Source organism: Triturus cristatus, chromosome 6, assembly GCF_964204655.1.
Source record: "Triturus cristatus chromosome 6, aTriCri1.1, whole genome shotgun sequence".
Lineage (NCBI taxonomy): Eukaryota > Metazoa > Chordata > Amphibia > Caudata > Salamandridae > Triturus > Triturus cristatus.
In genome coordinates, this window is record NC_140589.1 from 656354435 (window position 1) to 656498613 (window position 144179).

Here is a 144179-nt window from a genome sequence, read left to right on the forward strand (position 1 = left end):
ATAGTGAGAAAACTGCCTTAGTGTGTAGTTTCACTTCCCCTTGGTACATTGAGGCCAGAGAAGTATCGAATTTGGGTGTAACCTGTGTGTGAAAATCAATTCTGCAAGTTCCAAAAGGATATCTATACAATTTATGCCTCATTCAGAATTGTCAAATTTTCCAGGCCTTTTGTCACCCTGCTGAGCCAGGTTAATTACATTTCTCTCCAGCAGCAGGAACAAAGGCCACCCCACTCAAAAGGAGTAATTAACAATGCTTTCCTCAGCTCCTGCTCAGGAAAGGGTGCTGACAGAAAATCTGCATTTGTTAATTACTTGTCACACTGCTCCAAGGGCTGGGGACCGCCCAGGCCCACTGAAAAAAGGAGGAAGCCCATACAACTGGAGCCAAGCCACGAAGGGAGTTTCTCTTTGAACTTTTGATGTGAAAGGCCCTGGCAATGATGTAAGTAAGGGGTGGAGCTAAGACCCCAGGAGCAGATGTGACTAGTGATCCCTTGGAGACACCATTTTGAAATGTCACAGCCTACTGTGCATGAGGTTTGGGGCAGGGGTGGAGAGGTGAAGCGGCGCTATTCGATTAGCCAGGGGTTCCTGGCTTCTGGAACCTTCTTTTAAAATCATGTACACAAGGGGGAAGACTCCTCTTGACTGGTGATTTATCTGTGCTTCACTGCTGGACCCTGGGACCACCACAGAGAATGGGAGGGATGAGCCCTCTTGCTGCACAGAAAGGACAATGGACTCTGCCCATTTTTTCCAGGACCAGTGGGTCTCAGTAAGGGCCAGTGAGGCTGCCACCCTTATGCCCCCTGAAGACCAGTTGGGGGAAAGCCATGGACGTCAGTACCCACAGAACAAGACCAGGAGTAAGGCTTGCTCAGGTACCCAGGAGAACCAGATCCCTGTAGACTGCATGGCTTTGGCAGGTGAGGAAGTCTGCTGCATTTGCCCCTGAAGGATAGAGCTCACCACCACAAATAAAATGAACCCAAAATCGGCCCAAATGGGCTAGAGTTATGACATTGTAAAGATTGGTGACTTGTTAGTGCCATTTCCTAATTTCCCCCAGGGTGGGTCAAGGCCCGGGGTCAGCGCAGAATTAATTTTATTAATTTTCTCAGGGAGGTGTCATGCTTCTCCCCCCCCTCCGGAATCTCTTCTGGCCCAGGAACCCCAAGCCTTGGTCAGTTTCCTCTCAAATGGGGACTGGGACCTCATCCCCGGCCCTTGAAACAAAAGGAGAAAGGGAGAGAGTAGTCACACCCCGCCAATGGAAGTGGCCTTGCACCCACACCGACTCCCTGTACCCTCCGCAGGAGTGGGCAGGGAGAGAAGTACAGCCGGCTTCTGCGGCCACATATAGAGGTGCGGGTCACAAGGGAACTACAGGGGCAGCAGGGGTCAGCTCCTTGAGCTGCCCCCGATGAAGGAGGCATGCTAGGGTGATTGGGCGTGACCGGGCACCACCAAAATAAACAAAGAAAATGCAAACAGGAATTACATGGGGGTCCTGGCACAGCGGGAAACCTGCTGTTATGATGAACACACCATAATGCCCTGTGGAGCTTCTTTATTTATATATTTCTCTTGCCTTGTGGAGGCCACAGGAGTAGAGGTCACCACCAATAATTTCAGAAAGTGTTGTGGGGGACTGTAGCAATTACAACAGCCCCCAGCAGTAATGTTTTAAAAGTGAACTTGTGTTTGCGGGGTCATAGAATACAGGAGCTCTCCAAGATTTTCTCAATGTTTCCAAGTACGCCCAAATCAGGAGCTTTTGCTCTACAGCTGGGAGTGCTGGGCTCTCTAGGAGCTTATTCTATGCTTGTAGTTATTGCGGCTGAAAGTGTATATAAAGGGACATGTACAAAACATCGTCTAGACAAACTCGAGGAGCTAAGTCTATGGTTGCATGTCAATGTAGTCAAAATATGATGCTCTCTAGGGGCTGCTTTTATAATTGCATATTCATGGTTGTAAAGTTTATAAAAAGCACACAGATACATGGTTTTGCTCATTTTAAATGCTTTATTGAGATAACAATGATGACAATGCTTTTTGATCACAGTGAATATGTTTAATTAACAATAATATGTGTATTTATACATCTTTATTATTATTGATGATTGCATGTAAATACAAAATTATGTGTTTAAAATCTGGTTTGCTTTGCTGATCTTGAACCTTTGACCAAGCCAATTGACTCACAGTAAATATTTGTGTAACCATTTAGTGGGTCAAAGGTGATTATGTAATGTCATCAATGGTACTTCCATCTACCAATATATATAGTTGTGAATTACTGCATAGTATTTAGTAGTGTGTGTGCAATAAATGCACCTCTCCTTTTTCTAAAGAAAAAGTACTGACTGGACAATCATTTATTGAGTGATATTATTACATGCCAGTGAATGATGATTACTGGCCCATGTCACCTTCCCTGAGTAGGCCTTGGACTGCTTTGCTTTGCAACTCTGAAAGAGTTAAGGGCTACATTGGGGTGCTTGGTTCCCAGTAAGGAGAATTGTGGTCCTCTTACTTGTGCAGGCCACACACCTAGAACGAAATTTCCTACACCTACCCTCACCCAGGCCATGGTTTCTACTCTGCAAACAGTTATCATACCTCACTAAGGTCAAGCTCTGGCTGTACAGCTGCTGGAGGGCTAATGCAAATTAACCTCCTTGAGCTTTAGGCAGGAGAAATTTAACTTTCTAAAAGTTACTTTTCATAAATATATACTAAACAATCTACCTTCGCCTTTGATTTGGGTTTAAATAAATATTAAAATGTAGTGGTTGAACTAATTTTTTTAGCTTTTTCACATCCTTAGATAGAAGAATTCATATTTTAATTACACTCTAGTTTTCCTCAAAAGACAGGCTGAGCTATCCACAAAATAGCTTTTGGAACCTTGTCACTCTAGGGACATGGAAACATAACATTTTGACATTTTCCACATTTAAGTGCCATGCTCCCTACCTTATGGACTATATAGAGGTGACTTATTAACATTTAAAACAGGGGCAGCTCCTCCGTTGGAGCCGAGGAGGGTCGCCCCACTTAAAATCCCCCTAAAGCCCCAGAGATGCAAAATAAAATGGTAGTTCATTACCATTTTATTTTTCATCCCCTGGCCCGAGTTGAGCGACAAGACAGGGGCAGGGCTGCTGCTGACTGACAGCAGTAGGGAGGAGAGTGGGCTGTCTAATGCACTGTTTAAAGTGTGCATGTCTTTTTGGCCGGCCGTCTTTTGACGGCCAGCCACACATGCTCATGTTAAACCTTTCAACATAGCTTTCTTCAGACAGCTGGGTTGAGAGTAAGTGCAGGCCTCCAGTGCACTGTGGAGTGCTAAGTGAGGCTGCTCCCTCCAATCAGGGCACTGTTCACATGCTGCATGTGAGCAATGCCAGTATTGGGTAAGAGAATTCCCTCATCCGGTTCCAGTAAAGACAAGGTTTGGAGTGAGGACGTTACGATAGGTACATTTTTTTTATTTATCTATTTTTATAATGTTTTCTGCGCGTGCCTCCACCTCTCCTCCCATAGATGCCAGCCGCCACTGATTCAAAATTGACTTTTTTCCCCATAAAAAGGGTTGATTTGGGAGCCTGAGTCCAGTGTTAAACTGCAGCAGTCAGGCTACACTGGTAGGCCTGAAGCCATGTTTCCTCTGTTACACTAGAGGACTGCACAATAAGTGTCAAATTCTACATGTGACATGTAGCCTTACATGTTATGGGTGTATTTTTACACTATATTCACAAAAAAAAAAATAGGTTTCAGGGGCGTTATAGTTAGCTGGACATTTCCCTAATACAAAACCCTAGAAATTCCCCTGTTATAGTTAGTTCAGCTAACTATAACTCACGCCCCCGCAATGCACTGCTGATGACGTCACATAGTACATCACTCATGACATGATCAGTGACATCACTGATGACATCACTGATGACATCTCAAATGACATCACTGATGACATCACTGATGACATCACTGATGACATCATCCATTGAGTATGTGTTTCTGAACAGTTTTATTATGTTTCATATATATAGGGAAAGGCCTGTTGAAAAATAAGTGGGTGTACAAGTGTGTGAATGGATGATTTTCTAGGTGCGTAAATGACTCTATAAGTGAGTCATTAAATGTATCTTACTGCAGACTAGTGACTAAACTGTGTGAATGTCTGTATGTGTATGTGTGTTGGTGTATAAGTGGCTGCATGGTTTTTTGAATAGCTATATGAGTGTCTATATGGGTTATTGATTGGTTGTCTGAGTATCTGTATGGGTGCCTGAGTGTTTGTGTGGGTAGGGTGTGTGTGACTCTGTGACTAGATGTGTGAGTGGGTGATTCAGTGGGTGCATGTTTTTAAGAGTGTATCTGTGATGGACTGTATGGTTGGGTGAGTGTATGTATAGGTGTGTTAGTGATTGAATGTATATCTCAGTGGTACATGTTTGAGTAACTACATATGTGAAAGGCAGTATTTATGTGTGTAAGAGTATATAAGTGGGTATATGTGAGAGTGTGTGATTGTGAGAGTGGCTGTATGGATGAGTGTGTGCTTTTATCAGTGATTGTATAAGAGCGTAAGAATGTGGTACTATTTTTATGAGTAAGTGAACTTGTGTGTGTATAACTGCATAGGTGAGTAAATGTGAGTGTGATTAATTATTTCCATGACTGACTAGGTGTGTGAGTATGTCTATGGATGATTGGTGGTGGCTGAGTGTCTATATAGGTATATAAATGCATATGATAGTCCTGTACTGAGTGACTGTAAGTATGAGTGACTCTACAGGTGAGTGAGTGGATGTGTGTGTAGACCTAAGAGTCAATGAGTGTGTATGTAGTTATTGGTATTGGAGTATCTATGGTTTTGAGAATGGAAGTCTGAAATTTTGAGTCGGTGTATCAAAGGTTATATTAGGGTGTGAGAAGATGCACTAATTTATCACATGGATGACGTCATCAGTGATGTCATCAGTGATGTCATTTGAGATGTCATCAATGATGTCATCAGTGATGTCACTGACCATGTCATGAGTGATGTAATATGTGACGTCATCAGCAGTGCATTGCGGGGGCGCGAGTTATAGTTAGCTGAACTAACTATGATAGGGGAATTTCTAGGGTTTTGTACGAGGGATATGTCCAGCTAACTGTAACGCCCTTGAAACCTATGTTTTTTTTAGTGAATATCTAAGGTTTTTTAAATGCCAATTCCTAACTATAACGTGCATGAAACCTATGGTTTTTTCAGTGAATTTCAAAGGTTTTTTAAATGCTAATTCCTATCTATAACTTATCTCTGAGGATATCATGTTTAATGATTTTGATTGGATTTCTATATTTTTCAAATTCAGTGTGTCATTTCCTTAATTACATTTTTGTTAAAATACTTTTTTATCACCATTTTTAACTGTATTTTTTCAATTAATTCTTTTAAAAATAAAAAAATATTATTTAAACTTAATGGGTTTTTCAAAGATATTTTTTTATATTTTTCAAAATATTTTTTTAACTATATGTGCAAAACTTTATTTTATATATTTTTTTCAATGTTTTTGGATCTGCGCACCCTAAGCGCACCATTCTCGATCCCTACGTGATAGCATCCGCGCATGGTATGTGGCGGGTACGTGGTTAGTGCACGATTTCAATGCGACCGGTACGCGACTCCTAGCCTCTACGCGACACGTTCGATCCATGTAACGCGACGTTTGCGCGCTTCCGCGATGCGTCATCTGCGTCCATGACGCGGTGGGTGCGCGGATCCCGCGAAGTATTTAACATTTAAAAAAACATATTTATGTATTGCATGTGAATATTAATTGAAGACAAACTCTAAACTAGTCTTAAAACTAATATATTTTGACATCTAATCCTATATTTCTTTTTAATTCAATTTTGCGGATGCGCGCTGGGTGCGTGCTGCCTAAGCGCACGGTGCGCGGATCCCATGTGACCTGCAAAAAAAGAGATTTGATTAGTTCATTACACTTCATCTTCTAACTATTGAAAGACCCCACCCAAATCAATCATTCTTCTTTGAGCTTCTTTGGAGAACCACCTCTTTGGAGAGAAGAAGATTTTTTAGACTAAGTTTACACTTAGCTCTAACTTTTTTCAACCAAAAATGGCTTCAGGGCAGCATACATCACCTCAAACCTCTGAGGATGAATTTTTGCCGGAGTTACCACGCAAAGAACGTTTCTCTTCAGTGGTATGGAAATTGTTTACTTTTCCCGAGGGGCAGAATAAAACCAATGCCACCTTGGTCACATGCAAGATTTGCAAAAGAGTCCTATTGAGAGGGGATCCTAACAAGAAAAACTCTTGCGGCACGGCAAGTATGATGAAGCACATGAGGACCCTTCATCCAAACAATCTTGCACAAGAAGAGTGCCGACGGATGAGAAACACTCCTGCTCCTGCGCCATCCACCTCATCGCAGCCGAGCACATCAAGAGTGCATCCATCAGACCAAACCTTGGACATCCGTCCTCAATTTCAATTTTTAAAAGTGCTCTGCACTAAGTGCAATAAGACTTTGTGCTATGGCGAGCAGTCGATCGATCTGATCTGCCGCCGCCAAGAAAGTCATATTTGCTAGTTTTTTTATTTTTCCCTGAAGTTCATTCTTTGGTTTCTCCTGTTTTTTTTTTTGGTTTTTTTTCAGAAAACCAAAAAAATCACAAAATTGTTCAGAAAACAAAAATATAAAAGAAGAAAGAAGAAAAAAAGTTCTTGTAACTTTAGACTCTGTATAGGTACTTACTTATAAGTACCAAAAACTCTCAATGAACACAACGGCTCTTTTTAGAGCCACTCAAGAACAAAACACTTAAGCTTAATCTTAATCTCCCAACAATTTCATTTTTTTTCCCTTGGATCCGTGAACCCACCGCAAGAGGATCCGTGCATCTAACGCGATAGGATGCGCGCACCGACCGCGCATTTCGCCGTTTTTTATTTTTTAAAAGGGGGGCCCCAGGGGGTCCTTCTGGGACCCCCTAAGCACCTCTAGAGGGTCAGAGTATTTCCACTCTGCCCCCTTTATATGTTTTACACACTTATTCCCCTTGCTTCTTCAGCCTCGCTTCTACCGAGGCAGAAAATGGCCGCCAACAGTTCCTGGTTTTGAATGTAGAGAGACACTCGACAGCCAATTAGCATTCAGCGCACGATCGGGAGGGTGCGCGCTCGGTTCGAGGAGGGTGCGCTTACGGTGAGGGTACGGTCCGCGGATCCTCCGTGGCCATAGATATCACTAACTTTTTTACCCTAATTTTCTCAGGAACTACTGAACAGATTCACACTATATATGCAAAAGGCACGAGTCCGAACTGAGGACTACCTCTTTGCCAAATTTGGTGTCATTCCGTTCAGTAGTTCGGGCTGTAGCTGCGACAACAGATCCTATGGGAAATTGCATGGGGAAAACGCGTTTTGGGACCCCCCTTTTTTCTCGGCCACCGCTTGACGTGTCACCGCAAAACTTTCAGGGTACGAGCGGAGCGGAGCTGGCCAAAAGTTTGGAAAATTTCGCGAGGATTCGTCAACCGGCGCCAACGTTATTCCAAATAGAATGTTGCGGATTTCCTATGGAAAATAGGACCTAACTATAACTATCTACTGGCGACCGCCAGTAGATAATACTATGCCCTTATGTAAAGTTAAATATTTCAATTGATAGTTAGCCAAATTTACCACTTTTTAGGGATCAGAGCAAATGCACTGTGGCTGGATTAGCAGTGTCAGCATGATCAATCTAAAAAAAATGAGGATAATAACACCAAAAACAGCACGTTCTGAGGGTCCTCATTCTAAGTGAATCAGAAATCTGGTATTTTTGATTATTTAGAAATGTGGAATTAGCTTGGGAATGAGTGCTTCTGCACCATATGCCTTCAGTAGATCCCTATTTGTGTGCTTTATTACACCAGCACATTTTGCCAGCATTTTGCTGACAAAATGTCTGGTGGAGAGACCAGAAATTGACTTTTCCAAAGACCTTGTAATCGCAATTCAGCAGTTAATTCAAGTTAAGGGACATAAGACAGACCCTTACTGTCCCTGTGGCTCACAGGGGCCCGCAACCTTTTAGGGGCCTCTCGTCACATTCTGCAGGGGAGTCCATCAATTTGCTTTACGTCACTGCTCAAAATTACCTGCTGATTTATTATTACCTCTGGCCTTGGAATATGGCCCTAAATCAGAACGTTTTGGTAACTCTTGTACGTGTGTGAGGTGTTAACAACCCAGCTAGCCAACAGAGCATTAACCACACCTCTGTGATTTCAAACCCAATGCTATCTGGATCTCATGTACAAGCCAAACCATTAGATTTAGTGCAGCCTAATTTAGTTCAAAATAGATGCAAAGGTCCATAGTGCATGTAATCATTATGCAGCCCACACTATCCCCCCAACTATTTTGCAATATTCTTTGCTGTAGTTAATCTTCTCTGTAGTAAATGGTCCTTGCAGTGGCGTTTTCTGCCTAGTTATGGATATGCTGCATGTGCCACATAATCAATCATCTGCTGTAGAAACTGCAGATTCTAACAAAAACAAGTTTTTTTCTAGCTCAAACGGATCAAAAGTTACTAAAAACCAGCCAACATGTGTTGCCAAAGAGTGGTCTTTTGCAAAGTTTGACTGGTCCCCTTTCTGCTACTTTTTGGGGGCGTTTAAACTACTACTAGTGAGGAGAAAACCTTTACCCAGACAGTGTTTACCTGTGAAAAATTACAAAATAGGGAGGTAATGCTGTCACAAAATGTGCCCCATTTGACTTTTCTTGCCACATTATTTAGTCGACCCTGCTGCATAATTTAGTTATCCCCTGCCGCATAATTCCAGTGGCTCTGAGTCTGAACAAGTATTACAGGCAGACGATAAAACGGTTCAGAAGAGCTTAAGTGCGAAGCTGCAGAAATAGAAAGGCACGATCTGGGCCGGCCTTGCCATAAGTGAGCTGGTCCACACGCCCAGGTAGCTAACCTCAGAGGCCAGCCTGCTTTAAAGCAATCACTTCCCTGCTCTTAGACCGTGCACTGCAAATCCGCTATGTACGTTTCTTTTTCCAGGCCATTATTACCATGACTGCAGCAGGAAAATGTTTTCCCTTTGACCGGATTAAAGAGTGCAGAGAGTGAATGCTTCTTGGCCAGTTCGTATTTCACGATCAGCATTCTGAAAGGTAACCCCCTAGCGCACGAGCACCTACTGACACATTGTATGACCCTGTGGGAGTGCTGCCTGGTGGTTACAATGAAAGGTGCAGAGCTCTACTGCACGAAATCAAATCCCAGTTGCTTTCTCCAGATGCATGCCGTCATATCGCGGAAATCCCTATACTTTATGTCGTCTCAGTTACACAATGTAATATGGGATCGCACAGGAATACGGTTCGTCCTACAGGAAGGCGCCGTCACCGCCAATGCTTTTACACGACGGGCAGACGCTCTTGTAAAAGCCACTTTAATTGGGATGTTTCTCTCGAGCACAAGCAGCGTTTAAGTGAACTAAACTGATAGGGAACAACCAAGAGAGACTTGAAGAGGCCGTTTTTTTTTTATTAAATGCACCGGTCTCATATAACAGGATGTGTTTAAGTGCAATCAATTGTAACGCATGAATTGATACCGCCCAAACTAAGTGCACTTACATTCTTGGCTGCTCAATAGCCTACCATGTGATTTAACTTGTCAACAGGACAAACTGTACTCCTATCACGTTACTTCCGCCCTGGCTGCCCCTTGAGCGCTGTCTGGAAGTGTCGTCGCACGCACGCACGCACGCTCGCGACCTGAACGCTTTGAGATTCCTGTCAGAAGAGAGGAACAAGATGCTTGTGACAGCGTTAACACCCGGACGCCGGCGGGGCATCGCTTACACAAAGGGTTAACAGCACGAGCTTGTACACTAGACTTGAAGCCTCCCCCAGGGCATTTATGATGACCTTGTGCCGGCCACACTCTATGAAGTGTTACACGATCAGGGACAGGGAAGTCGGTTAATAGAACTTATATAGTAGCTAGATGTATCCTTGTCACACTTCATCTAAACTGATACATTGGGATGGTCCGGCAGCTCAGACCTGGCAATTACTGTCCAATTCCAATCTACTCCACACTGCCACTATAATGAAAAATAATTAGGAACCTGAAAATGAGTTTTCGCATGAAATGGTTTCAGCGCCTGGACACAATCGCCTTTGGCAGATGGCTGTGGGTTTGCTTTAATATAATAAAGACAGTTAATCATCTCTAAAGAGTGCGCTGAATGAATAAACCTTTAGCAGCACTTTCCCCATTCGAACGCGAGTGCTGATCGCACATTTTAATGCGCAGTAGCTTAGGCCCCATTCAAGACTGTCGTGAAATGAAATGCACAGAGCCCCTCTCCCACACGGAATTAAGGGAAAGGCAAAAGCAATTCCAGGAATCCCATGTGCTCGACGCAGACAACAAGCCCATTGCTCCTGGCCATAAAAGACAAACGCAGAAACAATATTTAGAGGCAACCTATAAATAAAAATGTTGATTTCCAAACCAATGATACTTTGCAGTGAAAATGAAGAAAAAATCTTGTGCTCCCAAAAGATAATATTAACGCAATAAGCAGATTTTGACACAGGGCTATATAAGGAAATATTTACTCAAGAAGCCCACAAATTCGCGGGCCTATTTATGAGCCGGTTTGCGTCGTCTTTGCACCACACAACATGGTACTTGCATGATGCAAATGCAATTTATGAAGCCATGCAAGGTCACTTTATGTGGCCCTAAGTGGGTCCATAAATCTGGAGTAAAGCAACGCAGTGCAAATCTCTGGATTGCCTTACTCTGCGCAAGGGTTGTGCTCCAGGAGCACTGTGTGGGTGTTACCATGCCATTCCTATGGTTTTTGACGCATTCCCAGATTTACCAGAACTGGTAAACCTGGGAATGCGTAAAAAAGATATGCCTTCCCAGGAAAGGCATATGGAGGAGAAATATCTTTATTTCTCCTTGCTACTTCCTCTTTCTGTGTGTGCTGCAACGTGCAGAACAAACAGAGTAATATGCCTCTCAGGATTGTTTTTGTGCAGGAAGATGTCTCTTCCTACACAAAAACAGTCCTGCATACAACGCACTCACCCTTGCACTTTGGTGCAAGGGTGCCTGCATTGATGCTAGGCTGCCAAAAGGGGGCCAGTGAAGAGGAAAGGGTAGGAATGTGCCATATTGCCTTAAATACAGCACATTCCTGCCCTTTCAATGTCACGCAGTGCAGCAAGGTGAATTGCTTTGCTGCGCTGCATGATATTCTCGTAAATAGGACCCTGGATGCGTGAGCAGGTGCAGCGAATAAGCGGAGCGAGGAAGAGCTGAGTCAATGAGGGTAAACTTTTGGGCCCAGTGGAGGAAGTGCAATCTCATACACCTGAAAACAATTAACACCACCTGCAAGACCTGCACTACAAACCAAACAAAAGCAGCACACAACCAAGGCCTTGGTTTGGCCACACAAAGTCTTTGTCTGCCTGCTATGCCCCTTGCATCAACAATGCTACCACTGGGGAGGAAGAAAAACTATTCTGAGGCGGAGACCACCATGATCCTAGAGTAGATTGCGAGGCACCAGAAAACGCTCCATGGTCTCCTCCCTACAAAACCTGTGCAACGCAGGATGGAGGTTATGGCAGCACTTAGCCACTGCAGTCACAGCGTTGAGGGAGGATGTCTGCCGTGTAATAGGCATTAAGAAGAAGTGGCAGGATGAATCAATCAATCAATCAATCATCACATTTGTAGAGCGCGCTACTCACCCGTAAGGGTCTCAAGGCGCTGGGGGGAGGGGGAGCAGCTGCTGCTTGAACAGCCAGGTCTTGAGTTGTTTCCTGAAGGAGAGATGGTCCTGGGTCAGCCGTAGGTGGGTGGGGAGGGAGTTCCATGTCTTGGCTGCCAGGTAGGAGAAGGATCTTCCTCCGGCGGTGGCTCTGCGGATACGTGGGACGGTGGCGAGGGCGAGATTGGCCGATCGGAGCTGGCGGGTGGGTGTGTAGAATTTGAGGCGGCTGTCGAGGTATTTTGGGCCCTGGTCGTGGAGAGCCTTGTGTGCGTGGGTGAGGAGTCTGAACGTGATCCTCTTGCTGACGGGTAGCCAGTGCAGGTCTCTCAGGTGGGCAGAGATGTGGCTGTAATGCGGGATGTCTAGGATGAGTCGTGCAGAGGCGTTCTGTATGCGCTGGAGTCTTTTCAGGAGTCTGGCTGTGGTTCCAGCATAAAGGGTGTTCCCGTAGTCCAGTCGGCTGGTGACGAGGGCTTGGGTGACCGTCTTCCTGGTTTCGGTGGGGATCCACCTGAAGATCTTACGGAGCATGCGTAGGGTGTTGAAGCAGGATGACAAGACGGCGTTGACTTGCTTGGTCATCGTGAGGGAGGAGTCCAGGATGAAGCCCAGGTTGCGTGCGTGGTCAGTAGGCTTAGGGGCGGTGCCCAGTGCAGGGGGCCACCAGGAGTCGTCCCAGGCGGAGGGGGATGGTCCTAGGATGAGGACTTCCGTCTTGTCTGAGTTCAGTTTCAGACGGCTGAGCTTCATCCATTCGGCGACGTCTTTCATTCCTTCCTGGAGGCTGGCTCTGGCGGTGGCGGGGTCGTTGGTGAGGGAGAGGATAAGCTGAGTGTCGTCAGCGTAGGAGATGATGTTGAGGTTGTGTTGGCGTGCGATGGCTGCGAGGAGGCTCATGTAGACGTTGAAGAGGGTGGGGCTGAGCGAGGATCCTTGAGGAATGCCGCAGATGACTTCGGTGGCCGAGGATCGGAAGGGGGGAGGCGGACTCTCTGGGTTCTTCCGGCGAGGAACGAGATGATCCAGTCCAGGGCCTTCCCTTGGACTCCGGTTTTGCTGTGGCGCTGTGTCAGTGTGCGGTGGCATACGGTGTCGAAGGCTGCAGAGAGGTCCAGGAGGATGAGGGCAGCTGTTTCCCCGTTGTCGAGCAGGGACCTGATGTCGTCGGTGGCTGCGATGAGGGCGGTCTCGGTACTGTGGTTTGCTCTGAAACCGGATTGCGAGGGGTCGAGGGAGCCGTTCGTCTCGAGGAAGGCGGTGAGTTGTTTGTTGACGGTCTTCTCGATGACTTTGGCAGGAAAAGGGAGGAGCGAGATGGGGCGGAAGTTCTTGAGGTCTGTGGGGTCCGCAGTGGGCTTCTTAAGGAGGGCGCTGAGCTCGGCATGTTTCCAGCTCTCCGGGAAGGTGGTGGATGCGAAGGAGCTGTTAATGATGTCCCGGAGTTGGGGTGCGATGATGAAGTCGGGTTTGTTGAAGATGTGGTGTGGACATGGGTCTGTTGGGGATCCGGAGTGGATGGTGTTCATCACACGGGTGGTGTCTTCGGTGCTGACCGAGGTCCAGGTGCAGGGGGTGGTGGTGGGGGGTGCTGGTTCGGTGGTTGGGTGCATGGTCTGTGCGCCGAAGCTGTTGTGTATGTCGGCAATCTTGCGGTGGAAGAACGAGGCGAGTGAGTCACAGAGGTCTTGCGAGGGTGTGATGTCGTTGTTGCAGGCGCTGGGATTGGAGAGCTCTTTGACGATGCTGAAGAGTTCCTTGCTGTTGTGGGCGTTGTTGTCTAGTCGTTCTCTGAATGCTGTCATTTTGGTGGCTCGGATCAGCCGGTGGTGTTCGCGGACGGCGTTCTTGAGGGCTGTCATGTTTTCTGTTGATTGGTCATGGCGCCAGGTTTTTTCGAGGGTACGGCAAGTTTTCTTGGAGTTTTTGAGGTCGTTGGTGAACCATGAGACTTTCTTGCTACCGGGTCTGCTGGGAGGATTCTTCAGCGGAGCAAGGTCATTGATGCAGATGGTGAGCCACTGTGTTAGGTTGCGGGCTGCTTCGTTGGGGTCCGTCGTGTTGGTAGGAGGGTTCTGGCTGAGGGAGGTGGTGAGCTGCTCGGCGGTGATCTTGCTCCAGCTTCTACGGGGAGCCTGTTGCGGGTGGTGGTGGGTTGTCGTTTTCCTGAAGCTGAAGTGGATGCAGCTGTGGTCTGTCCAGTGTAGTCCGGTGGAGTGGCTGAAGGAGACGTGCTTGCTGGAGGAGAAGACAGGGTCGAGTGTGTGGCCGGCGTAGTGGGTGGGGGTGTTCACCAGTTGTTTGAGTCAGAGGTGGGCTAGGTTGTCCAGCAGGGTGGTGGTGTTGTTGTCATTGTTGTTCTCCAGGTGGAAGTTGAGGTCCCCAAGGAGGATGTAGTCTGAGGAGGTGAGGGCGTGCAGGCTGACGAAGTCTGTGATGGATTCGCTGAATTGTGTGCGTGGTCCCGGGGGTCTGTAGATAAGGGTGCCTCTGAGGGTGGTCTTGGGGTCGGTGTGTATCTGGAAGTGGAGTTGCTCGGCGGAGGTGAGGGTGTCCTCGGAGTTGGTTGCGATGCGGATGATGTTTCTGTGGACGATGGCGATGCCTCCTCTGGTTTGGTTGATGCGGTCCCTCCGGGTGATCTTGTAGCCCTCCGGGATGGCTATGGCGATGTCGGGGGCTGAGGATGCATTCATCCAGGTTTCCGTGAGGAAGGCGACGTCCGGCGATGTTGTGTCGAGGAGGTTCCAGAGTTCGACGGCATGCCTGTGGACGGAGCGGGTGTTGAGCAGGATGCACTTGAGATGGTTGTTGCCGGTGCCTGGCCTGGTGGGTGCGGTGCTGGTCCGGAAGCAGGTGAATATGCAGGCTCGGCAGGTGAAGGGTCCGTGGGTGAGTTTCGGGCTGGCTCGGTGGGAGGTGGGGTTCCAGCCGGTGTTGAGTGCGTGGAGGGTGGTGGTGTCGTAGACCAGACGGGTGGCCTGGTGTCGCAGGGGACCAGGGGTCCTGGCGCTGGGAGCGGTCCAGGCGCGGACGGGCACAGACGGGCTTACCTTTGGCGTGCCTTCGGCGCGCCAGCGGCGTGCCCGCTGCGCGGCTGCCATATGAGGGCAGGAGGGTAGGAGGGGCAGCAGGGAGGCGGGAGGCAGGAGGCAGGAGGTGAGTGCAGCCAATGGGATCAGGGGCGGGGCCACACAGGAGGCAGCATCAGAGTAACGAGCCCGGAGAGTGTAAAAATGAAATAAACAATCAGCAGGCACACGGGGAACAGAAAATAAGGGGGAGAGGGCAGGCACACGGGGGTACAGAAGGCAAGGGGCACAGGCAGTCAAGGGGGCTAGGCGGTGAGACCGAGGAGAATCTGCGCCGATCAGACGAAGGAGGCAGCAGCAGGAGCAGTCAGGGCAGGCGGAGCAGCAGCGGTGGGGGAGCGACCTACCCAAGGGTCAAGGTCAAAAAGAGGCGGATGAAGAAGTGCTCAAATATAGAGATTGCCAGAACTCTCCCTGGTGTACAATCTGAACCCCACCGCCATTTCACCCATCTCACCCCACTGGAGAGGGATGTCCTCTCCACCAGACACTCCAACATGCTCACTCCAACATGGTCCATGGGCTGCTGTGAGTGTTGTCCTCAATGTGGTGCCAGGTAATATGCGATGATACTAACAATTATACTAAATTAATAATGTTTGGGGACGTGGCCAAGCTGTCGACCCAAATGGTTGCACAGCGTTGAAGTTCCAGAACCTGCTGCCTGTAAATGCGCAGGTAGTATTCACCACTATCCCTCATCCACCCTAATCCTCCACTCCAGACCTGACGGGAGCCTGCCGGGGCCATCTGAGTGCCCGGGTACAGTGCCATGGCCCTCTCCATGTCTATGCGGCTACCGGGATGCGAGGAGGCCCAGCCCGCCTCGGAGTCCCCGCGGTGACAGGGGCCCTGCGTGCCAGCCATAAAGCATTTCCTGACTTGGCACCACAGGGATTAGAGCGGCCTGGCCCATTCCAGAGGCCTAGACACTACACAGACTGTGGGAGAGCCTGGAGCCGAGGCCCCTCTGGTTCTCCCCCTCCTGTACAGCAGCCATGCGATAGCTCCCTGCGGCAGCTAAATTAGCATAATTGGACCGGCGGGGGCCCGATCCCTACAACCTGATGTAAGAGGCCCCAAAGGAGAAGAAGAACCCTCGTCCATGGCCCTCATACATCTAGGCTGCAGATCACTTGCTGCATGAAGGATCATCACACAAGAGACCCCTTCTTCTCCTCACCAACTGGCAAAGTCTCCTGGTTCAGCAATTCTTCTTCCCATCTGCGATTCACCACATGGCTGCTGCGGCCTTCCTTCAAGCAAATACGCTCCCTGCTGCAGACACCTGCAATAAACCGGAATAGCCCTGCTCATCTTTTCAACTCTGGGCTTGGGACTACCTTCTCTCATCACTCCATCATTGGGCAACTTCCACGGCCCGTGCACTAGATTGGACTGGGCCACACATGGGTACTCACTCATATTACTCAGCCCAGTAGGAGTCTCACGATCTGGCCTGCTTCTTCGCCACTGCCTTCCACAGGCATAAGACCATGGGCCGTGGAGACCCCAAACAAAGGCAGCTCACGTTTTAAAAACTCAGTGCGGTGGACCGCTCGGGACAGTCACTGGACACGGATGGGGACCATGGGATGGAGGACCCCCTTTAAGGCGCAGCAGCTATTATGGCCAAGCTCAAAGCGGGATTCAGCGTAATTGACACGAGATTCGACACACTGACTTCCCAGCTGGACCGTATGGGGGAACGGCTAGACAAATATGACAGGCCTTGACGAGATGGAGAGGCGAGTATCCACCAACGAAGATCAATCCATCACAATGTCACACCGCCTGGAATGAGCATAACATCTTCTGAAAGCAGTGGCAGTAAAAAACGAAGACCTAGAAGCTAGGTCTCGAAGAAATAACATTTGCATTCTTGGCCTTGCGGAGTCGACCAACATGGGCCGCCCTGAGCAATTCGTGGAATCCTTCCTCACTGATCAATTCAGGACCGAGCATTTCTCCTCCACCTTCATAATTGAAAGGGCACATTGATCCTTGGGTCCCCTCCCTCCTCCTGGAGCTCTCCCTCATCCTTTTGTGGCTTGCATCCTGAACTATAGGGACCACAACACTGTCCTCCGGCTTGCCGAGAAAACTCCCCACTGCAATTTCAAGGCACCACTCTTTCTATCTACCCCGATTTTACACTTGCAGTTCAGGAAGCTAGGCGCAAGTTCAATGAAGTAAAAGCACAGCTCAGAAAAATGGGCCTTAAATATGGCATGGTATACCCTGCTAAACGACGCATGCTTGTTGAGGACAAACCCAAATACTTTGATAGCCCAACGGAAGCCCTAGCCTTCTGTAAGCAACTGACGGATAACAGCCACTGCGACCATCATTCACCCTCCAGCCGCCAATCTCCCGACAGACCACTCACTACCAGTGTGGAAATTTTCCCTGAATATATGACATTGCAGCACATCCTTTTACATCGCATGCGTTTACAACACGGTCAGTACAATGACTGCCTTGTTACCATGCATACCAATACAACTCAAGTCATTACAACGACTTGCTGTAGGGGGCGCTGGAGTTTGGAATAGTATAATTAACTATTCCAACTCCAGTCTGTGCAACTGTAGGGAAGGTGTTGGATTCCAAATCCAACACCTAAAGCCCTCTACAGCAAGTTGTTGTACTGACTTGCGTTGTACTGGTATGCATGGTAACAACGCAGTTGTTCTCCTGACCATGTTGTAATGGTACCGTGTTGCACCGACAGCGTTGTAAACGCTGTTTCCCCTTTCCCCCCATAATAGCCGATACCCCTCCAGTTTTTCGAGATGTCCTGCTCTGTTTCTGATCTGCATAAAAAACAGTGACTCTTGAACTGTTACCAATGTTGATCCACTAGCTAATAGTCATGATCGATTTCCACTACCTATGAACGATCCGGCTGACTGATGGTACAAATTGGGTACCGGGCCCAAAGTGTTGCCCGCCCTCACGGATGAATCTGATTGTTATACTCTTATGGTTTCGTTTTTCTAATTAAGGTAAATGGGAATCCGCCAGGCCTTTCGCACCTGGTATGAGTGAAGGGTGGGTGGTTTGGGACTTTTGTAATTTTTCTTTTGTTTCATTGCTTCCCTCTTACCTTGACCCCCACAAACACCTCCCCTTCCACTCCAAATAACCGCTAGGACAACCCCTGACACTGTGTTATGGGCTTGACCACATTTCCACATACCCCACCCCGAAGCAGAGCGTGATGAGTGCACAATTCCCTATTATGCTAAATACCAAATAATCAGTCTCACTATTTCATTCTATGTTCATATTTCCTGTTGTGTACCTCAGCACATAGTGTATTTTAATCTCAGCAATAGCATTAATATTAGATGCTTGCCACACATTGCACTGACTCAGCATGTTAATTGGATGCTCACCAACAGTTCTAATTACACGTGTAAACTGCCGAATTGTTCGCTACAATAGTATGAACATTTGATGACTCATCCCACATTGTATTGCCGTATCACCAGTATGATAATTAGATGCTCACTGGCAACTCTGGCTACACATGTGAACTGCCAAACGTGCAACACGTGTAAGGAAGTTAGCAGCAGAGTGGCAAGGGTATTTAAACCGCTCCTGCATGGATTCTTTGCTTAGCCTCGTTTGGTTGCAGCACTTACCTGACTCCAGTTTCTCAGTGGTATTCTCGGGTGTCCCTTCTCCTGGATCAGACATCTTCCTTCGGCCTCTGGACCATCCTTCCGTCTTATGATCCAGTGATTTCTGCCGTAAATCCTGTGAAAGAAACACAAGAAACAAGCATTTGCAATGAAATAGGTCTCGCATTTACGTGAGTTTGAGCTATTGACATTGCAAATGACAATGCCTTTTATTTTTGTTTCGGTTTTTAAAACATAAATAAAAGGCATTGGGCCCGATTCACAGAACTAACTTAAGACAAAATCCTAAACTTACTACCATTTTGGTATTCACAGAAGGCACTTACTCATTTTGGTATTCACAGAAGGCACTTACTCATTTCGGTATTCACAGAAGTTAGGAGTCCTAACTTTAGGACTCCTAAATGCCTTCTGTGAATACCGAAAGTCTTAAAATTAGGATTGTTCTCAGTTTAGGGGTAGAAAAGTTAGGACTCCAAACTTTAGGACTCCTAAATGCCTTCTGTGAATACCGAAAGTCTTAAAATAAGGATTTTTCTCATTTTAGTAGTAGTAAAGTTAGGACTCCTAACTTTAGGACTCCTAAATGCCTTCTGTGAATACCTAAAGCCGTAAAGTTAGGATTTTTCTCAGTTTAGCAGTAGTAAAGTTAGGAGTCCTAACTTTACTACTCCTAAACTGAGAAAAATCCTAATTTTAAGACTTTCGGTATTCACAGAAGGCATTTAGGAGTCCTAAAGTTAGGACTACTAACTTCTGTGAATACTGAAATGAGTAAGTGCCTTCTGTGAATACCAAAATGAGTATGTGCCTTCTGTGAATACCAAACTGTTAGTAAGTTTAGGATTTTGTCTTAAGTTAGTTCTGTGAATCGGGCCCTCAGTTATTTACAATGCCAATAGCTTAAACTCGCGTAAATGCGTGACCTATTGCATTGCAAATGCTTGTTAAAGAGAGCGCCCACACCAAAATCAGTGCACGCACCCCCCGAAAAGACGGCGCTGCCCCCAGTACCTGCGGGGGGTTGGAGCTCGGTACTTTTAATTTGACAATGCAGCAGTTCAAAGCTCGCTCGCTATACTTCCATGGCACAAGTCCTTTAGCGGGTGATACTTTACTTTTAATGTAACGTCTGGCACTTTTTAGCACAGTTATTATGCTTTAAATGGGACAAAGCAGTGCTGGATTAAGTCACATTTGAAATAACAATTTCTAGATGACAGATGCTAAGGAGAACTCATAATGTGGCTGGTAACAATTGCCAACTCCAATAACTTTGTCAACAACCTTCCCTAGCGGAAATGAAATATCAACAATGTCCAGACCCTACACAAGCACACAAGTACCTGTTTTCCAGCTTATCGCACTAAGCCATCTGATGCACATGATTAATGTGCAGCCAAAATTCAAGATCTGCTTTGTCTCTTGTCCTGGAGGCATGCTGCTGGTGCACGAACCAATGGGGGAGGGGGACGACCACGAGGGAAGAAGGGTGGTTGTATGTGAAAGCAAAAATGGGGGGGTGAGGGGACACTAAACAAAACTGCCCCAAAAACATAATGCAGCGAGAGGCGTTTAGGCATTACCAATTAACGTGGCAAACAGGAGCCAGACGGCACGCGATAAACAAAAAAAAATTATAAACTCGGCACTCGCCACTCATTAAAACAATAGCACTCCTAATGTGTGGCTGGAGCGGTCACCCATTTAAAAAAACATTAAAGTAGTGTGGGAGCGAGATGAAACTGAGTACGGATGAGGGAGCGAGATACGGAAAGAGTACCCAAAGAACAGGACCCGCACTATTCTTTCCTCTGCCAGCTTTTGTTCTCCTCACCTCAAAACATCTGGGAGGAGGTCCTTAGCTACACGCTCACCCATGGCAGGATGTTTACAATGTCCGTCGGGGTCGGTGCCCAGCACTACACAAGCATGCGATGCAAAGTTTCCATTAGAGGAATGACTTGCATGTGTGCATCAATGCTATGTGCAAAATTACAGGACTTGAAAGAATGCTGTGGTGAAGACAAAAAATAAATAATTTATATTACTAAACAAATACATTAAACATACGTGGCCCAGAGCGGAGCTTACAGTGGTTGCCGTACAGTCACAAGCATTGAGTTAGGCGTCCGCGCGCTATCTGTTCATGCCCCACGGGTGGTGCAAGCTTCCTGCCTGTGGCGCTGGTGTCCTCGCTGTGCCGTAGTTCTTAATTGTTTTGAGCCGTGGCTCAATGCGGAGCTCACAGTGGATGCTGTACAGTCACAAGCATTGAGTTAGGAGGCCACGCGCTACATAAGAAAAAACACGCGACCCCCATTGATAGAGATAAAGCTTCACATTAAAAAAAAAAACACTGTGTTGGGCGAGCCCACAATGAACTAAAAGAGGCCATTCTATAGCTATTGAACTGGTGCTGATATAAAGGGCTGCATTTTGGCGGCACGCGCAATAATAAAGTTGCACGGCCACCGTATGTGCTTTATAAAACAAGCTGTCGCCATTACCAAAGCAGAATGAAAAAAACATAGTGCCTACTGGCTAATAAAGGAGACGTGTAACGCCGCAAGTAAATGATCGAGTCCGGATGGGCCGTCACAGAAGGAGACAGGGCGGTAACAAAGAAGCCTCATTTATAATCAAGAGCCAGCGTTTAGCATGAATGATGCTGCCAGCCAATGAAATTCATGGGTGGGGCTTTAACTCCACTTCAGAAATCTTATCGATTACTATACGCCTCGCAGAGCGAGTAGCGCATGCGTGCTACAACGCTAGGCGAGACCTAAAAAGGAATGTTACAAAGGCAAGACAGCGTCGACAACGGTAAAATCAAATCAACCACAAATACGCTGGAGAGCTCAACTTTACTTTTCTACGCTTGCAAAGAGAATTGAACTAATTGTATTTAATGATAAATAAACAGACTATAGACATTCCGATGGTTGGGCAAGGAATTTGAACAAATATTCCACTTTAAGAGGCTGCAGAGAAACTGGCTATTATTTGCAGTGAACGCTAACAGTAAATACTACTTTAATCTGGACTGGATGCACATGTGATTTGAACTAATATTCCGCATTAAGGAAACTGCAGAGAAACCAGCTATTATTTGCGATGAACGCTAATCGTAAATATTATTATAATCTGGACTGGACTAATACAAAAATCTAATTTGCATTCCAGTGCAAGACTGTCATTGACCTTCTGTATTGAGCCCTATTCCTCGCATTATTTTCTCTTCTTTTGTATTTGTATTATTTACTTCTTTTTAGCGACTTCCATTCCAAGTTGGTGGCAGAATAATCTTAGATATTGTATATTCACCGAATATATAATTGATGTAGAGACTTGTAATAACAAAGGCATCTAACTGTATATATTTAATTCATCTATTCACAGAATGTTCATAATTTATAAGGAGCCACCTCACTGATTATTAACCTATTGTGCATAATCCAGTATAGAATTGACATCTCTCTGTTAAGAGACCTTATTTCACACATTTACGTGGGATGCTTTTCAAAAGAGTTTAAGGTTACGCTTGTTAATTCTTGTATATGGTAACGCTTATGTTTCTCTTCTAGTGATCGAGTAAATTATTGTAGAACTGTTGTCCCTTGAGAGAGTTCCTACATATCCAGGACCCACATCATGAATGGTCACAAACCTTCCCGAAACACTAAGAGAATTATGAGCATTCTGTGAATAGATGAATTAAATATATACATTTAGATGTCTTTCTTATTATTAGCCTCTACACCAATCGTATATTCGTTAAATATACAATACCTAAGATTGCCACTTGATGGGAGCGCAGATTGTCCTTTCCCGCCTCAGCGCTACTGGAGGCTGTATTCCGGTGTGAACTCCACACCGCAATCCTTGAATACTTTGAATTTAGCGCTGGCTCAGTCACTCAACATGCCTTCCTATGAGATGCCTTCAAGGCATGCATCCATGGCATTTGTATAGCTAAGCAATTTGGAATACTTCGTACCCTGCGAGGCGAACTGGCCAGAATTGAAAGGGAGCTGGCATATGTTGATGCGCCTAGTAATCCTACCCCCACGCCCATTGCATTGCACAAGCGTGCGTCCCTTGTGACTGAATTTAACGATTTGACTGAAAGGGAGGCCCTTCTTCTGGGTCGGCACAGAGCAGCACGCCATTATGGGGAGGGAGATCGTCCAGGGAGAACACTGGCTCGCCTCTTGCATCCTCACAGGGGAGTGGGCCATATCACATCCCTTTGCCGTGATGATGGCTCCAACGTAACGGATACCACTGACATAATGCGTGAATCAGTTGCATACTATAAATACCTACACAACTCCCAGCTCTACTCCGACACCACAGCGCTTATGGCTTATCTTGAGGAAGTGGCGATGGTTTGGCTTACCTCCAGACAGGCGCAATTTCTTAGTGAACCCTTCTCAGTGGAAGAGATCTCCCAGGCTAAAGTTCACTTGATGGCACAAAGGCTGGGCAGCCGTTCTGGCTCCTGTTCAAAACCCATAAACAAACTCTTATCCTACATCTGCTGGAAGTATATGCAGAATCCTTAGAGAAGGGAGACATGGAGGCACCAGACATCTGTTTTGTCACAGAAACCTGGCTACACGAGCAGGCCTCCACCGATCTGCAAATCGCCTTTCCACCTCAATATAACGTAATTAGAGTGGATAGGAAAGAGACAAGAGGAGGAGGTCTACTTATAGCCACTATCACGGGCGTGACTATTACTTCCCTAGAGACTATGATCTCAGGCCAAATAGAATCATGTGTATTCAGGATAGAAGGTCTATTTGGCGGCACCTGGAGGGGAGCTTTAATATATCGAACTCCTGGTCCCAAAAATGACTTCTCAGACAAATTACTTGAGATTATCGCGCCGCAAGTATTGGCCTCTGACAGTTTCTTCTTAATAGGAGATTTCAACTATCATGCTGAGATGCTATTGAACCCTGACACGCACCAGCTGATTACAAATATGAATACTTTAGGACTCGCCCAGTTGGTAACAGGTCCCACCCACAGTGCTGGTTAAACACTTGACCTCCTTTTTACCAATTCCCCCGATATCACAGTAGAATCTCCCACTCCTCTGCTATGGTCAGATCACTATCTATTAAAATTTGTTATTCCAGCCCACATGATCAAAACGACACAGAAATGAACTAATATGGCGAAGGTCATGGTGCAAAGTCACTCCATCTCTCTTTTCAAAACACTCCAGCCTTTTCCACCCATGCCAGGAAGATAACATCAACAGAGTGGCAAGTGCCTACGATAAAGCTATCACGGTTGCACTCGATAAAATTGCACCCTTACTAAGGTTAAAATTAAGTCCAGGGCCGCTTCCTGGTTCACGGAGCAACTAAAGATAGCGAAGCTCTCGTGCAGGACAACGGAGCGGAAATGGAGAAAAAGTAAAAACTTGGCCAACCGCGAAACATATAAAAATATCCATCACTGTTATATGATGGACATCAAACAAGCAAAAAAACTGTTCCTCCTGAATCGGATAGATGAGGCAGCGAATTCTTGTAAGGAACTTTACCAAATCCTAGAAGAATTTACAACACCCTCCAGTCAGTCATCAATCCCTAATTCTCAAGAATAGACTGACTCGCTCTCCAAATTCTTCGAAGATTAAATTACGGCAATCCATCATTCCTTTTCGCCCCAAATAAATAACGTTCATTCTGAAGATGCGCCCAGTATGTCCCGAGACTTCCCTTACATCTTGGATGAATTTGCCAAATGTAACACCTAGGCAGTAGCAACCGTCATGCAGAAGATAAAATCAGGCTCTCCCACTGATCCAGTGCCACCAAAATTCCTTCCAATCATTGCACCGGTACTATTGGAAAGTCTAACAGACATATTTAACAAATCACTTTCGGAGGCCGAGTTCCCAAAACTATGGAAAGCTGCCAGGGTCAGGCCCATCTTTAAAATTTCTACAGCCGATCCAAGATGGGAGTGCCACAGGGCTCTATTTTGAGCCTGACTCTTTTTAATCTGTATATGACGCCGCTGGCCTAGGTGATCAGATCTTACAGTTTTGATGTAATGTCTTATGCTGACGACACGCAGATCTTGGTTACTCTTGGACCAGACCCATCAGAAACAAAACAGCGCTCCAAAGAATGCATGTCTCATATCGACAGGTGGATGAGTACCAACCACCTGCAATTAAACGGAGGCAAGTCGGAGATCATGCTCTTCAGCAAGGCTCAGGAGTGCTGGTCCCATGACTGGTGGCCCCCAAACCTCCAACTTCCAAACCGACTGTACGGAACCTAGGCTTCTATATGGATAACCAATTCTCAATGAAAAGCCAGACCAACCATATAATCGGCTCCTGTTTTGGAGTGATGTGTAGCTTCTGAAAGGCCTTCAATTGGATTCCTATTGAGGCCAGGAAACCATTAGTACAGCGACTGATAATAAATCGCATGGACTACGGAAATGCTCTATTGTTCTCAATCAATGAAGGCCTTCTCACAAGACTTCAGATTCTGCTGTACACCGCGGCAAGGCTGGTCCTGAATCTTCCACCCAGATCACCTCCTGCCGCCTGTTTGAGATGTCTACACCGGCTCCCGGTCAGAAAGCAAATCTTATTCAAGATTCTTTGTCTGACACACAAAAACATGTATGGAATAGGCCCGGGGTACTGGTCCAAAAAGCTATGTTGGTACCAGCCTCATAGGGTGCTAAGATCTAGCAACGAATCATTTCTTACATTTCTTAGAATTCGTACCGCTAGAAAAGGAGGAAGGTCTTTTTCCTTTCTTGCCCCTGCGCACTGGAACAAAATTCCCTTAAACTTACATTCTATCCCTGATCACAACTGCTTTCGCAAGAAGCTGAAGTCATGGCTATTTGACAACTAAACGAGTATTCTATTAGAGCCGTCTGCAAGCGCCATGAGACCTCCGAGTGATATGTGTGCTGTACAAATGTCCCTGATTTGATTTGATTTGACTTCCCACACAATGCGCGAAGCAGCGATTCCATTACTTTTGAAACCTGGCAAAGAACCCACAAAATGCACATCCTATCGACCCCTCTCACTCTTAAACTAAGACAATAAGATCCAGGCTAAGGCGTTGGCAAGCAGGTTATTGCTCTTAATAGACCAGATTCTTGCGCCCATTCAGTCAGGGTTTATAAGCCATAGATCAACAGCACAACCTCAGAATGGTGTTCTCTGTCCTTAAAAGGGCGTCTCCAACTACGCCTGGAATGGTGGCCCTCCTAGTTTCTGAAAAGACGTTAGACTCACAGGAATGGCTTTTTCTTTATGTTACACTCCGTAAGCTTGACATTCCTAATGGCTATAATGCTTTAATTGCACCCCTATATTTCTCGTCCACAGCCCACCTACGGGTGGACGGCTCATTTTCAGATTCTTTCCCTATTTCTTGCGGCACCAGGCAGGGGTGCTCGCTCTCACCATTACTGTTCATCATAGCGATGGTCCCACTGATCAGACACCTCCAGGAAAAACATTTACATCGGGCGTACGATTCAGAGACAGCCACCTCCTAATGTCCAAGTATGCAGACAATAACGCATTATTTATTAGACACCCCGCTGAGAATCTAGCTCCCATAAGAGGAGAAATCTCCAGATTTGGAGATGTCTCAGGCTTACATATCAACTGGGAAAAAGCTGAACTCTTTCCATCGTCAGACAGTATGAAACCTCCCACAGGAGAACACTCCCTCCGCTGGACTGTCGACACCACAAAGTACCTGGGGATTACACTTCATAGAGACAAGGATCAAATCATTTGCTTAAACTATGGCCCCACCATGGACAAGCTCGCCACCCAAGTGGAACGTTGGATCCGTCTCCCTCTTTCCATGCCCAGGCATATTGCCCTCATTAAAATAAACGTCCTCCCCTCATTTCCTGTATCTTTTCGTAAATATTCCTATCCCCTTGACAAATGCCTTTTTTCTCCAGCTTCGCAGCCTTTTGATTTGACTGGCATGGGCGGACCGAAGGCCACGAATAGGCTGGGACACAGTTACACTCCCTTATGATCGGGGCAGATTCGCCATTCCACCTTTATTATTTGGTGGCACAGGCCTGATTGGCCTACCATTGGTTCCATCTAGATGCTCACCTCCCGTATAATAAACCAGAGCAAGACCTTGCAGACCCTACACCTCTTAACATGCTGTTACCACAAGGCATCCATCAGAACCCCACAGATGTCCAGATGCTGCCCATGACATGCTGGGCTTGGCACACACTCGGCAGAAAGCCAGGATTCGAGAATCTTTACTCCCGATACTCCCTATGTTTAGAAACCCCTGGCTCCCTTTAACTACTGAAAGGCTGGTGAAGAGCACCCTCCAAACACTTGACCTCCACACTTTTGGAGACTTATTCCCGAACGGACACGTTAAGACAAAATTTTACACAATCCACGAGACTGCGTTATCCCACTTGGATGCATTTATCCTCACTAGACTGCAAGGCACTCTACGCATGGCTATGACACCTTATCCCCTTGCACCCACGGAATCCCCCCCTTACTATTCTCATAATTGACCCAGACGGTTCACACCTGACCACCAAACAGGCCAGATCAGGTTTAGCCCTAAAGTGCACAAATGACGGCGGTGCACGCCAGCGGTAGGAGGAGGATCTAGGACACCCATTATCAGACAAGGAATGGGGATATTGCTACACGCAGACTAAACAGGTTTCCTCAACCACCACCATAAGCTCCAGGACCTTCGATTCCTTCATAGATCCTATATAACCCCCCAGGAGATGGCTAAGTATGACCCATTTCGGTCATCACAATGCCTTAAATGCCACGCGCTGGATGCCGATTTTGCGCACATGACTTGGGTATGCCCCTGGATCGGCGCTTACAGACCTGTCGCATTCCGGATGCTATCCCTCATAATCTTCTCAACCATCGATGCATCCCCCAAGCTTGCCTTACTGTGGTCGCCAATGTGCGAGTCTGCTAGCGCAGATTCACAGCCATCGCCTTGCTATTAGCTAAGCAAGAAACTGCCATACACTGGGACAGTCGGGCCGAACCCACTAAGGAGGCTTGAATCTGTAGTATGACATACTGTGTTACACAGATTGAGATATATGCTACACTCCAGCCTTCCACCTCATGCCGAAGGACATCTGGCAACCGCTCTGGGACCCCCCCTCTCCTTAATACCCAACTCCCAGCCAAAATCCACCCCCCATGCCACCCCTGCAGAGCCGAAGAGCCCCATGACATCGCCCCCTCCTTTACCCATATCTAGAATGTTAAACCAGCACTTAAATACAACGATGCCCTCAAAATAGGCATCCCTCAGATGTAGGTGCCCGCGGATCTCCTACTGCTATTTTACTTTCACTATCTTGTATGACTCTGTGCCCCCCCATGAGCTCACCCTCTTCCCCTTTCTACTTCCCACTGCACCCCTTTTATGATTCTGCTATGCGTTTGCTTTTTTCATGTACTTCTTAATATTATAGCCTTGCATACAGAAGAATATACAACTGATGCGTACAGTAGTGATGTAGATGTCACCCGTAAAGATGCTATGATATCTACTGTATATTCCATCAAAGAAACTTATGATAACTGTACCAAAATAGGTATTTTCAGCTCCATATCTCTCAGTTTCCTAATTAAAAACTTTAATAAAAATAAATAAATAAATTACTAATGTCTGCAAAACACTAAAATTGTGACTATGGATGCTGTCCCAAGTGTGTGCAAAATGCATGATGAGCCAGGCGTTCATGTGTCTTATTTCCTTCATTGCACTACAAGTCCCAGAATCCTTTGTGATGAAAATGGCACCTCCAATGACCTCATTCTGAAACAGAGGCCCATCACTGCTGGTGCATTAATCTAGCACTGGGAAATGGGAATAGACAATGTGCCTCTTCCACTTACCATTAGTTTTAGCATGTGTTAGACCAGGCACCATTGGCGTGAGTCCCCCTTCCCTTTTTTGCTTTAGTCTCCTCTGTGTTTGCTGGTGCTAGATGCTCTTGGCGCTGTGCCACTGCCATTCAGTGCCACTGCGCGAATGCTGCCTATTGTAAATTGACTGTATGAATTGGTATAATCATAATTGACTCAAGGAACATGATAGCAGAGTCGAATTTAGCATGCCTAAGCTCCAAATATTAAAGTGCATCTTTTAGTGACGATTATTTTTACATTCTGTGTTTAAACTGCCACTTTTGGGAAGTAGGTATTTTCTTGCCTAAGCTTTCCCGTTTGCTCTGCTGTAATGTGTATTGGCTGTTTGGTTTTGGAGGGTCAGGGCAGGCTGAGACCAACCTGGATTAAATAGAAAGATCTGCAGTTGGAGTATGGGGAGGGGTAACACTTTGATCTGAGCAGGGCTGTGCCGGGCAAGGTGAATGATGACTCCCACTGTGCGTCTGATGACAGACCCCCTCTCCCTGAAAGGCAGGATGTAGCCTCGTAAATAAAGTGCTCTGGGACGACACCAAACTGGTTCTGGCAGGATTCAGTGATTTGTGACATTTTGAAAACAAAGACTTTTGGGGTATAAAGATCTGTGCAAAAACCCCTACAGTGTGTGTTACTTCTGCATGTCAAGACGAACCTCTGCCCGTGTAACGAGAGGGAAAGGACTTTGAAACTTTCATCCATCTTGCTGAAGCAACTACCCAAGGGCCTGATTTGAGCTTGCCTCCTGCTGAAGTCTCAGGGACATTAGACTTCACCCATCAGCCTTCCGGATTCCTATTTGAGAGGGAGTCTACTCGCAGGTGAGGCCTCTGTTGAGAATTCCAGAGCCTCTGGTTCTACTGCAGGGAACGCGGGTTGAAAGTCATCGCATTGCTATTGTGGGCCGCCGTAGCTGAGGAGCTGTTGCCGCTGAGAGCCCGCATTTGCCTGTGTTACCAAAGTCATCGTGATCGCTATTGTGGGCCGCTGCAGCTGAGGAGCTGTTGCCGCTGAGAGCCCGCATTTGCCTGTGTTACCAAAGTCATTGTGATCCCTATTGTGGGCCGCCGCAGCTAAGGAACTGTTGTCGCTGAGAGCCCACATTTGCCTGTGTTACCAAAGTCATTTTGATCGCTATTGTGGGCCACCGCATCTGAGGAGCTGTTACCGCTGAGAGCCCGCATTTGCCTGTGTTACCAAAGTCATTGTGATCGCTACTGTGGGCCGCTGCAGCTGAGGAGCTGTGCCGCTGAGTGCCCGCATTTGCCGTCCTACGAGAATCATCGTCATCGCAATTGTGGGCCGCTGCGCCGATGATTGCCCGCATTTGCCATCCTACGAGAATCATCGCTATCGCTATTGTGGGCCGCTGCAGCTGAGGAGCTGCACCGCCGAGTGCCCGCATTTGCCGTCCTACGAAAATCATCGCTACCGCTATTGTGGGCCGCTGCAGCTGAGGGGCTGTGCCGCTGAGTGCCCGCACCAGTCACCACTTCGAGGATCTTGCTGTCACCTGGGGGTGCCGCTGGGTACCCGCCTTTAAGCCCCGTCCCAGGATTATCGCGTCCGCCTGTCATCACCGCGGCTTCCTTGTGAAGCTGCGTGCCGTGCCCCTTTAAATCTCAGGTACATTGTTCATCACCGGGTCGCGTGGACCACGGCCTCGAACTAAGTTCGTTCCACACGCTTTGAAGTGAATCTGTAATTATGTACGTTGTGGTTTCTTGATCGCTTTTGAGCCTTGTGTTAAGCCTATATAAAGATACCCATTTTTCTATAGCTACTTGTGTGGTGTCCCTTTGTAGTGTCTTCACTGCGTTGTTGTGTATGGTCATAAATGCTTCACACACTGCCTCTGAGATAGGCATGTCTGCTCGTGCTACATTACCACAGGGTTGAGCAGGGGTTATCAAAGGGTGTAGCCCCTTACTCTGACTTAGGAAGAAGGATCCCTATTTGGACATCGGCGCTAGCCGCTGCCAACTAGAGATCCCCATTTCTAACAGCATGTACATGCAAAAGGGTAAATATGTGAGAAGTTGCACATGTTTCTTGGTCACTGACTTTTCTCTTTTCCCTCTTAATGCCACATACAGCCAGAGTACAGTCACCTACTGTAGCAGAGGTCCTTGCACCTGCAGGGAGGCACCTTCAAGGGTCACATCAACCCATACCATCAGCACAAACTGGTATGTAAGAATGGCCATGAGATGGTCCAAACTCTTACATTGTTATCAGGTAACCTATGGATATATTACAAGAAATCCATCAATAGTCTCAAACCTGTGAACTGAACTAGGAAATTCTGCGCATCACCCGTGTGAACATGAATGTTAACTAAATGCACACATTTAATTGTAGGCTCAGTGACGGTGTCCAGGAAATCACTGGCCATAGCGTTCCGCTGTGATATCTTGTCAGGCACTATACACTGGGCAGATGCGGGACCCTTGATAGTATACCTAATGATGACTTACTCAAATGCTCATGCTCCCAAAAAGTAGATAACATGTCAGCGGGATGTTGTTTGTGTCTGATATCACTGTTGTCACTCATCTTCATATGCCCACATATAGCACATTACAGTTTACCACTTCGTACCATGTTTTGCCAATGAAAGAATGACTTACAATGTACGGCAAGTGAGTGTAGTATGTACCTAATTGCTTATATTGTCTCTTATTGAGAGGAGTAGCCACAAATGGATTGAAAGTCCATGACATGAAAACTCGCTAACAAAATCCCAGGACTCAAAATGTATGAGTATTGATGTGGATGAGGGCATGCTGATGCCAGCTCCTTTGCGCTTGGTGGAGCCATTTCAGATTCTTTATGAGTTTATCTGCCAGTAATGCACAAGACGAGGAGGAGGAAGTACAGGAGGAGGTGGAGGAAATGGAGGAGGATGAAGACGATCTGACACTTAATACAGAGGATGAGAAGAGTCATCCCCTGGCCACTGTTTTTGCTCCACTGGGCAAACCATCTAAGCCAACCCCTGCCCCGCACAGCAAAGTGGTTCCCACTGCAACCCTGAGGATTGCCCGTTCTCGTGCCCAGCACTCATCACTCAGCACTCAGCTAACCAGCCACAGCTTTCACCTACCCTAACACAGCCACCACTCCCTCACAACCCTCACAGACAGGTCAGACAATGTGGTTCCCCTCCACAATCCTCCCATGACAGTGCATCCCAGGCATTCTCTCCACCATCTTAGGGACCTACCACCCCCGGTGAGGAGCAGGTGTACCCTGGGCACCAATCTCCTCTGCACAGCATGCCACCCCTCCCCCTGCTAGAGAACTTGACGATCGTATCCACGGCCGTCCCATGTGGGGGGGGATAGTAGATAGTCATAGTGGCTAGTGGGAGGAGGAGTTCGTCCAAAAGCAGGCTGATGATAGACAGGACATTTGTGCCATAGGGGAAACTCTTTCAGACACGTCAGGTGCACAGCAGGGCATGTGCTGAATTCCTCAGGTGTTGGACATACTGACCCAGGTGTTGGACAGGATGGAAAGATCTTGGCAAGACATGTCCAAGAATATTAATTACATCATATGCATCCATAGAGAAGAGAGTGCAAGACACCATGCATTGGCCATGAAGATGATGGAGGGAATGCTAAAACTGTTCCAAAGTTTCCCTTTAAGGTCAACCCATAGAGGGAACTCAACACATCTACCTGCAGCTCATCACGCCGACCAATGGGTACCATAACTTGCACAAGCCCCTGCCAATCTTCACAGCCACCACCTCCCTTGCACATATCCCCCACTGCTAAGCCACCATCAACCCCTGTCCAATCACCTCCTTTACCTGTACAGCCCCCATCACCCCCAGTCCAGGCACCTCCTCCACCTGTACAGCCATCAGCACACCCTGTCCAGCAACCTCCACCACCTAAACAGACACCATCAGTCCCTTCCAGGCACCCCCCCACCTGTCCAGGAAGATGCACCACACCCACCCTCACATCAGCACCCACACAGTAAATGCACTTACTCACAGAGATCCTCACCACCACAATTGTGAAGTCGCAAGAGACATCCCCCATGATCCATGTAATATATTTTTCAAAACAATTTGCAAATAAAATATACCTTCCACATTTCAGTTGAGTTGAGTCCTAGTTGATGATGGTCAGTTGGTTCATATGGTGGCAGGCCACATATGTTTTGCTAACTGTGTGTAAGACATGTATGGTAATAGAAAAATCTGTGTACAAAGGTATCATGTTGAAAGCATAGCTGAACACCTACCAATTTAACGTCAGTAGTTATAATCCAGCACATCTAATGACACAAAATACAGAGATGACAATTCTTAAAATTTTATCTGAGAATATAGCAAAAAGAAAAATATTCACTGTCCATTGGGAAGGGAGAAATGAAATCAAATAGGATCTTAAGTCAAATTGGGCAAGGGGACTTGGAGGGGTTGGGCAACATAAAAAACACATCAGGAAGCATCAGGGGAACCAGTCTACGTAGAAGGGGTGGGAAAAAAAGTCTTAAGTCCAATCAAAGTCCAAACCACTTAATGGTAATCCTCATCATTCAGCACAACAATGTTCAAGTCCTCTGCACCTGTGGACTCTTCGCTGGCGGTGCAGGACCAGACCCCCATGGGCAACATGAGGGGTACGAGGGGTTGCAGGTGAAACAGAGAGGGTAGACGCACAAAGAGACACAACAATGGAGATGCTGGCACAACACAGACGTTAGGGCTGCCTCCAAGGAAGTGACGGAGGCACAGAGGTGAGCCATATACTGTACCTCCTATAAGCTCTGAGAGGATTGTGCCTCTAGGAGCATACAGAGTTCATCTCGCATCTCGCATCTCCTCACATGTTGTGACCCCTAGTATGGCACCCTCAGTTCCTGCATAGTAACAGTGCAGTAACATGCAGTCTGCACTTTCATGGTAGCAGCCTGCATGTTAGGTTCTAGTGTGAGGCTAACAGGCCACTGCCATCAGACCGCCCCTATACCACTTGCCCGACCAGGATTACACTCGTAATATGGCGGTCGGGTGCACCACCGCTTGAGTGGTCCTCCAGCAGAAGACCGCTGCTGGAGGACTGCCAAAATCATAATAAGGCCATTTGTCCCTCTCTATCTCGGCGTGGATGGTACTGTGGTAATCCCATGCTTAGAAACCTTGATAGAAAAGGAGAAATTTGAGGTGAGCAAGAGTGTTGCCGGTGCTCTATACAGGAGCTACTCTTCACCTAAACTTGGGAACTACCCAGAGTTCTCTCCTTCTTTTTTGCATAATTGATGCTACACTTTATGCCTGAAAAGGTTATGTTTTACTTACCTTTAGGTACATGTTGATTTTAAAGTTAAAATATATATGATTAAATGTAATAATATACAATTAAAAAAAACTTTGAAAACATAAATAAAATCAGAAAAATGGAGGACGTCTTTATTCTATACAAAATGTAATTAGTGATATTATTGGTTACAAATTTAATACTACTTACTTTTTTATTATATTTTTAATCATCAAAAATACTAATAATAGAAGACAAACTATTTATAGTATATACAAATAAAATTAAAGAAAAGATTTCAGACTAAAATTATACAATTAAATAATCACTCCCAAACATAAATAATGTTTAAAAAACTAAAAAAGTGATGTTTACTATGTCCACTCCAATATAACCATATTAGGGAAAGGTATTGGATACTAAAGGGGAAACATTTGCTATTCCCACTGGAATCTAACCCAATTTGGGGAAGGTGTTGGAGACTATAGGGGTGAGATATACTATTCCTATTCCTATCTAACCATATTGGGTGAAAGTGTTTGACACTAAAGGGGTCACACTTACTTTTCCTACTCCAATCTAAACTAATTTGAGGAAGATATTGAAAACTAAAGGGGTGACATTTACAATTCCCACTCGAATCTAAACTAATTTGTGGAAGGTGTTGACACTAAAGGGTGAAATTTACTATTCGTACATTAATCTAACCATTTTGGAGGAAGGTGTTTGACACTAAAGGGGTGCCCTTTATTAATCACTTTCCAATCTAAGGCTACTTGAAGAAGGTGTTGGATGGTAAAGAGATGAAACTGACAATATCCACATATAAAATATGTTGAACAAGGAAATACAAATTAAATGTTTTAAATACACTACTCAATACTCACACACATTTTATTTTACTTTGAAATTAAATACAATTTAATTTAAAAACACAGTAGTCAAAACCGCAAACCTACATATACATAACTAAATATCAAAATGTAAAAAGCAATGTTATAACGATTGATAAATAATTTATTTTAAAAAATATTTACAAACATTTCTAAACCATAAATTAAAATTTTAAATCATTATCCAAAGTTAACATTAACATAAAATGTATTTAAATACATTTTATGAATTAAAAAATTGCAGACGTGTTTTTGCTACACAATTTACATTTTAAATAAGCCTGGGCAAAGCACTACGCTACGCTCGCGTAGTTTGCGAAGTTCGCGCAACTTCGCACTACGCGAACTGCATGTAGAACAGTGCGAACACACGTAGCGTAGTGTTGCATAGTGCTGCGGTCATTTTTTGCTTGCTCGCGGTCCTCAACGTGAAGTTGGCAACCGCGAGCAAGCAAAATGACATCGCGGCGAGACTTTTTCCTTGTTCCCGATCAGCAACTTCAAGTTGCCGATCGCGAGCATGGAGAATAAACCTCCCGACCGCTCGCGATGAGAAACTACCAGTTCGCGTTGAGAAAGCTGAAGCTCGAGTAAAAATCTACTCGAGCAGCAGAAAACTACAGCTCGCACTGTGCAAGATGCCATTTTCAGTGATTGCACAGTGCCGGTTGCTTGTCCGCACTGTGCAATCATTGAAAACGACATCTGGCACAGTGCGAACAAGGTACTACGTAGTTCGCGAAGTGCTACGCGTAGCTCGCGTAGTGCGAACTTCACTTTGCTTAGCTTCGCGAAGTGCTACTTCGCGAACTACGCCCACCATAACTACAATTTTAAATATTCATTTAAAAAAAAATTTATTAAAAAAACATGACGTACACATTTTTCTAAAAAATTAACTTCATCAGAAATAATTGTTATACATTTTAAAATATTAGAAACATTATGTAAAAATAATGTCATTTATACCATGTATATATACTTTTACTTTTGATATTCCTGTCGATAATATTTTTGATATCCCGAAATTCTTGACATGCTATTTTCTATCACAGTATTTTCTTCAGATTTTTTTTCAAACACCCACAATAACTTCTTAGAGGGCAACAACCCTCCTCATAGTGAATAGGTTACTATTTTCAAGGTCAGGATCCCATTGAAAGTTTCACCTCTTAAGTGTCATGACCCCTACCCACTCTCAATGGAGGGAATAGAAATAGCTAACTATAGAAGATATATAACAGTCAATCATGTAATATTGTCCAATATTAAACTGAGGTTTTCTGTTAACATAACCCACAAAGCTGAGATGATTCGACCGATCTGTGTGTGCGCGATTTTCAGATATAATTTCTAAATATTTACCATATGGATTGTTCCGTTTTTTGGAGGAACATTGTAGGTATTTTACCTATTTCAAACGAAGAATATTGCAGTTTGATAATTGAATGTTGTGGATCGGCAAATTATGAACTGCACATGCATAGTTGGGAACATTTGACTAGAAATAGCAGCTGGAATGTTCACATTTTATCCAAATACGCATGCTCTGGCCATCCTTTTACAATTTCCCACTCCTACAAAGGGTCACAGATATCATTCCTCCTATTTCCTACACTTTGAGAGCGCCACAATTCACAAAGCTTGTGAAGTTAAAAAAAATGTAAAGTTTAAGCTACTTGTCTGAACCTTTCAAAGACTCCTAGCTTCAAAAACAATGTGTGCTTGGGTGACTAAAGGGGTGTCTCAGTACAAGGAAAAAGGAAAACTGTTTTGTTTGTTTCAGCTTAACAGAACTCTTTATTAGAGAGCCAAATTCCTTCTAAATGATGGTCCTTGATTATTATGTTTCAACTTACTGTAGAAGGTAACTCCTCCATCATCCTGAAGGGCGTATAGCCAAAGGAATCAGTAAAGCTGTAATATATGGGTATATGATTACTAAATATATACAATTGTGAAATGCTTCTGTTACTCAGTTTTTTAATGCTGTTTCTTCCTGCTTTCTTTTGCAGTGGAAAGAGCACTCTGAATATCAAGGTCCATGATTTCACTGTTTTTGTTTGTAATAGTGGTTGACTTGTGGTGACGACAAGCTATAGAAAACTAAACTAAATTAGTAATAAACATAATTTAGTGGTGCAGCACATATAAATCAATGTGTTGTAATTTAATATGTATTGGAGAGGGAGATGGAGTTCATTGTGTGTTAAAGCATATTTGGGTTTTGCACGGAATTATTAATTTAGGTACAGTAGTTAACTTATTATCATTGTATTTAGTAAAATAGAGCTGAGTGTTCATCAGAGCATGGTATTTGCTGGCTTCTCCATTTCATCTTTAGAGTTGTGGAATATATCAAAGGTGAATGATATCAGATGTTTATCCAGTGTGATTCCAGTGGAAGTAATTGAGTGAAGCAATCATTTGTATGGAAAGGATTGTCTGCAGGGTGGGCTGTCCATTGCACACTGTTGGAGGAATGTAGAATAATTGGAGGGTGAAAATAAAAGTAATGTGCTTGTTTCACATAGGAGACCTATCTGTGGGAGGTTTCCCAATGACCATGGGAGTGTACTGATTCTTGCAATATTTTGAAATAGCAAATTCTGGGTCCTCCATTTTAGGTTTAAATCTGATCTAATTGTTTTAGAAGAAACCATGGTTGTAAGTCAAACATAAGAGATTGTTAACTTCGTAAATACCATCCCCTTCTAACTTGCAAATAACACTTTTCTAATTTCTAATTTAACTTTTGTGCTATTATAATAAAACAATAAAAGGACCAAGAAAGGGCTCTGGAAAGAGAAAATAAACCAGAAGGAGAGCAGAATAGCTATGAGCTGATTCAAATGCATGTTAACTTCTGTAGGCCTATCTGCTTCCAGTGACCGCTTCAAAGACTTATCTAAAGTGGGGCCATTGTGTGACAGCTGCCAAAATGTGGCATATGGCTCATTTACTGAGTTAAGAATGTTTTAATGTGAATTGTACTCTAATTATGATAGATGGGGCATCCATCCCTTTTTGATGGTTTTCCTGCTCTGCTAAACTCTAAACAAGCTTTGGCAAATCCCAAAGGTCCCCAGTTGACTGACAGCGTTTTGATTTTGGCAATTCTTGATTGTTGCCATGTCTGCATCGATCTAAAAATGCATTAAGTAAAAGAAAAAAATGTTTTAATAAAAAAGGTACACATTCCCATTGTAGTCTCTGGCGCTAAAGTAGTAGTAGATGTAGTGCTACTAAAGAGAACTGCTTTGTCTGTGGACCTTCTCTTTGTGAAGGTGAAGCATATTGTAACTTACGTTGAAGTCAGTTCAATGGCTGAAGGGAAATGTGGGTGAAAGAAAAATGAGAATGACACAACAAAGGATTTATTAATGAAGTCTTTCAGAAAAACTCTATAAGTAACCTTGTTATAAATAGAATTTTAGTAAAATCAAAAGTTCAAGTTAACAACTGACCTAAATAAGCCAATCAATCTAGTGTCACTTGGTGTTACAAATAGCTAGAGAAAGATCGAAAAATATAGAGGCTTGCAAAACAGACAGAGAGGCTCACAAAGACAGACGACAGGGGTTGGATAGTTAAATAGATAGATAGATAGATAGATAGATAGATAGATAGATAGATAGATAGATAGATAGATAGATAGATAGATAGATAGATAGATAGATAGATAGATAGATAGATAGATAGATAGATAGATAGATAGATAGATAGATAGATAGATAGATAGATAGATAAGCATAACATACAAGAGCACTGAAAACAAACTAGAAAGACATACAAGCAGAATATACAGACTAAGTTGGTTTACAAGTATAGCTGTAGTCCTCAATTAAAATACATACAGGTGTGCAGTTATAAATGCATTTTACTGAGTGCATTCTAAAAAAGAATTACTTTATAAAGAATAGATTCAAATGGACACAAGCTTGTATACTTTGAAATAGCAGCAATTAGACAAACAAGCATTGGCAATGCCAATACGTCAAGCTTATGACTACACTGTTAAGCCAGACCTAAAAATCAGTGTACGTTAACGGCTGCCCCACCCCATCTGTGCTGCTGCCAACACATCATCATAAATTATCTTGTTTTCAAAGGCACTTTCATAACATTACAATGTCAAATGTGAAACCCGAAAGTTCAACCTCTGGCAGCTGGAAGAATAAACAAAATGATCAGAGTTGTGTAGAAGGCAATCACTTTTCCTGTGGATGTGAACAACGTATGCCCATTTGAAACATATACCCCTGGCTCCCAACATGTGGGCAGAGCCAAATCCTCCCTCCAGTGATGCTCACATAATTGTCTGGTGAAAGGCTGCACTGTCAAGCCAGACCATAAAAAGGCAGCTCCAAAAGGAATTTACATCATCCTTAGCAGGAGGCAGGAACTGATAAAACTGGAATGTGTCCTGTGCTGTGAAGAGCTCGCAGAAAGCGTGCTGCTATCACATCAGGCTCTAAACACAAAGACAACACTAAAGTAGTAGTTAAGTACAAACAAAAACGCTGGCACTGAAGGGCACTACTTGTTGTGTGGATGTGCTCCTTGTGAAAGAGCAAAATTCAGTCCCTCAGAGTGAAGTTAGCCAGTGGTTGACGTATGCTGACCAACTGCCCCTTACTGTATGCTGTAGTAGGCTTAAGCAAAATGTAACTGACAAGAGACCAATGGATGTAGAGAGCTGTCTGGAATCTCCTTTAAGTAAATATATTAGACATATAAATGTTATCGGATTAAAAGTTCTTGGCTAACGCCAGACCTAAAAAATGCTCTTTGATTTGAAATAATCATTGATAAGATTTGAGGATGAGAAATGAGAGGAGCAGGAGGCAAGATAGTGGCCGTAAGCTCAGACATGTGAGCTGGTCGCTCCTGATTTACCCCGCATCCACACTTCTTATGGCCTGTTTGTATCTTATGGCTGTTGAAAAGCAGTAAAAAGCGGTTTGAAAAGACTAACCAGGGTTCTATATTTGAGACTTACGGTTGCACTCGTGAGATCTGGCTGTTCGGCTGGCCGGCGCTTCTGGACAGCTTGGGATTACAGCTTTGATCGTGGTGCTGCCGGTGCCTGTGTTTGGCTGCTTGCTGTGGCTGACTGAATTTGCTCAGCATTTCTCCTGAGGGGAGCTGGTGAGCCGGTGAGGAGAAAGTGAAGCGCGAGGTATGTGACGTGTCCGTCAGTTCGGGGAGGAGGAGTGAGCGTGAACTTGTCAGCGGACCCAAACACTGCAAGCGCTGGCTTCATGGCGGCCTCTGCGGTATGCTGGTTGCAGTGGCAACAGTAGTGTCGGCAGGACTGTGGGGACTTCTGGGGAGTTATTGGAGTATTCTTCGTTATCGTCGCTGGGGCACACTCATAGCTGATACGCTCTACGGTGGCTGACTAAGGGAAAGATCTGCAGTGTTTGGGATGCCTACCAAGTCTGCAGGAGGGAGAGCTCTCCCCTGGCTGACTCAACCGGAGCTGGAGCTGCGGTGAATAGGTGGAACTCGGCAAGCGTGAATCTTTGTAGCAAGACAAGTAAGGTGGATACTGTGTTACCTGTCATATCTATTGAGAAAAATCCTAAGGACACTTCCAGTAAGCGCATTATTCCTCTCTTGTTTTCGAGGGTGAAGGAAAGGAAGAAGGCTGTACAGTCTCCTCAAACAGAGCCTGCAGGTTTACAGGATATGAAGGCTCCTGATATTACTGCCGATCAAAATGCGGGGAAAGCAGATGATAGTGATGGTCAAGCGGATATGACACTATCTGTATCACCCAGTGCAGATACAATGTCTGAAGGTGCCACAGGGGGGCTCAGCCACTCTACTAGTGTGTCAAGTATATTTCTTCCAGAGAGAGGGCTAATTGTAAATACAGCAACGGAAAACTTGGTAAAAATAGGTAACTCAAAACCGGACATAAAAAGAGATTTACAAAGGGTAAAATCAGCCCAGAAAGAAACAGACTCTGGTGACCAATATTATTCTCTCTCTGATCACTCTGATTCCTCCAGTAATGAGCTAGAGCTAGGCTCAAAATTTAAACTGGAACCGGAACTGGAACTGGAAACTGGAACTCAGCAGTGTACATATGGAGGATACAGGAGGGGATACGTCGGGAGATAGCCCTCGTACAGCGAGAAAGAAACAAGATCTTAGAGAGGGTCCCAAATTGGTAGACAGTGGCAATGGTGGCAATGCTCTGCAGTGGGACTATTTTTTTTACAACTGATACTGGCATGGACATATAGGCAGCTAAAGGAGATGCCTCAGGCCCGCCTGAAGAGATATCACTTGCTTTGATTTATCATCCTTTAATGACCCATAGGGAGGAGACATGGTCAGTGAACCAGAGGGTGCCGAGCTCTTGTTGTAAGCTACAGAACACGGTCTGTTGCATTGCCAAGATCTGCACAGAATTCACTACTTGATTTAGTGAAGCCGAGGTACTCTTCCCTAGAAGATGAGCTCATAGCACAGAAGGCTATCTATCACGGAGTCTCCACGATCTTTAAAAGAATACACTCAATGGAAACGAACTGATCTAGAAAATCGTTCCCGTAGGAATCATCTTAGAGTCTTGCAGGTCCCGGAAGGCATGAAGGTGCATGATCCTCGCAAGTTTATCATTGACTTATTCACCGAAGCCTTCCCTGAACTCACGCAGTGGGACTGGCATAGAGAAGTGCATAGGGCGCATCGCTTCCCTTTTTCCATACATCCCGACCCAGGTCACGGAACAGCTAGACCCAGAGCAATTTTAATATCCCTTAATAATTTTCTGGCACGGGAAGCGGTGTATGAGTTGGCTTGCCCTGATAGAAAGAGGGCTGGGAAAGGGTTGGAGTTTATTGTGCGCCCCGACTACTGTCAATATACTGTAGAAAAGCAATGGCAGCTCCGTCAGCTCATTTCTTCATTCCAGGCCAAAGGGGCTCAAGCTTTTTTACTTAACCTTTTGAAGCTAAAAGTGCTATATAAAGATCATACTAGATTTTTCATATCTGAGGTTCAAGCTAAAGAATACTTACAATCTCTGTAATACCTTATATTTAGTCTCGGATCTATTTGGTGATGGTATATTCTGACTCTTTGTTCATCTCATTTTCCCCCTTTTTTTTTTAGCATAGCACTCTGGGTTTATGTATTTATGTATAAGAAAAATAGTTACAACTTTAGTAATTACCAAGAAGTATGTGCTATGAAGAGTTGATGTTTTTTTTCTTACTTTATATTTCTGACAGGCTTTTAGCACATAAGGATGTATATTAGTGCGGGCGGGGTCACCTGGGTTGCGGGAGCTTATCATCACTGGGAACATGGTTCCTATTGCCTTATTGAAGGGTGTGCTCAGGGGCAGAGGGAGGGGGGTTTGGGGTGTTGGGTGGGCTCAGGGTCAGGGGTCGGATGGGGAGGTAACGGGGGTAAAAAAAGAAAATTAATCCACAGTATTGTTAGTTTATGAAATTTAGAGACATTAAATGCTACTCAAGAGAATAAAGCAAGGAATGGTACCCATGTATACCTTATGGCTAAATTAGGGCTTCGAATATGTTCACTCAATGTCTGTGGGCTTAACAACTATAATAAAAGGCAAAGAGTTGCTGCAGAGCTTAGGGTGATTCACCCAGATCTTGTATGCATACAGGAGACACATATACCTTGGGGAAAGCGCAAGGTTCTATCAGAGCTAGGGTATGTAGTTTTAGCCACCTCAATGCAGACAACAATGAATTGTGGGGTTGCGGTGCTGGCCAAATCGACCATACAAACTTCTGGATGCATAGCTGTAGATAGCCATGGGCGGTGGGCAATCTTGGAATGTATTTCGGGGGGCTTTAGATTTACGTTATGGTTCCAACTTGGACGAAGCCTCTGTTCTTGAACATCTAAATCTTGAACTTGCCTCATGGCCCACCCCTCTTGTGTTATGTGGGGATTTTAATATCAACTTGGTACAGGGTGAACTACAAGCAGGCATCCAGAGCTATAGTGGTAGAAACCCTAGCGTGTTTAAAGCTTTATACCATTTAATGTTAGATCACGATTTAGTAGATGCCTGGGGTATGCTTAAAACACCCCACTCCGGCGATACCTTTTATTCCCATCCGCATGGTAAATTAGTACGTCTTGATGTTTTCTTTGTGTTGCCTCTATTACTGACAGAAGCCCAAATGCAGGTTTCTCCCCGAATTACCTCTGATCATGCTCCAGTTGTCTTGGACATTCCAGCTTTGGGTATCAATTTAGCACCAAGGGGATTTACTTTTGACAGGAATCTTCTTCTTGACAATGTTTTCATTGAGTATATGAGAAATTGGATTAGGGATTTTTTTCAAAACACTCGTCACTCTACAAATTACAGGAACATTTGGGATACCTTCAAAGCTTGCTTTAGAGGGGAAGAATTGAGCTTTGGATTACATAAACAGAAACAAGCTAAATGCATAGTTCAGGAGCTGTATGATAAATTGAAAGTTGCCGAAAAAAACCTAACACTTGGGATTCTGTCTGGAAGTAATATCACTGAGCTGCAAACTGAAGTGGCTAGGTGTAAAGCTAACATCAATTTAACATAGAGTAAGGAAATTGCCATAAAATACCAGCTTTTTAAGAAGGATTGTTATGAATATGGGGAGGCAACAGGGCGCTGTTTAGCTCAAAGGTTACGTTCTAAAGAAGCTTCACAAAGAATAGAAGGTATGAAGAACACTTCAGGTAGTTTGGTACACGATCCTCAGGAGATCTTAGAGATTTTTCACAGTTTTTATCAAGAGCTCTATTCAGAACAGGATGGAGAAATTGATGCTGTGGATTTTGGGTTTTTGGATGTGCAATTTCAGCGGCAAGCTCACGAAGAAGTAGGAATATTAGATAGTCCTATTTTGATGGATGAATTGGAACAGGCTATTAATGGTATGACGCGGGGTAAAGCCGCGGGCCACGACAAGCTCCCATCTGAATTTATCCGATTTATTTTCAAGATCTCCCCCAAAAGAATTTTGGGCTGTTTGTCAGGCCACTCAAATTGGTGCGGCACCACAGTCATGGGATGACGCCACTATTATTTTTTTGTAAAAGAAGATCTCCAGGGGTCTTATTGCCCAATCTCACTTACTAATTGTGATGGGAAGATTTATGCGAAAATTCTTGCGAACAGGTTGGCTTAGGTCATATCCCCTTTAGTTTCACTCAGACACCACAGGTTTATCCCTGGCAGGGGGACGGTAAATCACATAGCTAGAGTCATTACCATACTAGATATTGCTCAAGTGGAGGCCAGAGATGTTGGCATAGTGTTGCTCAATGCCGAGAAGGCGTTCGACTGCATCTCATGGAATTTTCTCTGGGGAATTTTACTCATGATGGGCTTTCCTCAGGGTTATATCCAGGCTCTGCAGGTTTGATATCGTTCTCCTGTGGCTTGGATCTGTTCTATGGGCTTGACATCTAAGGTAGTTCAGATTACTAGGGGTACACGTCAGGGCTGTCTATGCTCTCCGCTCTTGTTTGCGCTTTATATCAATCCTTTACTGGATATGCTTGAGCGGAACGCTAGGACAAGACCATTTATGGTGGGGCAAGATCAGTTTTGTGTCTTCATATAAGCGGATGACATAGCCATGGTAACATCTGATCCAGTGATGGAGCTACCCGAAATTGAACATCTAGCATATAAATTCGGCCGTTTGGCCGGTTATAAGCTCAATACGTCAAAAACCCAGATTCTTTGTACTAATCAAATCATTAAAAATGATCCTAGAGTTGTTAAGGAGGTTATATATCTGGGTATCAAGATACAGGTTTGTTTGAAAAAACTGGTTGATGCTAACTGGGGGCTCATCACTGAAAATATTAAACAGGCTCTTGAGAGGGGGCAATGTCTTCACTTGTCTCTGGTTGGTAGAGCCAATGTTCTTAAAATGAATATTTTGTCGAAAGTGCTATATTTCTTTAGATCAGTACCGTTGGAAATATCGCACCTGCAACTACAACAACTACAATCTCTTTGCTCTAGATTCCTGTGGGCTCTGGGGAAACCACGTAGAGCGGCACGATTTATGACTTTACCCCAAGATAGAGGGGGATGGTCAGTTCCTGATTTTGAAGTATATTATTATGCTTGTATCTTAGCTAATATCCGACTTTTGTTAACTGGAGAAGAAGTGGATAATCCTGCTGAGGCCCAATCAATATAACAGATGGTGCTTGGGAGTGAGGCTAAAAATGTCTGTTTTAAAGAATTGATGGCAGTTATTACAAGAGAACACACTTTAAGATTTTGGGGGCAGTCTATAAAGTCTGGAAGATGGTCCGAAAGTATTTGAAGATTGAGGGGCTCTCATTTTATACACCTTTGTCGGCTGTAGGGATACTCCCATCGATATTTCATAATTATGTGGCTGGGAAATGGAGACTCTCTGGTATCACACAATTGGGACATTTCACGGAGCCCGGGGGGCTGTATTTGTCCTTTTCTGAACTGGCAAATAAGGATCAACTTCCCAAAGGTCAATTTTTTAAATGCCTTCAGATACGTGATTTCCTAAATAAACATGTCACTGGGCTAAACCCACATAAGATAGTTGAAGCTATCAGATCTCAGGAAAGAATTGGGGTTCTCTATAAAGTATTACAAGCTTCCAAAACTGACGACCTTGAGGGACACAATCTTAAGTGGGGGAACTCCTTAGGAGTGCAAGCTGTGTTTTTAGAGGACTCGATCTGGCAGGGAAAATCTTTATAGCCGTGAATTTAAAAACACAGCATTATAAAACGATATTCAATTTATACCACACTCCTGCAAAGATGAAGAAATAAGGGTGTCTGTATGATGGGAAATGTTTCCGCTGTGGTGTAGATGATGCTGATATTGTACATGTTTTTACTCATGCTCTAAATTGGCTCTGTTTATACAACACATTGAGAGGTTTTTATCAGAGCTTACGGGAGTGGCTATAGAGATCTCGGCCCCTGTCATGTTATTGGGTACCAGGGAGGATTTGTGTCAAGGGACATTGATACATAAATATAAGTATCTTATCTTTGTTGCTATGGGGGTAGCACGATTATGTATTGCATCTACATGGCTTCACCCGGAGGCACCTTCTTTTGAAATGTGGCGTGTTAGGTTTTATAATATATACAACCTGGAGTTCAGTCTGTACTTGGTTAAAGGTTCAAGAAAGCGAGAGCTGGGTATGCAAATATGGGGTTCTATGTTTGATCATTTGACCTGTTGATATTATATGTTTTGGAATGGGATGAATTTGATTCTTGATTTACAATTTGTTTATATATCATGGTTTAACACTGTTTTTAATACTGTGGATTTTTAAGAAATAAATAAAAATAAAAAAATATATAAGCTTTGAGGATGGACCAGTGAACTGAATGATAAACAAAATGCAGTATTGTATAGGTCATGAATTCTGATCCTGAGAATGCAGGCTCTGTCTCATAAGGAAGTTAAATTAAGTACCATAAAATAGGTAAAAGTAACATCGACTGTCAAAAGAGCAGGAAATTCAGTCTGAGAACCTCACACCATGTTTCGAGCTCCTGCAACTCATTCTCCAGCCTGGCATTGATTGTATAAAAATAAGTTAAAAAACGCATGGTATTAATGATACTTCTACCTGTGAAATACAAATCAGTGCATTTGAATGGATTTCTCTTTTTAGAGTTTACTGGTCCATCTATGCAGCTGTTTTTTACACTGCATGCAGGCTAGCAAACCCGTCAACAACATTCCTCTTAAGTTGTCTCAAATTGAATTGGATATGTGCTCTCAGGATTCCTCAACTTGGAGTTTTATAAAACAGTTAAAATGTTAAATGATTATTCGTATTTATTTCCACTACCTATAAATAACAGCCTAACGTTGAGGTAATAGAGTGTGGTCAGTGAATAGCATAACCCGTATAATTTTTACGAAGTCTTAGTCTTTGGTACCGATTACGATTCTGGTCAGAAATCGGTCCGACCGACATGGACCGGGAATGTACTCCACTGGTTGTACAAGCGCTGTACGACCAGCAGAGTACAATGCAATGCGTGTGAATCACAACCGACTCGCACGGAGCACAGTATGTACGACCGACATGTACGGAAACCAGTGATTTGGCCGTAAAAGAACCTGACGCGACGGACTCGTACGCGAACCATGCCACATAGGTTAGCATTAGCCTGACGCAACAGACTCGTATGATGCCACATAGGTTAGCATTAGCCCGACGCAACAGACACATACGCGAATGATGCCACATAGGTTACCATTAGCCCGACGCGACAGACTCGTACGCGAATGATGCCACATAGGTTACCATTAGTCCCACATGTCAGACTCATACGCCAACGATGCCACATAGGTTACCATTAGCCCCACGCTACAGACTCATACGCGAACCATGCCACATAGCCTACCATGAATGGAACAGACTCGGACAACCCCACCAAAACATGACCGAGCATCAATTGCAGTCAATGCATCTTCCATCTAATGTTCAAAGTGAATACAATAAATAACAGATCACAAAAAAGCAAACAAGCATTGGCATAGCCCCCAAAAATATTTTCATTCTCCTAATTTGTCTTCAGGATAAGACACGTCCACAACTCCACCTATATAAAGGGTTAGATTTTTTACCATGATCCTTTGCACATTCCACTTACTAGCCAGCAGACCACAACACTAGACAGCACTGACACATACACACAACAATAATCTTCCACACAACCACCACACTACTAGCACCTGTAAAATAATAAATTCACTAAAACACACCTTTACTCCCACTCACTCACCCTCACCTTCACACACACATCCATCTCCACCACCACCCATCACCATGCCACCAAAGAAGAATCCAAAGTTCACAGACTGTGAGTTGGAAGTAATGGTAGATGACATTCTCAGAGTAGAGCCACAGTTATTTGGCAACAGGTCCAACAGACCCCCCGTCCCAGAATACCAAGATGTGGGAGAGAATTGTCAACAAAGTGAACACTCAAGCACATTGTCTGCACACAATGGAGGATATCAGGAACAGGTGGTATGATATACGCAGGAGGGTCAAGAAGCTTATTGGAAAAGAACATGCACTGAGCCAGCGTATTGGCGGTGGCCCTCCTGCCAAACCGGTTCATTTCACTTTCTGGGAGGCGAAGGTGCGGGCCATCCTACCAGCAGAGGGCATACATGGAATATCAGCAGTACCAGAGCCTAAAGTAGACTATACTATCCAGAAAATACTCATCCACAGACATCACTGTCAAGGACATAGTCATAAAAATCACTGTTAGCCAATATAGAACTATATGAACCAAATGAGCATGGGATGTGTATGGCACTTAGTCAAACACAACTACCTGCAATTAAGGGTGGGCGGAATTTGCGAAATTGACTTTCGCAAATTATCGCGAAATTGCGCAAAATCTCCGCGAGCAAGCAAAATTTCGCGAAGATGCGGAGATTGCTTTTCCCGCCCATTCACAATGTGTTTTTGCGTGCTCGCGGGAAAAAACATATCTCCAACTTGCCCATGCGGCCGCTAATGGGCGTGGCCATCTTGCTTGCGATGCTTATTTCCTGCTCGCGATCGCAATGACGTGTTCGCGATCGCAAACTCTTGCGGGATAGCGCGACCGGCTACCAACAATCCAACATCTTATGGCGCGCGCGACCGGATAGGAAAATTCGTCGGCGAACACAGGGACCCGGTAAATCGCGACCGCGCACACTAGAATGCATTTTTAAATTGCGAACAAGAAAAATACTCCCGTTTCGCGGCATGTGGCATGTTGCGAGCGGAACGAAATTTACCGCCCAGGCCTACCTGCAATATCACATTAATCTTTCCATATTCATGACCTTCACAAACTTTACAACAAACAAAGAAATTCTTTGTGCCAAAATAGCATCCAGTACTTGTCAGCATGGTTAGATTTACTCACAGTGAAGCTGAGTCACAGGAAGGAAGTGTGGGATGACTGGGAGAGTGGGTGTTGCCATAAGCATGATGGGAGTCGTAGTCGCAGCTAACAGTTCTCCTCCCACATGGACCAACAAGCACACCTTGAACTATACACATTGCACAGGGAGTGGAAAAGTACTGGCAAGATGGCAGACACTGGCCCATGGTGTGGGGAACACAAGGCCCTGTTGGGGGTTGGGCTCAAACTAACTCCAGGCACCACTGTCAGACATCTTGAATGTAACATCTGACTCGCTGTCATGGAGCCATGGTTTATGGTGGCCTATTTGTACTGTGTGGGAGGATGAGTGGTAGCTCTGACTACATCTCCAAACAGGCCCTTGTCCCACACACCCCCTCTCACAAACATCACACCTGTGAACATGCTGTCCCAGAGAGAAGGATTGAATATGTACTGTCAATATGGCTGACACTGGACTCTGGATTGAGGAGGCCAAGTTCATGATCGTATTCCTGACCAGAAATTGTACCTTTGAATAACAACATACCTGCAATGTAAATTCAATATCCACACGTTGAAAGAGGCACAAACTTAGAACTACCTCTCAGCAAGGCCATGTTTTGCAAACACCAGTCTCATGCATCTGTCATTTTGTTTACACACATCCACTTACTGTGAAGCTGAGTCACAGGAAGGAAGTGTGGGATGACTGGGAGAGTGGGTGTTGCCAAAAGCATGATGGGAGTCGTAGTCGCAGCTAACAGTTCTCCTCCCACATGGACCAACAAGCACACCTTGAACTATACACATTGCACAGGGAGTGCAAAAGTACTGGCAAGATGGCAGACACTGGCCCATGGTGTGGGGAACACAAGGCCCTGTTGGGGGTTGGGCTCAAACTAACTCCAGGCACCACTGTCAGACATCTTGAATGTAACTTCTGACTCACTGTCATGGAGCCATGGTTTATGGTGGCCTATTTGTACAGTGTCGGAGGATGAGTGGTAGCTCTGACTACATCTCCCAACTGGCCCTTGTCCCACACACCCCCTCTCACAAACATCACACCTGTGAACATATTGTCCCAGAGAGAAGGATTGAATATGTACTGTCAATATGGCTGACACTGGACTCTGGATTGGGGAGGCCAAGTCCATGATCGTATCCCTGACCAGAAATTGTACCTTTGACAAACAACATACCTGCAATGTAAATTCAATATCCACACGTTGAAAGAGGCACAAACTTGGAACTACCTCTCAGCAAGGCCATGTTTTGCAAACACCAGTCTCATGCATCTGTCATTTTGTTTACACACATCCACTTACAGGGAAGCAGAGTCACAGAAAGTAAGTTTGGGATGGCTGGGAAGGTAGGTGTTGCCAAAAGCATGATGGGCGTCGTAGTCTTGTGACTAGGCAGTTACTGCATGTAAAAGGGAATGTACCGGAAATATGGCTACACTGGGGCTTCATATAGGATATAGAAAAAAGTTACATACACTCCTTGGCCTTCTCACACAACTACATACTCTCAAACACCTTCACAGTGCATTAGCACCCAATTACAGGAAAACCATTGCCCCAGGTGTGCTCACTGTGCTTGCTGTGATGCTGTGTGGAGGACAGGACATGGTGTAAGTTGCAGTCATAGCCCTTTTCAAAGCACACACACAATGAAACGCTCATCAGTGGCAATGGCTAACTGACAGTGAATGAATGGTCCACAGCAACATAGTGCTCTGTGTAATCACATGTATCACATGTACCAAGTTTACTTATTCCAGCTCAGGCCATACAAGACACTGGCACATCAGATTTTTGTGTGTCAGGCAACACTTACATCATTTGAGTTTCAAAATTGCATGTGGCAGACTGTTTTACCGTGTGTACATGTAGAAATGTTAGATATACACAGGTGTCAAATGTATGTTTTATGTACATACATCAAATGTATGGAATGTGGCTCAGATACACGAGACAAAACATGTGTTTAACATCCCTCAAATGTGCATACTGGTGGCTTAAAAACATATGGGTATGCTGCATTACTTCCTTGTATTGAGGTCTGATTAATTCATGGAGATTTTGTTTTTCAATTTACATACTCCAATGTCTAACTAGTACAAAGTGAGCCTGTCAAAGTGGTCATATCGTGTGTAGTACGTAGGGGACATGTATACTTGACTCCAACAGATGTTGCTTAAATCAGTCAATACATGATTGTTGTGACAAGGTGCAGACTTTATTTGTGAGATTTACTGGTCCTGGAAGAAGAGTCAGTACAGCCTATTTAGCCAGACAGGCTAGTTGCATACTTTTACAACGCTACTTTTGTGGAGATGCAGTATTTCAATTTGTCTGTAGTTATGCATGCAGAGCATCAGAGCACTGATTTTCAAGACCTAGGTGCCCATCATGTTGACTGTGGATGGATGGATGTTCATCAGGTAAACTGAGATAACTTGTCAATCCCAAATGCTGTGTCACTTCCACACTCCCTTGCTGCAGCTGAATCTGGTTTGTAATGACACATGCCCCTCTGGAGCATTTCAGATCTGAGAAGACGCTAAATATTGCGTTACTGGACATGTATTCATTGTTAATAGGATATCTTCTGACAAATGTTTCACATGCCTTCTTGTTTTTGGGAAGCATGGTTTGCTGGCTGGCTGACTGACAAGTGCCATTTCCACATATGTGTATGGATACCAAATAAAATAAGTGAAGATAAAACTAATGTTTGCTCTGTGATGTGTTGTTTTGTAACTCTTGTGTCAAGTCTGTGCAGATGACTGATGTGAATCTCTTTCTCATCCTTGTTAACAGCATCATCACTGTCTATAGGAGGAGACAGTTCCACTGAACAAGGGGAAGCGGAAAGCTAGACTGGGTCAATTGTGGAGGAGGAGGAGGGACCCAGTGGCACAGAGGGTGAGGGGAGCCACACTGAGGGTCGGTCTGAGACATCAACATCTGCAGGAGACCAGGAAAGATCCAGTGATGACTCCCTTGTGATGGTGGCTGCTCCCACATCAGAAGACAGTAGTTCTAAGTCTGCCACCTCCCACAGTGTCACCTCCACCCTCACATCCGCTCCCATTCCCAGTTTCCGTGGAGCCTTACGTGTTAGGGAGTGTGTCTCCTTTGTGGCAGGCACCGCACCCCCTGCATCTGTTCCCTCTGCTGCTCTGAGTGTGGAGGCCATGGATTTACTTAAACAGTTACATGTGGGGCAGACATCCATGCTGAGTGTCCTTCATGCGAACACCGGTCTTTTGACACAATTGGTGTCATACATGGAGAGCATCTTATCAAACATGTCTGCCCTACAGCGATCAATTCAGACCAACATCTCTTCACTGATGGCAGCAGTGTCCCTCCTCCAGCAGTCTCTCATCCCTCCCTCCCCTGCCCCATCCACACTAACCACTACACTACCTGACCCCAGCACACTCACACAGGCACATGCACACACAGCAACAGACACAAGCAGCACACAAGCACCCAAGACAAAGCTTAAAAAAACAGTCACGCACACTCAGGGGACTGATATCAACACACAGGGGAGAAGGACAAAAAACTCACATACCCATCCACAAGCACTATGCATTCCTCACCTACCTCTACCTCCAAAACACCTACCCCGTACTCTCCAGTCAAACCCACTCCATGGGTTCTCTTCCTCTCTGATCTTGGCCTCTTCCCCAGTGATTCATCTGACAAATCTCACAAGGGGAAGGGGAATTCCCCCAGGACAGAGAGTCGATCCACACATGCACGCACTCCCTCCCATAAAAGGGGAAAACCTGAAACTCCCATCCGTACATCCCCCAGGACCAAATCACCAAAGTCCCCAACACCATCCCACACTTCACCGCCAAAATCTAGATCCTCATGGTCCCGGCCCACGCCTCCAAAAGATCACATACACACCACACAAGTTTCACCCATACACCATTACAAGATCCCAAAGATTATCAGCCTTCCCCCACTTCCACATGCACTTCCACTCCCATGACACCACACATTATCTCTGTTCCAGACACTGCAGTGGAACCCCCACCCACTCAATCCGAACTGTCCACTGCAGTGGAGGCCCCACCCACTCAATCCGGACTGTCCACTGCAGTGGAGCCACCACCCACTCAATCCGAACAGTTCATTGCAGTGGAGCCCACACCCAATCAATCCAAACAGTCCACTGCAATGGAGCCCCCACCCACTCAATCCGAACAGTCCACTGCAGTGGAGCCAACCACCACACAATCAGCCATGTCCACTGCAGTGGATCCCAACACTGGATTAGGCCCCATCCCTCCCACAACCCACACTGGTACACCCTAGTCCTGTTCCTACTGTGCTTGGCAAGGCCATTTAGATACCCCTCCAAGGTGATATGTCTCAGAGTATTTTTACAGTGCAGACAATCGAGGGGATGATCCCTATTTGCATCTGCCAAGGACTTGAAATCTTTTACTCTCCGTTGTTCCTAGAGTTATAATTTGGCAGTGTTTATTTTTCAAATGCTGAATAAAGCACTTATTTTTTTGCACATTCTTTATTATTGTGTAAAAAGCATTGACAAAAGTGACCTATCATTAATGGCCTAATCTTGTGGTGTGTGTACAATGAAATGGTGATGTCATAGACTGCATGTGCTCCTTGGCATATGTGTCCTATTACCATACGTATCTGAGTCCTCGTTGTATTTTTTTGTCATGTTGTCATGAGCCACAACATTTGTGAGCATGATGGTAACATGCTTAAACGTAAAATTGTTAATCATGATGTCACTTTGGAGCATAGGTAAGGTTGACATTTGTGGATATTGTGCAAGTCTTTCAAAGTGCAAACATCTAGGATGGACATGCATACTAGCACTGTGAGGAGCTTCAAGTCATCTGTCTCATCATTATAAATGTGTATACATGACGTTTTTCTAGGTGCAGATGAGTTTAGACACAAACATGTACACATGCTGATGTAGACATACTCTTCAGTGACTTGTACGTGTTGGAGGCATGTCTGAGTGTCATCATGACATGGTAGACCCATGCCAAGCACAATCTTGCCGCAGCTGTACTTCCACTGTAGGTGAATCAACTCATGGCAGTGTGTTTATTAGTGATATAGCCTGACACTATGATTTGAGTGAGGTGAGCCGCTATATCAGTCTGCAAACCCCCTTTCATACCAAGACTATAGTCGCTCTTGATGTGACTGTTTGAGTAGCTATCTGTGTGCTGGCTATTACAGTGCTTTGTCCAACTCATTGAATTTGTTTGGCCAAGATGTGGGTGCACAATTTGATTATAGTCAATCTGATGACATCCCTGTTTGGGTCGAGTCAAGGGCCTGCACTGTGAGCAAACTCACATGTGACTGAATCTAAATTTCACATTTAAACTTTATGTTAGCATCATCAGTGTTATTTTAATGATGTCATGTGTATTTGCAAGTGTGCCACTTGTATGTGTCAATGACTGCTCACAGTCATATGATTATACCCTTCCGTGTAGAAAGATGACAACATTTCTTCTTTGTATGTCTCCTTGAGTGATGTAAGGATTCTGAGTCAGTGTTGAAGTGCCAACTGTGTACATTGCATATCACATTTGGCACATGTCATCCATCCTAAATGGAAGTACAAATTTCACATGTGTTATGTTTAGCTATGTTTAACTATGTGTATTGTGTTTGTGATACACAGATCCCAATAACAACCCTGGCGTTGTCTACAGTGCATGAACATTGGCTTACACATTTGACTGTGCTATGTCACCTGTCAATGTAGTTTTAGATGATGCACATTTGTGATGATAAATGTGTGTGTAGTTTATACAGTCAATGTGTGGCTTTGATCCAGGAAAGAGCCCTACCTACAATGTGGCCTCACATTAGCAGCTATGTCCTGTGAGTGCTTGTTGGGTATGTGAGTAGATAGCGGTTCATGCATGGCACGTGACACAGTGTGCAAGAGTGAGTGTACTCAAAGGATATTGGACACATACATACTCAGCATCACAGAGGGTCAGCAGACAGAATTCTGTCACCACAATGTTGTAGCCTTGTGAGTAGTGTGGAAGTGAGTCAGTTTATTGATATATTGTTTGTTGTTCCACAAAACTTCTTCTGCATATGACTCTTGGGCACCTGCACGGCAAACAATGCCTGCTTCCAATATTGGCAATTGAAGATGTATATGTATTTATTCATGATAGGACTCAACACACACCAGCCTCAATGGATTTCAGCACCACAACGTATGTGTCCGGCCAGGCAGAGTCAGCGTCCACACTGACAGACATGTGTTTGTACACAATATACCAATTGACACTATCATTACTGGAGTTTAAGCCCACAATACCACAATACCATATTTGTCAGTAAAATACAAATGGGGTTTACCCCCCAATACACCCATTGGCACTGGAGTTAACGGAGTTTAACCCCAAAAGACCTTTTTAGTCTGTACAAAGCAAGTGTGATTCAGCCCCCAATACACCATTTGGCACTAGATTTAAGGTTGTTTGAACAACCAAAACAATATTTGGCAACACAATATAAATGTTTTTAGCCCCCAAATACAAATATTGGCATCAGAGTTAATGGAGTTTACCCAAAAAATACCATATTTGTCACTACAATTAAAGTGTGGTTTAGCACACAATGCACAAATTGGCACTAGAATTAAGTGTGTTTTACAACGCAAGACCATATTTGTTTCTACAATCCAGGTGGTGTTTGTCACAGATACACATCATAGCAGTACCATGAAAGATTTCAGGCAGACATATACATATCTATCACTGCAGTGATGGGGGGTTAGTCATCATGATTTTTAGAGTGTAAATGGTGAAGGTGCTTTCAACAGGGATTAACACCAACTCTGGGGTAAACATTACTGTGAGTGTTATGTATCAGCCTCCTTATGGGGTGACAATGCTGGTAGTGATAGGCATCCACCCCCATATGGGTTCTGCAATGCTTGTAGTGATGGGCATCAACCCCCTATGAGTGGAGACTGCTGGTAGTGATAGCCATCCGCACCCCTATGGACTGGACAATGCTGGTAGTGATAGCCACCCACCCCCTATGGGTAGAGAACGCTGGGAGTGTTAGCCATACACACCCATATGGGTAGGGAGTGCTGGTAATGATAGCCATCAACCCCCCATGGGCTGGAAAATGCGTGTAGTGATAGGCATCCACTACCCTATGGGGTGTGAAATGCTTGTAGTGATAGGCATCCACCCCCCTATGAGTAGAGACTGCTGGAAGTGATAGGCATCTACCCCCTATGAGTAGAGACTGCTGGTAGTGATAGGCATCCACCCCCCTATGGGGTGTGCAATGCTTGCAGTGATAGGCATCCGCCCCCCCTATGAGTAGAGACTGCTGGAAGTGATAGGCATCTACCCCCTATGAGTAGAGACTGCTGGTAGTGATAGGCATCCACCCCCCTATGGGGAGTGCAATGCTTGTAGTGATAGGCATCCACCCCTATGAGTAGAGACTACTAGTAGTTATAGGCATCCACCCCCCCTATGGGGTGGGCAATGCTTATAGTGATAGGCATCCACCCCCCTATGAGTAGAGCCTGCTGGTAGTGATAGGCTTCCACCCCCCTATGGGGTGTGCAATGCTGGTAGTGATAGGCATCCACCCCCCTTTGGGGTGGACACTGCTGGTGTGATAGGCATCCTTACCCTAAGGTGGTATTTCCTTTTGCTGGGTAATGCCAATTTGGTGGGTGTCTGACTTACCGTCTGTGAAGACCGCGTTGGTTAAGGTTGTAGGCATACAATATAGGGATGACATGCGCTATTGGATACATGGCTGGTCCGTCTCGTATGCCTTGTGCGTGTTGTGGCATGAATCAGAGCTGGAATACATCGCGTCCGGATGCTGTGACGAGTCAGAGTTGACGTCCGGTCCGGCACGTAAGAAGTACGCATCGTACTTGCCGAGCCGGAAACTGATTCAGTGTTGACGGAGCCTGTTCATCCGTAAAATGTTGTTGGATTCTGAGCTAACGTGTCGTCCAGGAATTGGAGACATCTGCACATCGTACTACGTCTAACTTTAACTTTACCATAAACACATATCTGAGGCATTATTTTTGTTTATTGTTTATTTAAGTTTAGACACCGTCTTTAAAACATACACTGGCACATGCATCAACAAAGACTTTTGCGATTCCTTAATTGCGATTTTTAAGGAATCGCAATTAAGGAATTGCAAAAGCCTATGCATGTAGGAATCGCTATCAAAATGACACCCTATTGCACCCCTGAAATTGGTCTGTGCACATATGTTGCACACACACATGCTCTAAGGGCATGTGTGTGCGCAACATGAAACTTTGAAAAATGCACAAAAGTGCATTTTTCAAAGTTGTTGCAAATTACCATGAAGTTCAACTTCATGGTAATTTGCTCCCCCTATCAGCGAAATCGCTAATATTTTAACTTTAATGCATTGCATTTAAGGATTCTCAATTTGGGATTCCTTAAATGCAATCGCAATTTAAGGAATCGCTATTTAGAGATTCCTTAAATTGCGATTTTTGCATTTGGGATGATGCATCCCAAATGCAAAAATACCGGTCGCAAAGGGGCAGATTCTGCTAATCTGCCCGTTTGCGACCAGTTTTCTCGTTGATGCATGTCGCCCACAGTCTTTAAAAACAATAACATATTTTATATAATTATTCCATATAAATACTAATTTGTCATAATACACTAAAAGTTCCAAACCCTTACTATTTACACTATAAGACACTAATCCAAACAATATTTAAGGAATTTAGCCAGTGCACAAGTCACATCAAAAGATTCCATCCTTAAAAGAAGTTCTAATGCAATCATTTCGAAAATTGATGTTATATTTTTTTAAAAGAGGTTTTAAAATCAAGCAACGTGGCCTATAAAAATGACAACAATCAATTAAAACATGAACAGTCCACATGTGCAGTTATTCTCTTCTCTTACATAACGTACATTTAATCCTGCCCCGAACTTTAGTAGTAATGAACGTAGCCAAGCATCTGGCAATGCCGATAAATACGGGAATACATTCATATGTTCCCATGAATCTAACATATACTTTGCTGAGGGTTTGTTCCTTACATATTCCAAGTCCGCCAGTTTAGATTCTCTTTTACATGCTGATTTTAAATTGGCTTTAGTGATTCGGGCGTCAGCTATTTTTATTTCTAGTTTTAAGGTTCCTGCAATGTCTCCCAGTCTTTTATTTACTTGCCCACTGTAATTCACTACTTTCTATTTCAGTGGCAGAACAGGCTGATATCTTCTGAGTATTTGGGGCCAATAATTTATCCCAAAAGCGCAGAGTTGATTTATACACTAGGAAGTTCCAGGCTTGCAAATTAGCTTCTAATCTTATTGCCTGGGACATTGCACCTTTGGGTATGGCCAAAAATGTTTTTAGACATTTGTTTTCGCACCTACCCAACTTCCTTCCGTACTGATGGCCAACAGCTCGGCCCCATAGAGGCATTGAGTGGGGACCATTGCGCTATAAGCGGTTAAGAGAGGAGCCCAGGAGGGGCCGCCATAAGTCTTTTTGAAGCGTACAAGTCCCCCTGTCGTAGCTAATGCCCTTGCCTCCACTAATTCTTTATGTAAGGTCCAACTCAGCTGACTGGTAAATGTCATACCCAGAGACCTATAGGAGGACGCAACCTCTATTCTACTATTGCCTAGCAGCCATTTATATGGTTTACTTTTTTCCCCAAACGTAATTATCCTTGTGTTTCCCATGTTTATCTTCAATTTATTAGTCTCCCAATAGTGATTAAACTTTTTTAGCTTCCTCTGCAGGCCTACTTGCGTCACATCAAAAATTGCCAAATCATCTGCATAGAGTAGACACGACACCTGTCTTTCTCCCATTTTCAAGGAGAACGAATGTGTCGCTGCCAACTCCCCCGGTAGATCAGCTAAAAATAGGGAGAACAAAGTGGGAGCCAGGACACAGCCCTGCTTCAATCCATTTCCCAAGGGTATTTTCTCAGAGAGGGCCCCGTCTAAGTCAAGTTCTACTTCGGCCAAGTTTCCAGTATGCAATTCCTGCAGAATTTCTGTTAATGGAGAAGGAATACCAATTATTATTTATTTTGCCCAAAGTAATCTACGATAGACCAAATCGAATGCTGAGGTAAAATCAACAAAGCAACAAAATAGATTTCCTGTTGTTTCTTTTGCCTTCTTCCCCAAAGTCCATAAACTGAAGCAGTGATCTATTGTATATCAGAGGCATAAAATCACATGTTCTATTGTTGCATATTGCGGAAAGCACAACTGGATGCTAAGCATATGTACTTTCTTGTATGTACTGTAAATTGAACTTTTTAACATACAATTTAACTGCTTTTCACATTTCTATGTAATTAATTTCAAGTAAAGAGTACCTCTTCCCATATGAACACGCTTCAAGCAACTAAGGGTTAAAGATGTCTCCTAATGCAACACATTTCGTGGTGTGTTTTGTACAGTAAGCAAAATATACTGAAGGCAATTAAGGGTACCCTATTAGGAAGTGACAATCTTTTAAAGGGCAGGCTGGCATTTCGTTGTTTTGCTATTTAACAAAAACAAATTATTCAGAAGAGGCTACTGCTCTATTTTGACAACTTGTGTTAATGCTTTAAAGTAGCGATCTCTGGTGCAACCTTAAGGCTGAGCACTCACTGCAGTTTTACCAGCATCTATCATTTATTTACCACTTTATGTAGCACAAGAGACCTGATTTGTAATTTGGTGGACTAGCAGACAACTCTCTACATTGTCAGGATCCATCATCATGGGGGTTCCTGTCACCATAGGAAATGTTTGATGGATGATGCCGTCAGTTATAATGACCGGCCATCAACATTTTAAACAGTTTTTTGTTTTTCAACTACAAACTCCCAAAGTGGGGGATTATTTTTGAAAAACAAAAACAGATGACTGTGAGTCTGTGTTCATCCCTGCATCGTGTGGCAAGCACCTCAGGGTGCCTGCTACAGGATGAACAGGGGGGCACCACAGGCCCCCAAGGAGGCTGCAGAGGCAAGGGAGTCCTGCTTGGGGCCCCCATACTCGCTCTCGGACGGGCTTTCCATGTCAGAAATCCTAACATGGAAAGCCTGCCAGAGACCGAGTACCGTAATCCCAAGGGCGGAAAGGCCGCCCCTTGGGATTATGGGCTGGCCTCTGACTGGCCGACGGGCTCCTTGAGCCCATCGGAAGCCAGACGGAATGACCAACCGGTTTAATTTCCGACCACCAGTATTGTAATGCGGTGGTCAGAAATTAAACCGAGAGACGGCCCGGAAAGGCTCCGAATGATGGTCGGAGTCTTTCTGGGTCACATCGTTATCAGCCCCTTTATAGGGCAAATGGTGTAAAGATCTTCCTCCTATGGCCCCTACTTTATCAGAGGAAGTATTCCCTTTACAGAGCCAGCAGGGGCTTAACAAAATACTTACGGTCCTCCTGGCTCTAGTGATTTGCACTACATGTGATCTACTCAGAATGCTTACAACTCGATTTAGAGTTTGGTGGAAAGAGGGGCCTCTGTCACATTTGCATTTACCCTGTCCACCAAACTCTGAATCGGGCCCTCAGTCTACTGTATTGCTGCATATCACTGCTTTTGGTGCATTGGTTGATTGGAGTTAGTAGTCAGTGTTCGGAATTGGAGGTGTAGCATTGTGGTCTGGCAACAAGTTAAAGCACATTACACCAGAGAGTTTCCTAACTGGTATGTATTTAGGTATCCTTGGGGTTGGTTAAAAGCTGTGTATTGTTTACAAATACATAATATTAATAGGGCCATTTTCAGGAATTTAATACACGTGATTTGATTGCTTTTTCAAAAACTAATAAAGGTTGTTACATAGGTCCAGGGACCTGTGACCTTGGGTCTGCTTATACATGTATTCCATTTCATTTTGGCATACAAGTATGAAGAGTCTTGTTTTGATCTCGTACCTTGCAATCAAACAATTTCTCAGCGGGAGAGAGCAGTTGGAAAAAGATCAAAAAGGCGAATACAATGCGGAATAGAAACTCGCCCTTGCAAAAACAGTTCGGGCTGGACTGTTCCCATGAGGCACAGGGTCAAGACTGATTTGCATAGGGCCATGTCTGAACTGGGGTGGCGTGGTGAGCAAAATAACGATGGATTAAACCCTGATCTGTAACTGGGGGTGAATGTTTTGCCAATGTGCAACATTCCATCCATCATCTTGTGTGTTTTGCTGTTCGCCCTATGTGGGAAGGGTATGCCCAGACATGGGTCCCGTGCTCACTACGCCACTGGAGTCAAGCTATCCCGGCTGAAGAGGGGTGAAACTCCGAAACCGGTCCTAGGATGCCTGATTCCGGTCCAGGGAAGACATGGCTTGGCAGTCGGGCTGGACTGTTCCCATGAGGCACAGGGTCAAGACTGATTTGCATAGGGCCATGTCTGAACTGGGGTGGCGTGATGGATTAAACCCAGATCTGTGACTGGGGGTGAATGTTTTGCCAATGTGCAACATTCCGTCCATCATCTTGTGTGTAGAAACTCGCCCTTGCCACTCTAAAAATAAAAAGATATAGGGGCATATCAGCAAGGGCCGGCGATAATTATCGCTCAGCGCTCTTAGCGTGAGGATAATTATCGCCAGCAAACTCTGAATTTTATGGTGGAGATAGCGTGCTATCAGCAACGCTTATCTCCATAGTGATAAAATTCAGAGCGCAAGCTGTCAATTGTGAGATTATCGCTGGAAATACAGCGATAATCCCACAAGGTTTGGCGATAGCTTGCTGATAGGGATAGACATACTTTCCATGATATCCACCTTACATAGGATATCATGGCTAAGTCAGAAAAATACCAGACGTAAAAAAGCAGCGTTAACCACGGTTAGTGCTGCTTTTTATTATCTCTAACAGGGTTAGCGATATCCTTGATAATAGGAGAAATATCGCTTAGCGACATTTCTCCTATTATTTTACTCTGGAACGCCCCCTTTGCATCTCATTAGAGATGCAAGGGGAAGCGTAGAGCAAAAGGGTGCTAACATGCAAATTTTTGTGTTAGCACCCTGTTGCTGATAGGGCGCTAGTTTTATCTCTGCTTTTTTGGCTTTTAAAGCCAAAAAAGCAGAGATAAAGCCCTTGTTGATATGCCCCATAATTGCTCACAAAAGTCAACGGAAAGTTTTACTCAAGAGGCTGTTGCGTAAGAAGGGGAGAACAGGCCAATAAACCTTATCACTTACAGAGATATTTAAGGAATAGATAATGATGTCAGAGGATTGGGTGAAAATACAGCAGTCATCTGTCAGTTTGGGAGAATGCAGCAATTGTGCTCAAGAAAGTCCTTTGAAACTAGAAAAGTTAATTGTAACTCCCTTTTCGTTTTTAGTGTTACTGTGTTCTGTAAGATTTCATGGGCGTTACACTAGATACAGATATGGAGCAAGTAGAGAAAGAAACTACTCATCGTACCCACGGACGATTTTCATTGTGACCCAGCGTCTACAACCATTAGAAATGTCATCTTCAGGGGGCATTTGCTGAAGAATTTACCTTGATCTTTAATTAGAAATTCAGCTGCCACACAACTTCGCACTACATCGTGTGACCTGAGGAATTTCACTTTTAAAGTATGACGTGATAACTGCGGTGCAGGCGGAGGCGGCATTACGGATGGCAGAGCAGCATCGAGAATTATCATCCACGTGACAACTACTGTACAAACAGTAGCGACATTGCTGATGGGAGCACGTCATTTTTTCTGAATACTTGGAAGTTTTTAGAATCAACGGGACTCATACCTGGACCTAGTGATGGTTGGTAGAGTGCACAGACATAATATCGAGTTTTTTAATTTCTAACAACAGAAATATCGAGTTTTAAATATCGAAGGGACAGAATATCGACCTGAAGGTAAGAAATATTGTTTCCATTAATTTCGAAGTCAGTAATATCATTTGCAAAAATATAGTTGTTAATAATATCGATGTTTATATAAGTGTTATGTATTTTAGTATGTATTTTATATGTATGTGTTCTATATTTTTTGTTACGTATTGTATTTTTTTAATATATGTATTACATTTTTAGAAGCTAGAATTTCTTTTTTTTAAAGTAAATTTTGCGTTTTAGTACCGTAGCGGGTTGTTGGTTTATAGGGGAATAGGGTTGGGAAGTAATTTAATTACAGTAAATTAAATAATAATTTTGAGAATTGATTAAATATTTTTAATTACATTTTGCATTTTAGTTCTGTAGCGGGTTGTGGGATTATAGGGGAATAGGGTGGGAAGTAGTTTATTATAATTAAGTAATTATTAATTTTTATCTGTTGGCATTGATAAATAAGTTATTGTTAATTAGTTATTAATTGGTAATTAATTTTTATTAAGTGATTAACTGAGATTTATATCAATTGTGTTAATTTTTGGGGGGACCAGGCTGTGGGTTTATAGGGCAATCGGGTGGGAAGTAAATTAATTACAATAACGTAACTACTAATTTTTATTTCTTGGTATTGATGATTAATTTATTGCTAATTAATTAATAATTGTTAATTAATTTGTATTAATTGATGAATTGTTTATTATATTAATTATGTTAATTTATTTTAGGTGCGGGTTGTGGGTCAATAGGGGAATAGGGGGGGAAGTAATTTAATTTTAATTAGTTTGTATTCATGATTAATTTAAAGTTAATTAATTATTAATTGGTTATTTAATTTAAATAATTATTTAATTGATAAGCATGTTAATTTTAACCCTCTGCTATCCAACACTTTCCCTACTGTTGCACTCACTGGAGTGGGAATAGTAATTTTTACCCTTACGCTATCCAACAGTTTCCCTACTGTTGAACTCTCTGGAGTGGGAATTGTTATTTTAACCCCTTCGCTATCCAACACTTTCCCTACTGTTGCACTCTCTAGAGTGGGAATAGTAATTTTTACCCCTACGCTATCCAACACTTTCCCTACTGTTGCACTCACTGGAGTGGGCATAGTAATTTTTAACCCTACGATTTCCAACACTTTCCCTACTGTTGCACTCAGTGGAGTGGTAGTAGTAATTATTACCCCTACGCTACCAACAATTTCCCTACTGTTGCACTCTCTGAGGTGGAATAGTAATTTTAACTCCTACGCTATCCAACACTTTCCCTACTGTTGCACTCTCTGGAGTGGGAATAGTAATTTTAACCTTTTTGTAATCCAACACTTTACCTATTGTTGCACTCTCTGGAGTAGGAATAGTAATTTTAACCCCTACGCTATCCAACACTTTCCCTACTGTTGCACTTACTGGAGTGGGAATAGTAATTTTTACCCCTGCTCTGTCTAACACTTTCCCTACTGTTGCATTCACTGGAGTGGGAATAGTAATGTTTACCCCTTCTCTATCCAACACTTTCCCTACTGTTGCACTGTCTGGAGTAGGAATAGTAAATTTTACCCCTAAGCAATCCAACACATTCCCTACTCTTACATTCTCTGGAGTGGGAATAGTAATTGTATTCCCTCCGCTATCCAATATTTTCTCTACTGTTTTGTTAATGTGGTGTATAATTTATTTTAAAAAGATTTTAAAAATTGTCATTTTTTAATTTGTTATATATATTTTTATTTATATTATTGTTGTATGGTATATATGTATTTATAATTTATAAAATTATTTGTAACAATTTTTAAGGTATTAAAATAATTATTTATGAATATTACTAAGTATATATATATTATATTTCATATGTATATGTTTAACATTGTATGTATAAGTTATAATTTTTAAACATTTTATTTTTTTTGATATTTTTGTACTTACTATAATGTAGATAGAACTTCGATATTCTGAACATCGATAGTCTTGCTTCGATATTTCTGTACCTCGATATTCTGACTGTTGATATTCTGTCAGTGATCCGGTTGGTAGAACCTTCCCTCGGACGCATCTTTTGAGCAGCGGTGGCGTTTCATTCTGCTCGAGCTCCTCACGGTGACGTCTGGTTGCTGAGAACTTTAGAATACTCTGACATGCCACTGAAACAACGTACACGTCATCACGCAAGGTTATGCAATGTGACCTTGCGTGGCAGCCAGTTTTTATTCATTTTCTCTTTCCTCGGAACAAGTTTTGCTGCTTAGTAACATAGCAACCAGCTGATTCTCGCTTGATTCTTCAGTGGAGACAGAGCGAAGGATCTCCTGAGTTTTTATGATGGTATTTGGTGAATACATTTTAAATATTTTACTGCGCATTAAACTTACTTTACAGTGATATGCACACCGCATATCATCTATATATGCTTCACTATTTAACTGATCTATGACTGTATCCTTGGTATACTTACCTTAAAAGTTCATTATAACTTTTCACTCATCGGAGACACATGGTGATGGGCACACTTAAATAACTTTACTCCTGATTTCATCGGATGCACACGGTGATGTGGACACCTTTACAACCTTACTCGTCAGTCATAAGAGCACACGGTGATGTGCACACCACAATATCATTAAAAATTTAGATATTTTGGTTATAAATAGGGATCGCATGTAATTATTGTTCAGAATTTAAAACTTATATACAGGTAATTTAGGCACATATTTCCTAGGATCTGCAGCATATTGGTGATACATATATTGTTTTATTTCAAATTTAAGCATGACATCTCAAGGCTATGGATTAGTTCCTCCTCGTCCGGGTGAACCATTATTAAAATGGTCTGACTGGAAGGATTATTTTTTAAATTACATTGCTGCATTAGAAGAAGAAAACGAAGATGAGTTTACACCTTCTAGGAAGAATTTTTTTTTATTGTATAGTTTAGGACCAGAAGGTTGTAGGGTGTTTAATCAAATAGAAAAGAAGGTAAGACCTACTGAAAATCCAAACGTTTTTTGGAAGCATTGGAAGATTTAGATGCACATTACCACCCCATCGTTTATGTAGGAATTAATAGGTAGGAATTATTTCAGAGAAAACAAAACAAGTCTGAGTCTGTTGAAGACTATGAGGTCGATTAGGATGGCAGGTGTACTTTAGTCCACCCGCCACCCTAGCAGTGCAGGGACCAGCCGCCAGTGGTGAGGTGGTCCCACACCTGCAATTAGGATGCCACCGCCACCGTGGCGGTGGCATCATCCATTCCCAGCATTTTGGCAGGCGTTGCTCACAGCACCGCCTACCAAAATGCTGGGAATGCAATGTGTGCATTGTCATGCACAAGGTGACAGGCACCGCGAGGTGCCTGCCACCATGTCCATGACAGTGAAGGGGGGTACCATGGGTACCCCCATGTGCACCCCCCTCCCTCCCAATACCCTGGGTCCCGCAACGGGCCCCTGAAAGCAGACTCCACATGGCTTTCCACGGCGGGTTCTCCGCCATGGAAAGCCATGCACCGCTGCCAACGCTAATATGGATAGCGGTGTCTAGCAGACACCACCACTATATATAGCCCCTTTCCCACCCGGTCACCTGTGTGACCGGCGAAAACCCAGTGGACGGTCTTTCCGTCTGCCGGAGTCCTCCCGCCATAGTAATATGGCGGGGGGAAATGGGTGGCGGGCAGGGAAGGATGTAGGGTGGATCACCACCGCCATGCGGGCGGTGGCAATCCTAATCGACCCCTATGTTTCTGCCTTAAAAAATTAGCAATCACTTGTGAGTTTGGAACCATGCATAACAGTTTTGTTAGGGACCAATTAGTTATGCATTCTAATAACTCGGCAATCCAAGAAAACTTATGGGTATGTGGTGATGCTCCTTTAAATGAAATTATCGCTATTGTGAAAAAGGGTGAGATGTTCAAAAAGTGAGCCAAGGTTGCATTAAAAAAATTATGAGGAAGGGAATATTGTCAGTAGAATATCACATGGTAAATCCGAAGTGAAGAAAGGTGATAGACGACCGTACAAGGAAATGGGTTCGAAAGTTTCAACTTCAAGCAAAAGTGAGATAGAAGATAAAATTCCTGTTTGCTTCAGATGTGGTTATAAAGGTCATGTTGCAAATACTAAGAGGTGTCTTATGCCTAATAAGATGTGATGCACAGGTGTTGGGATGGAGATTGGGGAGAGGGGTTAAAGATCAAGTGGCACTTTATGCAGATTATGTCCTGCTGTTCCTCTGAGACCCTACAGCCTCTGGCTCTTGATGGCTGGAGATTCTTCATAAAACAGAGAAGCCTCCGGTCAAAACATTAATTCAACCAAATTAGTCTTGATGGAAGTGAGGAGGATTCCACTGGTCGATGCTGGTTTCCAAATTTCCCTCTGTGACGCAACCCATTTGAAGATTTGGGGATTCACATGTACCATCTCCTATATTTGACCTGGAATTTTAACTTCCAAGGCCTTGCCTCATCCCTCGACTGACATCTGCACCACTGGAAGGGGCTGCCACTTAATCCGATGGGGCACTGTGCGGTCTTTAAAATGATGTGACTCCCCGGTACCTATTTGTACTGATGAATTTCCCATATCCCATACCCAGACAGTTGTTCCGATCCCTGACCTCCAAACTAACCTCCTTCATCTGGGCTGGAGAACGCCACAGAGTACGGAAGACGCCCTTTAACATGGAGCTGGGGATCTCCGATACCTATGCCTATTATTTAGCCACAGAGCTGGCACCCATTAACGAGTTGTTTATGGGAAGTTGGAATGACCCGGCATACTACCTTGAACTTCACGCAGAGGGATTAGGGTGACTGCTGGGCTAAGTATGTGGAAGCTGAGCCCTGTGTCTCAAGGGATGTCCTCATGCATCCAAGTGGCAATAAACTGCTAGAGAGGGGCTTCACCCATGATTCGATGGGACCGCAAGTTGACAGTGCTCGCTCCCCCGTGGCGAGGCACGTGGCCAGGCAACTCTCTACACTGGTGGGGTTCCACCAGTGGGACGTTATAGGTATCACATACCTGGTAGATATTTTCAAAGGGAATCAACTAATGTCCTTCCAGGTATTAAAAGAACTGTATGCCATGGCAAATTATTTTGATTTCTTGAGATGCAGCATGCTTTGAGGATGCCTCTCCCCACTGACATCCAGCTCCTAAAATATAGCCCCCTTGAGGTAAACATACTAATGGAACATTTGTGAAAGGGAACAATAACCCAGACCCATTGATCCTTGATTATTCATGTCCCAGATAGCTTTGACTCCCTTCAACAGGGGTGAGTTGAATGGGTAGACAACTTAGATGATGATGATTGCAGAGAGGCATACCTGACCCCCACGGAACTGGCAATATCCATGCACCTGTGTTTGATACAAGTAAACTACTTCCACACAACCTATCTATACCCATCATGTACACAGCGGATGTTCCATGACACCCACCCTATATGTGCACATTGTAGACTCCCAGCTGCCAATCTCTTCCATATAGCATGGAACTGCCCTGGGTTGAACACTTCTGGGATGGGGTGGAACCGGAGATTGCAGGGGTCCTGGGGTGCCCGACTGAGTGAACTCCCAAGATAGCATTGCTTGGACTTATTGCAGGAGCTGGGAGCTGGGACTTATTGCAGTGCTGAGCGACTTTTCATAGGTGTGGTCTGCTTAGTGGCCAAACGAGACTTAGATCATTTGTGGAAGCCGCCTGAGCCTCCCTCGCTATCAACCTGGCTCACTGGAGTCAACTGGTGTACAAAACAAGAAAGACCATATATGAAGCCTGTGGATGTCAAAAGCATGTGAAGGTCTGGGGAAATGCTGGACTTAGCACTGATTATCTCTATCAGTGGGTTGTCCTCTAAGTAAGCCGCTATCTATTTTAATGTGGAACTGAACAGCACATATTCTCTCTTTTTCCCTTTTTAACACCTGTAATGTATGGATGATGCTCACTTTATCTATAAACAAAATAAAGTTGGTTAAAAAAATGAATGGTCGGCAGACTTTCCGCTGGGAAGGCAGAGGTGATAGCCTTTTCTAACCTAGCAGTGTTGTGGACATTCTGCAGAACCTTTAATGGCCCCATCAGTCACTAACTAGGAAGTAGCAGGCAAAAGCCAAGAATAGACAGAAAGAGCCCTTTCAAGTTATTCTCATTTCAGCAACACAGGTTTTTACAAATATTCACCATTAGGTACACTTCACTTTTTATTACCTACCTTACAATTCTGATGGATATGCATCATGAACACAAGCATGACTACCATATGTAGGCAGGCAGTATGACACTCCAGGTCAGTTTAACAAATAGTTAATCTCACTTTACTGATTCCCTCATGTGGACGCATAGATGAAAATCAACATCTTAACATGCAAGTGTTCAAAGACTGCTTAGCTTGGCCCACCCACAACCCCACTCCAAACAGCCAGAAGCCAAGGTTTCAACTTTGTCACCAACTTCTTTTATTCTCTGTTTATAATCAGTGAAGCAAGTAACAAAAGTACATTTCTAATCCAAAAAGCTAAAGTTATACAACTCCTATGCCCACATCCAATTAGAGCAATGGAATCATCCAAGCTGGAATAATATAATTTAGCCTATCCTGAGATTGAAAAAATAGCATGCAGAGGGAGTAAATAAATTACTTTAGGACAATCTTCATTGTAAGAAAGAGTGCCCACATCACCCGGCGGAAAATCAACACCATAGGCTGCCAAATGTACAGAGAATACAATCCAAAGTTATTTGTATTAGGCAACATACTTTCAAAGAACTGAATTATTCAGACGTCTGTTTAAAATCACCCTCTAATGTCAAATGCAGGGTCTTTTGTGCAAGTGTGCAATTGTGTTAGACCTGGCTTTTCCAGCAGAATTATCTCCAGACTTTTTGCTTTTTGGCCTCCTATATTTGGATCCAGTTTTTGTTGGTTTTATTACTCTGGGCACTTTACTACTGCTGATCAGTGCTAAAGTGCATATGCTCTCCATGTTAAATGTTGTCATGGATTGGTGTTTCCATAATTGGCTTATTTGGTTTACTGTTAAATCCCTAGTAGAGTGCACTGTGTGTGCCCTGGGCCTGTAAACCAAATGCTGCTAGTGGGCCTGAAGCACTGATTGTGCCACCCACATAAGCAGCCAGTAAATGTAACTCAGATTTGTCACTGCAGTGTCTGTACATAGTTTAGTACTGCCATGTCGACCTAGCAAGTGCACCCACTTGCCAGACCCTACCCTTCCCTTTTCCTATATATAAGTCACCCCTAGGTAGGCCCAAGGTACCCCTTGGGCATAGTGAAGTGTATGTGAAAGATAGGACATGCCCTGATGTGTGTGCCATGTTCTGATAGTGAAATACTGCCAATTTCGTATTTCACTATTGAAAGGCTATCTGTCCCATAGGATGGTTGGGAGTTTATTTATAGCATCTTATAAATATAACTTCACATTTGGACAAGATAGTAAAATGAAGTTTAGTATGCCTACACTCAGAATATAAAGATGCATCTTATAGTGAGGATGATTTTTACATTCTGTGTTTGAAAATACCACGTTTAGAAAGTAGGTATTGTCTTATTTAGTCATCCTGTGTGCCTCTGCTAGGTTGTGTATTGACTGTCTGGGTTTGGAGTGGCAGGGGCTGAGTATGTGCATTTTGTTCAGACAGCCACTTGGGGTGTGAGGTCTGTCCTGCCTTTCTAGGGTGAGTCAGGGCTGATCTGAATGGACCTGGGCTGCATTCAGAGTAGGAGGAGGCTATTTCTTTCACACCTGAATGGGCCTGGTCTGCCTTGGACAATGCTGTCGCCACCTCCTGCCAGGAAGCTGCTCTAGAGAGGACAGAACTGGTTTTGGCTGGGCAAAGAGCTTCTCTGCCACCAGAGAACAAAGGGTTTTGTGCTATAAAGACTGGGGCCCAGACCCCTGAACTTTAGATTACCTCTGGAATTCAGGAGGAATCTTTGCAAGTAGCCGAGCTTTCTGGAGAAACTGAAGGAGAAGTACTGCCCCTGTGCTGTCTGGGGTTGGCCTGCAGTGGCTGTTTCTGCCAAGGAAAGGACAAGGACTTTGCTGTGTGCTGTGTCCCCTGCTTGAGGAAGATCTTCAAGGGCTTGAAGTAGAGTTTGCCTCCTGTTTTGAAGTCTCAGGGATACAAAGACTTCACCGATCAGCTCCCCTGAACTTCTTTGATGTGAGTTCTGACCTGCCAAGAGGTGCCTGTTGCTGTTCTGGGCCTCTGGTGGTTGTTCCTGCTGTTGGGAGCTGGAAAAGTAACGCAACTACGAGAAGCGTGACGCATCACTACCTGTTTCTGACATATTTCCAAAGAAACCAACGCATCCCCTGCCCGTGTCTGAAGAAATCGCTGCACGCCACATTGAGTGCACGATCCATGGAGTCTGAGATCACTGCACTGATTCAGAAGCAGGCCCTGCTGTGCGGCTGCAAGAACCAACGCATTGTGGGACAATGCCTGAAGAAACTAACACAGCACTGTTGCCGCCATCGCATTGAGAACCGCCGCTTCCCCGATCCTCACGCATCTCACTAGGGTGCCAAGCCACATGGACACCGGGGCCGCAGTAAGAAACTGACGCATCACATCCCCTTCAGTAAGAAACTGTCGCATTACCTCCCCTTCAGTAAGGAACCGATGCATCACCTCCCCTGTGTGGCAGCTCGGAACCGACGTATCACCTCCTCTGGAGTAAGGAACTGACACTTTACCTCCTGCGCATAAGGAACCGATGCATCACCTTCCCTGTGGCTGTTCTTGCATTTGATTTTGACACATCCAAGATACTTTGTGTTGAAAGTGTTGCATCTATAGTTAGCTATGGACAGAACTATTTCTACTTTTTAAAAGTCATATTTTGATTACTGTATTGTGGAGTTTTGTTATTTTGGCCTTGATTGGTTTAAATAAAGATTACTTATTTTTTTTAACTGGTGTGGTGTCCATTTGTAGTGTTTTCACTGTATTACTGTATTTGCGCCTCTGAGATAAGCCTGTCTGCTCATGCTAAGCTACCAAGAGGCTGAGCAGGGGTTATTTTACAAGTGTATCCCCCTTACCCTGACTAGGAAGAAGGGTCCATACTTGGACAACAGTGCAAACCATTGCCAACTAGAGACCCACATTTCTAACAATGCGCATTCCAGATATAAAATGTTGTTACCTCATGGTAATTGCATTTACTAGGTGTGGTAAATATCTCACCCACCCCTTCCAGCCCTCTTGTATTGTGGGACTTAGAATCTAATGTTCCATTGCCAATGTGTGCAATTGATTTTTCACCGTTCTCTGCAATTAATACTTGTCACCATTCAGTGAGATTGACAGATGTGACCTTTCACTATATCACTGGACAGCAAGACCTTATTAATGTTCCACGCTGCTCCATTTTGCTCCGTTTTCTAAATATTATTTGTGAAGAACCTCCAAGCATCCTAGGGCAACTGTCTTTAATCTCTTACATGTTCGCATCAACAAAATACATCAAAGTTGCTTCGGAATAAAAAACCTTTCCACCTCAAAATCATTTTTATCTAAATGAAGGTTGTTTGACGAACAAACTGAAGCTAAAATGCCTTCCAACGGCACTTTTTCTGTTTTCATTTGACAGCGATTTGTTGGGGGTAGCCTGCCTCTAGGACACTCTTTCTTTTCACAAATTAATACTCTTGGGCTTGCCTTATTTAAGACCATTTCCTTTTGCAAAATTCCACATCACTTTGTGAGAGTTTTAAACTAGGAGTTTGTTCTGTAAAATATATCGCTCATCTGTGCTAAATTCTGTATTGTTTCATGACCAAGACATGGAATATCGTACACCACTTTTGCTAATGATGAAAACTCATAAAATGGGGTCATAACACTGCTAAATTCTGTATTGTTTCATGACCAAGACATGGAATATCGTACACCACTTTTGCTAATGATGAAAACTCATAAAATGGGGTCATAACACTGCGAATTAAGAGTATTCTGAATGGAAGTGTGGAGAACATTATTACACAGACTGATATTGTCTGCTGGGTAGTTTTGTGCTTATTGCGCCTTTTCAGTGAATTGCCTTTGTCATGCCTCGCAGTTGTTACAGTGCACTACTCTGCAGTGCAGCTACTAACACTCTCCTTAGTTCATTCCTTTCTAATCTTTTTTTATGATAATAAATGAGGCATTCTGGGCTCTAGGTGATACTGGAAGGAAGTGATAGAAGACCTGAGCTATTTGAATCCTCCCCTCCTCTCCCTTTAACATAAAGAGTGATCAATCTTTATGGCCAGGTGATGTTATTTGTTCCCCCTGAAGACATTAGGGTTAGGAACTCGTTCCTCCTCTGCATCTTCAGCTCATTTGTCCTGATAACACAGAATGTCCAGGCAAGCAGATTAGAAGCACCGCTGAAGGCTCCATCCATGACCTAGCAGGCACGTGCTGAGGAAGCGCTTCCGCCCAGCACCTTCCGATGAACTTAACATCATAATGGATCCACAGGCGAAGTCCCGCGAGACCAGCATGTCTCTCAGGAAGTCCTTCCCATTCTTCTTTGTGTGATATTTCCTGGCGGTAAAGCCCTAAAGAAGCTCGTGCCATGGCTTTCAAGTCTAAAATTCAGGGGGCAGATTTATGTTAACTGGCGCATCCCTGCATATCAGCAGGGATGCGCCAATTATTATGCGCCACAGCTGCGCCACCATGGATGCGCCGCATTTATAATGCGGCGCACCATGGGGCAAAAACGGCACAGATGCGTGACGCATCTGTGCCGTAAAAGTGGCGCATTGCTGGAGTTGCGTCGCAAGCGCGACGCAGCTCCAGCAAGGCTCTGGGGGGCCCTATCTGTACAATGCTGCGTCAATCCTTACGCCTGCTTCAAGCAGGCGCAGGGTTTTGACGCAGCATGGGCCTAAAAGTGACTGAGTGAAATCTTGTAGATTTCACTCAGCCACTTTTAGGAGGCGTTCCTGCGCCGGAACACCCCCACCTGCCTTGGAACGCCTACATGTGGCGCAGGGCTTTACAACGTGACGCATCTCCCAGATGCGTCACGTTGTAAATACCCCGCACCATGGCGCAGGATTTGCGCCGCTGCTGCGTCACAAAAGTGACGCAACGGCGGCGCAAAAGTGGCGCAAGTGCAACATAAATCTGCCCCCAGGTCTGGTTGTAGGGGTGCATTCGTTTTTATAAAGAAATACTATTGAAAAACAAGAATGTAAAATGGTAACATTTGTTTTCCTGATCTAATGGTTCTGTACCTTCAGGGATAGAATTGAAAGGTCGCCAGGGGTTTCCTATGCAAAGAGATAATAATGCTGAATGTAAAACTTCAGTCTATTATGTAGATTTTAATGCCTTTGAGTGTCATGATTCATGGACATTCACGAGCGATAAGGAGAACCGAACAAGTATCTACATGAGAAGTGTGCCCATAATAAATGCACTTTAGGGACTGAACAACAACTGAGGGGGAATACAAAAGGGATGCACTGATTACAGGCAGCCTTGTTCCCAAAGCCAGAGTCGGGCATGCAGGACCCCATTGTTTTCCTCTTCGGCAGCTCATCTTTTCTCTTTGCTGCAAGCATTGCTGCCAGTTAGCTGCGCGAGGCTCAAATGTGTACTAATGTCTTTGGGGCATATTATCAACAAATGGCGTTAAAATGATCGCCACCATAGCGGCAGAAAACTGCCGCCATAGCGGCGATAATGGGCTTTAAAATATTCCCTGGGGAATTCCCATAGAAGCCCATGTTCTGGTGTCAACATGGGCTTCTATGGGAATTCTCTGCGGCATATTATCAAGCCCATTATCACCGCTTCAGCGGCAGTTTTCTGCCGCTAAAGCGGCGATAATTTGAACGCAGTGCTTGATAATATGCCCCTTTGAATCTACTTCCCTGCAATAGTTGCCTGGCTCTCCCTGCCTTAATCTTCCATCTGGGGCTCCGTCTGCTTTTCCAAACTTGTCCCCATTTTACATGCTTTATACATTGGGGTTCATTTTTTGCTGTTATACGGATAACTTCACAAGGCTTCAGCCATTGACTGATCGAAGTGTATTTCTTAATGTCATGTATCGTCACAAAAAGCCCAGTGTTAATTTCCTCACCAAAAAAACAATCCATGGTTATGGATATGCAGGTCTTGAAGAAGGGGTGTCTATGTGTAAAAAAAGAAAAAAAACGCACCTTGATGGGTGAAGTGTCCAGACTGTTTGCACTGCATTAGCACATTGCAATGCACTCAGTTTGGGGCACACTCTTTCGTTCAGCAACCACTCTTGATTATACATTCCGCTGTTTGAATGTAGGACTATTAGCAAATGCTTTAGAGACTGACAAGAGATTTGGTTAGACCCTACATCAATCAGAGATGTACCGTGCTGCATCCCTGATCCAGCTTTTCGTCTTCTCCTAGCCCTCAATGTCAATGCTGATGATGTCTCAAATGACTGCGTGAGAGATTTTACAGATTTTTGCCCAAATGAGTTTCACAAACACTTTGTGTTTTCTTTGATGGGAGGTCTCATCTCTTCATGTGAATATAGATCCTTTCAATTTCCTCTGATCATAGTGTTTGGACAGAAAAGTCCTACACATGTTAATGGACGTGCACCTCTGCCCTAAGTGTCCTAACTGCACTGATACATGGATCCCTAATGCTGATTTTTGTCATGAGCAAACACAGCTCGTGTGTGTGCACCCTGACATAGGCCAGTCTCACAGACCGAAGTCTTGTTGGACAGAGAGGGGTGCCCAAGCACCATCCTCATAATGGTGAAAGGCTACTGCCTTTACAAGAGTTAAGCAGGACAAGTGCAGTAGTGGCAGCATACCTTGTAGTAATCAGTAAGGCTGAAGAGGTCCTTTTAACTGCTGTGTTGCGCAGTGCATGTGTGGTATACATGCGCTGGGTGTATGTGTGTCCGTGAATGGTAAAACACCAGGGATAGTGCAGCTGCATGCAGTGCATGTATGCATGTTATATTCATGTGCTGGATATATGCGTGCCTGTGAATATTACACTACATGAAGGATGAAGTGCTGTGCAGTGCGTGTATGTTATATGCATGTGCAGGGTGTGAGTGTACCTGTGAATGGTATTGTAGATCACATAGCAGACTCTGGGCTCCATTTTGAGAGACCCAGGGCTGCATGGTGAAACATGAGGAAGTAAAGGAATCCCCCAAACAGATGTGTTTACTCTTGCATTTCTGTAAGCTGGGTGGAACACACTGGAGAGAGGGAGAGCCAGGCTCCCTCATTACACCTCAAAGAATGCTCTTTTACTCAGAGAGCTGTTACAAGGAAGTGGTCTAGACACATTTCAGGAATGAGATGGGGCTTATAAGGGAATTATAAACAGTAGGGCTGAGACACTGGGCTAACCTTTTCATACATATATCAATGTAGTTGACATCCAGGTGTAAACGTCTAGTCCCTCCCAAGGCCTGTGTTGTAGGGCTATCTGTTTTGGAGTCACACCTTCTGTGACAGTGGAGTGGGCACTTCAAAAGGAAGTAGAATGGACTATAATAAGGGAAGCTTGAGGTCACAAAGATTGTCAACTGTCAAGCAACCAGTCAGGCTGGGCATGGAGGAGAATCTCTGCAAGACGTATGCCTGTGAACAGGACTGGGGACCAAGGCCTGCCAGTCTCCCAGCGGAGTGAGGTAAGATCACCAAGGCAGTCCAAGGCCACCTGCCCTGGATCTTGGAGAATCAGCGCCTGCCTGCTTGCAAAGACCAGTGTGCCCTGTGAGGAAGAGGAGGGCATTGGAGGAAGTGAGGAACAGTGGAGAAACCTGCTGAGTGGATCTCTTGAGTTGTGAGGAGATGGTTTTTGTATCTATTGGATCATTGCCCATGTGCAGGGAAAATGGGCACTGATCCTTGTTTGCCAGAGAGGAGGGCCCACTGTAAAGTGAGCCATGATTGCTGCTGCAGCGAATGGGTCAATGCCAGTGTAGGAAGGTGGATATCTGACTATGGTTACCCCCAAATTTTTGCCTAGTGTCTAGCTGGTTTTTCGACTTAGTTGGCCTGAGATCCTGCCATTCAGGACCTCAGCCCATCTGCTCTCTCTTTAAAATGGACTCCATGTACCCTAGGTACATACCCAATTGGTTGGATCACCCTGTCAGCCCCTGTACCAGTGTACACTAGGTACCCAGGGCATTGGTGTATCTAAGGCCTGCCAGGGGCTGAAGCATGTATTATGCCACCCCAGGCTTGGCCTAACAATTTGACACAACTGGCTGATCACTCAGCTGGGGTAAGTTGGTGTAATCACCTCTTACTTAGGTGTAGTATACCTATACCTAACCTTAAATGGGACACCTGGTAACCTATAAGTCACTCCTATGGCAGGCCTTAACAATCCTGAAGGCACAGTGCTTGGTTCCATGTGAGATGGTGCTCTGGCATGAGCTGAGCCTGTCTGCAGTGGTCGGAACAACTTCCTTCTACTGTTTGCAGATATCGTCATACCATATACTCTTAAGTGCATTATGAACCTCGCGGTTAAATGCTATCTTTGGTTTGGCTTTATCAAAACATGTCTAGTAAGGTGTCATACGAATTGGAATACTAACCCCTCGCCAATTCTGGCGACGGGGTTAGCATTCCACCCTTCTAGAGGGACACGACATGTACAGTACCTGAAACCCGGGTAAAATCAGACATAGCCTCAGCTCCACAAAATGGATGCTGCCACCACAGACACAAGTCTGCCCTCCTGCTGCTGGGAGTCCTTCCAGCTTGGGAGGTGTGGACAAAGGGTTTCCTGCCAGGGGAGGTGCATGCACCACCCCAGACAGGATTTTGTGTATTGGTCAGGTAGGGCTTGAAAGAAACCAGACATGCCTGTGGCTCACAAGGAGCCTCGGTGCATATGCCAGTTCAAACCGGTCCTGGGGCACACCAGTCCCGGGCCTGGGGCGAGCTGGACAAAGGATTGGGGGTGTAACCACCCCCCTTCCTGGTCCCACCCATAGGGAGGGACCTAGCAGGTAGTCCGGCCCCTAGAATCCGCTTAAAGGTAGGAGCTGTGTCCTAAGACTTCAGACATCCTGGAATCAACTTAACACTAAGAAGAAGACGGGAACTTCGACGCTCTGCTGCACAGAGGACTGAAGCCAATCTCCCCTGTGGTCAGGGAGTGACCACCTTGCTAACGCAAGCACCATCCAGCGAATCAACGTCTGCTTTGCCGCCGCCTCCCGCCGGAGCCCGAGCCCAGAGACTGACAAGACCTGGATCTCCAGACCTCTCACCGCCCGATCCACAGTCCCTGAAAAGAGGAGACCCGTGGAGGCACCGAGACACGTGGAGCCAGCCATCTTGAAACGACCACGACAAGCTGACAAGTGCAACAACCGAGGCTCCCTCCAAGTTGCGCTTTGGGATCTGAGAAGCCCAACACCCGAGCAGCATCTGCACCAAAGGTGAGCCCTCCAGCATCTCTACGATCTGCGTGGGGCCCTTCTGCATTTTGCCACTCGACGCGCCTAACCGGTTGCTGGCCCGCTGGCTAGTAGCCATCTTGGCGACGAACTCTACAAAAAACACCACTGGTCTGGTTGCTCCAGTCTGGCCCTTGCTCCCCTCCAAAGGAGCAGTTCTTCTGACCTTGCTGGTCAGAACCATCAGCTTATTTCATCTCCTACAACAATTGCTTTTGCCAAGGCTTGTTTGCTTCGATCAAGTCGCCGACACCGCCGACAGCGAGAGCCTGCGTGGGACAGCTCGTGAACCGACTCCTGGACGTCGTCGACCTCCAGGGACCACGTGGCTGCAGAGACAAGCTACACCTTTCTTCCTGTTTGCACCCGACATTGCCTGGTACCCACCTGGTGCCACGCTGGTCACTGGCTAGTGACTGTGAACACTGTCCCCTCTGCTTACAGGTCTTCAACATCTCCGATCCACTCTTGGATCCACTGCATCTCTCCCGGACCGACCGCCTGCAGCATCTTTGTCTTCAGGCTCCACGGAACAGATAGAAGAAACCCGACGCACTTCGAGGCCTATGCACCCGCTTCCTGTGGGTGAGGTAAAGCTGGCACACCTGTGCCCAAGTGTAGTATTACATCTCTAGTGCCTGTGTTCCAAATCTTGAGTTCCTAGTCCATCCGGAAGATCCTCTTTGCAGTAACTTTGTACTTTTTAGCACCCATTGAAACCTATGGGAGCACGCGTGTGACTATTTGCTCTGCACACGCCACCCGTGGACCTCCTGGTCACTAACTGAAGTTAGCTCCTTGTAGGCCCAGCGATTCTAGAGGCCCTAGGCCTTTTCCCTTTTCTGTTCGTGGTACTTATACCACTATTTTAGTATATGGTTTGAGTGGCCACCAGGGCCTATCCATATAAAGTGCAACTTCTGTGTATTCTACTGTAATCTTGTTTGACGATTTGTGCTCCTGTGCTCATAAAGAGACCTGGGGTTACTTTGAGAAATAAATACATATATATTTTGAATATATATCTGTGTGGTGTCCTTTCATTGGTATAAAAGGGGGTTGCATTTGGTGAAACAGCTGGCTTAACACGCTTCACGAGTTTAGCCTCAAAGACTGCTTAGCCTACGCTACCACTAGGGCAGCTAGTCCGAAAAGGTTGACTTACAACCACACCATAAGGGTTGCTTGGCATGGTACAAGGTGATCACTTTAACTAGTGAGCATCATATACCAGGCCAACTTCTCACATTGGTGAGCAGCGGTTGGATTTGAGCTTGCTGTGTTTTACCATTGTAATCTCTTGGTTACCAATTGAAAGATCACATAGGTACCTGTAGGTACATATAAAACAAGATTAGATATACATAAGTTCTACTGAACTTAGTTGTTGTAGAGCAAAGGGAGTAGCACACCCTGACTACAACTACTAGATAGGTTTAGTAGGTAAACCCAAGTGTAGGTAGATTGCAACACATCCACCCACACTTAAGAGCAATGGCCGGGGCAGAGGGGTCCACTGTACCCATCTCTGTTGAGAGTGACCCCCAGAGGGCACCATCCAGCTTTGCTACCCTTAACCAGAATGAGCTCAGGCATTTGGCAACTCTTAGAGGCCTTAAACAGCCCAAGTACCCTACCTCTGCTGAGCTCAGAGAACTCTTACAAAATGATGAGAATCAGAGAGAACTCAGGAAAGCTTCCCAGTTAGCCCCCTTAGGGTCAGGAACAGGAGGCCCCCCTTCTGAAGATGCTACAGAGGTACCCAGTTCCAATAGCCATCCCTTAGATGAGAATCATACTACAGGGGAGGAAAGTGGTGAGGATACAGAAAGTAGTGATGATGAAGGGAGAACTAGCCCAGTGCCAAGTGTTATACTTGGCCCAGCTAAACTAAGGCTATTGGGAATTGACAGTGGGTTTACCCCATTGGATCTCCCCAGTGGACTTAACACAGGGCTTGGGAGGCAAAGGAATCGCTCAGGTGACTCCAATGCTTCCCATGGCTCTAGAGGCTCTCAAGGTCACTCCAGGAAAAGGATGACCACCCCTCAGAGGAGGGAACATGAGGCCAGAATGCAGGAAGCCCAGCTGAGGATCAGGAAGCAGGAGCTAGAAGTAGCCCTGATGGAAGAAAAACTGAACAAGGCTAGGCAACCTAGAGAGAGTGGGTCTATACCCACTGGTGGCAGCATTGTCCCTAAGGACAAAGATAGGGTCTTTGATAATAGGAACCTGTCTAAGGTTGTGCCCCCCTACAAAAGTGGGGATGACATCCACAAATGGATAACTGCTCTTGAGAGAGCCTGCAAAGTACAGCAGGTTCCTGAAGACCAGTGGGCAGCAATCCTCTGGCTCTCCTTTGAAGGAAGAGGCAGAGACAGACTCCTCACTGTTAGAGAAGAGGATGTCAGAAATTACAGAGTCCTGAAGAGTGTTCTGGTAGATGGGTTAGGCTTAACCACTGAACAGTACAGGTTAATGTTCAGAGACACCCAAAAGACACAGACTCAGGACTGGTCTGAATATGTTGAATGTGCCACTAAGGCTTTGGAGGGTTGGTTGCTGGGAAGTAAGGTATCTGATTATACAGGATAGTACAATTTGATGATGAGAGAACAGATTTTAAGTAACTGTCAAAACCAGCTCCTCCATCAACACCTGGTAGACTCAGATTTGACCTCTCCCCAAGAATTGGGAAAGAGGGCAGATAAATGGGTCAGGACCAGGATCAGGCCTAAGAATCAGGGTGGTGACCAAAAGAAAGATACCACCAAACCTCAAGAGAAGGGTGGGGATAAAGCAAAAGAGAAATCTTCCTCAGGGCCCCAAACCTCCACACAGGGTGGTGGTTCCCAAGCTCCCTCCTCTACCACAAGTAAAAAGCCTTACTGCCACGAGTGTAAAACTCCTGGGCATTGGAAAACTGACAGCAGTTGCCCAAGGGCTACAAACAAAACTGTTCCTCCAGTTACTCCTGTCACACCACCTATTACTATCAGCAGTAATCCCCCAGGTGGTGGGAGTGCCCCCAAAAATGTGGGTGGGTTTACTTGGGGAACACAGGGGGACCCTGGCTTAGCCAATTCCCCTGCAGCAGATACTCTTGTCTGTGATGGTGGCATGGGGTTTGCCAACTTCACTGCCTGTCCCAACACTTTGGGTAGGTACAGACAGGAGCCCTACATCAATGGTACAAAAGCTGAGGCCTACAGAGACACTGGAGCTAGCATCACAATGGTGGCCCATTGGCTAGTTCCCTCTGAGCAGCTTTTGCCTGGTTTTTCCTACCAGGTGACCAACATTGATGGCAAACAGAACAGTCATCCCATGGCAGAGGTATGTCTCAGCTGGGGAGGTGTCACTGGCCCTAAAAGGGTGGCAGTGTCCCCAACCTTGCCTGTAGACTGCTTACTGGGGAATGACTTAGAACTCTCAGCTTGGGCTGGAGTTGAACAAGACACCCATTCTAAAATGGTAGGCCTTTCACAAAAGGGTAGTGGGGTTGTGCCATTCACAACCCCTGTCCAAATAGATTTCCTCCCTGGAAAGGTTGGAAGGGCAGTGGTAGCCACAGCCCAGGCACAGACAGACTTCCCTGTAGAGACTGGCAGAGCTGTGACAGTCACAGCTCAAACACAAACTGAGTTCCCCCCTGAAAAGGTTGGCAAGGCTGTAATGGTCTCAGCCTATACTCAGACTGACATAGGTGCAGTGAAGCCTGAAACTATGGATCACTCCACACAAACAGAGAGTAGTGGGGAGGAAGAAAAGTCTCCCTCTCCCCAGACATTAGGAAAAAGTCAGCCTCCTCAGGGAGCTGACCTCACCCCTTGTGAAGGAACTGCCCCAGAGGTAGCCAGGCCTGGCCTGGCAGAGCCTCTGATGTCAGTGGCCCCTTCCAAGGTGGAACCCAGTCTGGTGCAGGTAGCCTGCCTCTCTCTACCCTGCCTCAGTCAGCCCAGGGCTGCAGAGGTCAGGGAGGCCAGTGGACCCCAAGAGGGCCCCTGTCCACAAGAACCCCCCCATCAAAAGAATGAGGATTGCCTGGCTAGTAGCCCTAGTCAGGTGATGGGTAAAAACATTCCTGAGGCATCTCCTTTACAGGTAGTTAGGGACCTCCCCCAGAGGGATTCTGTTGGGCACAGGCAAACATGGGACCTTAGGGCCCCAAACCTGACCTGTCCCTCCAGTAAGCCCACAAAAGGGACCCAGCCTCCAGCTTTAGGTAGCCAGAGGCTGACCCTGAGAGCACAGTGCAACTCAGTTAAGGAAAGAAAGGCATCCATGGTGGAGAATGATTGGAGGAAGCTGAGACCTCACTTTGAGGAGACTCACTTCAGTACTCCATCTCAACACCAGCCGTTTACTTTGCCAAGACACACCAAAGGTAGAGATTCCCTATGGTGGAGACCCTCTGATACCCTTAGGGTGAGGGATTGCTTAGTGGACCATGAGACAGGGGGTAACCATGCCAGTGCTGGTTCCTCCTTATATGGCCACTTGGGCAATATAGGCTTACCTGGTCAAGGTCAGCCTTATCTCCCTTCGTTTGGGGGGGGGGGTTGTGTAGGAAGGTGGATATCTGACTATGGTTACCCCCAAATTTTTGCCTAGTGTCTAGCTGGTTTTTCGACTTAGTTGGCCTGAGATTCTGCCATTCAGGACCTCAGCCCATCTGCTCTCTCTTTAAAATGGACTCCATGTACCCTAGGTACATACCCAATTGGTTGGATCACCCTGTCAGCCCCTGTACCAGTGTACACTAGGTACCCAGGGCATTGGTGTATCTAAGGCCTGCCAGGGGCTGAAGCATGTATTATGCCACCCCAGGCTTGGCCTAACAATTTGACACAACTGGCTGATCACTCAGCTGGGGTAAGTTGGTGTAATCACCTCTTACTTAGGTGTAGTATACCTATACCTAACCTTAAATGGGACACCTGGTAACCTATAAGTCACTCCTATGGCAGGCCTTAACAATCCTGAAGGCAGAGTGCTTGGTTCCATGTGAGATGGTGCTCTGGCATGAGCTGAGCCTGTCTGCAGTGGTCGGAACAACTTCCTTCTACTGTTTCCAGATATCGTCATACCATATACTCTTAAGTGCATTATGAACCTCGCGGTTAAATGCTATCTTTGGTTTGGCTTTATCAAAACATGTCGAGTAAGGTGTCATACGAATTGGAATACTAACCCCTCGCCAATTCTGGCGACGGGGTTAGCATTCCACCCTTCTAGAGGGACACGACATGTACAGTACCTGAAACCCGGGTAAAATCAGACATAGCCTCAGCTCCACAAAATGGATGCTGCCACCACAGACACAAGTCTGCCCTCCTGCTGCTGGGAGTCCTTCCAGCTTGGGAGGTGTGGACAAAGGGTTTCCTGCCAGGGGAGGTGCATGCACCACCCCAGACAGGATTTTGTGTATTGGTCAGGTAGGGCTTGAAAGAAACCAGACATGTCTGTGGCTCACAAGGAGCCTCGGTGCATATGCCAGTTCAAACCGGTCCTGGGGCACACCAGTCCCGGGCCTGGGGCGAGCTGGACAAAGGATTGGGGGTGTAACCACCCCCCTTCCTGGTCCCACCCATAGGGAGGGACCTAGCAGGTAGTCCGGCCCCTAGAATCCGCTTAAAGGTAGGAGCTGTGTCCTAAGATTTCAGACATCCTGGAATCAACTTAACACTAAGAAGAAGACGGGAACTTCGACGCTCTGCTGCACAGAGGACTGAAGCCAATCTCCCCTGTGGTCAGGGAGTGACCACCTTGCTAACGCAAGCACCATCCAGCGAATCAACGTCTGCTTTGCTGCCGCCTCCCGCCGGAGCCCGAGCCCAGAGACTGACAAGACCTGGATCTCCAGACCTCTCACCGCCCGATCCACAGTCCCTGAAAAGAGGAGACCCGTGGAGGCACCGAGACACGTGGAGCCAGCCATCTTGAAACGACCACGACAAGCTGACAAGTGCAACAACCGAGGCTCCCTCCAAGTTGCGCTTTGGGATCTGAGAAGCCCAACACCCGAGCAGCATCTGCACCAAAGGTGAGCCCTCCAGCATCTCCACGATCTGCGTGGGGCCCTTCTGCATTTTGCCACTCGACGCGCCTAACCGGTTGCTGGCCCGCTGGCTAGTAGCCATCTTGGCGACGAACTCTACAAAAAACACCACTGGTCTGGTTGCTCCAGACTGGCCCTTGCTCCCCTCCAAAGGAGCAGTTCTTCTGACCTTGCTGGTCAGAACCATCAGCTTATTTCATCTCCTACAACAATTGCTTTTGCCAAGGCTTGTTTGCTTCGATCAAGTCGCCGACACCGCCGACAGCGAGAGCCTGCGTGGGACAGCTCGTGAACCGACTCCTGGACGTCGTTGACCTCCAGGGACCACGTGGCTGCAGAGCCAAGCTACACCTTTCTTCCTGTTTGCACCCGACATTGCCTGGTACCCACCTGGTGCCACGCTGGTCACTGGCTAGTGACTGTGAACACTGTCCCCTCTGCTTACAGGTCTTCAACATCTCCGATCCACTCTTGGATCCACTGCATCTCTCCCGGACCGACCGCCTGCAGCATCTTTGTCTTCAGGCTCCACGGAACAGATAAAAGAAACCCGACGCACTTCGAGGCCTATGCACCCGCTTCCTGTGGGTGAGGTAAAGCTGGCACACCTGTGCCCAAGTGTAGTATTACATCTCTAGTGCCTGTGTTCCAAATCTTGAGTTCCTAGTCCATCCGGAAGATCCTCTTTGCAGTAACTTTGTACTTTTTACGCACCCATTGAAACCTATGGGAGCACGCGTGTGACTATTTGCTCTGCACACGCCACCCGTGGACCTCCTGGTCACTAACTGAAGTTAGCTCCTTGTAGGCCCAGCGATTCTAGAGGCCCTAGGCCTTTTCCCTTTTCTGTTCGTGGTACTTATACCACTATTTTAGTATATGGTTTGAGTGGCCACCAGGGCCTATCCATATAAAGTGCAACTTCTGTGTATTCTACTGTAATCTTGTTTGACGATTTGTGCTCCTGTGCTCATAAAGAGACTAGGGGTTACTTTGAGAAATAAATACATATATATTTTGAATATATATCTGTGTGGTGTCCTTTCATTGGTATAAAAGGGGGTTGCATTTGGTGAAACAGCTGGCTTAACACGCTTCACGAGTTTAGCCTCAAAGACTGCTTAGCCTACGCTACCACTAGGGCAGCTAGTCCGAAAAGGTTGACTTACAACCACACCATAAGGGTTGCTTGGCATGGTACAAGGTGATCACTTTAACTAGTGAGCATCATATACCAGGCCAACTTCTCACAGCCAGTGTACAGTGAGAAGCTGGTGACCCTGTATGCCACATGGGACCGACATGAAGAGATTGGCGTGATGAGTGGGTTGTAGCCCATGTGCAGTGGAGAGACAGTGACCCCTTATGCAAGAAGTGTGACCTGGTGTTAATCATCATTCGAAAAGAGAGGTCACCATGATGATCGTTACGGACCTGCACCATGACCGAGGACCAGCGTTAGGACTTTGACACTCCCCCTCCCTCCTACCGTGGAATGAACTAACAGAACTTACCCAGCTTGGAGGAGTCACAAACAACGCCTGGTCACTGCAGCTACACGACCACATATGAGGAAATCGAGGATCGTTGAGAGCAGCCCACCTGGATCATGTGCAAAGAACTTACTGCAGACAGCCGCTGCAGCTCCAGTGCCTGTAGAGGCTCCGGTAGCTCCTATCCTGCTGGTAGAGGTAAGAACTTGCTTGCCAGATAGAGCTTCAGCTATGGAACAATACTGACTTTAATGCAGAGTTGAAGTGGGACTTATGAGACTCACACTACTAGTGGGGCCTAACCCAAATGTTGCCTATAGTCAATGGGTAATGACCACTATCACTATCACTAAGAAACACTAGAGTTGTGCTCAAGGGACTGTGAGTATTGTTTGTGAGTGTCATATTTTACTTTGTAGTTGTAGATACTTCTTTTATCACAAAGTAAGTATTTGAGTAGACAATCGTTTATTGCTGCTAAAGCTGCGCGTATTGTGAGTTGTAAGCTTGTGTCCCTCCCCTGTGTCTTCCCCCACAGAGAAGTCCTGGACTGCTCGGCCCATGATACCAGGGATAGTCAAGTGCTGAAGGGGTACTTGGCCCAATTGCTTTGGATCCTTAGCAGGTTGAGATATCAGGACAAAAAAGTCTCAACCCCCCTTGGTTGGGCCTAATAGCCCTTGCTTGGCTCATGGTCCTTGACCATGGGGTTCGAACACACAGCATTACAGATGATGGGAGTAAAGGAGGCGCTCTTTATATTGAATAATTTCTGTGTGTTTTTAAAATTCGATCCAACATTACCATCTCAAAGTTTCACTCCGAACCCATGGACTCCTGTGAATACCTTGGGATCTCTGTCAAATCAGATAACCACTCCCACAAACTACATATCCTCTACCATCCCCCAGGTAAGAACGTAGTATTTACAGACCAACTTATGGAAATCATTACTACAAACTCTACCTCTCTTTCCAACGACATATTCCTCGGCGACTTCAATCTCCACTGAGAAAACCCCCTTGACAAACAGGTCAACGCCCTCAAAACCTTCCTAGAAGACCATTCCTTGATCCAAGCTATCTCAAGCCCACTGACTCTAAAGGTGCTACTCTTGACTGGCTCATCTCTAAACAAAATACGATTGAATCTATCTTGATCACCCCTTGTGACTGGTCAGACCATCACATCATCACCTTCCAGATTTCCTCCGCTACCAAGGAAACTTTCCCGCAACAAAACAAGCCCAAACAATGGATAAGAAACACGAAAAACCTCGACTGGCAGAACCTAGCCTCCCACTGTGAGAAAGTCCTCATCCCCCCCCCAACAACATGTGCAACGTCAGTGACCTCACCAATCACGACAACTTCACAATGACCAAGGTCTTTGGCCAAGCTACTCCACCTAAACTCAAACGAATTCCAGACAAAGACAAAAACCCATGGTTTAATGAAGCCCTGAATCAAGAAAGACGTAAACTTAGATCATCAGAACGGAAATGGAGACAACATCCCTCCCCCCTCCATCTTAAACTACTTCGGAAAGCTAGAAACTCCTATGACAAAAGTATTTTACAATCTAAAAAAGACTTCGTTAGATCAGAGCTAGACAATGCCAAGAACAGACCAAAGAAACTCTTTGAAATTCTAAAACAACAATCTAACAATTTGGCTAAATCCTCTCTCCTGACCTCGGAATCACAGCTTAGCAGCGAATAATTTTCTTCATTCTTCACAGCAACAACGAACTCCCATTCAACTCGAGCTTAACATGGAGGTAACCAACTCAACCACCCCTAAGAACCTTCAAGCTGAAAACTCTGAACAACCCGAGTTACTTTTGCCAAAAAATAACTCTCACTGTTCCACCTTCAAACTTTACGATCTTAATGACATCACCGAAACTTTAGCAACCACCAAACTCAACAAACACTTCAATGACCCAGTCCCCTCAAATTGCTTTCCCCATATCTACCAAGTCATCTCCCCTCTCTGGACCAAAATCATCAATGCCTCGCTAGCACGAGGACACATACTGGACTGCCTAAAAACGGGCCAAGTCACCCCTATGCTAAATAAACCAACAGCAAACCCCTCCAACGCCAATAATTTCCGACCCATAAACAACATTCCCATGCTAGCCAAGGTCCTGGAAAGATGTGTTCAACAACAACTGAACCAACACATCATGGACTTCAACCTTCTGAACATCCACCAATCGGGTTTCAGACCAGACCATAGCACAGAAACAGCCATTCTGCATATAGTGGACGACGCCCTCCTTGCTCTTGACCACAACAAAACCTGTCTACTAGTCCTGCTCGACCTCTTCTCAGCCTTCGACATGGTCGATCATGACAAACTTCTAAGAAGACTAGAAAATAGGATGGGTTTATCTGGCACAGTCCTTCAATGGTTCAAATCCTTTCTGGAAAACAGAACGCAATCGTTCATGGTGAACAAAAATATTTCTCCCTCCTCACTGAACCCTCTAGGAGTACCTCAAGGCTCCACCCTACTCCCCACTCTATTCAACCTTTATGTCAAACCACTAATCAAACTACTGCAGCAGGCAAACATAGCCTACCACATGTACGCGGACGACACTCAACTTTACATCAAGATCTCATCCATTGAAGACATAAAGAAGATGAACTTGGCACTCGAAAAGACCGCCCATTGGCTAACAACCAACTTCCTCAAGCTAAACTCGCAAAAAACAGAATTTCTTCTTACCCCCCCCCCCCAATAATTCCCAGGAGACAAAGGAATGGACCAAGTTGATCACTGCATTGAACCGCACGCCAACTCTGGTGTACTCCACCAAATCACTTGGAATTACAATAGATAAGAACCTCAACATGCAAACACACATCAACCTGTTAGCTAAAAACTGACGCTTTCACCTCAGCTATCTTAGGAAAATGAAACCTTTCATCGAGAATCCGGACCTCAAAACTACAGTTCAGTCCATAGTCATCTAAAGGCTGGAGTACGGATGCCCCATCCCCGCTGGGCTTCCGAAAATCTCAACTGCCCCTTTAAAAGCATGTCTCAACGCCGCAGCAAGACTCCTAACAGGATCTAGGAAATTTGACCATATAGCGTCACACCTGAAAGCACTCAACTGGCTACCTTATGAAGCTCAAATCCACCTAAAAATGGCATGCATCACTCACAAAGCGCTTCACCACAATACTCCCCAATACCTATCCCAAAAACTTACCTTATCTGGAGGAATCAGACATTCTAGGAGCATTGATAATTTACTCCTGAAACCCTCTCTATTCAACAAGAAAAAAACCTCTGCCAGAGCATTCTCCAGAGCAGCACCAAGAATATGGAACTCGCTTCCTCCCTACATCAGAAAAATCTCCTCTACTCCTTTGTTCAAAAAAGAAGCAAAATCATTCCTTATGTTCAACTTCCTCCCATAAACTATAACACGGACCATTCCAGATCTTCACCCTTAAACTTGCCTCTTCTATCCCTCTAAGGACACCCTCGCTGCTCATGACCCGTTGCTCAGAAATACTCTCACACCTGCGACCCTCCGAACTTTGTAAAATTTGCGGATTTTATGTATGCTATATTTTGTTAATTGTTTTATTCGTACTGTGCCCTTATTGTAAAGTGCTCTGATACCCTACCCTGGGTCTGGTCCGCGCTATAGAAAACGTAATAAGTGCACTATGTGGTCATCCAGGTAGGGACCTTTTAATGCTTTTTCTTGATTTGTGAAGTTCTGCTTTAAACATGAATAATTCTATCAAGAACATATAGCATTTCCGTTGGAAGTAAGTGCTAAATATGGACTGATGTGCACCGGAGCAATGCAATTCATGGCGTATTCAACCTTCAAATTCACACTATTAAACATAACTGAGAATCATATATTAGACATCAAGACAATTTTATAGAAGATATGGACCGATATGTTAACATATGTATTCAAACGCAATGCAATTTATACACATTTCACCTTTTATAATAAAATGCATATGGGACTGTAGTTACTAACCGCAACAGCAATATATAATATTCAGCAGATAATGCTTTTGTTCTGCTTTTGAGGATTAACATTGCTGCATATCAATTGTTTATATGATTTCATAAGTTCTCTTTATTCATTGTGTAGAAAAATCTAAATAAGCGAATATAGCTGAGAAATACGTTTTAAATTGCCTGATTTGCCCCTTTTTCAAACAACTTCTCGGTTAGACACATTAGCCTTCACACATATATAGAGGTCCCTTTAAGGTGGCAGCCCAATTGTTCAGGGAGGTGGAAGTGCCCATTTGAGAAAGAAAAATGAACCACATGCATAAAACATTATTTAAAGGGAACATTAGTCATGAATGTGTTGCTTTTCAACTATAGTGATTTCTGATCGAACCAGCAGATCCTTCTCCCAGTGCCTCGAGACCCTCACTGGTGATGCAACCGCACTCTACAAATCCGATTGATTGATTGTTTGATTGATGGTGGAAATAGGTATTGTTTATCAGTGTACACAGTCAGACCCATGTTGGTTCCTTTTTTGTCCAAGAAGAAAGGAGAGAGAGAGAGGACGCACAATTTGACTCCAGTGGCATATGAAAACGGATACCTGCACAGCAACACTACCAAACTGGGGGGTGCAAAAGGCTGTTAAACTGATAATTGCTTAAAAACACAGACTACTCTTCAGGGTCGGATTGGCCATTTATTCCATCGGGCATTTTCCTGGGGGCTGGAGTCATGAGAGACCTGTTTTTGAAGATTGATGGCTGCTGCGTCTCTCTCCAGTTCCCTGGAGTTTACTGCAGCAAGCAAAGAGAGAGAGAGAGAGAGAGAGAGAGAGAGAGAGAGAGATTGGAAAAGAAGAACTAGGAAAGGAAGGGACAGAAAGGCATCATGAGCTAGTCCAAACATGTTACTGAGGGCTGCTTTGAATTTGTTTTGCCAGGGTTGGTTGCTTTTTGTTCCCAATCTAATTCTGCTTCTCATGCCCATTTATTCTTGATGGGAAAATACCAATTTTTAGTCAGGATTTCAAACAGCATCCGTTAAAAGTTTTGTTTTCTTACAAGGTTGACATCTTTCTCCTTCAATAAGCTTTAATATGCTGTGAAGAATGTTGTAGGAGGAAAATAATAAACATGATTGGAGGCATGACAACAGAGTGGCTCTTACTGTAAATATAGATTTTTATTCCTTTTTGCATTACCCTGTAGGAAATGGGGTGCTGCTGTAAATACAATACTCTGGGTTCAAGGAAAGTATCTGAGTGTACATTTACATTAGGAAGGACCACACCATGATACACAAGAGCTCACCTATGTTTGTATTTTCAACTTTTTCTCTGCCCTCTTTTTGATCCCGTTCTCTAGTTATAAGGTAGACAAAAAATGCATATTATTATGAGCTATCCATTTAGAATATGCCACTGCCACGTATGGCTCCACACAAACTGCAAATCCCTTTTCTCAGCATGTGCTATAACAAAGTTCAGGGAACATGGAGAGAGAAGAACAGAGCCAGGTGCTGCAGCAGGTCCCACACTATGGGGTATATTTACAAGGAAATGACAAAGAGCGGAGCTGCAGCAAATTTTGAGGCGCCTCTATCTGCTATTTCCAAAACACAGGAATGAAGCGCATTTACAACAACACAGTGCACCCCTGTGTTTTACGTAGCGCTGACGCTAAAAGTAGATACCTAACGCCAACATAGACACCCTTGCGCCATAGTGGAGGGTACCTGCGTTGCAGGAAATGATTGTTTATGTGCCGGAAGGAGTCCCTTTCTGCACATAAACAATCATTAATGGCAATTTCTTACTTCTATGTGTGCTGCATTTTGCAGCACACATAGAAGTAGCAATCGTTAATAATGATTGCTTATGTGCAGGAAGTGATACCTTTCTGTACATAAACAATCTTTAGTGTAATTCTGCTCTTTCTATATGTGCTGTAGAATGCAGCCCATATAGAAAAAGCAAAAACGAGGAAAAATAAATGTAATTCCCATTGTTGCACCATTCTAACGCTGCTATTACATGGCGTTAGTTTTTGGTCCTGCCTCATAATTACACCTCCTTTTAAATCTGGGGCAGCGTAAGAAAACAATGGTGTTGCAGTGGAATGCCCACAGGGACACCCATTGCACCCCCCTTTAACGCAGAAATCTGGGTGAAAGTGTCTCATATATACAAAGCGGTGTTAAGCCACATAAAAGTGGTTTAACTCCACTTCAAAAATATGGTGCAGGGCATAGCACCACGGAACGTCAATAAAAGGGTTGTTCCGGTGGTGCAATTCCCTTGTAAAAATGTCCCTATTTGTTTTCTTTATAGTCTATAATCATTCTTATCCTCCGAGAAGTCAAAGGAAGAGGTCCCAAGGACACCATTAACATGGGCAGCCCAGCTGGTACAGAGCACAGATACCACCACTTTAGGCAAAAGAGAATGTCGGAAAGGCACTCATCCTCTTGCCTCAGCGAGTAGAAAGCCAACCACGAGATATCAAAGCAGCAATACCACAGAAGCTCACATCGTGAAGAGAGCGGGGGCAGCAGTGCTTAATTAATGTCAATGGTTTCCGGTGCTCGGCATCACACTTAGGGCCATATGTAGGTAGGCTGTGTTTTGCGATTCTCTAATTGCAATTTTTAGGGAATCGCAATTAGAGAATAGCAAAACGCTATGTAGGTAGGATTAGCATTTTTTTTTGCGAATCCCATCTATTCCTTATTTGCGATTCTCTAATTGAGAATCGCAAATAAGGAATACCTTGCCATTCATTCCTATGGGCTAAAAGGCCCATAGGAATGAATAGGAAGACATTCTCAATTTGCGATTCTCAATTAGAGAATCGCAAATTGAGAATGCAATTTCAAGGTTGCAAGGGTGTCAATAGGACACCCTGTTGCACCCCTGTAATGAGCATGGGTGCACATGTGGCGCACATACATGCCCTAAGGGCATGTATGTGTGCCACATGGCACTTTGAATAATGCAAAAAACTGCATTATTAAAAGAAATCGCAAATTACCATCAACCTGAAGTTGGTGGTAATTTGCGATTCCTTAAGCCAAAATAGCACAACTTGGGTGCTTTCTACATTGCATTTAAGGAATCGCTATTTGGGATTCCTTAAATGCATTTGCAAAATAAGGAATCGCAAATTTTGCGATTCCTTATTTTGCATGTGGGTTGTTGTTCCCTACATAGCATACTGCCCAAATTGCGATCGCAAACGCCGAAATTCGCCGAATTTCGGCGTTTGCGATCGCAATTTTGCTTTCTACATATGGCCCTTAATTCTTAGCACCAATGCTGACAGTCTGCCACATGATGACGTTGTTTGTCAAATTTGGGTAGAGGCACAACAATAGCTGTTTATTATTTTAATATACATTAGCAATCACTAAGCTCTGCAACCCAAGCCATTCTTTTAGCTTTGGGCGCTCTGAATAGTATGGATTGTCACACTTGAAGGGGTGTGATGGCTTGTAGTTGTGTTGGTACTATAACTGGCAGTGCTGACAGGGGGAATGGATGGTGAAAGCTGCCGTGTCCTCCTGCCAAGGGCCCTGGAACTTATTGTTTTACAAATTAACCACTTGGGGAAGCCCCAGTGATCAGTGATAACACTAGCCACCATCTACTGAAAAGGGAAAGCACTACAATGTGGAAGTTATAACCACATCATGAAAGCCCTCGTGATTCTGCCCTAGGGAGCAAAATGCTTAACCCCCATCTCAAAACCACCTAGGCAAGGACAGCTCTCCATTGGAAGTGAAAGTGAGCAGCCACTGTGACCAATATGGGCAAAACAGGTGATGCGGATGGACAAACACCACAATTTGGATCTCAATAGTTTAAAAGACAGGACTAAGTTGTATCGCCAGACTTTGAATACAATCAACAACAATCTTCATTAGCATAAATATACAATAGGACAAAAAAAACTAAGCTGCACAATAATAAATTTGCAACCATTAAAAACGTTAAAAAAAATAGCAGTTATTAAAATACGTACAGCCTATAATCAGTGTACATGAATGCAAAACAAATGTAAGCAAGAAAATCTCTTTGTAGAAAAAGAGATGTTCTGTATTTATTTATATTATATATATATATATCTTTATATATATATTATATATTTCACAATATATCACAACCGAAAAGTAGTACAGACTGTGCAGTGCTCAAAAGAGATGAACATGTAAAAATCACCATTTCGTGCAGAATTATGCCCCATGGGTTTTCACACAGTAAGCAACAGAAAAATTTCTTCGTGATTTTTCAGGTCTCCATTTTGAATAATCAATAAAACAATCCAAGGTGTTCTTGGTGACATTTCAACCCAAAGGTATCAATCTGCTTACTAAATACCTCGTGGGCACATTTGCCAGCAATTTACGCAACGCAGCGCAGCAACGCTCAGCACTTGAAATTGGAACTTAGGGCGAGGTGTACAAAGCATTTTTGCAGTTGCAAAAGGCCGGATTTGCAGAATTGGTCCAGTTGCAACTCCAAAAATGTTTTTTGAAATGTAGAAATGGCAAAATGCGATTTGGAAACTTGTTACTGTGTCACAATTTGCACTTGAGTATTTAGAAGGTGTGAGTTTATGGATTCCCTTCCAAATACCAAATGGGAATGGTATGTATTACTGTTTTGTGATCAAATTCCAGCCACAAAAAAGTAATACTTAACCACAAGTTTAAAGTGGGGACACATTTTTCCAAAAGACCAACTGCCTGCTCTTAAAAAATTAAAATTTACGGTTTCATTTAAAAATGCATCCTGTTTTCCTTTGACGGAAACGGGCTGCATTAATTAAAATTGCTTGATTGTAAGTATTTCACAGACATGGTGGTTTCTGGTCGCAGCAGGCCACCATCCCTGTGATGGTGGTGAATCCTAATGGTTTGCAAATTGCGACCTACCTAATTAATATCCATGAGGTGGGTCAATTTGTGACCTACTAGGGACTGCTATTTGGGAACACAAAAATGCATACATTAGGAATACTGATTTCCCAATTCGGAAATCGGTATTCCTAATGTTTCTATATCTGGTCAGAGGTGTTTGAAGTTGAAAACTTGTGTTTGTAGTTTCTATTGATCAATCTCATTAATGGATCATGTACTCATATTTTAAAATTTGTAAATCATATATTGATACTCTTGTTTTGTTTTTATATTGTTTCCATGATTTGAAATTAATATATTCTTTATTCAGGACATTTTTGAAGCTATCAACAAATCACAAAAAGGTGTGAGTTAGTGTTTTTCCATTATCTTCTATTCCTTGGCCTTTTTTCTCTGTAATTTAACATACGGACCTGGAAGGCTTTTGGTAACAGTGCTTGTGGCACAGCAACATTTTGGGGGGCAGTTTAAACTTAGTATAAATAGCTCACTCAAAATAGCGTGACACGTGAAGGACATTAACTGATTTGCTGGTAGAGAACTATTGATTCTCCTTGTGAATTTTGGATTCCTAGAGTGAGGTTGATAAGTATTGATTTTCTTTATTTTCTTTTTTTTTGGATCCAAGCTTATTTTTCCTTGCTGCTTTTTATTTAATCTTGGATGCCTTTTTGTGGGATAGAGCTATAGTACTGTAGATGTAAAGAAACTGCATGATAATATGAAACTATGCAATTGAAAACAAAATGTACTGATATATTTTTGGTGAGTGTTCATCATACTTTAGATCATATTACAAAGAAGGATAGTCTCAAATTTAATTTAAGAAAGTTATGTCTTCAGACAGCTTGTATAAATGGTATTTGAATAAAGAAAATCACCTTGAGTGAACACTTCATTTACATGTTTTGAATTTGTGAATTGTGGCAATTAAGGCCTCCACTAGAACTATATGGACTTTAACCCTTTCGCTGTGGCGGGAATTCCGCCGCAGCGCTGGGGGGTGCGGGGGGGCAGCGCGGTGGCGCTGTGCTCATGACGGAGCCGCTCCGTCATGAGCCACGGTTGAGCTGTGCTCATGACGGAACGGTTCCGTCATGACTCCGCCCATTTGCGTTGTCCCCCCGCACAGGCGGGGAAACAGCGCCGCGTAGGCGGAGCGGCCGCCAACGGCCGTGACATGACGGAACCGTTCCGTCATGAGCACACGGCCACCGTGGCTCATGACGGAGCGGCTCCGTCATGAGCGGGGAAGGGGTTAAATGCACTATGGCAGCTAGGAACAGGAGGTGAAGAAGCCGGGCACTATTTCCTATTTCCGTAATGTAGTCTAATATATTTACCATCTGCCTAACATTTACCCATACTGCATACAATGTTGTCTGTGATTTGCTCCTCACATTCATTCATCAGTTTTCTACCAGTCCCCAATATTCGGATCATTAATTTATTCAATGAATGCCTTAACAGTTTCACAGGTAGCAAGAAATGCATGAAGACAATCCTCTGCAGTGTGTCCTGACTAAAATGGCCAGTCACATTAAGGATGTCGGACAACTCACACAATTAAAATAATTAAACATAAAACCAGCCGCGGCCCGTGGAGGGTGTTCCGTGGGGCGGAAAGGCGGGGCCGGGGAGGGGCAGTGTGGGGGGTACTAAAAACCGGAATATGGATAATTGGAGGTAAGTAAACATTGAAATAAATTAAACGAATTTCGTAGCGCGCGCTGCATAGCAATTTGCGATTCTGGTTTTTAGTACCCCCCACACTGCCCCTCCCCCGCCCCGCCTTTCCACCCCACGGAACTCCCTCCATGGGCCGTGGCTGCATAAAACATGTTTTAAATGGATAATACTGCATACTCCTGCATCTTTTGTGCATATCTAAGGCCTTAGGCCCGAAACCCGAGGAAATAGATTACCTGCCCCCAGCCTCTCCTTGTCCAGCAACAGACGAAGACTAAGGTGGGACAGACTACTAGAGAAACCGAACAGTATAAGGGCTATATATGAGCAAGTGGCATTAACCCTGGAAAGAGTGGAGAGTGTTCTCCCTCTATTGTCCTCGTCAGAAGGCTGTTCTTCCCTTGAGGATATTCATCAGACCTTTTGTGCCAACTTAGCTGAGGTATTGAATCCTGTGGTCCGGGGCAGGAAATCGAGGAGTGATAGAGCCTCCTGGTTCAATGCCAGCTGTAGGGGAGCCAAGATAGATCTCCTCCAAGCACTCAAAAATAAGGAATTATCCTCTGTGATTAGGGAAAAGAGGGTGGCCTATAAGCTCATTCTTGAAGCTGCAAAAATAGACTGGGACTGGGAGAACTGGACAGAAATAACATCTGCTCTTAAAGTCAGAGATTCCAGAAAATTTTGGCACATAGTCAGGCATGGTTCTGCTGAGCCTGTTATGGCAATAGAAGGCAATATTGCACCTGAAGTGTGGGAAAAACATTTCTCATCGCTTTATAGCAGAGCTGGGCTAGACCAAATGGGAATTCCGCCTGAGAGCCTAGTGGTCCCCACCATCGATCATCATACTGAGCTGGGAGACTTTAAGCTGGAGGAATTGGAAAGGGCAATTACTTCCCTTTCCTTAGGAAAAGCGCCAGGCCTAGACAAGATTCCAGGCGACCTCTTAAGACATGAAGTCAGAATTTGGGCACTATACTTTTTGGTACTGTTCAATGCAATCATTCGTGGCATGGCACTCCCCCCAACTTGGCTTGGGGCGGAGATTGTGCCCATTTTTAAAAGGGGCTCACCTTTGCTCCCCGCCAATTATAGACCGATCAGTCTGATAGACGTTCCACAGAAACTCTTTGCGAGGCTTCTGTTGGATCGTCTTTTGGACTGGATCGAGGAGAGGGATGTTTTGAGCCCTCTTCAGGCCGGGTTTCGTCAGAAGATCTCTACTGTGGATCAGGTCTTTAGGCTGTCCCTTCTACATTGGAAAACAATACAGTTGGAGGGTGGCAGCCTCTATACTGTATTTGTAGATCTAAGGGCTGCGTTTGACCTGGTCCCACGTGGTAAGCTCTGGGAAGTCCTGGCGAACGTTGGGATGCCAGCTGATCTCCTGAATATGATCATCCGCCTCCACACAAACACCTATGCTCGTGTGAGGTGCGGTGAGCAGGGTGCACTCTCAAACAAGTTTCCCGTTGAGAGAGGGGTAAGACAGGGGTGCGTACTTGCACCGACCCTGTTCTGCCTCTTTGTCAACGGGGTCATTGACCACCTCAACGGGGTCCCCAATTCGGATGTCCCAAGGTTGGCGGGAAGGAGGGTCCCAGCAATTATGTTTGCTGATGATACCCTCCTTCTCTCCAAGTCACCTATGGGAATCCAGCGTGTTCTGGAAGGTTTTGGGGACTTCTGTAGAGAGCATGGATTGGAAATAAACACCACAAAGACCAAATTCATGGCCTTCAATCCGCCACCCAGGTTTCACCGTATTCCTCGCATTGGGGAAAATGCACTCGATCGAGTGAGCACCTTTGAATACCTTGGTGTTACACTCAACGAGGAATTTGGGTGGGGTCAACATCAGGAGAAAACGAGGTTGAAGTTAGTGCAACATATTGGTGGAATATTAGCAATGGTGGGGAAGAATAGGTCAACCCTTAAACCCATAGGTCCTCCTCTCCATATTTATAGGGTCCAAGCAAGAGGAGCAGTTACTTATGGGAGTGAATTATGGGGTTACAAAATCCTAGACAGCTTGACAAAGGAGGAGAACAGATTCCTTAGGTGTCTAGCAGCTCTTCCTCCGAGTACACCGCTAGTGCCTCTACGACTTGACTTAGGCATTAGACCACTGGAAGAAGAGTTGGCACTCCGTCCGGTGATCTACTGGCGTAGATTGTGGACGGTGCCCGAACTGATTCATTACAGACAGGGTCTCCAGGAAGTTCTCAGCCTCCCAAATTCGGGGAACATTCCCTGGCTTAAATTCGTAAGGAATAGTTTGATGAGCCTAGGTCTAGATGCACTATGGAATGATCCTTGCAATGCTTGTCCTAAGCTTTCAAAAAAAGCTTTAACCAAAGTGTATCAGGATTCCAAGGCACCTTTATTCCGACCCTCCAAATCCCTAGGGTCTCTAACAAATCAATTCCTTCTTATGAAGAGTACATACATCTTTGAATTGGCCTTGGATAATGTTTACCCTGTATTAATCAGGTAGCTCTATTTGCAATGGAGGCACGGGTCTTTGCCAATTCGCGCTTTCACTAGCTCCTGGTCCCTGCCGACACCCAGTATTTGCCCGGCATGCAGTGCAAGTGAGGAGACTGAGCTGCATCTTATATTTTTTTGCACAGGTTACACAGAGGCGCGCAGAAAGTGGATTATTCCCATCTGTAGGAACCTGGGCTTCACAAGGTGTCAAGAAGCCTTTAGAATTCTTAAGAGTGAAACGGCCGCGCACATTGTGTTTGCAGTGGCAAAATTTTTGGGGGCTCTCTGGCACAAACGGAAAAAATATTTGAAAATGTCAATTTGATTTATGTATGTAATTAGTATGTATTAGCTGTATGGATGCATTATTTTTAAAGACTTTTATCTATCGTTGTTAAATGTTTTAAATTAATTTTATATACTTTTATGGAGCTACTCCGAAATAAAGTTTTCTTGAACTTGAGCATATCTAACATCCACTTTACATGTACTCCAGTTGGATACAATGTTGTCTGTGAAGTCATGCCTCACATTATACCATATGTGCATCCGGACTGTAGTATCAGTCACATTAAGGATGCTAGACCACACAACCCCCTCTATGTTGCAGCCACAAAGTAAGTATTGCAAAAAGAATTCAGGTGATTGTTAGCGGGCAAAGTGGTGCACTGGGCCGGACCTATCATAGTTAAGCATTATCCCCTGATCAAACCGTGTGAAGCTCTGTGTCCCATTAGAATAATATCTCCTACAGCCATCAAGTGACCAGATCACTATGAGTAAGATTATTTGACACCTATGCAAACATATTTAGAGAATATTGCAATTTGGACTCTCAGAATGTGGTTCCTTTTCTATCACAAACTTCAACATGGTCAGAGCCACAGTGAATCTTTTGTTATCGCTCAGTAGCATCACCAGAAGGGGATCCACCATTAGCAAAATAATACAACAATCTAGATATTATCTCCTTTTGACTTTTCAATCTTCAAACGGCTCCCTGCAGACACTGGATGAACCGTCACTCAAAGCCATAGTCCCCAACCGGCTGGACTATGGCAACGTACTCTACGTAAGAATCACCTCTCACCTCCTGAAAAGACTGCAGACCGTACTGAACTCAGATGCTGGACTCATCGTCAAACTCCCCTAACGAACATGCATCACCCCCACCTCAAAAAGCTCCACTGGTTTCCCATTCAGAAGAGCTGCAAATTCAAGGTGCTGATTCACACCTAAAATGTCCTTCACAATCAAGGACCAGCACACATGAAGGACCGCATGAACTTCCACCAAACCTCCAGACACCTGTGCTCCACTTCTCTTCCTCGCTCAGATACCCCATCCACCTAAGCAACAGTGGAGGACAGTCCTTTTTCTAACTTGCTGCTAAGTCCTGGAACAACCTTCCCCTTCACCTCAGGACCTCATCCTGACTCCTACAATTCAGGAAGGACTCAGGACCTAGCTGTTCAACTGATTCCACCCAAAGCAGCAAGGTCCACAGTGCCAGGATAATCATGAGGGTGATTAGTCATGCTTTATAAATTCTGATTGATTGATTTACTAATGTAACCATACTATTCAGTGAGAGCAAAAACCCTGAGGGCCTCATTTATGAGAGGTTTGCTTCGTGTTTACACCACACAATGTGGTACATACATGACACAAACCTTTAAGTCAGATTTTTAAGCCACTTTGCATGGCTATGAGTGGCTTAAAAATCTGGAGTAAAGCAAGGCAGCGCAAATCACTGCGTTGCATTACTCTTCCCTGGGTAGGCATTCCATGGGTGTTGCGTGGGTGTTCCCACACTACTCCCATGTATTGTGACACATCCCTAGACTTACAGGAATTTGCAAACCTGGGGATGTACCAAAAGCCTACACCTTTCCAGGGGAGTGTACTGAGGAGAAATATCTCTATTTCTGCCTCCCGGGATTGTTTTTGTGCAGGATGGTACCCCTTCCTGCTCAAAAACAATCCTGCATGCAACATAGGCAAGGGTCCCTGCATTGGTGCTGGGATGCCAAAAGGGCGCCAAAGGTAACTTGCTGTGCTGCACTGTGTGACTTCCTCATGAATGAGGCCTGAATGTGTTGCCTATTTCAATAATGGCACTGACTATATGTTTCTCATTTGAGTCTAACACATTGTGATGTTCTAAATACCCACCTCTTGTTCTCCCAAATAGGCCCTGGTAAAAGCAAATGAAATCTTATGTAACTCATGATTTGTGGGTTTCACATATTGCATGTTTTTCCTCCTGGTTACGCTTCTTTGGCATAATATATTCACTTTCAGGAGTTTATAACAAACAGAAAATGCCTCATGGGAACTGGGAAACTAATGTGCACTGTTGGTGTGAGATTGTTTATGCTCAAAAAAGTCACCTCTCATTATCTCACTTGATTTTTGTACACAAGATATTTCCTTGCATACAATTTTGAAGTAGATCACATATATAGGTATATTTAAAGTAAAAAGATTTCATAATTTTGCCCAACCTTATAATCAAACTAGTCTGTGTGGGGTTTTTCAGTTTCTTGCATCAGACTTACACCAATAGAAAGAGGCACATGACTTTCTCAGCTTCATTGCTAGTAAGAACGTTTGCCATAGTCACTAAATCACATTCTAATTATACGACAAAGTGGTAGCCCGGTAATCCTCAGCATCTGGGCTTCAAATAAACAAATGTAATGCAACGAATCTGTTGGAAAAGTTTAAAGAGGGCAATTTTAAATGTTATGGAAAATCCTCAACATATTTATTGGACGAAAAACAAACACACTCCAATTTCAGTAATTGCTAGAGTGAAGAATCTATTCCTTCAGTTGAAAGAAAAGACATATACCTTCTTACAAGGCAGGTTTTTCAATATGTGAACTATGTTAATGATACGGCACAGGGCTCGTGAATGTGCAAAGGTGATTAAAACAATAAACAAAATCAATGGAAAACAAGAAGTTTTTTTATGAATAATGTAAATTAAGGGCAAGCATTCAATTGAAAGTTTTTCCCATTCGTAATTACACAAAACAAACACAGATTGATAATGGTGTCAAAGTTTCAACTCCTTGGGATGCATTATAGAGCCTCATAAATCAATCAAGAATTGTTAGGTTCACCCTGTATTTTGAAAAACAAAGGGGGAGCGTTGTACACAGTGAATCCAAATGTTATGAAGCAACAAATGCAAACTTCATAGCATATGCAAAACTTACTTCCTGGAGCAAATTATGGAGTGATAGGAACACCATGTCAACCAACGAGTCATTAATGGCAGGACTAGAAAGGTATCGATTACTTCAAAAAGACACCATAATTGTGGAATGTGAAATGTGAAAAATAATCATCAACAACACAGTATGGAAAATCAATCCAAAACAACTGCTAGTTTACATAATTATAGGAATTATTACCATTTTCTCTGGTGACATCATTTGAACATTGCAAGTAACTTCTCTATCCACCCACTCAATGACAACACAGCACCTTTCTTATTTACAAAGAAAAATGTCCAGCAATATAGTCTATGAGGAGTATGTCTGTCTGACTTGAAAAAACAATATTTTCGCTGTCCTGACACTGTAATTTTAGATAGTCAGGAACCCTTCAAATACTATCACCAGTTAAAAAAAGCATCTTTAGAATTTGGGAAATCTTATGTTCTATGGGGCAATAATCACATTGGTGGCTACACCCGCTGTATCGTCAGAGGTGTCTACTTCCACTCTGATCCAGTTTCAGGTGGCACAACTTTAGTGTATTTATGAAGGGTGAGTATATCATAAAAAACATATTTTGCCTTTGTAGACTACTTATGAAGCACCCTTTTTCAAAAACATAGTCGCTTGATGAATATATCAATAGTGTGCCCGTACAAGTAACTTCAAAGATGTTTGTGACTCATACGTTCATTCATGGTTTGTGATTGTGGACACTCTAAAATAGCTTGGGTCTTTAGACGTCCCAATTCTACAAGGTAAGGCAATAGACTACACCTGTAAAATGATGCATGTCTCTGCTGAAAATACATTTTTTTTAAAGTTCACCAACAATGTTTTTTCAATTTGGGACAATACTTTCACCATGCGTCTGATAAATTCAGAATATTCATCAGAAAACAAGATATTGACTATATAGAAAACCATATAAAAGTCCTTATTAAAAAGTTATTGTAAAAAAAAAAGGTCTGAACATGCAGGAAACGTTCTTGACTTCAAAGAAATGTGGTTCTACAAGAGGGTATTTCAAGATTTCAAAACACTTACAATTTATCCTAATGTTCTACATATTTCTATAAATAAAAAATGCCGTAATTAAAAAATAATTACATGTTTTCTAGGAGGATTGCTGCATCTGGTTAATAATCAAATTGGCATAAATAGGATCTGTAGGCTGGTTTGATCACCTTAAAGTAATATTTTCACAATTCTGGTTTGAAGGTGGTATTTGTTTTTTTGTTTTGTGGGAATAACATTTCCTTGTTTAAGCTCATTTCCACTGCAGTGCTCAAATGCTGTGGGTAGGGCAGGGTTAAAGGGGCAGTAGAATACTCAGTATTGGCAATGTTTCCTACATTCCTAATACATTGCAGGGTTGGGAAATTCTAACCACATCATCCATCAAATAAGTAAGAAATGGGTAGTCATGTTAATGACATTTGCCTTCCTGTGGCAACCATCACAAATCATTTGCATACATTCAGTCTAACCCCAAAAGAGATGTGAAAACAGATCAGGCCCAAAGCTAACAGAATTACTTCAGCCTGATCTTTAGTCTTATTTAGCAAGACCTTATACTTGGCCATTCTTGTAAGTTGGGTCATCCAAGTTACTAGTCTCCTTGTATTTCCTGGGGCTTTGGATCAGTCCTTGTGCTGAGAACATCAAAACTAGCATTTTAAAGATCTATGCACATGCTCATAAAATTCTGAAGTTTGGAATATCGAGCTACCTTTGAAGCGTATTGATATTTGATTTATGCACCCTAGGTAATGTATACAATCATGGCAAGTGGCTATCGTCTGCACTGCATTATGGAGCCCACAGAGTCATCCATCAAATTGTATGAGAAACATTTCTTTTTTCTTTTGAGTCCATGCAGTCTAAAGACCGAGCACAATAGGGTCCATGAGCACTACTTGGATACAATGTTGCAACTGGCTTTACAACGACTACCCTTACTGGTGAGACTTGGAGTCCTGCCCTTCAACTACGAGCAGAAATGAAACGGACACATTCAATGTAACACCTGTTCACAAAGAGCACTAATATATGTATACATATGTAATGTACTCTTTAGAATCATACTGATTACCTCAGAGGAACTCTGAGCAAGATCTATAACCTTAGTCTTAACTGTGCATATTATTGTAACCCAGTCCTAAGAGTTTAAAACAAAATGCACAAGGAATAGTTTAAAGTTTGTATTTAAACACACACAACCTAATGCAAAATGTCCATAGTTCAATTGTTTAGAAAGCAAGGGTTTCTTGATACCTGAAAGCCAATATCCATTGAGTCTGGCCCTGACCACATGAACATTGTAGCTCAATTGCTTTGCAAGTATGCCATGTACCACGAGGAAGGTTATATCGAAAGATCCAACATCCGAGATAGGTAATAGTAACGATCCTGCTGGCAATCATAGTTCACTAGGTACAAAACAACAATATCCACGGGTCTATTCAGACAAATAGAACCACCAGAGACCAGAAAAAACCGTGACCGCTAACCTATATACCTCTAGCAGGCTTCAAAAGAAGAAATCCTTTAAAAGGACGGATTTCCAATCACTCACCAAAGGTGACATGCTTCATCATCTGGGTCTCCTCCTAGTGTCACCCTAGTGGCACTAAGGGCTACAACCCTTTCAGAAGGAAAGGGGAGCTCGTGGATATTTTTTTAATATATAAAGTTATAGAGATTATAGCGATAAAACACGCTGTAATTGGACCTACAGATGTGGGCAATTGATTTTGTGGGAGTGATTAGTGCAGTGCAAACAAATAATATAAGATAGTGAATTAAAATTGAACAATGAGAGAAAGAACTTTATTGATATCTCTCAAAGCTCAAACTTATAAACAGTGCAATCGACAGTTTTCAACAAATGACTGTCTATGTATGGAAAAGGTCAACATGTTTCAGCAGAAAATGACATCATTATCCTATGCCTTCTTCAGGACCACAAAATTATTGCTACTGCAAACGTAAAAAAAAATATATAAGAGGAAAGGTTGGAATAAATACAACCTCGTCACCTGTAATCAGGGATATACAACAAGTCCTCTGCAAGTGACGGAATGCTGATAGCTTCTGCCAAAGAGTAGAATAACGATCCAAACGTAAAGGTTGGCATGGTCTCAAAAACAGCACTCTTTAGTTCAGGACATTAAAAACGATTTACATAGTTACATGTTAAATCATCATCTATAGTTATGCAAATTCATAAATGCATGTTTTCCATGCTTACCCGTGATGCACGAGGAAAAGACCTCACCTCACCTGGCTGCGGCTCAGGAGGAAGGAGGCACTGCTCTATGAGAAAAAGTGAGAAAAGTCCCGAAAAACGTATGGTAACCTACTATTCTCTTTATCCTTATTTGTCTCTTACATAGCAAGAGCCCCGTGTACACACACACAACACAGGCCTGACTTAAAAATTACTAAATATCACAAAAACCTACCCAAAGCTGACTTATACAATGGTAAATTAAATCATCCCATGATCTATGTTAGGGATCCAATACTGTTAATCTGGAGTAAGAGCATATACTGTCCAATATAGCACTTTACACAGACAGGACCTCCTCTCACTCTCATACTCTTTGTCAATAATCCAAAATTGCCAAGGGTTTCCACATTTATATTCATATATACTCATGGTGGAAGCTAATTATTCAGCCTGTTTAATAGCACTGATCCCTCAACGAACAGACTCCAGCCTGGTCGTTCACTTGGCGCCACACTGCTAGTCAAGGAGGTATATTCGGTCTTCTTCCCACTCAAAGCTGCAACTTCATTCTAAACATCGCGGCTGCCCTGTGCTGCGTAAAAGGTTTGCGCCTCACTTTGTATGGCAAAAGCCAAGCCGCTCATGTACCCAGGACCCGGCACACGAAATGCCAGATCCCTACCGCAACGCGGAAAGAGCTCATCTTGCGTGATACAAACAATCTAATCAACCAAAAGTTTCACCCTGTATCTTCATGACAAACCTACACACCCACCTGTCCGTCGGTACCTCTGGCGGTTCAATGAGCTGTCTGGGGAGGTAACGAACATCGGGAGCCGCCATCTTAAGAATACCCATAGGCTACTACGTCATTCACAGCGTTTTCTGGCCTGCCCGAGTCACGTGACTCGGGCGGGGCTAACGCGCTAGGCATTCTGGGGATTGTGATTCTGAAACCGGCATCCTAAGCGTAAAACTGCGGCAGAATATATGGGACATGGATCCATTTCTCCGAAAACAGACTCAAGCTTTGTTCCTTTATTTTGGTATTGTTGTCTATAAGAGTACCAACTGTTTCGGCTGGCTGGATCCTACACACAACTTGACAAGGAAGCATAAGAAATAGCCGGCCCTTTAAACAATTATCGAAAAATACAAAAAATGTGCATAAAAAAGCAAGCCGGTGGTGTTGCTATTTAAGGGGAGACTCATGGCCACCCGTCTTTTAAAAAAATTTGGCAACACTATCACCGAATATGCCACGCAATTTTCTACTTCAGCCAGCCCAAATCACATGACTAGGCTAGTGCTAACGCGCTAGGCATTCTGGAGATTATGATTTTGAAACTAGCATGCTACACATAAGACTACAGCCAATAGGACGGAACAAAGATATATCTTTTTTATTTTTAAACTCATGGTTTACTCCTTTATTCCGACTTTGTGGTCTATTAAAATTCCAGTGGCTAGATATTCCACATAGCTTGACAACAACTTTCGCGTGGGAATCAAGGGGATTACACCAGAGAGTGCGCATAAAGGAACACAAAGGTAGTTTATTATTTTAAGAAGGAGCTCAAAGCCACCCAATAATTTGATTGTCCTTCAGCAACATCGGCAGCACACTCACCGAATGCACCCCGTAGGGTAAAATTGAGAAAACTTTGTTTAAAGGACCAGGGCAGTTATGGTTGTGTTAGTTTTCATGGGAAAGGCATTCCTTGTTATCTTAATAACTTTTGTGCTGTTTTGTGAATCTCAATAAAAGTTTTAAAAAATAGGAATCTGTGTTATTCATGGTAAATTTTGTGTAGTTTTTTTTTAGCATAGGCCAAATTAAAGGTGGGAGGGGGCTCCAAAAGTGGCATTTTAGATTGTATTTCCCATATGATTGTTTGCTCATCTTTATGAAAAAAATGGTTGTATGAAACTACACCAAATTTGGCATGAAGGTAGTACCTTTGTTTGGTTTGGTTTGGTGTAAATCTGTTCAATAACTTTAAAGAAATTAGCGTTTTAAAAGGTGTTCATGTTGGGCACAAAGAAGTTAAATCTATTCAGACTCTTAATTTGCAGAGGATTTGCACAGTTACAAATATGCAGAGGATTTGTGAATGCAATTAAAAAAATTAAGTTACACCTTTGGATGTTAAAACTTTTTCCTGCACTGCAGATTTATGAACCCGGCAATGGATTTGCATTTCCACCATGTTTTAATTAGCTGGCCATCACAGAAACATCTGCCATTTTCCATTAGTGTGCATTGAGTAGCATGTTGAAAAACATAAAAATAAAAAGGGCATAAAGGAGCAAGATGAGTACGCCTGGATCCTCAGACCCATTTGGGGGAACACAAAAAGGACACCTCTGGCAATAAAATAAATATTAAAAATATAATTCCTTTCATGGGATTTTGAGTTCCCATCATGGACCCTCTCTTGGTCCAGTGGACCCAGGGACAGTCCAAATAGCGGATTGTGAGCAAGGACTAGACACATTCAAGTTCATGTGGCCAACCCCACTGTGCACATCAAAAGGCTTGTGTGATGGGTGTTGACCACCCTTGGCAGGTTGGGTGCATGAACTAGATTCCATGGAATGAGACCAAACCCCACTGCGTAAAGCTGAAAGCCATATGATGAGGGGGTGGTACAATGCGTTAGGAGACCAAGCCCAGTGATTAACTCCAGTTGCAGGAGGCCACAGTCCAGGCCAAACCCCACTATGCATGACCAAATGTCTTGTACAGTGATGGTTGGCTGCCCGGATCCCGATGAGCTCTGGGATTGACCAGAGGCCATGCTGAGTGGGAGCTGTCTGCTCTTGGAGCGGTGGGCTCAGGGTGTCTTTATATAGAAGGGGATACTTGTGCACAACGGGATGGTTGCAGGGACTGGTCTGGTGAGTTCAAATGCTTGGAGATGGCTGCCAATGAGGGCTAGGTACAGGGCCTGTTCAGGGCCTAAGCCATTTGGTTAACCCCTGCAGCACACAACCAAAGGCTTTGCACATCTTGCACGTGACTTGGGCCCTGTACCTACTCCTGTGTCCAAAGTCAAGAATCTGGGTATTTATTATTGATCAAAAGCTCTCTCTTAAACCTCAGGTCTCCAGGGCTGCTTTGTCTTGCTTTGCTGTTCTCAGATTGATCAAAATAATCCTTGGTTGATCCCATTGGCAGCACAGAGAACTGTTCTGCAGGCCCTGGTGACATCCAGGTTGGACTACGGTAACGTCCTTTACCTGGGTATTGATCAAGCCTCTCTACTTCAGGTCATCCAGAATGCTGCTGCCCGTCTTCTTTTTCGCCTGCCGAGATTTGCTTCCGCTTCTCCTCTACTCCATCAACTTCACTTGCTTAGAGTCAGTAAGCATATTGAGTTTTAGTCCCTCTGTTACATGTTTCGCGTCAAATGGGGCCCTGCCCCTTCTTACATTCAAAGTCTTGCATGCTATGTTCCGGTTCGACAATTGCGTTCCTCGAGTCTCTCACTGTTTTCAGTCCTTAAGTTTCAATTTGCCGGTATGAAGGGTCGCTCCTTTTCCTGTTCTTGGCCCCAGGCTTTGGAAGGCCCTTCCGCTTGACCTCAGAAACTGCCAATCTTTGTTGGCCTTCCGCAATAATTTAAAGATGCTGTTGTTCAGTGACTCTCCTTGGCCTCCTTGTTTACATTTTTTTTCTCTGTAGCTCTTTCTTTATTTCTGTTCAACTGGTGCAGCCCCACACGTCCAGCGCCGGGAGACCTTGTTGGCTAGATGCGCGCTTTATAAATGCAAAACACAATTACAAATACATCAGGATTGGCCTGTCTGCACAGAATTGGACTCAGGCCTTAGCAGGAGGCCAGACCCTGAGCGAATCCCCACTGTGCATGGTCAAAGTCTATGCACACCATTTGTTGACCACCTGCCAAATTTTGGGTGTTGCGCCTGGCCAGAGACCAGGTCCAGCAGCCATATCCTGCTGCTCATGCCCAAGGCCACCCACAGTTGAAGGCCTTGACCAGTGGAAGGGAGTTGGCCACAGGGAAAATATGGATGTAGTGTATGATAACAACAACAAAAATAGAGGTCACTGAAATAAAAAATGGAGAAAATGAAGGTGAGGTTTATGTTGCTATGAAAACTTAAAGTGTGTTTAGAAAAACCAAGATAATCTTAATATATATTAAAATCAAAAAATCTCTGAAACCTACAAGTTATGGTTAAGACCCCAGTCAGTAACTCATACAACAAACACAGAAATCTTAACTCGCAAACCAAATGAAATTATTACATATTCACCTATATTAATACAGATGTACACATACAGTTTTGGTTACCATGGTAGCGGTTCCTTCTGTGGTCCCCTTCTCTGCTTTCATTAAAAATAATCTCTAGAGACATTACTGCCATGCTTTCCTTATAACATTTTTTGAATTTTTTAAATATTTGTTTTATGTAATATCAATTTAGGTCCCTGCATTCAATGTTTTTTGAGGAATGATGTCACAGTGCCTCTGAGTGCCTCTGAGTGGCCATATGTGATAGTGGATCTACTCGAAAACTGTCTGGAATACATTTTTGTCTGTAGTAGCTTTTAAACTGCAGTTTGTGAAGAGCAATGTGCTTAGTCTTTTATGGGTGGGTGTTTGCATTTGCATATACCTCACTATATACCTCACTACATACCTGATTAGTATCCCAATTTCCAGCACTCCACATAGAGGGGCAAAGGACTCAGCACATAAGTTTGTGAATAGCATTTTGTAGTATATGAGTAGTACTAGTACTACAAAGTGCAGTTTGTGAATAGGTCCCTCAATTCATTTAGATATATAGAAGACCATCAATAATGGTGAAGGTAAAGGTTTAACAGGACAGAGGAAGATTGGTCTGGACTAAGCTCCAGTAAAGTGAAGCCAGGGAGTTCTTGGTTTTGAATATTTTTTGACTGACTGGCTGGGCTGGGGAATCAGCTTTAACATAGTTCAGCAAGGGAAAGCAGGCTACACTAAATCAGTGTGACTGGGCACATTACACCAAAAGCAGGAGTTCTGCTGACCCTCATCTCTTCTCTAAAGTTGCTCTCAATAGTCAAAAAGTGGTCCAACATGAGCACATTTTCCTGACTGCAACATGCACTTTATGAAAGGTGATGTATTTTCCAAACAGAGTATTGAGAACATTTTAGTTACTGTGTAATCAGTGAAAAGGTTTTTTTAGAAATTGGGAAAACACTGAAAAATACACTCTGAGACGCCCAAAGAAATTCAAACACTCAATGTACAAAACCATCTCCGATTTCCTGAGAAGGCTGGTCTGACACTCACTCAGGCACAGGGAGTCTGTGCTGTATGTCCACCCGGCTGTAGAATACAGCTGAGTTGGAGACACCTAAGTGCACATGTCTGTTTGGCCAGCCTACGATAGTGGCCAAACGGCATGCACACTTAAGGCACCTCCACCATTCCTCCTCTCTGCCATGGCCTGGCCCCACCCTAAACTCATCGACTTTGCGGCTCAGAGTACAGTGATATATAAAATGACAACATAGTATAATTATCATTTTATTTATTGCTATCTCTGAGCAGTGGGGCGACACTCCTCCACCATTACAGAGGAGCCACCCCTGAAATAATTGGAGAAAAGCTACATCAAATTGGAAATTCTTCTTTGAACTTTTTTTCAAGAAGAACAAGAATATGAAATATCACGTTTTCACAAAACTTGCCTCATATCCTTTTAGTCTATATTTTGGTGTGCTATTGATTGACACGCTGTCAATCAATAGGCTGCTAGTGGTACTTTACAACAGATACACAAAATGCATTGCAGTAAAAGGAGAAGATGTTTGTGAATTGGCATTTCATAGTTGAGCTTGACATTTTGATCGTTTGAAGATATGTCGTATTCCTTAGGTGCTTTTTAATTCACATAATTGGCTTTGATGTCTTAGTAATGCATCAGCCTTTTGTCAAACACATAAGATTAATATTTCCTTTATATAGCAAATGTATATAATTAAAGAAAAACTTCTTGATGTATCTTTTCAGAGAGACCATAGTTGCTAGCTACAAGGATGTAAGCTCTCTGCAATTTCGGTCTTATTTGCACAACTCAATTAGTCAATATACATTACTGTCAACAAGTAAATTCTGAAAACATGGTCAATTAGCAGAATCATATTTCAAGATATTCTAGGACAAAAGCCAAAGCTAATGTTATAATTTTATCATTTAATCAGGTTAGCAACCAGAGGAAGCTGAGGATCAAATATAGTTTAAGAGCATTCGGCAAACTTTTCTAATGTAAGAAGGAATCCATCTCACGATATCCGATACCCCACGAATCTCGAGCGAGTGGAAAAGTTGGCTCAATCGTACACATCAGTGGGTTTGTCATCAAAATCCTATACTGAAAGCTGTCTCTCGAGTATTCCAGGGGGTGTCTCTCCATTCAATTACAAACCAGAATGGTTGAAAAGGAAATGGTTAAACGAGAACCAAATGTAGGAGCTACACATATAAAAAATACATTTGTTTCTGCAAACGTAAAGATTCTATTTTTTTAAATGAAACTATTAGACAATGGAGATTTAGAACGCAACAATTTCTATGTGTAGGTCTAAAACGTTTCACACATTCATATTGCTGGTGATTTTCACTTAAAAAGAAAAGTACTTTCCCAAACTCATTATATATTCTCCTTAAAGTAGAGCAAAAAGCAACACACTTTCGGCTTCACTGGAAAAATTTTGTGTAGCAGGAAACCGATCAAATGTAATTTTAGACTATGTTATTTTTTGGTGTAAAGCATACATTTTGTTAAGGGCATATACGTGGCCATATGTACAAACAGAAAGGTCACAAATAGTAGGCACAAATTGTGCACAACTTGCTAATATGTCATGTCCCCAAATCTTCTGTGAAGGTGAGCTCAGAGTGAGCTGCTTAATGAAAAACATTCAGGCAGGTCACTTTTTGAAACTCCCTATTTTGGATAAAATGCTGGGTTGATGGTCTGCAAGGAACAGCAGTAGACCATGTTTGTGTCTACTTTCCAAACTGTATTTTTTTTTAAAGCAGCCAGTGCTCCTCAAATATGAGAGTGGACAGACAGTGATCCCCTGGACTACAGCCTTTCCCCGGAGGTTGCTGATACAATTTAGCAATCAATCAATGAGTATTTAAATAGCGCAGCTTATCACCCAAGGTATCCAGGCACTGGTAGCATTTAGCTGAAGAGCTAGGTCTCGAGTCCCTTCCTGAAGTCGACGAGTAAGGGGAAGGTTCAGAGGTGGAGTAGGAGGTTGTTCCAGGATTTGGCAGAAATGTGGGCAAAATAATGATCTCCACTGTGGCTCCGCCAGACTTGGGGGATGTGTGCATGGGCGAGGGAGGTTGGTCAGAGTTGCCTGGTTGGCTGGTGAAAAGTCAGGCGGTGATTGATGTAGGAGGGTCTGGTGTTGTGGAGGGCCTTGTAGACATGAGTCAGCAGCTTGAACTGGCCTCTCTTCTGAACTGGAGCTAGTGGAGGCTTCTAAGGTAGAGGGTGATACTGGTCCATTTGGGAAGGTTGAGGATGATTCTGGCTGAGGCGTTCTGCTTGTTCTGTAGTTGTTTCAGGAGATGGGAGGTGGTTCTGGACTAGAGTACATTTCTGTAGTCCAGTTGGCTGGCATAGAGTACATTTCTGTAGTTCAATTAGCTGGTGATGGGGGCTTGAGTCACTTTTTCCTGGTGGTGGCGGGGATCCACCTGAAACTAATTCAAAGCATGTGGAGGGTGTGGAAGCAGGATGAGGTTACTTCTTTGACCTGGCGCTTCATGGAGAGGTCGCTGTGCAGGATGATGCTGAGGTTGCAGGCGTTGTTCCTGGTGGTAGGTGAGGGTCCAAGAGCTGAGGGCCACCATGTGTCGTCCTATGGGGAGGAGTTCTTTCCAAAGATTAGCCCTTCCATCTTGTCCGTGTTCAGCTTCAGGCAGTTGGATCTCATCTAGTCATGACTTTGGTCATGGCATTCTGGAGATTGAATCTGGTGGTGGTGGTGTCTTCCGTGAGAGAGAGGATGATTTGGGTGTCATCAGCATATGTGATGATGGTAAGTCCATGGATGTGGGAGATGTCGGCCAATGGAATCATGTGGGCGCTGAAGAGGGTGGGGCAAAGGGAGGATTCTTGGGGGACTCCACAGAAGATGCTCTTGGGTTCAGAGGTGAAGGGAGGTAGACACATTTTCTGTGTGCATCCTGTGAGGAAGGAGGTGATCCACTTGAGGGCGTTTCCTCTAATATTGTTGTGGTGGAGCCTGTTGATGAGAGTGTGGTGTGAAAGGTTGTTGAAGGTCTCTGAGAGGTCCAGGTGGATCGACCCAGTCGAGGACGGCTCGGATGTCTACTGTTGCAGCTATCTAGGTGGTCTCAGTACTGTGGTTTGAGTGAAAGCTGGACTGAGTGGTGTTCAGTAGGATGCTTCCACCCAGATGGTCTGTAAGCTGGCAATTGATGGCTTTCTTCAGGACCTTGGCTTGGAAGGGGAGCAGCAAGATGGGGCAGTAGTTCTTTAGCTCGCTGGGCTCAGTGGAGGGTTTCTTCCAGAGGGGTTTCCCCTCTGCGTCTCTCCAGGCATTAGGAAAGGTGGCCTTGGTGATGGATTAGTTGAGGATGTTGGTGAGAGTGCTGCAGTTTTCCTTTTGTCCCATGTTGAAGGCATGGTGGGGGCAGGGGTCTGTCGTTGCTACACAGTGGGGGTTGATTAGCGTGGTGAGCAGTTCTCAATCGGTTAGGTGGCTGTAGGAGTTGTAGGTGTGTTAGGAGGTGGCTGAGGTTGGTTGGGTGTGGGTCAAAGTTGCTGTAGTAGTCTGCTATCTTGTTGTGGAAGTAGTCTGCCAGGGAGTCGCAAAGGGCTTGGTAGGGACGAATCGGGGTCTTGGTGGCTGACAGGCAGGCAAATTCTCCGCCGATGCTGAAGAGTTCTTTTGAGGTTGTGGTGCTATTTGCAGAGGGCAGACTTAAAGGTGGTGAGGTCTGAGGGGTTCCTGCTGGATCACCATCATCTCTCCAGTCGCTCACACTCATGTTTGAAATCCCGGAGTTCTGGGGTGAACCAGCTGGTGTGTTTGCTGGGTCTGCTGGTTCTGGTCATTTTCATGGGTACGATTGTGTCAGCGCATTTGGAGATCAAGTCAGTGAAGTTTTGGACATTTGCCTCAATGCTGCTGGTGGTGTGGGGTCTGGTGGTGTTGAGGTTGGCAGTCCATTGGGTCTCTGTGATTTTGTTCCTTCTGCGGTGAGGGGGCTTGGAGGTGTGTCATGGTGATCCTGCAAAGTGGAAGATGCTGTGGTCTTTCCAGGTAAGTTGGGTGTTGTACCTGAATTTGATTCTGTCACTGGCTATTAGGAATGGGTCCAGGGTGTGTCCTGTGTGAGGCTGGTGACCAGCTGTGTGAGTCCGATGTTGTTCATGCTTTCTAGGAGGTTGGCAGAGTAGTTGTCATTGTGGTCATTGAGGTGGATATTGAGGTCGCCGAAGAAGATGGAGTGCTTGGAGTCTATTGCCAGGAGGCGATGAAATTGGAGATGGCATCGGTGAAGCTGGGGCGGGGTCCCAGGATCTGTCTGTAGGTGAGCTTTCTTTTGATGGTGGTGTTTGCGTCGATTCAGATTTGGAAGTTGAGGTGCTCCATGATAGATGAGATGTTTCCTTTGGTGGTGGTGCATTGGAGGGTGTTTTTGTGGATAATGGCAATGCCTCCTCCGTGCTTGGTGGCAAGGTCTATGTGTATCATCTTGTAGCTGTGGGGCATTGCAGTATCGATGTGGGGTGCTGAGGATGGTGTGGGCCAGGACTTCTGTGATGAACATCAAGTTGGGGCTTGAGGTGGTGATGGTGTTCCAAATCTCAATGGTGTGCTTGCAGAGGGATGAGCTTTGAGTAACATGCATTGGAGCTGTTCCTAAGGGTTGGAGGTTGGCTGTGTAGATGCAGCGAGGGTTTCAGTGCTGCAGGTGAACCGGTATTGGTGGCAGGGGAAGGGTCCTTCTTTGACTCTAGGAGGTAATGCAGCAGTTGCTGCAGCCCCTTGGGGCCGGGGCTAGGAGCTCGGAGGTGGTGTAGTGATGGGTAGCAGGACAGCCAGGGTTCCTGGTGCAGGGCGTGGTCCAGGTATGGACATGCACAGATAGGCTTGTCTTTATAAAGGACAATCTGTCCCAGATACATATTTCACTTTGCAAATTAATTAACCCATCCTCTGAGATGTCAGTATCTGAACAATAATATGCAGCTGCAATTCTTATCCCAGACCAAGAATGCTTTCAATACTGAATCACAATTAGGAAGAAATGCCCCTGTGTGCCCTCCTTCCTAATTGTGATTTGATATGGGTGGGTAAACCCATTTTATGGGTAGCAAAAAGGTTTTCATATATACCAAAAAACAAAATACATAATTTAGTCAGAGGAAGACAACAATGAAATACGTTTTACATTCTCAAGTAAAATCCTTTACACTGCATCCTGGCTCCACTTTCCACCAAGATATTTCAAGACTGCCTTCCTTCCATCTTTAGGCTTTCGGACCTTCCTGAGCAATGCTATCACACTGGCAGTATTCCTCATTTGGGAGTTCCTTATCAAATCAGCCATATATACTCCTCGTTTATCAACATATGCTTCACTCCCATGCTCAACCAATAGGAAGTAGCTCTGTTCTTATATATCAGTTAAGCAGCTAGTGAAGTTTCGTCAGGTTTTCCTTGATCTCTGATCCAACTGTTGTGATAGTTCTGCTTCAGCATTTCACACTATTTTCTAGAAATCCATGTGGCTACTTCTTCAGAAGAACAAATAGGTGTCATCTTTGAACAGTATATCTTCAAACTGGCCTGTTAGTCACTATTATCATGGGTGACAATATGAAATAAATAAAAGTTTGGCACTAATTCAGCATCCACAAATGGTCTACTAACCCATCTTGATAATCTAAGCTGTGAAGTTATGTACTGTGCAATACCTTATTGTGCTCTCTCTCTCTCTCTCTCTCTCTATATATATATATATATATATATATATATATATATATATATATCCCTGCTCCTTCCCTTACTGTGTGGTAAATTGCGAGCGGCGGTCCGTGCGGGTAAGCGTGGTGGGCAGTGGTGTGGGGGCAGAGCGGGGGGTAGGGGGAAAGTCAAAGGATGACAGAATAGGAAACATAAAATAAATAAATCCTATTCCATCGTCTGTCAACATCCCCCCGCCCTGCTGCCCTTACCTGCATGGACCGCTGCTGTAAATTTCACAGTATTAGTCTTGTTTTACTGCTTTACAAGTTAAATGCCATTTGCCCCGTTCAAACAAAGCAGATTGTAGTTAAACCTATTTGACATATTCTTTCTACATGACTATTATACAATTTAATTGAACTATACCTGTTTACTTTCACAACAAAGAAACATTTGCAGGCGATAAATCTGGGTTAAAAGCAAAAGGTTTGAAAAGGATACTTAAGGTAACTTCCCTTTGGAGAGCCTCTCGTGATATGAGCACCCAGAATCGCTGGCCTTGGGGAATCATTCACATGTGAAAGTAGTGGCTTGGCCGGAACTCTATTTTGCAATATTGTTTAATATAGCGATTCCTCCATGTTGGGTGTCAGCAGTGGAAAGACTGTTACGCTCAATATATGGCTGTTATGCTCAATCCAAGCTAAGGTGGCCATTGTAACGGAAGCTAGGGACCGAAGAGAATTGATCCATGATAATGGCTTAAACTGTTTGCTGGAAGAAAGTTTCCCTGGAAGTAATATCAGACTTTCTCTAATATTTTGCAAAGGAGAAAGGATTCTTTGCCCCTTCTTGTATTGTATTGTATTGTATTGTATTGTACCACAGAATTTGCATGGCGTATACTATCCGTATGGGGGTGCTGAAGCACTTACATGCATGGATAGCAAACTATACTGTTTAAAATGTGGTTGGAAGGATGTTGTTTTTTTTTTAGCATATGTGAGAAGTGTTTTCATGTTGTGAGTAATGAACACTGAGGTACAGTTACCATGTTATGGGAAGCTGCAGTCCCTGGTAGTGCTGATGGTGGAAAGAGTTGAGAGACAGAAGCATAAACTATAATTGTAATAAAGACTAAAATATATAGGAAGCTATAGAGCACCAGCCACCTGAGGACAAGGGCAACAAGATGCTCAGTGTATGGACATCAAAAAGCCTTATCTGAGTCATGGCTCAGGCCCTAGCCAGGCTGGCACCCTGCACAGCTCAAGAATAGATTTGCAGGCTTCATGTTACCATTCTGTACACACCCTTCGATACGAGCCTAATATTTCTTTGGGGCACTGTAAATCTTTTTATTAATTTTTGATCTATCATGATGAACCATAGTACAAGAACATGGCATTCTCCAGGTAGGGCACATCTTAACACATGCTTATAAAGACAGTATACTCTTAGTTTAGGGCACTATTGGGTATCGCACTAGTCCAGTTCAAGGTCAGGAGAGGGGGGTATATGTTTCAGGCTGTGGGCAATGCATCAGCTACCCAAAGTCTCATGCTGCTCCTATGGAGTGCAGTACATCCCATTGGCATTGGAAATGTCCTCATGAAGTGTCCCTAAATTCCTCCCACAGGCCCCATAGTTTGTAGTATTTATGGGGACAGCCCTGAGCCCGGTAAATTTTCCCCTCTGCTTGAATGCACCAGTCCATGTTGCACACCCAGCAGGCCACCTCTGGAAAAGTTCTACTGTCAAACAGCTGAATAATGTCTCTCTTTGCCACCATTGAAGCAATATTACAAAAGAGTAGCAAGTGTTTGGAAAGGGTTTGATCACTCCAGATCCCCAGAGAGAGTTAACTGCAGAGTAAGCTTTAGTGACTATCCCAGGGCTCTGGATATATGCTGCTGAACTCTCGCCCAGACCCCCTGGATCTTCAACCAGCTCCAAAGAGCATGTGTCAGGTACCCTGGCATTCTATACAGGTATTTTCTAGTAAAGTAAGCAATAGGGAGTATTTTAAGCTGTATTAGTCAGAAGCTTTCTCTAATCACCACATCCGCTCCCCTATCTCTGTTGTCCAGGGCTCCTAGATCAGCCTCCAATTTGTATTTAAGGTTCACCAAGGAGTCATGTTAGTGATAAGTGTCCTATATATTTGGGATAATCTGTGTTTATGTAGTGGGGCCAACAGCACTCTGCTCTACAGGGGGGAAACATCTTCGATTGAGTTTAAGAGGGGCCTATACACATTTAGCAGATGTTTAAGCTATAGGGAGTGGAACCTCTGAGCTTCGGTCAGCTCTATTTGTCACTGGAGTTCCTCAAATTTGAGCAGTTCTTCTGAACTCCATAAGTCCCCCAGTTTTTAAATGCCCAGAGGTCCCATTTTTGAAAGCCATTCACTGTCATTAGGTCTGCCATCAGGGTTGAGTGTCATTTGTAGTGTGAATTTTTCCCCAAGTGTAGTCTCTTGTCTGCCTCCTCCCATATTTGGGAAACTGTGGCCATTGGAGTCAGTGTCTGGCAGAGTAGGGGCATCATACAGATACCTGGGATACCCTCTGGGTAACATGGAAGTCCTGTCCACTTTCACTGAGGGTTCTTACTGATCCGCAAATGCCCAATCATTAATGATCAGAAGGTTAGAGGCCCAATAGTAAAGCTGTAGGTTTGGCAAGGCTATACCCCCATCATATGGGGATCACATCAGTGTACATAGTGCTATTCTGGGGGTGCATTCATCCCATAACAAGGATCTTGTGATGCTATCCACCTCATGGAAGCCATCCCGGTACCCTGCAAGATGTATTTTGCAGCACAGAGAGAAACCAGGGCAGATAGATCATTTTAAACAGGTTCATCTGACCCATTAAGGGAAAGTGGAGTTGCCTTTATTTCTCTACATCCATCTCAAGTATTCTACCCAGGTTTCTTTCTGTGCATAAAGACTGACTGGTCTTGTGTGATGTAAACACCCTAGTATGTGACCCTTCCGTAATCTAATGTGGGGTTTTCACCCATGATGCCGGTGACTGCCAGGGCATAAGTGGGTATGCCACTGATTTATGCAAATTAGTGCAGATCCCCGTCTACTCCCTAAAAGTGTGTTGCATCTTCAACAACCTGGGGATAGCACGCCATGGGACTGTTACATATAGAAGCATGTCATCCGCATATAGAGAAACGACATCCTCTCAGGCACATCCCACCAAAGTTTTCTTAACTGTGTGTCACAACTAATCCAATTGGCAAGAGGGTTCACCGACAAGAAATAGAGCAGTGGGGGTGGGCACATCCCTGCCTCAAGCAAATTTCTCCGGACACCATCAGGTTCATCCTCATCCTTGTTATAGGCTCTGTATATAGTAATAGGATCCACAACCAGCCCCATTTTACATAGGACTGTCATAAGGTAAAGCCACTCCAGGAAGTCAAAGACCTTTTCTGTTTCAAGGGCCAGGACTACCGCTGGTTGCCGGATGTCCCTTGCCCTACCCAACACCCTGAAGAGGCACCACTGGATATGTTGTGTCACCCTGTATGACATGAACCCTAACTGGTCTGCATGGATAAGCATATCTATCACTTGGTAGAGGCACCTGGTGGGTACTTTAGCCAGCACCTTAGTCTCTTTTCAAAAGGGATGTTGGTCAATTCGAGGAGCATTCCTCCAGGGGCTTACTTCATTTATATCTGAGAGAAATTGTGGCCAATCTAAGAGCTTGTGGCAGGGAGCCCTTCTCTCTGGCTCCAAGGTACATCTGTAGGAGAGGCTCTCCCAGTAGGCTTCCCATTCACTTGAAGCATTCTGTGGGATAACCAATAGGGTCCAGGGTTATCTCCAAGCATTTGCTTAGTGGCTTTTTGATTCTCCACCACTTCCAATTTTTGGTCCAGCCTGGCCCCATCCTCCAGGGAGAGGGGCAGAGTTGAAGGGTCACTCGCACATTCCTCCATCTCCCAGAGAGTGCACCACACCATTGGGCAAAATACAGGGACTCAAGATGCAAGGCAAAGGCGCCTGCTATATCAGGCCCACTTTCAATGAGATGCCTGTCAGGTGGCTGTAGGTTTTGGACCCATCGTTGTCCTCCATCCCTATATGCTAGCCAAGCCAATAAGCTACTTTGGGGCAGATTTACGTTTCCTGGCGCATCCCTGCAGCTCAGCAGGGATGCGCCAGGAAACGTGAGACACGCATCTCAATCCTTGCACCACCACAGATGCGCCGCATTTACAATGCAGCGCATCATGGCGCAGGGAAATGCAGATGTGTGTCGCATCTGCTGCTATAAGGTTGGCGCAGTGCTGGAGTTGTGTCACGGGCGCGACGCACCTCCAGCACTGTGCCAACCCTGACTATGTATAACATGGTGCGTCAAGCCTTACGCCTGCTTCAAGCAGGTGCAAGGTTTTGATGCAGGGGGGTCGGAAAAGTGACTGAGTGAAATCTTGTAGATTTCACTCAGCCATTTTTCCGAGGCGTTCCTGCGCCAGAACGCCCCCCTTGTGCCAAAATGCCCACATGAAACCTGACACAGGTTTCATGTGGCGCAGGGCTTTACAACGTGACGCATCTCCCTAGATGTGTCAAGTTGTAAATACCCCGCAGCATGGCGCTGGCTTTACGCCGCCGCTGCGTCACAGAAGTGACGCAACGGTGGCGCAAAAGTAGCATACGGGGCTTGTAAATCTGCCCCTCCATTTCCAACCTCATAGAGGTTATGTTGCTTGCTATGGAAGAATGGCCATGCTTCATCCTTTACCACGCGTTTGTACTCTTTTCTCAGGAGTTCTATAGAGTGCAAGTGCTCCCCCCCAGGGCCTGAATGTATTCCATTTCTTCCATCCCTAGACATTGCTCCAAGGTCCCTCGCCTACATGTCCTTTTTTTCCGTGCACAAATGGCTATAAGTTGGCTCTGTGTTACCACTTTGTGATTTCCATACAGTTACCCCTAATGCTACTAATCCCACGTTCTCAGGTGTGTCCTAAGGTTCCAGTACCACAAAAGCCAAGGATTGAGACTCCAATCCGCACAGCCATCACACATAACCTAGCATCATTTGTGGTAAAAACGTAAAACAAACAGTGCCAAAAATTGACGCAAAGATACATATTGCACTAAAATACAGTGCAAAATGGCAAATTCACATTTCATGTAATTATATGTAATTTCATGTAATTTTACCATAATTTTGTATAATTGCGTGAACGCAAATTGTGATGATTTCACACACCCCTTCTCCTGACCTTGTAGAATTTCCACCCAGACAGTGTCCACTTTCATTATTATTAGTGGAGGACATTTAATGGTAAAACAAAAACAATGTGGTGAAAAGAAAATTACCAGCATCCAATGTTTCAGCTAGGACTTCAGCATAGCACAGGTTTGGCAGTTCTCATTTTGTTCCTCAATAGGCTAGTTCTACTCATACATATGAACCTCAAGAAAAATACATTCATATATCTCTCCACAATATAACTATCTCTCCACAATATAACTTTCTTTCAGATTTTTCCTGCCTAGTCCATTTCTGTTCTCTGTCTAGTGACCCTTTAACTCCGCTCTTCCCTCTAGCAAGAGGTCTTTGATAGGAAACAGTAGTAGCCAACAGTTGTCACCTCCTATCTTAGATACCTTCTAATTCATCATCTCTGAATGGTGACTCCTGCCAGTAGAGTATCTTTGCTGAGTCTGCTTGTGTACTGCATCTCAAGTCTGTTCTTGGAAAGCAGAGCCTTGACTTGTCTTGATCATTCAAGAACTTTGGCATGGGCTCTGGAGGCACATCTTGAAGGAAAAATAAACTACACCTTACTACTTTAAGGCTGTTGTAATGTCTAGGGCTAGCCTTGTTGCTTATTTTCAATCCTACTGAGCCTTCTCATTGCAAAGATATGACCTGCATTATGCCATTTTCTGTATTAGCATATGAAAGCACGCCAAATCCTGTAATCCACGACAAATCAGTACTGATCACTACAACTTTAAGGCTGGACACAATGTCTCATACAAGCCTTGCTGATTCCTAGCCCTTGGTCTGATCCTACTGAATCTCCCTATTGCAAAGATATTCCTGACAAATTAACTTTATCAGAAATTAATAGATAATGTGTTGGGCTGGACGGTGACAGCTCAGTTGCTCTCACCTTGCAGTACTTTAACTTGTCCATGAATGCTTTACTGCCTTCTAATTACTATGTGTTCTTTGTGAAAGTAATGTCTTACCTCATGTATTAGGATTGTCTTACTTCACCTACCACCAATGCCCTACATCAAGAACCACTGATGTTCTTTTACATTTTCAGTAATGCTTTTAACATTCTTCAATTACTTTCAAATTTTGCTCAATACAAATGAGAACTGAGGGCTACATTCATCGTAGGCCTGTGTAAACCACCTCTTAATCATTCTCAGGTGATAGGGTGATTATCAGTGTATTCACTCGAGTAATTGACGTTTTTGTTTTTTATCAACCTATTATGGGATTCCCTCTCCTCTTCTTTGACATCCTTTGCTTGTGATAACCACTTTTTAGTGTGCTTCCTCTCATTGCAGGTGTTGGATTCCAGGTTATCTCACAAATGTGGTAAGTTCAGTTTCAACATGAATATACCTGGATTCACATCTTTTACTGGTGCTTTTCAACATGAATTTGTTGTCCACATGTGAAGCAATGACAGCGTTAATGGTATGATTTCTCATTCACAAGCATGATACCCAAATGCACCTGAGATGCACAGATGTCAATATTTATCACTTTGAACAAGTGGCACAAGCTTTAGTTAAACAGCATGTAAAGCTGAGTAAATTGCAAATTTCTCAGTCTGAATGGTAAGGACTGATTTTTGATACTGGGTTTCCATTGGAAGGCATTCTACCGTTGTTAATTTTGTAAGTATAAAATGAAATGATTTTAAATCATGCTTGCCCTATTTACTAGTGACAATACAGCTAATATGCATGATATTACATAGTGGCTGTTTTTTATGCTTGATCTGTCCTAGTTTATTTTTTCCTGCAGAAAGGTGTTTTAAGACTCTGACCCTATTGTGGCCCCCACTTCAGTTCATTCCCCAGGCCCTGCAATAGCGTCAGATATGCCATCTGGTCTTGGGGCAAGCTACATGTCACAACCAAAAAAAACAGTACTGAAGGTTTGGCAAAGTTTAGCATCACCTTTCTGTCTCCCAAAAGTGTGAACCTCTCTGCACTCACTTTATAACCGTACCTGCATAGTAGGCCTGTCTACTGTAGACATTTTCATGTATAGGAGCTTCAAGCTCAGTTTCCTGGACACTGAAGCCTGGTTCAGAGCCTGATTGAGGCTTTGTATTTGGACAGGCGTGCCTTGTGCCTCACAGGCAGTCTTATTTTTAGATCCTACATAAAATGGGAACCTGCAAGTATAAGATGGAACATCTACTGAAGCCAGCTCTGCACATCCACAATATAAATTTTCAATGGAATCTAAAGGAACAGCAACACATCTTCAATGTTCTAATAGACTACTGTGCTGTGAGCCCAAAACAGCCAGAGATAACGCCTGCCAGCCATGCCTGGAATCTTATTGTTCAATAGAAAACTTATATTTTTACAACTTTGTCTCAGTTCAGCAAAAGGGTGAAAGAAAATGTGATTGAGGGCCTGTTATAGGGTACTGATTCCCAGGAAATGAATGAAAGTGCAAAGGATCTTGATGGTGGAATTTTCACCAGCTTATTCCCCTTTGTGAACCAATCTATGGTGGAGGAAGGAAATTCAGTTGAAGATTTTTTCTGTGTATTACAACCCAGCTTTGACTCCTGCCCCAGTTTATATACGGCTTAGATAAGAAGTGTGTCTTTGAAAAGCGTCTCCCCTCCGCATGTGCATATTGTGCCCCCAATTGAGAGCCTTTCCTCAAGAAATGTCTATTACCCAGACCCAAGAGCACAGTTAGAATTCAGCCAATATTTTGAGATCTTTGCTTCTGCATTCTGAGCATGCCACTTGGAATTCATAATTTGAACTTTCCAAATGCAATACTATTTTAAGACTTTCTTTGTGTGCACCAATTTGATCCTCAAACAGAGTCATGTTCTGCTCTTGACATCCTGCCACGGTTTGCACACAAACATATCCTCTCCTTTATAGTCCCTCAAAAATATGAGCAAAGGCAAGTGCATGCCTGGAACTTCAAACCTGCAGTAGTCACAATATTATCTCAATTCCAAAGGCTTTGCATTCTCTCTGACTGTATGTAGGCATAGAGATATGTGATATAAAACAACTTTGTCTGAGGCAATAATCTCAAGCATCACCTTGTGTGGAGCACAGGGCAGAGGTCTGTCTAGGATCTTCTCACCTGGACTCCTCTGGCCCCTAGCACACCTAGATGTGGTGCCATTTCCAGTTACAAACCTTTCTGGAAACAGTGAAAACTTCCAATCTATTGATGAAGACATGCATTGTTCTGGGACGGTCTGAAGAAGCAGGGCCATGTGACTGTGGTCATCGGAGCTTGCCGGCCAAGAGGGAAAAGGGGAGTCACCATCTCAACTGCAAATTTAGATAAGGCAGCAAATAATTATCTACATTCTGATAGGCTTGCACTTGAAAAGCACTGTGCTAAGAGGAAGTACAGTGGGAGCTGGATTAGGCAATGAGCGCTAGGGGTGGGCGGAATTTGCGAAATTAACTTCCGCAAATTATCGCGAAAATGCAGAAAATCTCCGCAAACACGCCGGAAATATCGCGAAGACGCGGAAGTTTTTTGCCGCCTGTTCGCGGTATTTTTTGCGTGATCGCGGGTCGCCAACTTACCCATGCGGTTGCTCACGGGCGCGGCCATCTTGTTTTCACTTGTCCCGCCCTCTCGCGATGCTTACTTCCTGTTCCGGGTCACGCAATGCATGTTCGCGCTTGTTCGCGGTCGATATTTCCTGTTCGCGACCGCTTTTACTTGATCGCGTTGCTTTTTGCTTGCTCGGGGAGAAAATATCGCGCGAACTTGCGCACATGGTCGCAATGGGCGCGGCCATCTTGTTTTTCACTCTATTGCATGGTTCTGGGGCCTGATTTTCAATCCTCCCTAAATCTTTTCAATCCTTTGTTTATAGCCACTTTTTTTGGATCTTTATTACTTATTATTTCTCTAACTATTTTCCTGCTTCTATATTTTTGGTTTTTGTCTACTTTTTTTTTGTTTTTTAGCTACTTTTTCACTCTTTCTATTGCCTATTTATTTCCTTTACTTACTTTTTTAATTTTATTACCTTTTCTTTCCCACCCCGTCTCTCATCCCCAGAACCATGTCAAAGGGTAGGGCTCGCCGCAGCCAGAGCCGCGACCGCCTTCCATGTGGAAGGCGGCGCCCACAAGGGGTGCAGGCACGGGCCTTATTTGGGGAGGTGGAGTTGGCTGCACTCATTTTCTTTGTGCAGCGCCACCTCCCCTCAACCCTGGCAGCAGGTGGCAGGCCTGGGTCCGGCCTCCGGGAGCGTCGGCAGCGGTGGGGGAAGGTGCGCCGGGCAGTGTCGCGCATCTCTGGGGTCCGGCGCACCCAGGCACAGCTGACGCACCGGTGGACCGACATCCTGGACCGTGAGCAGGACCTGCTGGACCTGCTAGGAGTGGAGGTCCCTGGGCTTGGTGAGTACCTATTTAATTTATTACAACTTTGTGTCTGTTCTTCTGCTCTATGTTATATATTGCGAATATCTTTTTTTCCTTCCAACCAGCTAGAATGTTGCTGCTTACAATACATTCCAGGTTAAAAACGTTTAAAAGTCTTCTGTGATTATGACACAGGTGCTCTTCTGCGCTACTACTAATCTTACTTGTTTGCAGCTTTGCGTTTGCGCTTGCTTAGCGTGATTCTTTACGAGTTTATTTTAGAGAAATTAAGTTACGTAATGCTACAGTGACTCACGTCCACTCCTTACTTTGTCCTGTCACTAATAGATAGGGGCGGATTGATACTTAGGTTTAGGTACTTTGTAAGGACCTTCTAATTGGTTAGTGGTATGCGTGATGCCCCCCCTCACTCAGTTACGTGACGTGCAGCTAGTACGGCAGTCTTTAGAACCTTTTCTAGTTTGTTCAATGAGTGGAGGTAGGCTTAGCAGTTACTTAGCAGTAGCAGATCAGCATCAATCAAACCAAAATTTGGTGTATACAAAAAATGTAGTCATGTTCATGTGTCCTCCATGATTGGACCATACGCATTGTTGAGGAATACAGTGGAAATGCATACTTAATGTACAATTGGCATGCCTGGAATAGGTGGGCTAGGTTGGGTGGTACGTTGTACTACTACTTAGGCTTAGTAGTAACTTAGTTTTCTTTAATCAGAATGGAAGACTGGATTACTGTTGATAAATAGTAACTTAAGTAGTCGAACTGCGAATCCCCCGATATTACCTGTTGACCAGATGAGATCGGTCAATGTAGTTATTGCAATTGTTGTTTACATAAGTGTTTTTTGACCGTTATTGAAAAATATTGTATTTGTTTGACACCATCCATCAATGTTTGTCTCTTTCTTATATCTTCCCTGTCCATCAGCACCCAGGGGCAGACCGACAGGGACTGGGCAGTCGGCGGGACAGGAACACCACCAGGAGGACACCGCTGAGGGCTCCTCTGCTGGCCCCAGTAAGTCTTCTTGTTTTTAATAATATTTCTTATTCCATAATTTTTACTGCCCCATTTCTCCCGAACTATAGTGTGTTTCCAAATGCTATTTTTTTACCACCAATTATCCTTCGATCTGTACGGTTTCAAAAATCTTATCCCTGCCTCCGCTATGATGACTCTGAGTACTACTACATCCTATCAATCTGTCTGTACTGTAGTAGCTAGTCTTGCCCAGTTGGCCAGTGCCACTCTTTGTGAAAGGTTGTAATATAAAACTCATATTCACCAGTAGCTCGTACAATCCGTTGGGTCGTTGTCTTGTACTACTTTTACTCTTAGTGATGTTGAGGCTTTGAAAATTCACAGCAACAGCCCTACCAGATTTCTTAATATTTTGATATGATACCCTATAGGACATACCACTGTTGTAGGGATCTTGCACATACATTTGCACCAGAAAATAGGATGTTGGTGATGGTAGGTTGGACCTTCCTTGCACACCTCAATCAGAAATTCCGCACCCATCACAATTCCACTGCTTGACTATAGTACTGTCTTGTCATACCTATTAGGTCTCGGAACCCTCCCCCCAAGATACCCAACAAGTAGACAACCCAGAACATAACACACCCAACCTCTGTCGTGGAAGCAATTCACATGCACACCCTTACTTTAATTTGCTCACTCGTGTAACTTAGTCCACTCCACACCAAATACCACGACGTCTATGTAAGTTTAAAATGTTTATTTCAATTTGAGAAGGTCTGTACACTGTTTTCTTAGCAGCACCAACTGGCAAATCAATAACATTAAAACAATATACATTGTTACACTTATACAGTTGGGAATTAAATCATGATAACTGAACAGTGGTGGAAGGCAGCACCACCATCCCATAGCAATTTAGTTTATATATATTTATAAATGAAGATGTGAGTGAATGGACCCCTCACCTCAGAAGAACCTAGTACTGGTAGTTGGTGCATCTTTCAGAGGCTCTGGTTCGTAGAAGGGAATTTTGCGTCTGTAATGCGAAAAAAGAAATGGTGTGCATTAGTATATTGCAACTTGCAAGCATTTCTCAGCCGTGCCAAAAAGTGTAGCCTCTATGGATAAGCAATATGGACTAACAGTAACAGTAGTACACCAGTTCTTCCTAAAAAAGTGGCTTGTTAATGTTTGTTGACCGCTTGTACGCAGCGCGTAGACTAGACAGTAGCAGTGTGAGGCAGGTCATGTGGGCTCAAAGGTGTCTTAAGAAGCTGCAAGGTAAAGGTAACGTCACATGTGCATGGCTAGGGCTAATCAAGCAAAGGCTACAATGATCATATAACTATTAGTGTCTACTCTACTACTACCTGATTTGTACTAGTGATGTATGTTAGTATTAACTCATTTTTCAACCTTGCTACTGATCAATAGGGGGGAGGTGTATATGACGCCTAATAAATGTGTAATGTTTTCTAGGCGCACTACCGACCACCATTGCTGGGGCCAGCGAAGGCGACGCCGAGGGCGAGGATGCGGCAGTTGCAGATAGCAACGGAGCGGTAGGGGGAGTGGCAGCACCAGTGGCAGGCGGTGGTAAGTTAGATTCATAATCTTTAACTATTGTTGAACTTGACAGCACACTCACTGCAAGGGTGTACTGTATGTATATGTATACTGTACAGTTGTGACTTAGGGCCCCCATTAGGATGGTGGGTGTATTGCCCCCGCCGGGCCGGCTAGAATTCACTGCCGTCACCGCAGGGGCAAACCTCCCGCCATCCCTGTAGAAAATATTCAGACATGTCCAGGCGGAAAAGAGTTCAATATGGCGGTGGTGTCTCTCTCACCACACCGCCAGCCAAATAATCTGCATTTTGGAATGCCTTTGCGTGGCGGCATTGCAGTCCGCCACGGAAAGGCATGCACACATTGCAGAGTATGCTTGGGGGCCCCCATGGAGGGTACCTACCGATGCTATGGTACCCCCCCGACTTTCAAAGCAAAACGTGACAGGCTCCGTGCGGGGCCCGTCATGTTGTGCTTGGAAAAGCAGCACAACATTTTAGCATTGCTTTCAGCAAAGCCAACCAGAATTTAAATTAAAAAAAACAGGGTGCGCCCGCCACTGTGCCGGGCGCATCATCCTAATTAATTGTCCCCACGGGACCCCCACCCTTTTTAGCAGTCGGATGGCGGGCGGACAAAGTCCGCCCGCTATCTGATGTCGTAAGTAAGTATGAGTTCTTGGGGACGTTTGAAGAGTGAACTAGAAGACTAGAATTCCCTTTAATTGGTATAGGACTAGGAGCCGGAGTATTGAGTAACCAATGGCCTCATCTATCTGATTTGAACTCCGCTTTGAAAGTTTTATGGAGAAGAGCCCCTGGTGCACTGTTCAACTAAAAAGTGTAAGACAGGTGGAAGGAAGAAGGACGGGCGCCATTTAAAATGTTATGTACTACTGTGCTTTATTTTATAGTGCTACTCTACCATGCCACTATGTGTATAAATAATTACCTTGTCCTACTGTTTTATTAAGACTATATTTTACAATTGTCTTGTTTTTTTCTTTTTGATACACAGCAACTCCGAAACTCAACCGGAAGGAGTTGGCCGCCAAGGCACGGCGCCGGAAGCTGGAGGCAATCCAGCATGAATACCGGCGGCTGGTGGTCCTAGCCGAGGAGGAGGAGGAGACTGCAGCAGCTATTGAAGCCTCCTCCAGTGCCCCGGGCCCCAGCCACCGCCCTCCAGCGTTACGGCGCCACCGCCTGGCGGCTGCCCGCCGCCACCGTGTCATCTCCGGTGCCCCCCCCCCCACTGTGGCTGCAACTGCCGTGGCCTTAGACGCCGCGTCGCCCATTTAGAGGACGAGATGCGCCAGATGCGTGTCCTCCTCCAGTCCCGCCCCACCAGTTAGTCCCTGTCACTGCCCCTTTTTAATTCCTGTTCTTTACTCGTTTGGCGTTTGACTTTTTTCTACTGTGGACAGTGGTTGGGGTTAGGGAGGTGGGTGGGTCAGCTTTTGTGGGTTTAGTTTATTTGTTAGGGTAAATTAAATATATTTTTCTATGTTACATGCAATGTTGTTAATGTTTTGTAGGTGGGGTAACTGTTTTACATCACACTGTTTCCTTGCTGGTGCATGGCCGCCCATAGCCTGTGTTTGATTTCAATAATTTGCTGACTGTATAAGACACAAACAGATAGATGCGACACACCTCACTCATTGACTGGTCCTTCTAGTACTTTCAGTCTGTCCTCTAGTCTATGCATTCTTTGGAGTGGTGTTTGAAAATGAAATCATTGACAACATGTCCATTATTAATTCTGCCTCCCCCAAACTTCTCTCTTACCGGTGCTTGATGTTTATGTCCAACTGTGGCACAGCACTGGCTGCATGGTGAAGATGGTTTCCTTTTTCATACATGCCATGATTGGGGTGGTGGTAGTATAGTAGTAGTAGTATACACTGGCAGGGTGGCAGCATTTCCAAAAAAAAAAAGGAGATAGTCAATCGCCTTTGAGAGACTGTTAGAGGAGTAGTTGAATGAAGTACATCACAGAATTTACCGAGCAACAATTATATGCTCAAATAATTGACAAAAAAACTGAATGGTGGTTATTATGAGGATAGCCTACTAGACAGAGTTACAAACTATAGTTTTGTCGACTCGAGTCACTTGACTATGCCTACAGTCTAACAGTTAGTGCTGTATATGAGGAATGACAACAAACAAATCCAATCAATGCCGGCAATTCATGCTGAGGTATATGTTCCTTTGTTAAATAAAATAACCTCTGAAATATCCTACTCATGGGTGGGCAAGCAGAAGAAGATCATCGCTCTGCATTGAAATTGAAGTAGTGTTGCTTTCACCACATCCGCCCCAGCAAGTGTGTGATTAAGTATTGGTGTACATTTAATTTAGTTACACCTCGACAATAAGTCACACAGCCCGGGGGAAGAGGGTTAGGGTTTGTTGAATGGATGGGAAGGGGGATTTTGGGAAAGGTTTGACATAGAAAAACAGTATGCATCCATAGACAAACAAACGACAATCATTGAAGACTACCATACCATATCCATTCCATATGTTAAGGGAGAAAAAGGCAATGCATGCATGATGATGAGACCCGGATTACATACACTTCTATTTCTTGTTCTGTTCCGGCCTTAATACTTTAACAGATAGCAAATAGAAATTTTAAATATTGGTAGTGAAGAATCGTAAACACAGAGCAAACGTAATGATGATTGATAATAACAACTCCAAGAACACACTGTTGTAAAGATTGTATACAAGATATTAATCAAATTATTTAAAAGAAGTTAAAAGTGGATACTGTTACTGTCTTATCCTGGTCAAAAATGTGGACTGCCCCTAGCCCCGGGCACAGGGTTCCCCCAGTCCTCGCTTTGTTTCCCTTCCCCTCCTTGGACTCCTCTGATAGTTGGGGTTCCCCATTGGGGAGCACGTGCTGCTACTTTCGACTGTGGGTAGCCTTGTGGGTGTTGTTTTCTTGTTGTTTGTATAAAATGAAACCGTACTGTGGGGTATTATGGCTGTGGCCCATGATGTTGATAACTCCTGCTTATGCTCCTTTGTAACGCCAAGTGTTCTATGAACGTATGCCATATGTTTCTGCCATTCCTAGCGGCCGGCCGGAAGGTTGTGGGCCCATATTTGTATATTCTTGAGATTTGTAATAAACGGTTTCAAAAAAAAATAAATAAAAAAAAAAAAATAAATGTGGACTGTTTTTTTGCATCTCGGCATTCCTCTTGCTCCTCTCGTCCATCAATCTTGGGTGTGTCGCCTCGCCACTCGCCACTGCCCGGCTGGAAAAAAAAGGTGATTGATTGGTAAGGTAATTAATATGCATTGTAATGTTTTACAAAGTTTTGGCCAAGGCCCGGCCTGTAATTTTAGATTGAAAACCAAAGGGGATATTGAGAAAGAAAGTGAAAACAAATGCACAAGTGATGGTGTAGTGCAACAAGAACACTTTCCGAGGTGGCATGTATGCATATGCATCATCTCTACTCTAGTCTGTTTCCAGCATTAACCTTCAACAGTAACAGGAGAGATCAGGCCTACAGTGCTTACCATTAGCACATCCTACGTTAACACTTTAGAGTCCTTTTTTTTTCTCTCAAAGAGTTGGACAAACGCAAAGCACATTATCCATTCCAAACATAGCATTTTACAGTTAAAGTTAGTAAAATCAATGCACTGCAGTCATCCCACCGCTACACTCTATTCAACTTCTACACAGACATTTGGGTCTGCTGTGGTGGTTGTTGACGTGTTTACCTTTAGGCTTTTCCGTTTTATGCCACTCCTGAAACATCCTCCTCCTGACTTCATCATCATCTCTGATACTTTTACTGACTGAAGATCGGCCTGCAGTATAAGTATAATTTTTATGAATCACCCAGAGTAGAAATATAAATATTACTGACTTGAGTCATTCTTTATTGTGTACAGAAAGATAGATTACTACTAGTACACTTTGACATCACTTTGTGCACAACAAACAACGCAAACACAAAGACCAATAGCTCAGAGTCAGGTGTCCAATGCATACAATTAATTGTCATCATTCATTACCTGTTCCTTCTCATCTTAAGTTAACGGGCCGTCTCTTTCGCCATCATCATGATGGACGGTGCTGTTAAGTCACAGTCATTTGCATTGCGCAGATTGAGTGAGTCCCCTTCCTGTATTGAATTAAAAGCAATGTATCACCAAGATGCAGGAGAAGTACACATTTCTTGTTTGCAACAAGGGGAAAATTAGTGTGTTCTGTAGAAAGTTGATTAGTGGCAGTGCACAATTACATCAATTCATGCGCAACACACATAACAAAATCTACATCATTCAGTCTGCCATTCTGCGGCCAATGCATGGCATCAATCATTACCTGTTGCATCTTATTTTCAGTTAATGGCCAGTCTCTCTCGGCTCTGAAGGAGGATAGCTATAGAAGTCATCAGATTCATGGTCCACTTGTTTTGGAAGGACGAGGAAAGTTAGAATTTGTTGTTACCATCATCCAATCATCATTCATGAGGGAAATGGAATTGACCAGGAGATGCAGTATGATCGAGCGGAGGAGCTGGATTCTGAGGACTGTAGTGTCAAATGGCAGACACCTGAAACTTGTATCTTAAATTAGAAGAGTAGAAGACGGTGATAATGCATTTGTTGCGATTCACAAGTTTATAACAGGAACGACAGACACAAACAAAGGGGGAAAAAAGGGAGGAAGACAGTAAGTGCGAGCCTAATTGTCAGGGAAGTATAGCTCGTCCTCAAACTCTGGGGGATCTTCCAGTAGTAGGTAATCATCTGACACAATACTTCCGTCACCTGAGCCGCTGTCCTCATCTTCCTCTGTTGATTCATGCATTGTGTAATTCGGTGGTATGAAGTGCTGATTCATTTTGATCATTGTTAACCTCTCCACGTTTTTGGGAGATAGACTGGTCCTTCTCAAGGTTACAATGGAACCAGCAGCACTGAAAACACGTTCAGAAGAGACGCTTGCGACAGGGCAAGCCAGATAGCTTATCGCCAGCCTGCTGAGCTGTGGCCAATCAGACCTTTTCCTATACCAATACTGCACTGGGTTTTGATCAACGTACACCTCTGTTGGGTCGTCCAGATAGGCCTGGACCATCCGCTCAATGTTCAGGGTTGCTGCTGGTAAGCTTTTGTGCTGTTTTTTCTGTGCATCAGCACTGTGCTTAAGGCCCATCTTTACATACCAATCTGATAATGATTGTACTCGGCCGAATGATCCAGTTATTGTTTTTGTAGTCGATGGTGATGGTGAGTGTTGCGATTGTGAGCCAACCGCACTGCCCTCAGCCGACGAAGTTGCACTTGATTCTGCATGGCCTGCTTCAGTATCAGTACTTGTTGTGGGTTGATGTGGCGGGCTTTTAATTAGCAGCCCTTCGTTTTCAAACTTGATGGCTGCTTCAGCTATACAACTTTTGTAGCGGGCAACATCATTGTCGGAAAAAGAAAGGAATAGTCCTAATTTTGCACGTGGATCCAGAATTGTGGCACAAATGTAATGTTCTTGTGACAAAATTTTATTTTGTATCCTTACATTTTCTGATAAGCGCCTGGATAAGCTCTCCACCAAGTCATGGGCTTGCCTTCTGTCCTCTACACCTTTGTAGGATTCAGACACATTATTCAGCTCATGCTCTAGCATTTGCAACAATGGGATAGCTTGGCCCATTGTACAGTCCTCCTTGCTGACTTCACGTGTGAAGACCTCAAAAGGAGACAGCATCTCAGTCAGGCATTGAATTAGGGTCCATTGCTCCCTCTGAAGGGTCATGCCTTTAACACTAGCATCACTGCTTCTGTACCAGACATATTCATTGAGTGACCTGTGCTGTTCGTACAGACGATCAAGCATGTAATACGTTGAGTTCCAACGTGTTGCCACCTCCTGGATGAGTGCCTTGACTGGCATCCTAAGTTCACGTTGGATGATCCTCAGCTGCTTCCGAGCTTTAAAAGAATGGCTGAAATGAGTGCATATTCTTCGGCAGATGGCCAGTAAATTGCTTACTATGGGTTCTTTTTTCAGAAAGTCTTGCACTATAATGTTTATGCAGTGTGCCAAACACGGAACCCTGAAATAGGAACCAAGTTCCATGGCTTTCAGTACATTACTGCCATTGTCTGTGGCAACAAAGCCAATACCAAGCCCTCTGGGCTGCAGCCATTCCAAAATCTTGGTGCGAAACTCTTCTAAAATGTTTTCAGCCGTATGAGATTTCTCCATGGCGAACATGGCTACAGTTGCATGTTTCCGAGTACCTTCAAAAATCGCAGCTGTGTCAACAACACCTCATGCAGATAGTTGATCTCTAACCCCCACAAAAGAGATCCAGTGTGCAGTGATGCACATGTAATCTGTGGCTTGGCAACTGCTCCACATGTCTGTTGTCAGGTGGATATTGTGCACAACACTCTGCCGCAAACCATGACCAACCAATTCCAGCACATCATGATGTAGTGCCGGAACAGCAATTCTTGCGAAATAGGACCGGCTGGGAACTTTCCATTTCGGGCAGATGGCAGACACAAATTCAAGGAAACCCACCCCTTCCACAAATGAAAAAGGAAGAAGGTCCAGCGCTAACATTTTAGCCAGCTTCGCATTGTACAATCGTGCCGTTGGGTGGTTGCGTTGGAACTGCCCCTCCAACCTAAACATGCTGTCAATGGTAGGCTGGCTTACTTTCCTTAGTGGTGCTGTTTTCATTAACCCACTAAGGCTCAACAACACAGATTGTCTCATTGAGGTACTCGCCGGTCGCCTTGGTGTCTCACCCACACTCTGAGTATGGCTCTTACTGCGGTGCCACTCTGATGTTACTGAGGAGGATATGGGCGTTACCACTGCAGTGACTGCACTACTGGAGACAGGGCTAGAAATGCCTCCCTGTTCTTCACCTGCCACCACAATAATATCGCTCCCTGATTCCCGACCAACTTCAAAGGGTTTCGTTTTTCTACTTTCTTTTAACTTACGTAGGTGATCCTCCCACACGATATTGTGGTGTATTTTTAGATGACTTGCTTGTCCTCCGGTACCATAGTTTGTACCAAGCTTACCACGCCGAACACCTTGCCGACAAATTGCGCATATAGCAACGTTCTCCTCCTTGGCGCTAACAGAAAAGAAGTCCCAAACTGGGGAGGAGAACTTTCTGGCACTGCTGGATGTGCCACTTTCAACACCAGATGAACTTGAGGGGGTGCTTGAAAATATGTGACCCTGTCCACCTACACTGTGACTTTTACTACCACTTCCTACTGAGATGGTTGAGCTGGATGTAGGTCCCTGCCAGGCCTTGGAAAATATGGCAGCTGGAGGTAGTGGTGGTGTAACCTGTGTTGGTGAGATCCGTGCTACATCCCGCTCAGTAGCAGCCTTTCTGGATAGGGTGAGAATGTCGGTCTCCAATCCCTTTGGGGCGGGAGTAATGTGCGTGATGACTGGCTCGTCTTCATCAACATCATCACCCCCCTCTTCTACATCTACCCCATAACTCTAAGTTTTTCTGGGACCTTCCTTTTCAGAAGCAATGTCTTGTGGCGTACTTCACTCTCAGACCGAGCTGGTGGGACCCAAGTGTCATCACGATCATCAGAAGCGGGGCTTGAAGAAGAAGATGATGGACTAAGCCTCCTTTTCCTTGCTGGTGGTCTGGAAGACAATTGATCTTCTGAAACAGTGGTTTGACTTCGCTCCACTTTGTCTGCAGGAAGCTCGATTTCCTGAAATGCCCCTACGTCAGGAGCAACAACTACTATGGTGGGCTGTTGCGGCGGCTGCTGCTGTTCTGGTTGCGGCGGCTGCTGCTGTTCTGGTTGCGGCGGCTGCTGCTGTTCTGGTTGCGGCGGCTGCTGCTGTTCTGGTTGCGGCAGCTTGACACTGATCTGCTGAGTTTGCGCCTGCGTTGAACTTGATTGTGTACTACTTTGCGGTAATGACATTTTTCCAACATCGCTGCTCGTTAGTAGACTGGCTACCTCTGCGACACTAAAGCCCTTGGGCCTAGGTTGGTGGGGTTGGACCGCTGTGCTGCTCCCAGCTTGGTTCCCGGACAACGCCTTGGTGCCAAAAAAAACATTGGCCGGCACACCACCAGTCGTGGTTAATGGCACTTCCTTTTTCTGTTCCTTCTTCTCACCGGCAACTTTCTTGGTACTGGACCTGGTACCTTTCTTTGGGGCCATCTTCTTCAGATGTCAGGCAGGAGGCAGATGCACAACAAGTTCTGGTCACACGTGGGCGTGATGCGCAGCAGGACTTCTGTCTGGCTGGCATACAACGGGTAGCCAGCTGATGCCGATGACACCTCCTACTCTGTCTTTTGTGCACCTAAAAGCAAAGAAGACAGGAGAAGAACATCAGTGAAATGTTGCATTTGTTTTTGTGGTTCAGTTACTTAGTACTGTACTAGTGCAAACAAAAGATAGTCTAGCCATTTATGACTATTTTTTTTAACTAGAGCTATGTTATACTACTAGTACTGTGTACAGCCACACACTACACTCTCAGGAAGGATAGGAAAGTTAATAATAAACAACAAAATAAAAAACTAATGGAAGTGGGGTGGACCATTGCATTATTTGAGCATCTCAGCATCCATGGAGCTGCTGCTGGCAAAGGGGGTGGATGGATGGAAGCAGTAAGCCAATAGGAAAACCATGCAGGCCTATATGGCAAAAGCAGGACACTAATAACTCCCAACACAAAAAAAGGCCACCAGCCACATGGACACTCACAAATCACTAGCAGGGGGCCTGGGAAACACCAGGAGCTGACAAAAGGCCTATGAAAGCCAGGTAAAGGATGCATGCTGAAGCACACTGCTCTGCCTTTTTAATGCAACAAAATGCAAATACGAACATTCACAGGCCCCAAAAAGGTCTGCAGGGAGCATGCATCGCACACCAACACTCACCAGACACACACAACAAAAGCATGTCTTTAAGACAACCTGTTGGCAGACAAGGCCAGGCAAGCTTGCAGGCCTAGGCCTCAAAATGGCCACCAGCCACATGGCCAGGCCCAACAACATCAGCAAGGCCACCCCAAAAAACACACTTCCCCAACTCAATCCAATGCCATCCATGCCCTAAATGATGTCTAAATTCAACAGAGCACACAGAAAACAGTAGATTAATAAACCTGTGGCTACCTGCTCTGGTCCTAGTGGATGAAAGCAGGCCTGTTGGCAGACAAGGCCTGGCAAGCTTGCAGGCCTAGGCCTCAAAATGGCCACCAGCCACATGGCCAGGCCCAAAAACATCAGCAAGGCCACCCCAAAAAACACACTTCCCCAACTCAATCCAATGCCATCCATGCCCTAAATGATGTCTAAATTCAACAGAGCACACAGAAAACAGTAGATTAATAAAGCTGTGGCTACCTGCTCTGGTCCTAGTGGATGAAAGCAGGCCTGTTGGCAGACAAGGCCAGGCAAGCTTGCAGGCCTAGGCCTCAAAATGGCCACCAGCCACATGGCCAGGCCCAACAACATCAGCAAGGCCACCCCAAAAAACACACTTCCCCAACTCAATCCAATGCCATCCATGCCCTAAATGATGTCTAAATTCAACAGAGCACACAGAAAACAGTAGATTAATAAAGCTGTGGCTACCTGCTCTGGTCCTAGTGGATGAAAGCAGGCCTGTTGGCAGACAAGGCCTGGCAAGCTTGCAGGCCTAGGCCTCAAAATGGCCACCAGCCACATGGCCAGGCCCAACAACATCAGCAAGGCCACCCCAAAAAACACACTTCCCCAACTCAATCCAATGCCATCCATGCCCTAAATGATGTCTAAATTCAACAGAGCACACAGAAAACAGTAGATTAATAAAGCTGTGGCTACCTGCTCTGGTCCTAGTGGATGAAAGCAGGCCTGTTGGCAGACAAGGCCAGGCAAGCTTGCAGGCCTAGGCCTCAAAATGGCCACCAGCCACATGGCCAGGCCCAACAACATCAGCAAGGCCACCCCAAAAACACACTTCCCCAACTCAATCCAATGCCATCCATGCCCTAAATGATGTCTAAATTCAACAGAGCACACAGAAAACAGTAGATTAATAAAGCTGTGGCTACCTGCTCTGGTCCTAGTGGATGAAAGCAGGCCTGTTGGCAGACAAGGCCAGGCAAGCTTGCAGGCCTAGGCCTCAAAATGGCCACCAGCCACATGGCCAGGCCCAACAACATCAGCAAGGCCACCCCAAAAAACACACTTCCCCAACTCAATCCAATGCCATCCATGCCCTAAATGATGTCTAAATTCAACAGAGCACACAGAAAACAGTAGATTACTAAAGCTGTGGCTACCTGCTCTGGTCCTAGTGGATGAAAGCAGGCCTGTTGGCAGACAAGGCCAGGCAAGCTTGCAGGCCTAGGCCTCAAAATGGCCACCAGCCACATGGCCAGGCCCAACAACATCAGCAAGGCCACCCCAAAAAACACACTTCCCCAACTCAATCCAATGCCATCCATGCCCTAAATGATGTCTAAATTCAACAGAGCACACAGAAAACAGTAGATTAATAAAGCTGTGGCTACCTGCTCTGGTCCTAGTGGATGAAAGCAGGCCTGTTGGCAGACAAGGCCAGGCAAGCTTGCAGGCCTAGGCCTCAAAATGGCCACCAGCCACATGGCCAGGCCGAACAACATCAGCAAGGCCACCCCAAAAAACACACTTCCCCAACTCAATCCAATGCCATCCATGCCCTAAATGATGTCTAAATTCAACAGAGCACACAGAAAACAGTAGATTACTAAAGCTGTGGCTACTTGCTCTGGTCCTAGTGGATGAAAGCAGGCCTGTTGGCAGACAAGGCCAGGCAAGCTTGCAGGCCTAGGCCTCAAAATGGCCACCAGCCACATGGCCAGGCCCAACAACATCAGCAAGGCCACCCCAGAAAACACACTTCCCCAACTCAATCCAATGCCATCCATGCCCTAAATGATGTCTAAATTCAACAGAGCACACAGCAAACAGTAGATTACTAAAGCTGTGGCTACCTGCTCTGGTCCTAGTGGATGAAAGCAGGCCTGTTGGCAGACAAGGCCAGGCAAGCTTGCAGGCCTAGGCCTCAAAATGGCCACCAGCCACATGGCCAGGCCCAACAACATCAGCAAGGCCACCCCAAAAAACACACTTCCCCAACTCAATCCAATGCCACCCATGCCCTAAATGATGTCTAAATTCAACAGAGCACACAGAAAACAGTAGATTACTAAAGCTGTGGCTACCTGCTCTGGTCCTAGTGGATGAAAGCAGGCCTGTTGGCAGACAAGGCCAGGCAAGCTTGCAGGCCTAGGCCTCAAAATGGCCACCAGCCACATGGCCAGGCCCAACAACATCAGCAAGGCCACCCCAAAAAACACACTTCCCCAACTCAATCCAATGCCATCCATGCCCTAAATGATGTCTAAATTCAACAGAGCACACAGAAAACAGTAGATTACTAAAGCTGTGGCTACCTGCTCTGGTCCTAGTGGATGAAAGCAGGCCTGTTGGCAGACAAGGCCAGGCAAGCTTGCAGGCCTAGGCCTCAAAATGGCCACCAGCCACATGGCCAGGCCCAACAACATCAGCAAGGCCACCCCAAAAAACACACTTCCCCAACTCAATCCAATGCCATCCATGCCCTAAATGATGTCTAAATTCAACAGAGCACACAGAAAACTGTAGATTACTAAAGCTGTGGCTACCTGCTCTGGTCCTAGTGGATGAAAGCAGGCCTGTTGGCAGACAAGGCCAGGCAAGCTTGCAGGCCTAGGCCTCAAAATGGCCACCAGCCACATGGCCAGGCCCAACAACATCAGCAAGGCCACCCCAAAAACACACTTCCCCAACTCAATCCAATGCCATCCATGCCCTAAATGATGTCTAAATTCAACAGAGCACACAGAAAACAGTAGATTACTAAAGCTGTGGCTACCTGCTCTGGTCCTAGTGGATGAAAGCAGGCCTGTTGGCAGACAAGGCCAGGCAAGCTAGCAGGCCTAGGCCTCAAAATGACCACCAGCCACATGGCCAGGCCCAACAACATCACAAAGGCCACCCCAAAAAACACACTTCCCCAACTCAATCCAATGCCATCCATGCCCTAAATGTGCTTGAAAATGAAATATATTCAAAAAACAAAAGGAACAGTTGCTTCATCATGCACACACACACCCATGATGCCATGCCCATGGCTAGCTCGGGCCTACTACTACAACCCACAGAATAAAAAAAAAAAAAAAAGGAATGATGATAATTAATTAACAAAAATAAATTGTAGTTACACAACAACTGCAATGCCCACAATCAAACACAACAACCACTTACTTGTAAAATATCCTATTCCAAAAATCCTGAAATCCAATTGCAATGATGCAGCAGACAAAAAGAGTGATCTTTCCAGCTCCAAATCCAAAGGCAGAATGAGCAGGAGATGGACAAAGCACTGGGAGGAGCCTGCTGGACAGGAACAGGAAGTTGGAGATTCTGTGTCACTTCCTCCCTCTCTCCACCTTGTAAAAAAATGACTCCTTGCACAAAAAAGGAAAGCCAAATGTCAATGAAAGGAGTTCTTTTCATCCAAAATCAGTATTTGCAGATGGTTTCATGCTGCTAGAGCCGATATTCCTCTCCAAATTGTAAATTTTACGTTGTTGAGTTCTCGAGCTTCACATTACTTCCGCCGGCGTGTCGAAAACGATATGATCGCGTTCTCTTCTTTGTCCCTGTCGCGTTGGATATGACGTGTTCGCGGTCTCTTTCTCCTGTTCGCGTTCGATTTCACGTGCCCGCGTCCTCATCCTCTGGCTCGCGATGTAGAATGACATGTTCGAGATCTCAATCTTCTCATACTCGCGCGGTGCATGATCGCGAGAAGAAAGACGTGATCGCGCGACAAATGACGTGATCGCGTGAAAAATGACGTTAATGCGCCCGCGAACTCTCGCGAGACAGCGCAAAATGGCTACCAAAATCCAACATCTCGTGGAGAACGCGACCGGGTCAAGAAAACTTGTCGGAGAACGCAGGGATTCAGGTAAGGCGATCGCGCGCGAGAATGTATTATTTTACAGCGCGAGCAAGAAAGAAATTATCGCTAAGCTGCGGAATGCGGAAATTTTGACATTTTCGCGCTTTCCGCAGAACGCGAAAATGCCAAAATATCGCAATTTCCACGAACGGAACGGAATTTTGGCCCAGGCCTAATGAGCACTTCAGTATGAAGAACATGCTGTGAAAATAATGTCAGTGGGCAGCATCTTCTGCCAACCTAATTCTCCACTTGAAAAGTGATCTAGTGCGCTCCAAGCCTTGCCTGCCCATTAATCCCAATCTGGTTAAGAAGACTCATTGAGAAAATACAATTTGTTTCCAAAATGTGTCTATTCTTTCATACTCACAGGGGCCTCAATTTAACCCACTCTAAAAAAGCTCTGTTTGCCACTAATTGCAAAGTGGTTTATCCTATTTGTATTGCCATTTCTGTAGCAATCTTCTTGCTGTAATGAAAATCTGTTTGTAATCTTTTACTATTCCATTTTTCATCAATCTTCCTTTTGTCTTTTGTCTCCTGACCTCCTAAATATAATGTGTTATAATTATTCATTACTGCATCTACAGCACAATGTGAGCTACCTTTTCTTGCACACTCTCATTAGTCTACACTGATACGTCTATGACTGTGTTATTGCTTTCTTCCTCAATTATAGATTCCATTTATGGACTAATCCTCTAAGCTTGGCAAGAGTTCTTGAGTGGGTAATTATTATACTTTTATTTCACAATTTCCCCCTAGGTTTAGAATGCATTGGATACACAAGGCACTCAAGACGCTTTCACATTTGTAGTGAATTGATCTATCTCATGCATTGTTCTCATTGATTTACCTCTCCAGATTGCTGCATATAAAACACTGATAGCATGAATCCTGGGCACATATCGTCTGTTATCTTGAAGAAATAAATTCCACTGGAGAAAGCGAGGAAGAACACATGCAGATTGGGAGTGGATGTAAATGTTTGAATGCTGCGACAAGGACACATGAAAGCTAGTGTCTTTATTGTGTAAAAGCTGGTCACTATGTCAGTAAAATCCCTTCCTTGTTAGGAAGTAGTTCAGTGTGACACTAAATGACAGACCTGGATCAAGCTCATTTCATAAAACAGGGTCTGCCTCTGTTAAAGCACATTTTCAATGACCTGTCCATCTGGGCACAGCTCAAGAACATCTTTTCACATTTGCTCTGGTTCACTCTTGGTGCCTCCTGGGCCTTTCTGAATTACCCTTTTCAGAAAAGATAAATATACCTGCTGGAAGAAAGGAACATACAGAACATATTCAAGGGGTGCATGGCACAACAGTGACATCTGGGATTGTGGTTTGGGATATTGAAACCTGTGATCATGGTTATGTAATCATGGCAGGCGTGTGAAATTAGTGTAACTATAACTACTGACTGCTGCAGCCATCTTCTGCTCATGCTGACCCAGCCTTCAAGTTGTACCCATCTCCGACGCATAAAGCCTCAGCTCCATGCTTGAAATTTGAGGTGAGAAATTTCTGATTACCTTGCTCAGAAGTAAGAGTTTACATTTCTGAATCTGTTTTAAGGTCATCTGCAAACTTTCTTATAACTTCCAAATCCTGCACTTATATAATCCCTTTGTTTCAGTTGTTTCAGTTTCATCACATGATCTCCATTGGATACCTGTGTATGGAAACTTATAAATTTGTATCTTGCTTCTGATTTTGAAACCTACACCCATTTAGATGCTGAGGAATCCCCTTGACATCCGGCTCAATGATTCACATATATATTCTTCATTTATTAATAAACATTATTAGACTTTGAATAACTGTGTGGGCAGATTTCTTTAACTTCTGTAACCCACACAGTACAACATAATCAATGCACCTAGCTTAGCCATCACATTAGGAAATAAATGAATACTCCAATATGATCAAGGGATTAGTTGGAATAAAAGCAGTATCATCTTGGGCTCAGGAAACAGTAAAGGTATCCCGATCTACTTGTGATATAACTAGATCACTGACATACCGGAATCAACAATATCATGTAACAGAAATATTATGTCAAAAATATGTTTACAAAAATATGGAGTTCCTATCCTTATAACAGTACCTACAGAAATATCGAAAAAATATAGTTTCACACTAAAATCATTAAAAAGCATTCAAAAATATTGTTTCCTAATACATATATAGTTTAAAGTAGTAAATCTTAAATAGCTTTAAAATGCCATTAATATCATGGTAATTGAATACATTTCACTAATATTTAATACGATATGAAAATGTATACTTATATAAACACACACACATATATGTAAATGTATATATATAAATTCACTGAAAAAACCATAGGTTTCAGGGATGTTATAGTTAGAAATTAGCACTTAAAAAACCTTTGAAATTCACTAAAAAACTGGTTTCATGGATGTTATAGTTAGTTGGACATTTTCACTCATACAAAACCAGAGAAATTCAGCCATTATAGTTAGTTGAGCTAAGCATAACTCGCGCCCCCGCAATGCACTGCTGATGACATCACGTATTATATCACTCATGACATGGTCAGTGACATCACTCATGACATCACTGATGACATCTCAAATGACATCACTGATGACATCATCCAGTGACTGTGTGTTTCTGTACAGTTTAAATATGTTTATATATATATATATATATTTTCTCAGCCCCCGCTTGATGAATCACCCCCAAACTTTCAGGATAG

The 144179-nt window shown here is 44.4% G+C and overlaps 1 long non-coding RNA gene across 1 annotated transcript; it reads left to right on the forward strand.

Moving 5' to 3' along the window:
- Positions 1-126775: 126775 nt before the first annotated feature.
- LOC146817697 (uncharacterized) lies at positions 126776-129638 on the forward strand. The gene is made up of 3 exons (XR_014962566.1): positions 126776-126867; positions 128317-128433; positions 129424-129638. It is a non-coding gene; the product is annotated as an uncharacterized LOC146817697 (long non-coding RNA).
- Positions 129639-144179: the final 14541 nt, after the last annotated feature.